A 128,828-nucleotide genomic window follows, 5' to 3' on the forward strand; every position below is an offset into this window, starting at 1 on the left:
CCCAACAAATTTATAAATCTCATTCTGAAGATAATCAAAATTGTGGTTCACGGTTAGCGGTACTGAGTATTTAGCTCGGGTACTGTAAAGGACCCCGTCATCATTGTATTGGATTTCCCCTCCAATAAAAATTTTCGCACAAATGGTTGTCATTTTTAGTTTCGATTGGTCTGGCAATTTATAAAATAACAACATATAAGTAATTAAAACTTGTCTGGACCTCTAAAAATTATTCTATATCATTTTACATTTTTCTAAATTATTCTAAACCATTTTGGATATTCCTAAATTATTCTACACCGTTTTGGAATGTTCTAAAAAATTCTAAATTATTTCGACAATATTCTGAACCGTTTAAAATGAACTAATTAATTATATTATCAATTAAAATAAATAAAAAACAAAAAATACCTGAATCGAAGAGCCGGTTGATCAGACAGTCAGAGCTCCGTAAGGATTCCTAAAACAATTCTAAATCATTTTAGAATTTTTTTGTCATATTCTAAACTATTTTGGAACCTTGGTAGCTACTACCAAGTTTTCAAAAAAAAAGAATCCGTAATTTGTTACTAAATTAAATAATGAATTAAATAATAAGTAACATTCTTTCTCCATTACTTTTGATTTATATTTTTTATAACAATAATGAACAATTTGCCAATTTATTTTATTTATCACAAGTTGGTCAAAAAAAAAATTGTGGTACATATTGAATAACAATAATATATGCAAATATTACGGTTATAATATGTTGTATTTTGGTTGGATATTTTAATTTCTTCTTCTCCAGCAGACTCAATTTCAAAAATCGATAGTTAAAAAATTAACTTATATAATTTACAAATTAATTATAAAAATAAATTACCTTCTTTTTTCTTCTTTTCTTCGGTTCGTATCTCAAACAGCGGTTTTTTTTTTTTTCCTTTTCTTCTGTTCGTCTCTCAAACAACAATTTTTTTTTTTTGGTTTCATCTCTCCGTCGGACTGATATTTATAGAGCCGAACTCATACTGTTGGTCCGCTAAACGGTTAACCGAACCAAGGGTTCGCTAAACGGTTAACCGAACCCAAAGCCTTGGTCCGCTAAACGGTTAACCGAACCAAGGGTTCGCTAAACGGTTAACCGAACCCAAAGCCTTGGTCCGCTAAACGGTTAACCGAACCAAGGGTTCGCTAAACGGTTAACCGAACCCAAAGCCTTGGTCCGCTAAACGGTTAACCGAACCAAGGGTTCGCTAAACGGTTAACCGAACCCTTGGTCCGCTAAACCGTTAACCGAACCTAGGGTCCGGTTAACCGTTTAGCGGTTTGGGTAGTTTTAAAATTTGAAATGCGGTTCGGTTCATTTTTGAAATTCAATTTAAATTTTGGATAAAAATAAAAAAATCGGTCAATACAGCATTGAAAATCCAGCGAAAATATACAGTAAAAAACTTAAAAGCACATTAACCTTCTCAATTATTTTTTTAAATAAGATTTACATTAATTTGATATCATGGCCAGTTCTTTTTAGATATCTTTTGGGAAAATTGAACATATATCTTTTCACAAAAAAGTTGGTCTATCACCATTTGTACTAACGCTAAAATAATTTTATAACTCATAATATGTTAGAATCATTGAATTAGTGAAATATAGCTAATTTTATATTATTTTCAACTTATGACTTAATGTTTAAATTAGCGAAATAACTCTGATTTATATTACTTTTTAACCTTTCATTGAATGTACAAATTAGTGGAATAACGCTAATTAAAAGTAATGATGATGTTATTTGAAAAATATAAAGTTATTTTTTACCATCCAAAATTATATTAAAGTATATCAGATAATGATAAAGTAATGTTTAAAGAGCGCTCTTAATTCTTATACAAAATATTAGATGCTGGCGTGCCTGAAAGCATGTTAATTTTTGTTTTTCTCTGATAAAAAAAATTGTGTAGAATTTGGTATACCAATTTCTATCCCAACATGCAAAACTTATGCATACAAGGACACCAAAATTAACGCTACACCAAATTCAATCTAATGTTTCTGATTAGAGTTGTCTGATTCACATCAAAATTCGTGTTCTTTTGATTTGCTCGAATTGAAAGTTATCAGTGCAGAACTTGATGTAAATTAAATGGCTGATTCAATCTAATGTTTATGGCTCCGATCAGACATCAGAGTAAATTTGATCAGATACCCATCGTACAAAATCCGATTTGATCTTATCAACATGCTTGTTTAACTAAACCATGATGTCTCTATTCAGAGTCGTCTGATTCACATCAAAATCAAAATTTGTGTACTTTTGATTTGCTCGAATTTGAAGTCATCAGTGAAGAACTTGATGTAAAATTGAATGACTCCGACTAGACATCAGACTAAATTTGATCACATATCCATTATACAAAATCTGATTTGATCTGATCAACATATATGCTTGTTTAACTAAACCAATGAAAGAACCTCTGACCGGCTTGTAATTGGAGACCAACACTGTATCTATCACTGTTGTAAATAACGATATGGTATGCGGTCGTCGGACGGATAAGGTACTACCAAGTGATTAATCGAGAATAATTGAGAATAATCGGCTATATTCAAAAATAATTGTCCGATTAGTACGAAAAATTTGTAAACGGAGACCAACACTGTATATATCACTCTTGTAAATAACAATATGGTATGCGGTCGTCGGACAGATAAGGTACCATCAAGTGATTAATCGGGAATAATTGAGAATAATCGGTTATATTTAGAAATAATTGTCCGATTAGTACGAAAAATCCATAACGGTCACCATCACTAGCTAATCGGCCGATTAATCCGCCTAAACGGACATTTTTTACAACAATAGTATATATAGCCATGACTTCACACAAGGTCCTTCATTTATCCCTACAAATATTTCACAAAACAAAAAATTACATGCAAATTACAATGTCTACCAGCTCCCTGCGTAGTTTGGTCGTCTCTCTTGTAACTTATAGGCTAATTTTTTTTAGTGCCATTGTTTGTTCGAATGCCGATCAATTGAACGACGAGTTTGATAAATGGATCAAGGAGAGCCAGAAAAGATACAAGAACGAAGCCGAAAAGTTGAAGCGATTCGAGATTTTCAAGACCAACTATCAATTTATCAATTCTTCGAACAACAATCCCGACTTAACCTTCACGCTAGGTTTGAACAAGTATGCGGACTTGACGAACCGAGAGTTCCTGGCCATGCTAGCCGGATACATCCCGGTAACTGACAAGCGACCCTCTCCGGCTTTCAGGTACGATAATGTGACGCCTCTTTCGTTTGTCGATTGGCGGACACGTGGTGCAGTGAATCCAGTGAAAGACCAAGGCAAATGTGGTGAGCAATCAACAAATGCTATTCATTAGTACAAAATTGCATGTATTTTGAAATTTACTTTAACTGTTACATGACTTTCGTTTGCATCTATGTTTATATAGGCAGTTGCTGGGCATTCGGTACAGTTTCCACAATTGAGGGGATAACAAAAATCAAGAAAGGTACACTACCAAGCCTTTCAGAGCAAGAATTAGTCGATTGCGTTACCGAGTGCAAAGGGTGCAACGGGGGCCGGCCAGACACCGCGTTCAAATGGGCGACAAAAAACGGGGGCATCACCACCGAGTTAGATTATTCTTACAAAGCGCAAAGCAGCACTTGTAACACCACAAAGGCCAAAAATTGCACGGCGGTAATCACTGGTTACGAGGATGTCCCCAGGGGCAACGAAACGGCTCTGATGAATGCCGTGTTCAACCAACCCGTCACAGTAGCCATCGATTCTTCCGGGCTTTTCTTCCAGTTTTACAAAAGTGGAATCTTCAGAGGCCCCTGTGGGGTAAATCTTGACCATGTCATGACAGTAGTCGGGTACGGTGGAGAAGGAATCAATAAGTACTGGATAGTGAAGAACTCGTGGGGAACGTCATGGGGGGAAGACGGTTAAGTGCACATGTGGAAGGATAGCGGCATTGTATCGGGACTATGCGGTCTAGCGCTCGTCGGCTCTTATCCCGTAGCTTGATCGACGGTCGATTAAGCTCGATTAAACAATCTGTTTACTGTCATATTTAGTATGGAAATGAAACAAGGTGCTTTGCTTTGGAGGTTGATCATATTTTGAATCAGTGTTGAAATAATCAAAAGGAAGAATGTTTGTTTCGGTAAGAGGTGAATGGTAAAACAAAATCATTTTCTATGATAGCCTATTCTTGCTTTCTTTTTATTGTCATTGAAGTATACTTGGTTCAGTAATACTCATGATGAAAAAATTTGAAATTATGGAACAACTAAGCATTCCTAATTTGACTATAAATTATCCCTCATTTTTCTTCGCAGATAATGACAAAACTTATGACAATTTTTTTTGATAAAAATTAAAAAAAAAATCAGAAAGATAACCTGAAAATTTACATTTTTTTTTAATTTGTTTGGTAATGATTAGCAGCTGGCATTAGGGATGTTAATTATTAACAACTATTGACAACGATCGGAAATTCAATATTTTATATTTAATTCATTATATAATGATAAAATCTAATAAAATTTTAAATAGATGTCCGTGGGTTTAAGTCGAACTTGTGATATATAATTTCCTTACATTTTACAAGAATTCACATCCTTACATAACTGGAAATATTAATTAACTATTATAATATTATCTCAAAATAAACTTTAATGTATTTATGTTTCTCTTTACATGTAAAGAACCGAAATTTTTAAATATACCATATTCCTAAAAATAATAAACCAAAACACCATTTTTTCTGAAAATTTTAAAAATGTCATGGCCGCATTTCTGTAGAAGCGGCCACCTTTTCGGTAGCCGCATCTAGGCAAAGCGGGCAGAAAAACGGGTCGCTTCTACAGGATGCAGCCATGGTCGCTTCTAGGAGATGTGACCACCCTAGCCGCTTCTAGGGGCTGCGGCCACAATCCGATTTCCATATAACCCATTTTTCTGCAAAGAGAGATTCATTTCACGTCATTTTCACCGAGCCTTCTTCTCAGCTGAACTATAAGTTTTTTTCTTTTCTCTTTCTTTCAATTTTTTTTTCAGTATTTGTAATATATATAAAATTAATCTTTCTTTCTTGTAATCTTAAAAAATATTGTGAGAGAATAATTCTTTTTTTTCTAATATAAACGTAAAAATAATCTTTCCTTTCTTTAGTAATTTTCTAACTTGTATCATGAATATGCCCTCCATAGACCATATATGCGTTATTTTATTTCTCCTTCTAAATTCTAATTTGTTAATATATATTGAAGGATAATTAAGATTTTGATCTCTTATTGTTTGTAACCAAAATTCTTTCACCGTTATCTCTTAAATTTGAACTATGTACAAAATTAAATAATTGAAATTTTGAGTATACAAATTATGAGAAATGACTTCTATAATCTGCATATATAAATTTGATAATTCAAATTTTGAGTTATTCCGTGAAGAATCTGGATATTTCGTTTCAAATTGGCATAAATCTTAAAACTGTCCCGTGAATTTTTTAATTGGTCTTAGATTGGTTCGAATTTTAATTGGACGGTCCGATTTGAAACTCAAATTTTACAAAGTCGTCTTATATGAAATAGAAAATATTTTATTGGAAAAAGGAGAATTCGTTACCATTTTAGACATCTTTAATTAATCTATTAGATAAAAATATCTGTTTACACAGTCCTCGTCTAATTAAATTTAATTTACAATGTTATTATGCTGGTTTTGACCTAGTAAACAATGTATTTATAGTACGTCTATGCCAGTTGCGATTTTATGCATATATAGCATCATCTGAGCATATTATAAGCACTGAAAAAAATAAAAATAAAAAATATTTTTTTCTTTAAATTAAGTCTAGAAACCGTGTACTACTCATTCATATTACGCAATGTAATTAAATAAGGATTAATATTTCACATAATGTATACTAGTTGAATTCTTGTTGAGATCATATTTTGCATGCATCATCATTCTCGACCTTACCGCGTTTGATGAAATTATCTTTTAGAAAATTCCGATCTAGAAATAAAATATATACCACATAACCGTCAATTGTTGCTTCCAGTATTGGTTGATTCTGGTGGAATCTTCAAAGCACTTGTATAATTTTCTAGCGGCTTAAAAAAATAAATTTTGTTCATAGGTAATCAAAAGCTGTAGCATCAAGATTGTTGTTCAGTTATTAACAAAGGTTTAAATAGTATTTATCGCGTCATAGCGGAACGATAAAAAAAACAACGCTATGTCCATATTGCACCGCTATAGTGATGATAGTGTCATAACTTTTATGGTCCGAAAACGCGTGATCGATGATGTATTGCACAGTGAAAATTTAAATCTGAATTATAAATATATATTTATATATATATATTGACGTTGTCTTGCACAGGAACAAACTAATCCGAATTATAATTATGTTTAATTAGTTTTAGAGTTCAGGAAAAAGTCAACCGTGCTTGTCAAATTATACCCACAATAAATTAAGCAGCAGGACCCAAATTCGAAGAATTATCCAAAAAAAATTATTTATTGTAACTTGCTTTAATTTACAAAAGTTTGATCTTGTCAACATACAGCACTCGTTCAAGCCAGCAGATGCATAATAATTTACCTATATACATGTTAATTAATTAATTAATTTGAGCACCCATGGTATAAATTCGTAGAGGCCCTGGTCTTTCAAATCATTCCAATTAATACATCTCTCCTCTCTAATTATAGCAATGGCAAGTTTCATGCACTCTCTAGTTTTCTTCCTAATTTGTGTGCTTATATGCAGCACGGTTGTACCTTCGACTGCCGATTTTCTGACCGACGAGTTTCAGAAGTGGATGAAGGAGCACGGTGTGAAATATAATAGCAAAGCCGAAGAGCTGAAACGCTTTGCTGTATTCAAGGCAAATTACTTATTTGTCGAAGCATCCAACCACAATCCGCAAGTCGGCTTCACGCTTGGCCTTAACAAGTATGCTGACCTGACGAACGATGAGTTTCTGGCTAAGCTTACGGGATACACCCCTCTGAGCACCAGACAAACTTCGACATCATTTAGGTATGGAGATGCAACGGTACCATCATCGATCGATTGGCGCTCGCTTGGTGCTGTGACCAATGTCAAGGATCAAGGGCAATGTGGTGAGTATAGTACTATATAGTGTCTTACAGTTGGTGCAAATATATATAGATATATATATGAGAAGGGATCCAATTACACTCTTTTTTTGTGACACCATATTACACCTTATGTTTTTAAAGTCCAAATAGTCGATTTAAACTGTTCAACATGATATATATGCTAAAATGTGCTTGCATATCAAATTTTACATTTTTCTGAATTTTTTTTACTATTTATTAAAATAGGTACAAAAATTTAATGGTTTGAATATAGCGATTTTGTTAAATACTTAATAAATAGTAAAAAAATTCCAAAAAATGTAAAATTTGATCTGCAAGCACATTTTAGTATATCCATTATGTTGAACGGTTTGGATCGACTGTTTAGAATTTTAAAACTTTAAGACACTACTAAAAAGGATGTAATTTGATCCCTCCTTTATATATATATATGCGCGCTCGTGCGCGCGCATTATAATTCAATATATATATTGCTTCAAGACGTTATACATGCATTTTCAGGTTATGTGGTCTTTTAGTTTTAGTTAATTACACCAAAATACCTATTGGACAAATAAAAAGTGAAAATATTAAAACATGATCAATACAATATTACAATCAAATTAAAAAATAAGCAACCAAAAAGGGTTTAATTTATATTGGTCAATTTATGTGTATTATTTTTTTTGAAAAAAATTTTATGTGTATTATACAGGAAGTTGCTGGGCATTTGGCGCAGTTGCAACAATCGAAGGCATAACTAAGATAAAAAAGGGCTATCTACCAAATCTGTCAGAGCAAGAGTTAGTCGATTGCGTAACCGATAGCTACGGGTGTGCGGGGGGCTTCCAAGACTCTGCTTTTAAATGGGTGATTAAAAATGGAGGCATCACTAGTGAAGAAGACTACGTATACACCGCCCAAAACGGCACTTGTGACGCAACAAAGACAAAAAATCATGCTGCTACAATAACTGGCTATGAGCAAGTCCCTAGTGGCAATGAAAAGGCGCTGATGAATGCGGTCGCTAACCAACCAGTTACGGTAGCCATTGAGGCAAGCGGGCCCTTCTTTCAGTTCTACAAAAGCGGCATTTTTCGGGGCCCTTGTGGACTAAACCTAGACCACGCTGTGACCGTGGTTGGTTATGGTGGAGAAGGATTCAGCAAGTATTGGATAGTGAAGAACTCGTGGGGATCGACATGGGGCGAGGATGGTTACATACGCATGTGGAAAGATAGTGGCCTTCCATTAGGCGTATGCGGTATAGCGTTCGAAGCTTCCTACCCGGTAGCTTGATTGAACACTTCATCGATCTACTGGTAAAATCAATGACAATGATGTGGAATGAGTTGCTGTCTTGTTATGATTATTGATTAATTTTTTTCATCATAGTTAGTTAATGTTGAATAAAATAATTGTTTGACTTTGGTGAAAGTATGCATTCTTTTATTGTTTGTATATATATAAGATTGTGCTTTTGGATGAATTCAAATTCTAACATTCTTTTAAATATTTGGGTATCCGTAATATAAACATCTATGTACACAAGAACATGAATTGTTATTATGATTTATAGCTATAGTCTTTTGAAAGAATTGGTAAACTTAGGAAAACAAAAAATTATGTAAGTCCTGTTTCTCATAGCTTCTGCGTATACGCCTCAGTTTCAGGTTTGGATGAAAGAATTGGTAAACTTAACTCTCCGATTATCCTCTTGCTCAAGAAATGGCAATTGAGTCCAGGTACACTTGGAAGTTGGAACAAACATGTATATATACTACCGAATGGGTTTGCTTTTGTGGAGGGCCAGATACCTGACGGGCCGTTAATGGGCCACAGGAGCATCAGTAAATTTCAGGTTCAATGAAATTGTACAAGCAGTGTACCGGGCTGCATTAGAGCATTTTTTTTCTCTAATAACGGAATGGTGATAAAGATATTAACAGCGATATTTTTTTAAATTCGTGCAGTGTACAAATCATTTTTTATTTATTTTGACTCTACAATCAGTGTACTGCATGAAGTCAAAACAACTCTCTCAATATCTTTACCAAATGAATGTTTCGAGATAACAAGATTGTCTTTTATTTTGTTTTGTTTTTTTAAGAAAGAGATTAAACTGGTAATAATAAAAAATTAGTAAAAACAGGGGTCAAGTTTCTCAACTCAAATATCCACTAGAAAGTTTGTAATATAATTTTCTTACTGACATTGTTGCCTTCAAAAATATATAGGCTTAACCCAAAAACCAAAGGGAGTCAGTGGTACCATTGGTACCACAACAAGATAGTCTTATGTAATTGAAAGGGAATGCAGAGTACTTTGTTGGCAGGATCAATCTTATCTTTGTTGGTTTTTAAGCATAAAGTCATCATAGTGGATGATTGTAAAAAAAATTGTTTTACTGTAGGTATAACTGAGAGATGTGATCCAAGGGTGTTTCTTGGAATTAGTTTTGGATGTGTTTTCTTTTATCAGATGGAGGCCACTGATACTGGTATTAGTTTAGATAATGGGTTTGTGTTTTAACAGGTAGAAAGGTCAATGATGTTCAAAGGATGGACTGAGACTTGAAGGCATCTCACACTCCTGTACCAGTCTTTGGTACGGTTGCAGTAGCTTTCTGACAGTTCTATCTGTGGTTTCTGTATGTGTTGTGCATTGAGACCAATTCTACCTGTGGTTTCTTTTTTTGATAGTTAAGGGGGTTGCTGGGACTTTGTAAGTTGCTGAATATTTGCAATACAATGGGCTTCTATGCATTTTCTTCAAAAAAATGAACTGCATGAACAGATACCAGGTTTGAACAAGAGATGAGTTATTTATTAAGCATAACCACTTCCTCCATGATTGCATGCTTTAAGCATCATCCCTGTCCATTAGAGACCCAATGATATTGGTTGTGAATTTAAAAAAAATAAAAATAATGAGTTACTAATCTATTAAGCATTACCATCTTTTCCATTTAAAACCAAAAGTTTGATTCAAAATTATGGCTCATGATACCATACTCAACAACCTCAAAATAGATATCCAGACATATATCATATAAGAAATCTCAAAGTAGGAAAACAAAGAAAGATTCACTTGAGTAGAATTATTATAAAACCAGAACAGATATAACTACATAACAAAAGCTAAACCTCCGACATGAGCGAAAAATGACAACGCACTCTTCTCTACTTCTTGGAATCCGGAGAGGAATCGTCTTGCCAAGTAGCTTGCCATTGCTTGTCATAGTAGGTTGTTTCTTGTATAATCTTCTTTATGTTCTCTATATCTTCATTGTTTCTAACAAACAATACACCGAGTACTGATATAAAGAGAAGGGTCTTGCAAAAGAAATTCGAGGTCTGGTCAACAATCCCAACCCCGGTCAAACTGTCGACAAAATATGCCATGAAGAAACCAATCATAGCCGCACGACCTATGTAAAGAACAATAATTTCACAACAGTAAACAAGCAATTAAATCACGTCATGCTTATACATGGTCGTACTACTAATAGTCAATTGACTATTTAAAAGATTATTGCGAAATATCTAGTGGTGAACAAAATTTGAGCTCCGGTATATAGGGTATTGGAATTGTCTCAAGTAATCAATTAAGCATCAATTAGCCCTCTTCTGATCATGCAATTAAGTCTCAATTTAACATAATTCAGTGTCAAATTTCATCTAAAGTCTTGCAAGGGAACACTAAACACCAAGAAAAATAAAAAAAATGTTAACCATTTAGTCTCTCGGCTTCGGGGAGGTGAAATCTCTTAATCCATGCCCACCAAGGTATAATCGAAGTGTCAAAAAACACCATCTGATCAGTATCTGTTGCTTCTGGATATTCCTCTAGCCATTTCCTCCTCCTTGCCTCTGATTAAAGGGATATAATATTATTTATTGCTTTAAATGTCATATTCCACAAATAACAAGTACATATAAACATGCATAATTTATATTTAAGGGGGTAGCACTTTATGTAACCAGGGATATTTTTTAGCTGCTCCTTCTCCAATTGATACAAACCTGTTTCCTCAATCTAAATTCACCAAGACAAGCACATTATTGAGATTTCAGATAGAACCTAATTAAGCGCAAATTACAAAAGAAAGGAAATTTGAAGGAACAAAATCTGGTAATATAATTGCAAGAACATGAAGTTGAGAACTTACCAGCATCTATGACAGCATCCCAATCAGTTCTCCCATTCTTCACAAATTGGTCCAAATCCCAAGTACCCTTCACCCATCTCGGGTCATTAAACCTTTTTGGTACCTCTAATTTCGCCTCATGGGTTGTAACAGTGTCAGGAGAGACCAAATCTTGCGGTGCCTTTTCTGCAGCTTTCTTCTCTGCTGCGTGTGCATTTACCTCTAATTTCTCATCCAATGAAGGTGAAACAGTGGAGGTGGAGGTGGGGGTGTTGATGCCTGATTTTATAGGGTGGAAGGAGAGAAGAATGGATCTTTTGGGGATGAGAAAGAGAGAGGATTTGGTTAAGGGTTTAGTGGAGAAGGAAAGAGAGGAGGGGATTTGAGCGAAAGTAGCCATGTGTGAGAGAGAGAGAGAGAGAGCGAGAGGTCAGATGCACTGCGAGTGTGCTCTTTTTCAGTGTTCAGTAGTCACAACTCACAACTCACAAAGTCACAAGTCGCATCAGTACAGTACAGCATTTAAAGTGGTATGGGACTATGGGAGTATGGGACAGACCAGAAAACGAAAGTACACGAGACATTGTTTTGTTAATAGTTTGAGATTGGCTGAGAGTATCTGCATTTTTTTAATTATTAGAGTCTGACGTGACAGTTTTTAATTTAATTTTAAGAATGTGAAAAAATTTCTTATTTAAAAACTATACATGAAAATTTCTTATTAAGAAACTGTTTATAAACTCTATGTTGATCAAATGATTGGCTCAAATTATTTTTTATTTTTAATTTATTGTTGATGTGGCTTAATAGAAACTCTAAAATGAGTTTCTGGAATGTGAGAGTTAGAAACTTTAAAGACCATAATTTCTAAAAAATAGTTAACAGTTATTTAGAAATCATTTTGAGTTTTAGAGCTGTAGATGCTCTAAGGTGTTAGGAAATAAATCTGCTACTTTACGATCCTAAGGGATTGTAGGGTCCTACTATTCTAAATCCAACCTTTCATTTTTTTTTTAAGTATTACGAATCTTCATAAAAGTTATTTTTATGCACGGATCTCAAAACAAATAAAAGGTTTGATTTAAAATCGTAGGACCCTACAATCCCTTTTAGGATCGTAGCAGATTTATTTTCAAGGTGCTATGCTATTATGTAGGCGTGGCAAGGAGTCGGCTCGTCACAAGTTGGGTTCAGTTTGAACTCATCACGAGTTAATTCGTCTGAGTCACGAGCGAGCTAAAATTTCAATTTGAAATTATCATAAGCTGAATCGAGCTAGTTCGCGAACTGACGAGCTGATTCGCAGGGTCTGACTGAATCTTGTTTTAAAAATAAAATAAATTTTATCAACTTTTTGGACCGAACTGAACCGAGCTGAACAATATAAAATACACACACATTCATACAAATTCACAAATTGATGCCTAACCGAGTTAACTTGCGAGCTAACGAGTAAGTTAGGTCCCAGTTTGAGCTCGTTAATTCTAAACTGAACTAGTAATGAATTGGCTTGTTAACAGCTCAGTCCAATAATGAGAGAGCTATGCGAGCCAGTCAAATATAAGTTACGATCGAGTTGCGAGCTACGAGTTTTTTTACCACCCTAATGCTATCATAATTCACAAGAGAGGTTTCGTATTATTGCTTTGAAAAAATTATTATTTGTTATATTTGATTTTATACTAAATAAATTTATAAATTTTATAAATAAGTTTATGAATGATAAAATAGATCGATTTAACAGATTAAATTTACTGTTTGAAGTCAATTTAATTGATTTTCAAGACAATAGCACATGACAGTCTTATAATATCCGCGGTACCTTAGTCAAACTTTTTTAGTTTATTTCTATCTTTCATTATATAGAAATTTAGATATATATTCATCTGTATTTATTTAGATAATTTTCATCTAAATTTAAAAATTAGTTATTTTTTTAACTTAGCTATTTATTAATGTGTTTATTTCTGAATTTTATCACTAAATAAATATAAATTAATAATTGTTCTAGATGTACAAAAATACTGTTTTTAGATGGTTCAGATTTACTGATTTTGTACCTATCTAAAAAAATAGTAAAAAAAATTCCTAAAAATATAAAATTTGGTCTCCAAATATATTTTAGTATGGAGGTTAGGTTGAGCAGTTCGGATCGACTGTTTGAACTTTAAAAATGATGGAGAGAGATGGAGGCATGATGGAGGCACAAAAACATGGAGGCATTTGAACCCTCCTCTAAATACATATAGCATAACCCAGTACTTTCTCCAAATAACATCTGCCGATTTTTTTATTTATATCCAAAATAAAATATAAATTTAAAAAACTAACCAACTAGCTAATGAAATTGCAAAACTACCCAAACCGGTTAACCATTAACCGGACTCAAATCAAATTTCCGGTTATTGGTTTCCCGGACCCATTGAAATAGTCCGGTTAACCATTAACCGAAAATTTGATTTGAGTCCGGTTAGTGGTTAACCGTATTTGTGCATTTTCCTTTCTTTTTTTTTTCTTTTTTTTGAAAACAGAAATTTTTTATTTTTTGTATTAAAATATTAGAAATGTTGAATATATTTCTTTGAAAATAAATGGAATACAATATAATTTGATTTATTAGAAAGACTGCAACTAATAACCCGGATCAATATTTTTCAGACCGGATTTTTCGCGGCTGTAAGAAAAATTAATATATTTCTTTATGTGCTATTGGAAAAAAATAAAAATGCTTAGATTCTGAGTTATTGATCCCAGTTCAAAAGTCACTTCTATGCATCTAGAAAATATTGTGATCCTTCTAGGACATTTAATTTATGAAAAGTTGTATCTATTTTTGAAAAAAAACAAAAACTTTAATTTATTTAATGATTGTTTTTAAAAAAGAATTATCAAAATAGAAACAACTTTTTATAAATTAAATGTCCTAGAAGGATCACAATATTTTCTAGATTGCATAGAAGTGACTTTTGAACCGGGATCAATAACTCAGAATCTAAGCATTTTTATTTTTTTCCAATAGCACATAAAGAAATATATTAATTTTTCTTACAGCCGCGAAAAATCCGGTCTGAAAAATATTGATCCGGGTTATTAGTTGCAGTCTTTCTAATAAATCAAATTATATTGTATTCCATTTATTTTCAAAGAAATGTATTCAACATTTCTAATATTTTAATACAAAATTTTTTTTCTGTTTTCAAAAAAAGAAAAAAAAAGAAAAGGAAAATGCACAAATCCGGTTAACCATTAACTGGACTCAAATCAAATTTCCGGTTAATGGTTAACCGGACTATTTCAATGGGTCCAGGAAACCAATAACCGGAAATTTGATTTGAGTCCGGTTAATGGTTAACCGGTTTGGGTAGTTTTGCAATTTCATTAGCTAATTGGTTAGTTTTTTAAATTTATATTTTATTTTGGATATAAATAAAAAAAATCGGTAACATCTGACTACTCTCCGCCTTGTATCTTTTTTTTTTCTTTGCTGCTTCCAATATATTTCTGTTTGCTTTTCTTCATGAGCAGAATAGCAATTGGTCTGATATAAATTTTATTTTAATTTTTGAGTAAATGTTGTAGTTAAGTCAGCCAATTGTTTAATATCTAAAAAGAGAAAAAATTGAGAATTTCAAATCTGAGATCTTTCATACATATAACATTGTATTTGCCACTAAAAATCTCTATATTGTTTTTTTTTTATGGAACTAATTAAGAATCTCTATATAACCTGATTCCAATTACATCATTTTCGGGCTACAGTTAATGTGAAAATGACCTTAGCTTTTAATATATTTCCTGTTCACGTAGGCGTTTAGAATTTGCTTTGTGCTACATATTGCATAATATTTCTTTACGGTTTCTGATACAGCTGTATCATTTTTTTTTTTCTAAAAATCTTTGCAGAAGCGATGAAATTGTGAGAAAAAAATCGAAGATTGAGTTAACAACAATCCTAAGACTTCTCTCCTAGTCAACACCTCCCTTTCTCACAGCTGTATCATTGTCAAAGAAAGGTTAATACTTACAATACCGCTCATATAAATATATCATAGGAATGAAAGATGAGTGCAATTAATCTAATATCTTAAATTATTTTTATATGATTTCTACAAATAAAAATTGTGGAAAAAGACGCTACATATTTTTTGGGAAACTATAGACAGGTAAACATTTTTTTTTCTTAAAGGAATCTGTTAATCTCGACATTAAAACAAGTAAACAGTTAACAAACATAATGTTTTCTTATTTGAGTGTGCCAATTTCCTAATTAATATTTTTTTATTAAACAAAAGACTGAAAGAGGATAAAAAAAGGGAAATTATATCAGCTTGTGATATATTGATCCGTTAAAAGAGAGAGCCCAATATCTGTTTAATTTCTCATGAACCTCGGTTCAGGTAAATGTTTTTCGGAAAACCTTCACAGAAGTTGTGAAGTCATGAAGAGGAATCGATGGTTTTAGATTTGCAAGATGTTTTTCAGGTAAATGTTTTTCCTCGGTTCAGGTAAATGTTTTAGATTGTGAAGTCATGAACCTCGGTTCAGGTAAATGTTTTTCAGGTAAATGTTCATTTGAAAGAAAAAATTATGTAGAAGATGTCGATGGTTTTAGATTTGCAAATTTTCTCACAGATTGTCAGAAATATTGATGAGATTGAACGGAGAAAAAAAAAACCAACTCTAAAAACGTGTAAAAGATGTGTGTGTGATGTCCAGTTTTTTTTTCGAACTACTTAGTATCGTAGGTATGAATACTTTATATATTATATATTAACACTTGCGCGCATATGTATCCATATTTGCACGCGTCAGTTATAAAATCTATCAAATATTAGATGGTCCCCAAGTAATTAATGAAGTGCAGTTAGTTAATGGTCCCCACAAGTAGTTATTGACTGGAGGATAAATGGGGGAAATTGACTAGGGGATAGTTAGTTGATCCCTTTTTTAAATGCACAAATCTCAAAATAAGTTGTTTTCAATGCACAAATCTCAAAACAAATGCATGGGTGGATTTGGAAAACCTGTGATTCTCAAAGAATCACAGCAGATTTGTTTCCAACAATATATGGAAGCAAAAGATTACAAGGAGAAACTACATCCACTATATGTCAAAAAAAGAGGATGAAAAATGAGTAAAGATTTCAAGATAACTGTTTTTGTTTTAGCTTCATGCAGCGCACGAACTATATGTGTTGCTTTAATTCTATAGTTTGTGCACTGCATGAAGACAAAACTGCTTTGTTAAATTCTTTACCTGTGAGAAATGGCTTAAGAAAAAAAAATTACAAGTTATCCATAAAATTGTGTTGTGTTGATAACAATAATATTTGTGTCAATATCAGCACCCTATTAATACACATGTAATATTTTCACTAAACAATCATAATTTAAGGCGGAAGCACAAGGAACGAAGGAAAAAATTAGGAAAAAAATGTTCTACAAATAGTGAACAAATATGAAAAGAAAAGTTATAAATAGGAAAAGAAAGGAGAAAGCTAAAATAAAAGCTATAGACGCCGCTATTCTTTTCCCACAACAGGAATCAGGATCCAGCCAAGTAAAAAAAGTCCTTGTAAGTATTATATATATTTTTTTTTTTGTTAAATTCAATTAGATGCTCATATTTCTACTACTTTTTTTTTTCTAAAGGCTCAAATAATACTACACCACCACCCCGGTACCAGTAAGGTAACAATAACCGTAAACTACTTAGTTTGATTAAACTATCCTCTTAGCATACAAAATAATCAATTCTAACAACACAAGTATTAATGAAATTACATAAAAATAGTACCCATAAACAGTAGATTTCCAATGCTTATTTTATTTTAATTATGAGGAATGAACCTCTGTTTTTCAGCATCATGATCGTGATTATGAAAATGATCAGAAGTGGAACTGATTAGTAATTGACCATAGAATTGGGTGAATCGGTAGGAATCAGCCGAGTCAAGTCGGAAACTCGAATTTCAATAATCCACTAATAGTTCTTCAATAATAATCTTTAATGACAAAATAAAAAAAAATAAAAAAAACTTTGTCAATTTCAATGTTCTTGTTGTGCGCAATAAAATTATGGCCTTATAAGTACGTGCCTGTATCTTTCAGCAATTTTTGGTGAAAAAAAATCATGAAATAATAGAGGTATGTGTTACAGTAATTAACTATTTTTGATCAAAAATTCATTAATTGAACCCTATTTTCTTGAAATTTCTTTTTCAGGTCATATCTCCATGAATATTTATTGGTCCATACTTCCAGAGGATTGTATAGAACAATTTTCTGAAAAACTAGATAGCCATAAGGATTTTCTAAGCTCCGGTGCTGTCTGCACCTCATGGCGCTCCGTGTTCAAGAATAACATTCATCGCCTTCCTTTCAAAATTGCCATATCGCATTGTTTACCAAAAGGAAAACCTTTGCCAGTACTACTACTATACAATAGTGTAATGGATGGCAAGCGTTACAGACTGTTCAATCTCTCCAATGAGAAGATGGCGGAGGTTTCGCATGAATTCGAATTGTCAAAAACAGTAAACAAATGGATTATGGGTTCATGGAGAGGTTGGTTGCTTGTGGCTAACTATTTTTCTGGTAAAAGAATGGCCTTGATAAATCCACTTACAGGAGAAGAAGTACGTTTACCATCGTTTTCTTCATTAGCAATGCATCTTGTTAATATGAATAATGTAGCTTGCTCCTCATCATGTCCTCCAGCTCCAAATAATAAAGACAATAATTGTATGGTGATGTTTGCTTGCAATTATAGCAGTATATGCTGTTGCAAGATCGGAGATGACAAATGGAACACCTATGAACATCCTCATGGAATTGTGAATCTGGTAAACCATAATGGAATTTTTTATGCTATTGATACAAAATCCGATCTTTATAAAATTACCATGATGGAGCATACAATTGATGTGCAACTTGTATTAGCGTGGGGGACCTTATTTGATCATAATCAAGGACACCTATCTAAAAATTGCGTTGTGGAATCATCGGGCGAGTTGTTGCTGGTAACACGTGCAATGGTGAATGAGCTCTTGGATGGCATTCCTCACACTCAGATTTTCAAGTTAACAAGCAAGTATGTTAACCTTTTTGGGGTTAAATATCTCACAAACTATAAATGGCAAAAGATTGAAGATATTGGCAACCGAATCATATTTGTTGGACATAAGGATTCTATATCTGTTGAATCATCTTTGTATCCTGGTACCAAAGGAAACTGCATTTACTTCACTCATGTCATTGATCACAATCTCCATACAGTTGTTTTTAATTTAACAAATCAGTCTGTAGAATACATCTTGCTTGATCATGTTGATTCAAATCTGGAAGCACTTTGGTTTTCGCCTAATCCTTGGTAGAAATGCAAATTATGAACATTTTCTTATATCATACTTGTATTTGGGTTTATTTTTTACTTGCTCGTTGATGATTTTATATTTTGCAATTGCAAGGATTCCTTTGTTCGTTTCTGCACATTATAGATCTTATGGGACACCAGTATCCCAATAAAGACATTTCACAAGAGAAAAGGTAACGTTTTCCGGGCTACAGTCCCCTGAAAATCTCCATGTATAAAAGTATTTCCTTTTTAGCTTAGTTCTGACGCGCTTTTAACTCCCACAACTGTCATAATTTCAAGTACAATATGTATGTTTACAGGATAATATGTGTATGTCTATAGGATAATATGTGTATGTTTACATGATAATATGTTTATGTTCACAGGATACTATGTGTATGTTCACAGAAGGTGGTCCCCAACAGCTGTCACGCGTTTTTATGTTGACAGGATTTGTTGAATTAGTTTACAGGATTTAGTATTGATGTTTACATGATTTAGTATTGATGTTTACAGAATTAGTTAAAAATATCCGGAGATTTTTGAGGATTTGGAGTTGGAGGACTGTTAGCGGCTTCCATTTCACAATTCAAAGAAAATGCCCAAATCCAAAATTGGGCGAAAAAGAAACCTACGCACAAATTTCCCTAAAAAAAAATTGAGCGAAAAGCACATAATTCCTTACTCTTAGAAATTATATAAAAAATGTAAGATATTCGATGAATTGCATTCATATTTCGATCTCATGTAAGGAACTGAACTTAGAGTAGCCGAGAAGATACGGATTCTTTGATACAGATTATTTATGAAGATTTCAATTCAATTTAAAGTCCAACTAGTACCAGATGTCCATTTTTTATAAAGAGTTGATATGTTTAGTATTTATAAAAACTTTGTATGTTAGATATAAATACTTAATATGTTATGTTTAAACACTTGCACACATAGTATCAATGGTGGATGCAAGGTTGATTAGGGGTAGGCACTTGTCTACCCCTGGATTTGAACTTTTTTTTAGATTCAGTGATATTTTATATTTATGCCTCCCCCTGGACAAAAACAATGTCTACCCTTGAATTTAATTCACGGTCAAGTAGAAGAAAATTATGCGGAAAAGAAATTAAAAGAAAGTCAATCCAGACTGATTTACGTAAAAAAAATTTTAAAAAAAGGACGTGGTCCGATTCACTACTCTACTCAGAAGAATCACTTATTCGCTAAAATTAAAAAAAAAAAAAAAAAAAAAAGACATGCTACTAAGGATCTAAATATATAGAATGTCGTAACTAGTCATGCCATAACTTGAATTACATAACGTGTCGTAACTAAATTTGGAAGGATGGTCATGGCACATGAATGGTCACAACATGTTAGTCACGCCATGACCAAGGCATGCCCTGACCACATGTGACATATTCAAATGTGATGTTTAGTCATATTTAATTATTATTTTCATAATTTAGGTTAGTTTATTCAAAATTCACCATTCGATTAAAGATCTAACGGTTCTAATTACACGTGATCAAATATTTTGCGTGACGTGTCAAATTTTCGAAAGATGACCACATCCCGTGAATGGTCACTGCACGAAACACGCAAGTCATAACACGTGATCAACACACGTGCAATGTCATGCCGCAATGGAACTGTGTTGTGTTGTGTCATGACGTATCTTGTCATGTTGTGAGTTTTTTAGATATGCACGGGATACGCAAGTCACAACACATGACCGGCACACGTGCAATGTCATGCCGCAATAGAGTTGTGTTGTGTTGTAACTGAACCATGTCGAGTCGTAATGTATAAGGTCACGTCGTAATTTTTTTAGATCCTTATATGTTTTTCTGTTCTAACTGCATAGTATAATATTTACATGCACCAGTTATAAAAGCGTTAGAGACCTTCTAAAAGATAGTCGCTGGTTAGAAAATTTTGATCAGAGATTTCCACGGTCTGATCCAAAATAATGACACTAATTTCATGTCATAATGGAAGATGGGATTTAAGATTTTAGCCAAGTTACCGTAGTGAAAAACAACATCGACTAAACTTTCAAAATTTATTTAAAAAATAATAATTTATCAATTTATCAGAAAACAGATTGATGACTTTTTTTTCTACAAAAATAATAATTCGATTCACGTAGGGGTGATTGTATCAATGGTTCGGTACTTCGGTCTACCTAAACATTGATCGAATCAATGGTTCCTTTTTTGTTATTTTTAAATTAAAAAAAATAATCAATTTACGTTCTAACAAATCTGTTTTTCAATTTCTCAATATATAAAATGAAATTCAATTTTGGTTGGAAATTATCTAAGAATTGAAATTAGCTTTACAAAAGAAATTAATAAAGACAAGGTAAACAGATCTTCCCCAAATCAACTCCGGAATTAATTCTTACTTTTTCCTTTTTTTTCCTTTTTTTTTTGTTTTGGGTTTTGTACAAGATTACTAGTTACTGATTTTAACTTCTCTTTGCACTTGAATTGTGGGCTTATCTCTGTTCTCTCCTTCATGCTTCTCTTGCAACAAGGAAATATGTTGTTTTGGAATTGAAGAAATTGATTCCATGCACATCTCTGCTTCTAGCATTGTGCAGTAGGAATTGAACTGATTTGGAGATACATTCAATTCAAATTGCATCCCAAACAGGAACTCCAGTTCCAGGCTGTTCATCTCAGATACTTCGATACCGCCTACTCTTGCGTAATATGCATTGGAGTAGTGCCTGTATCATAGCAAAAATTGAAGCATCTACATCATTAAAATTAAAAAAATTAAAAAATTAAAGACAGCTATCAAGTACTAAATAGAAATTAAGACAATTTTAATTTCTAAATTTATGCACTCTGTGTTGTGCAGTGATCTTTTAATTTTTTTTAGTGGCCACGTCAACAATTATTATTATGGAAGAGAGAACTAAAGCCAATAAAAATAGTTTTTTTTTTTTAATAAGAAAGATAGAGATCTAGCCTAGCAACTTTCACTTTAATGTCCATAAAGAACTCTCTCTTTTTGGTTTTGAACCCACGAGTCCACAAATTCGTATCCTCTGAGATCAGGGGCGGAACCAGGGGGGTGCAAGGGGGGGCCAGGCATCCCCCAACTGAGGCGGAAGTGCTTACTGGGGTGGTTATTTTTATGTGGTTTTTTACAGATGCATACCGATTGGCACCCCCCATGCAGTTGTTCTTTCGTCTTTCGGCAGCTCGGCCCCCCCCCAAGTTCAAGTCCTGGTTCCGCTCCTGTCTGAGATATCTCAAACTTTGCATGACTTTACGGAAAATTATAACCGTTTAAATAAGTTCTGCATGAATCTCAAAGTACAAATGATACAGCCCCCTGCGCTATCACCGAATAGGCACTGGACACGTCGGACACGCAAAAGTTGAGATATCTCAGAGGATACGCACTCCGAGTCCACGACCTCTCACACAGAGAATGTCGTTCTTTGTGACAAGACTAAAACTTGGTTGCCAATAGAAATAGTTAGAAAGTAATTTGTTTTAGAAATTGCGTTACATCTCAAAAATTAGGATAGGAAATGTCAAATATCCCAATATGGAAATCAATTCTTAATGAATTAAGAAGGACCAATACTTTGGAATTTATCATTAATTTTACTGTATAACTATTGATGTTATCATTAATTTATCATAAAAATCTCATATAAAAATAGACAGCTGCGGCTTAGTTCCATTTGCCTTTTGGAGGCTATCTTTTTATAGGAAGAAAACAATTAGCTAGATTAAAGGCTATTTATTTAGTTCTTTTAAGAAAAAGAAAATAAAACACCGATGTTAATGTTGGACCCGCAATTGCAAGGAATAATGCTTGCATAATTGCATCATTGCATGTGACTGGGTACTAATTTAATAATTGCTCTATATTTCTCAATTAATATTACAAATTATATAGTTTATTTGGGTGTGTGACACCATGGCACTATTCCTTGCATGAGACAATGTAAAGGAATCTGGTTTGTTATGAGGTTTCAATCACATTAGTTGAATGGATTCCAGATACTATCTTAACCACACAAAATGACATTTTGTGTAACAGGTCATAGCTAGAGAATTATCCAAACAAACTAAAAAGTTTACCAGTAAATAATAAAACTTTGACTTTCTATCTTATCTGGGAATAGGCAGTAGGAGTGGGACCGGGGGTGGTCCGATGTCTAGTCAAAGCCGTTCGATCAGCATCAAGATTAATCTTCACTTGATCTGCGCTAATCCTAAAACAATGTGTGAATCTTGATGCAGATTGAACGGCTCCAACCTACCATTGTACCGTCACCGATTCCATAGATGGTAACTTGAGGAACACCAGAAAAAAAAACTTTTTTTTATCAATATATTGTTGGCTGGCTTCTTGCCAGTTGACCTTCAAAAAAAAAACTTGAGGAACACCAGAAAAAAAAGTTGGTGGACGGAAATTGAATAAATCCTACATGGTGGAAAAAAAGAAGAATTAGAGAAAAGTCCAGCTATACTCACAAGTCATCGATAAACTTGGCAGCAACCATGACACCCGTAATGAGAAGTCGGTGCACGCTAAATGAATTGATCACAGCCTCCGGGCAATGCTGCACGAGCCGGTCGAGGTAAACATATGCAATTAAGTAGCAACAAGGGCTGCAGCCAGTGTACCGGAAAATGCGCTCTAGGTATGCACGGATTGTTATGGCAGGTTTGCTCTGCCCATGAAAAAGGGAAGTCTCACTTTCGGTTTGTTTAGTCGAGTCATTTTTCTTGGTAGTTCTTTCAAGGAGAGAGGAAAGGGTGGATGCTAATTTGGGGACAAATATGGAAACATTTGCCATTATCGCCTAGAGAGAGATAGAGAGAGAGACAGGGGATGTTAGGAGAAGTGTTGCTTCCCATCTGAAGTGAAGCAAGAGACTGTTATTATGTACTATAAGAATTTATTATCATAAAATAATTAGGTAGGTAGGCTTTACTAGAGGTATATCCACTGGTGTGCAGTGCAGCTGTTTAAGTAATTTATGTTGGCGATCTCAGAAATGAGAGCACAATTTTGGGTAAAGATTCAGACAGAACTATTTTAACTTCACATAGCGCACGACTAACAGAGGCTTAATGAAAAATTATATAACTGATAAGCTGCATAAAACTAAAATAGCTCTGTCAATATCTTACCTGAATTTCAGTTCTCCAATTATTGGTACAATTGGAGATCAGAAGCCGAGATGGAGGGTCTATATCTCCTTATCACAACCATTTAAAACTGTTATGCTGCTAATTGCAAACCAATTTGGGATTCTCGAATGCACAGCCAGAAATTGGCTGTGAAGTTGGCTCGTACAAAATAGTAAGATTTCCTCAGTTGACAAAACTAAATGGAAGAGTTCGGATATAAAGAGTATATAGATTTTGTTCAAAAGATTTTGAACAATTTTATTCAAAATATAACCTAAACCATCCTATATGCATTGAAATTCGTACGAAATTTTTTTGACGCAAATCAGGTTGTTTTGTTACAAATTTTACTATGTTCTTGCATCTCTTACATAATGAAAATTTTGGGACCGCACTTTGATTGTTACATATTTATTTCGGTATTCAGAACATCAGAATACAGACATTGATTGGGGCCAGGATTGTGTTAGCAAAATATTTAGCATATGATGAATTTTAGTAAAGAGTTGCGGACTTGATGAGCAGTCAAAATCATGTCTGATGGATATATTATTAAAATTTCCACATCATAATGCTTCATGAAAAACATTGGACACCGCATATATTTCACAAGGCCGATGTTTTACAAACTTATTACATATCACAAAGAAAAGCTCCAGGTCAGTTTATGAGAAAAGCCAAAAAAACAGTCAATAAATGTAAAAAAACTATGCTACTTCCACTCAAGACAAGATTGTTTAGTGAGATTTACAAAAAGTGACACTGCAATATATTTTCAACAATTCCCATATTTCCCCAGATGCATTTTCGCTGCATTTTCAGGCAGTGAGGACATTTAAGATCTCCTCTTCTTCTTCTTTTCCTCCTTGTCAGATGCATTTTTAACCTGAATATTGACCCCAAAAAAAGAAAAATTCACATCAGCGTATATGAGAGAAATCATACACAACAACTATTGAAACACATGCTTTTATGTGTATATAAAAGTTGCAAATAACATTTATAGATATATTCATCGCAAATAAATGCAAATGCATGCGGGGCAGATGAATTGTAAAAATCTTACCATAATGATAAGGATGCGAACAAGCACAGCAATGAAGTCGGTAAAGAGAGTGAGAGCATGCTTGATGTAATCTCCATCTCCATTGTGGGCCCTCTCGATAATATCTTGTGTGTCAAATATAATGTACCCCATGAATAGCACCAATCCATAGTACAACTGTCACCAAAAATAAACCAGAAGTGAATTAACAAAGAAACAAAATAATAATATTCATCCTAAAATACAGTAACTACTCTGATCCGTATAAATCCTGTTAATTGGCAGGACACAGTTTCTCCACTGGCTAGAAAAGGAGACGAGGGTAGAAATTGAATAATTACCTCAATTTTGAAAGAAGTGGCAGAGAAACCAAACAGGGAAGAACCGAACTGGAACAAGAGGAGGAGGGAAAATCCAGAGGAGAGAATCCCACCAAGGTAAAGAAATTCCCGACGTCTAGCTACCATTGCGGCTGCAGAGAAACAGCCAAATGCAAGTGCGGTCCCCACAAATGCAGACACCAGTATGCTACAAGTTTTTAAAAATGTATTAAATTAGCACTAAGTTGTAACTGGGTCGAAAATAGCCATAGATTTCACAATATTGTGTCAACCAAGCACCCAACAAACCAAGAAATTAAAGTAAAACCAGAAAGAAAAATATTATTTACTAACACCTTTCCAAATACCTATATTTAAGTATCATTCAATGAAAATGCCACCAATGGAAATTATTTATACCTTGGGTCAAAGTCAACTACAGTCTTGACAATAGGCCCGATAGTTGCACCTTGTAAGAGTGCACCACCCATCAATATACCGAACCTTTTCCTCTGTTCAATGGAAACAAAGTCAAAAACTTAACACACAATCAAATTAATCAAATTAAAGAAGAAATAACAAATGTAAAGATAGGCCTATGCCCACTATTTCAGCCACAAAATATGTACCTCTTCCAAAATGGGCACCGAGAAGAGCCATCCAATGGCCAAAATGCCACCAATAAACGTCAACAAACCCCCAATATTTAACATAACGTGTAGATAAGCACCCACAGCCGATGATGCCAATGCACAGCACAGTGTCAAGTACACCTGAAATAAACATTTCATTTTAATTATATCGAATTCTTCAGTTTGTTATAAATAAAGATCAAATTAATTCACTAATGCATCAAAAAAGTAAAAAATCATTTTGAAACAATAAATCTTTTTGTAGTGCTCCTGAAAAAAAATATTGTTCTCAATAATATTCAATCAGTAGATTAATCATTTCATGCTCAGCCCTAAGAACTCGGGATATCCGGAGTACTATATAGGAAGTATGAAACTTCTATTAAAAGAACCTAAATTAAACAATTTTATGGATATAGCCTCTGATAGTACAAAATGAAGATATGATAATTATGACGAAAAATGGTGGTATATTGGACAAGATCTGCAGCTGGAAGGCTCTCTGTATTTCTACGGAATTCTCCGGAAGCTTATCGGATATTTACACAATTTTGAAAAGAAAAATACCCCAGATTTTTTTTTACCAGTAATAGAAGAAAGGAATAAAATTAAACTCATACCATCAGCAATTTTTTATTATTAACCAAATAGTTATAAATTGCTGACAACATATATGAACTAAAATTATTGATGACAAATTTCAATTGAAATTATTAACGTATTATTTCAACTGAAGTTACTGATGACATATTTTAATTGAAAGTATCCGTTCATTGTCCAGGTCAGAGCATGCCGAGACCTATTCTCAGATCTTGTCCAATTTGACCCTCCACTTATTACTATTCTTTCAGAAAATAATTAGACATCCAACCATCCAGGAATGAGGAATGAGGAATGTTAACTACAATTTTTATTAATATTTGTAGGGCATCAACAATTCAACTATGATCAAACCAGCCATTATCATTTTAGTACACATGAACTAAAGTGAAAAAGAATGGAATAAACTTTAGACTGAATAAAAGTGTTAAATTCCTCAAAAAACTATGATCCTATAAGATCCCAGGCATCTAACAGAAAACCTAATAATGATTAACTCCACAAACCTGATGAAATTGAGGTCTAAAGACTAATTTGGAGAGTACACAAGTTAATTAATACAAATTCCTGAAAAATCACGAAAAGAAATCGACGAAGCATTAGAAATCGAGCAAGTAAATTACCAGTTTCAGATGGTTCTGCACCCTCGGAGATATCTGGCTCATGTTCTTGATCGTCTCATGGTTGTAGTTGGAACCGAATTGAAAGCCCTGAGAGGAGAAAAACGCCATTGTTTCGATTTTTCTCTAGGGTTAGGTTTTCGCTTTTTTTCAAAGGGGCGAATGTAAATGCTTCCAAAGAGGGGCGACCAGAGCGAGTCACAGGAAAGAGACGATTGAATTGAATATTAGTTTTGGATAAATAACAAAACATCACGAGTTTATAGAGGAAACCTTTCTGTGTATCTGCAATTTAGGATGTATGAAATTTCCTACACCACAAGTCGATTCTATTCTTGAGAATCAAGTCAGGATTATTGAAGGTTCAGATTAAACCGCCATGAGGTGTTTGTCTAGTCTGAGTAACTCCAATTGGACAAGATCCGCTGCTCGAAGGCTCTCTCTATTTCTTGGTAATAGCCTGGAAGCTTCTCGGCAATTTACACAGATTGAAAAGAAAATTATCCCGGATTTACCAATACCATCAGCAAATTGAAATCAAATCCTCTGCCCCCCGGGGGCAGGAATTTCCTGTCCCCAGAGTCTCTGCGCAGTGGGACTGGGGTGGGACCATTACTGTTTAAGGGTTTAATTTTTGTTACTGTTTTTAAATGGGATCCCACCCGCAGAGACTCTGGGGGCAGGAAATTCCTGCCCCCCGGGGAGCAGACGATTCGGTCTCCAGCAAATTATATACTATAAAAGTTGAATGGGATGTTACGTCAGCAATGAACAGTAACACCCCCATTCATTACCTTCCGATAGAACATCAATGTATTAGATAGTTTTAACCTTCCGTCACCTCTCGTCATCATTTGTAAAAAAAAAAAAACTATTTTTTTGTGTGAATATTTTGCTACGTGTTGCTCCCTCTTTTCTATCTCTTGACACCTGTTCCTCATCTCACCACCAAAAACCTTCCTAGACCATTCTATTCCCATTCCTTCACCGCCTAAACTACTGCTCTAAGATATTAATTCATATTATTGGATGATTTTGGGGGAAGCTTAAGCTGATCCATTTCTCCAACCCGAATACACAATTCCAATTGTTGGTTGTTTTAGACCTATTTGTGAAAGAATAGCTACCGGAGATGTCGATAAGCTACTGGCAGCACCCGAGAACATGGAGATAGCGTCGATCCTGTGGTACGGGCTAACAGTGTGAAGAAGAAGAGAAAGAGCGACGAATAAGCACAAGGTAAGAAAGTTGTGAACGAAGCTCCATTTCATTTTGGGGATAACAGAGTATTTAACAATGTTTAGTCTAATTTGGGCTCAAATAAATGTAAAAAATTAAGTTTAATAGATTTTGTTCCTCGTCAATTTTGGGGATTTCCTAAAGGTTTTTGCGAAAGAAGCTCCGTCTCATTTTGGGGATAACAGGGTATTTAAATGTTTAGTCTAATTTGGGCTCAAATAAATTTAAAAAAATTAAGTTTAATAGATTTTGTTCCACCTGACGAGGTCAATTTTGGAGATTTCCTAAAGGTTTTGCCAAATTGGTCTACAAAAATATAAAACATTGAGTTGACTTCATTTTGTCCCCTATAGCGTAGAAAGAATTTTATTTCCCCATTTACATGTTCTATATTTTCTGCTTACTCAATTGTAATCTTCCCTGCTATTGTCTTAAAATTAAGCTGCTGCTGCATTATCAGTTTTAATTTTACTGGTTGGGTTTACAATGAGGGAAATAGTTAACATTAATTTTGATTATAGTTTTGTTATATTGCAATCGACCTTGCTATGCACGCGCTTACACAACCACAATGATATCTTCCTTCTCCCCCTTCCACATATGCTATGCAGTTCTTCAATCTGTTTGACCCTCAGTAATGATAGCTCATATGTTTACTGTTATGCCCTCCATAAACTGAGTGTTCGAACTGTGTAATCATTCCTACATTTATTAACCTGAAACATAGAAATATGCTATGTTACCAACATAATGGTTACAATTCCATTATTACCTCTATTTGCAGTGATGGGTCATGTAGTGTTGTCATATTGGTCATTCTAAATTGACAAGTTTCTGTGGTTTCCTTGAAGAGTAAGGTTATTTATCCAAAATTCACAAAAGGAAGCATTGTCAGATCCTTTGAAGACATGAAAACAGTTGCACAGTATGGAGTCAGCTGAATTTCCTTCTCTTTTAATTTCATTATTCCTTTTGTGTTGTTTTTCGCATTTCCTTCTCTTATAAGTACTTTGAGCTGCAAAGATATCTCAAATCTCAAATTTCATTTCTATACTTCCTTTTCTCTTTCTTTCTCATTAATCCAACTTATTTTTCATGAATTGTGTCTTTTCTATTGTGCAATTGGAAAATTTGTGCGATTTTTCAATTTGTCGCAATTTTTTTGCCCCTGTAGTTTATGCAAGTGGAGGTAGAAAATAAGAAAACTCTAGAGCAACAAATACAAAAGGAGAAGTGAAACTTACTGTTGCGATTGGCGAACGAAGAAGGCCGCCTTGTCCACTGGTACTAAGGTAAATTTCTCGCCGTTGGAAAGATTGCTACATGAAAGATTCAAAAAAAATAGAAGTCACCAAAAAAAATGAAAGGGGATACTGCAAATTTGAGTTGTGATGCTTAATTATAGTTCTCCGACATGCTTAATTGCAATGGCATTGTCCTGAGAGTGAAGACCTGGGTTCTAATTTCATCAATAGTTGGATCATAGAGTTTGAGAATTTGGGAGAGGCAGGATTGGGTAGGGTAGTGTACTGTCTTCAGGCTTGTAATACAAAGAATAAAATAATAGGACAACAATCCAAAAGCTAGCACCTGAACTGACAAGTATAACAATTAACAAACCCTGCTGGGATAACATCACACACTGAAATAAAATCCACTAAATTTGAAAATTTTGCTATATATAATTGTGCATTTTTCATTTGTTTCTTAAATTAATCTTAAATGCGTAAAGCCAGTACCAATTATTGCAATACCAACGTAAATCCATGTTCTTGCCAACAACAAAGTATATTTATGTTATGTAGATTTGACGGGAACTCATAATTGGTTATCGAGCTGGTGGCAGCTAATGGCTTGAAGATTTTTCACGCAATAAAAGACAGACTTGAGGGACCACGAGGCTGGCAGGTGCTGGCAGGTAAATTTTCGAACCTATTTTTTTAATTTTATTTCAATGATACCTTTTTTTGTTAACTTAGATGTTTTGGTATATAAAAATATGCACACCCCTGAAATTTATCTAGGAGTTATGTTTGTCTCTGCAAGTAATAAGCATCTGATAGCCCCATCAAGACATGCTAATAATTATCATGTTACATTTTTCCCTTTTCATCATTTAAATGACTAAAGTACCCTTCTTTGGTTTACATTCTAATTGAGATAAGGAAAATCATACTAATATATTTTGGAATGTAGATTTTTTATTGAATTTTCCAGTATAAGCTTTATTTCATATGTTTTGTTAATGCACCGATTTTCTACTTATGGAAATTAGTATATTTATAAAATCTAATGCTTCCCCAGTTTCACTTTGCCCTTCAAAATTTTGACACATATATTACATCCCACACCTTCTCAATTTCACCTTTGTTTGCACAGCTCGTGTGGGGTGTGGTGGCGATTTGAACTCCTCTCTCTCTCTCTCTCTCTCTCTCTGTTGCTCTATTTCTATTAACCTTCATCCTTATTTGTGGATTTTTTATTTATTGTAAATTTTTCATTTGTCATGTTCCACATCTGACCATAAATTGTGCCAACCTGCTTTCTTCATTATTATTGTATAGTTTTCATTGTCATCCTATATCAGCTGATTGAAATTATTTTGTAGCTAGGTTATCTTCCTATATTTGCTACTATCAAATTTACAAATATGAAGAAGAGGTTCACCAAGTAATTTTACCTTTCTTGATGGGCACGTTAATTTCTTCATTGATATGTGTGTGTGTAAATTGTCGTGACATGTGGTGGTAATAGTTCTGACAACGCATATCGTTCCCGCCTTTTGTCATTAATCTATGAATATTTAACGACTAATAAATTACCAACTGACCTTGCGTTAATTGTTATGCTTATAATTTTCTATTTTTATGACCTTTGTTGAATATTATTGAAATTGCAGTTATGGTACAGGACCAATAATGGCAGTACCAGCACATGTAGGGGTGCAAACGATCGGATAGTGGTAAAACCATATCCGTATCCACTTTTGATTTTTGGATACGGATATGGATTGGATATTAGACGGATACAAACGGAGATGGATCGGATATTGGATATCCGTAGATATATACATAAATATTTCAATAATATATATTAAACTATATGGTATATATCTACTATTCGGATACGAATAATTAAAATCCAAAACAATATCCATATCCGTATTCGCACGGATATTCAGATATAGAATATCCGCATCTAATTTTTGGATACGGATCCTGATGGATATTGACCCGTTTGCACCTCTAGGCATGCACATGACTCGCACAACTTTGATATTGCCTCTAAATATGAATTACCAATAATCGATGACCAACAGATGGTACTTCTGATCTAAGTGGAGCTTATGCTGATGAGGGTATAATGGTACAGAACCTTCCAATTGTCCTCTACATAAAAAATATGCTTAATTTAATATCTATGCCCCTGACAGTAACAAGTATTATTTATATCGACAGATTTCATTAGTTTGTTTTCCTTGAATTTTAATTAATTTGTTTACTGTTCTTCTTGTATAGATGGCTACTAAACCACCTACAGTTGATATTACTCTTACTGAGAAAAAAAATGGTCATGACTCTTGGTACACTTTTTCTCACTAATCTTTTCTAAATACTCCAAGTACCATAAGGAGCGAGCGCTCTAAACAGCTGCACTCCGCTGCCTTCAAAGTTCAAACTACTACCATCTGACATTCTGACTGTATTTTCTACTTCCTCTATTTAGGCTTTATTTCTCTCTTTTTTTCAGAATTCTGACTGAATTGGATTTCAATGACACAGTGAGTTTGACCTTATATTTGAGCCCCGCTCACGACTTTGCAGTCTCTGTGAAGATTTCGAAAAGAGTTTAAGCTTATTTGTCCAGGAGAAGACTTCTATACTAGACGGAAGATTATATTGGAGGCATGTGTACAATGCAACTGTGGGAAGAATCAGGAGATTGCCTAGATTCACACTTTCTGATTGATTTCAATTTTTACATACTTATTTTTCACTTTCTTTTGTAATTCCAGATGAGATTATAAGCATGTCCAAGAAGAAAAAATTCTGCCAAAGGGGGAGTACCACACATAGCTCCAGTAAGCTCACATTTCGATAGTGTTATTTACAAATTATTTCTTATTTTCAACATCGTCTAATTGGTATGAAATATATTAATATTATGATTTAAACTGTCTTCCAAGGTGGGGGGCCACCTCCGAAGGGCTTCAAAGCAAAGACAATTTACTGACTCTAGGTTCTGCAGTGAGACCAGTAAAGTCTATTGTTTAGTTTTTGGTACCCAGCTGGTCATTTATCTTTTTCCTCAGATTTGCATTTATAGTCTTTAATAAGTTTCTTTTGCCTCTGGCATGAATTATAAGCAAATATTTTCAAGCTTATCTGTCTGTGCTGCTGGCAGATAACTGTGTATAGATTGGTTTGGAATTAAACTAACATTTATTACAATAAAGTTGTATCATTTATCTTTCGATCTTCTTTTCAATTGTTGTTTCAACAAACAACTAACAATCATTTTCAATTGTTGTTTTGAATTATCGCTTAATTTCACCCATGTATGCCAACATACAAAAAAAAAAAATAGTTGCGGCGGAGCCGCAACAACGCACCTAGTTTCATTTAATACTAAATAATTTAGCGGTTAATATCTGTAATTCTGTATTATGACTATGAGAATGCTGTTTTTTTTTTCCTTTAAAAATGATATTTCAGAATAATCCAACGATTCTGATATTAAACAAAAAATTGTTGGAAAAAAAGGTATGAATTAATTTTATTATTCTTTTATCCTACCGATAATAAAATCAGAAAAATATTTCTCGTCTCGGTTAAGTCATTAGGAAAAAGAAGTGATACAAGATATTTGAAAGGAATTAAATTAGTGACTTTAAATGTATGTTAATAATTTTACTGATAAAAAACTATATTTACAACTAGTCAAATGATCATAATTAAAAAATATTATTATTACTCGAGTAGCAAAATTAGTTTTTTAACTATTGTTTCTTAACAATTAACAATTGCTGTCATATAAATGTATATTAAGGAAACAATATTTATGTAACAAAATATTATAAAATAATTATTTTGTTTAGGTTATTTAGGTCATCATGCGTACGATTTTTATTAAAAAATCTTTTTCTTGTTTTGGTTGGAACGGAATTGACCTTTTAATCATATGACGTGGATTCTTAGGTCTCAACCAATAGAAAGGTGACATGTGGCAGCCAATTGGCTAACAATAGAGAGATGAAGAAATTCTCGCTAGGTAGAGCATCTTTATCATATTAAATTGTAAAATAATTATATAATTACATATATATTAAATTGTAATTTTAGGATGGGGGTGTAATTAACTAATTATTTTTTCTTTTTCGTTTTTATTAGACATTTTTTATTGTCACCGATTTTACTGTAATTGTCAGATTTTATAGCATATATATGAAGTTGTAGTAACTTTTCTTGCCTATCATTTCTCCCATTTATTAGTATTTGCTATAGAAAATTTAAAAAAATATCAAACAAAATATTTCTTTTTGAAATTTATTAATAAAATATTATTGTGAAACCCACATTTACCTTCTATTTTTTACTCTCTTTCCTCTCTCCTAATATACACCATAAATACAAAGGAGGAGGTTATATTTTTCTAAATTATTTTTTTGCGATCTTTATAATTATTCATCTCTGTGATGGAAAATTTTAATTAATCGATTTATATATATATTTTTAGAATTTGACTTTTTCAATTTACTTTCATGCAAATTAACTTTTAAAGTTAACATTAAATTCTAAAATTAAGAGTACAGCACGATATGTTCAAATTATAAAATTTGAAGTGTTTATATATAATTATAGTTCTATTTGAAATATAGAGATCCACATTTAGATTCGTGCAAATTCATGTTGAATGGCTCGGATCTAACCTGGAGTACGTGTTCAGGTGCCTTGATCTGAACCCCTACATTTCTACCTCACAACTTCATAGCTTATGTAAAAAAATTTCAAATCTTCATATAAAAACCTTTATCTACGTACCTAACCTACCTCGTATAATCTAATCTTAAAACAGCCCCCACAAATTTAGGTTCACGAAACAACGAGAGCGATGGCACTTCAGTCATCGCTGTTTCTGGAAGACCAAATCCAGATACCAGGAAATTTCCTGTATATTTCCAAGGTCTCCTTTTGCTTTCTCTTGTTTCTTACTTTGTTTTAATTTTCTACTTTCCCCTGTAGAGAAGCGAAGTTTCTCATGTATGAAATTGTTTGCTCTTATTAAGTTTAAGACTCGAGAAAAGTAGAGAGAAGAAATTGCCCTTTTGCCAAGTAATAACACGGTCAAAATAAACAAAATGGCTAATACTGTTATTAAAACACGACGAAATTACCCATAAGATTAAATTCAGAAATATAGATTTTTCTTATGGAGTACATATTCTACAAATTTGTCTAATTTACATAGTAGCAACTCCTTGCTCGTAACACAGAGAGTGTGGCTATGCTAGTATGCATACCACATCAATCTTAATTTTGGATTAACGTTAATCTTTATTTTCAAAATCCAAATAGTCAATTTGAAATTTTGAACCATTCAACTTTATCTTCATATAAAAATATATTTAGTGATTTTTTTCATTTTTTTAGATAGTAGAAATCACTACTTTTGAATTGTCTAAAATCTTTAAATCAAGTGATTTTCAACCTTTTTAAAAAATGTAAAATTTGATCTACAAGTACATTTTTATATGTTGATGTCGAACATTTCAGATCGACTATTTGAATTTCATAAACAAAGATATAGATTCAAAGTACAGACCAATGTGCACTATGCATACTACCACAGCCTCACTGTTTATTCATATATATTACTATTAAAATAAAAGCAAGATTCTAATAAAAATGTAGTAGCACAATTTCAAATAAACTAAATTCTGTGGGGCCATGAATATATTTCAGAAACAGAATTTCCAATACCTATTTCACCACAGTAAATGTCCTTCGACGGCTGCTCGAGTGCTTGTAAAAAATCCGGTTTCGAGAGCTTCTATTTCATTCACAGTGAAAACACAAGGAATCCTCAAAAGAAAAGAATTTGTTTTACTGTAGATCCGAATATGTTATACTAAAATGCTTTTCTCAAGGTTCTAATGCTGAATAAGTAACAAAGAGATGATATATCAAAGGGATGCCTACAGCCCTTGTAATATCTAAAAAAAATACTAAAATACAACAAAAGAAAGGAGAAACTAGTAGCATCAAAATGCAAGGCCATCTACTACTCTCTACAACATAATATAAATTTCTAACTGTATAACTGACGAATAACTCGTGATAATCGAAAAAAGGGGGTTACATGTTATTTATTTATAAATATTATCCTCTACAAGTTCTCCACTCTAAAAGCAGCAGATGACGTGATGGTAACTTTGGGTGCACTTGAGTTGCGAGCATGTTCACTTACATATGATTCATCCGCATCTCCAGAGGTAATTGTGAATGGAATTGTAGGTGCGGCCGACACTGGTGTAGCTTCGACTACAACAGGTCTAGGTTTCTTTGTTTTTTGTTCTATTTGTAAACCCGGCATCCAACTTCCTACTACAACCTGTTACAGACGATATTTTAGACTTATACAAGCTAAATGGTTATGTCATGGTGTTGTGCATTAGCAAAATATAATATATGCAAATGAAATGTCATAATTTTGTATACTTAAAAAGCAAACCTTTTTTTAATGCATCAATTGGCTCGAATGTTATAATAGTAAGCAACGTTATTAAAAAAATTTAAAAATATATATATATAAATATAAATCTAATTACGCAAATACTTTTTGCGATATGACACAAAATCCCCGTATATAGAAAAAGATCAGTTATACTCTGAAAGATTTTCACATAAAAGCTAATAACCCTACTATATTTTACCAACTTTGCATTGTTAAAGCAAAAGGTGAGACAAACTTAAAAAAACAAAACCATGCACCTTTCCTTGAAATTTTAACAAACTGGAAGGTTTAAAAGTAAATTAAACAATGAGACGAAAATTTCAATAAAAATAAATTTACAAGGAACTTTGGAGAACTGTGGGAGATATTATAACCATTTGCATGTATATGGAGGATATTTATTACCTGAACTGGACTTGCAGCAACTAGAAGCCCGGCAACTCCCCCACCTACTACACGGCCATCAGGACTTGCCAAAGACACACTCATACCACCTGACCTACTTCTTGTACCACAATTTTCGGTTGGCATAAATGAACCCGACAAAGAGAGAAGCTCAAACCGGCCCTGTACATCAAAATCCAGTTATTATATGGCAAAATCAAACAATCCAGAAAGCACAATTTTACGGGTACTCATGATAACAAAATGTTCCTGAAGGTGTAATTTAACATCACCGGTATTTTACAGTTGGGTGTGTGTGTGTGTGTGTGTGTGTCAGCAGCAAGCACAATATAATGCAATGACTCGTACAAGTGAAAAATTAAATAATTGTAATCAGTGAAAATTATTTATTATTTTTGACATCACATTACGAGTTGTCCAACATGAATCCTTTCTTCTATATTGTTCATGTCTTTCGAGACAAATTCAGGATTAAAAAATGTGAATCCACATGTTAAAAAAATGAGAATTTGGTACAAACCTCATAAGTCAGCGTACCCCCTAGTGAATCTGGCTGGCGGAGCGTGACATTCGAAATTACACCATTAGCAGATAAGACGCAAATGGCCTTTGGCCCTTGTTGCGAAAATGATATTATTTTCATTGTCACATCCTAAATTAAAAAACACGCAATCATATGATTAGAAAGGCAATTGAGTAAATAAATAAATAAACAAAAAGTACTTCAAGCTTGTTTAAACTTGTGTATTTGAATTTCATTCTGTTTTATTATTTATTGTGATTTCTTCTATGTTTAAATCAGTTAATCAGAGTAGACACATACCTCACCAGGAGCAACACTAATTACATGCGGTGTAAAATTTGCACCAGCAGCACATGACACCATATCACCTACACCTATCATGAGAAATGACAAGGACCAATGAAAAAGTTTAGAGTAATAGAAGGACAATTTTGCAAATAAATAAAAGAGATTCAAGCTATATTTTGCAAATCACACAACACTTGGGGTTGATTGGAGAAAAGAACCACAATGGTCAACATTTAATAGTAAAGGTGTACTTTGCAAATACCGTCAAAAGTAAGGTGAGATTTGCAAAACAACCTCAAGACAAAACACAGACTTTTAAAGCGTTTCAAAATGGTACCTGGCGAATTGTTAACGGGTGTGGCAGATCCAAACCCGAAGTGATGTTGAGAAGAGGGTTTGCTGACAAACCCGACAACGGGTCGGGCGCCCGACCCGGCTCGCCTCATCGCGGCCCCTACTGACGTCGCCGGAGTATAAGGCTCCGCCGCCTCAGCAGCCGAGATGGGGGTGGCTCGTAGTGGTGCAGGCTGACGTGGCCTCCCATCAGGTCCGTACTTCCTTGGTCTCCCCCTCTTTTTCTTCTTAATCAAGGAAGGAAGTGAAGACGAGAAAGGAGAGGCGGCAGTGGTGGCTGGTCCCACTGTTATGGAGTTCGTCGCGGTGGTGGTGGTGGTGGTGGTGGTTGTGATGGCAGTGTTAGGGTCTACTTGTGAGTCAGAGGAATGATTGCTGACCGGAGCTGGACCTGAAGAGGACACGTCAGCATGGTCGTTTGTTGATGGGTTTGGAGGTGTGGTGGTAGTGGTGGTGGTGGTAGGTTCTGCGGTGGTGCTGTTTGTATCCGCCATGAAAGACAGAGAGAGAGAGAGAGAGAGAGAGAGAGAGCTAAGCTGAGAACCTGGAGTGGAGTGTAGAGAGATATTAAAATTGACAGAGTCACAGAAATGAAGAAAATTGAATCACTTGAGAGAAGAGAAGAGAAGGGAGAGAGAAAGAGAGAACAGAGTTATTTTTTCTTTCCTAATTTTTTTGGTGGTGGAAGGAAAGAAACAGGAATGAGAAATTATTGAGGGTTCTTATTAGAATATTTTATTATAAATTATGAATAGGATGATAGGGCACTAAATATTTATTTAATAAAGTTGAGAATTAATTAATATTTATGTCAGTAATTATTTATTATTATTATTATTTTAAACAGAGATGGAATATTGATGGGTTGGGTTGCCTTTTTATCATTATTTAAAATTTTTGCATTTATTATTTATTTATTTATTTGTTTTCATTAATTGTCTTAGGTGGGTGGTAAATGACTAAGCAAATGGTAAGTAGACATAGCTTTTAATATTTTTAATGGAGGGACATTAATATAATACGGATGAAAGGATGCTAATTAATAGAAAAATTAGAACGGTGCTAATTGCGGTTGGTAGAGGACATTAATTTATAATTGCTTTTAATGATGAAAAATGAAAATAGAAAGAAATTCAATAATATAATATTAAACAGAGCCATTTTTTTTCCGACCATTGACTAGTCCACTATATTAAAAAATGAAATATTTCATTAACATTTTGTTGATTATTTAATTAATTGTGCGCGGATCTATACAATATAATAGGATATAGAGATAGATGTGGAGTTTATAAATTAATGTAGGTAACATTTAACAGAATTAAAATTTTATCTTGGCGTCCGTGAGTTAAGATATTTTTTTTTTTAAGCTAATGTAGGCTACCTTTATTTTCCATAATAATGTGTACGGAATTTTATATTATTTAGACAAAACTTACTATAAAAAAAAAGTGATTTTTAACTTATCTAAAAAATTTACTAAATTTACGGTTTCATACAAACTTTATGAAAATATATATATATATATTTGTTGGATACCAATAAAAAAAATTGGTATTCTTTTTAAATACAAAATTTAATTTGCAAGTATATATTCACATGAGAATCATATTGAAAGATTTGACTGTAAGGATTTGAAAAATAAATATTGATCTGTATTACGAACTAATTTGTAATGTACATAGTATCATAGACACGCTCTTTCAAATTTCTTGCTTACATGACAATCTATATGCAAATATTCAAGTACCCATTAAATTTTTGGTTTTTTCAACAAAGCGCCTCAAATTAAATGTATCTCAAGTCCTTAATTATATTTCAAGTCATTATGAAGTGTCCCTTTTCCTTTGTTGAATGAATTAATCAAGTGCTAAACACCGTTTTAACTTTTATTCATTATAAAAAAAAAAAAAAAAATCACGGTAGTCCCAAACAAGCTAAGCTAGGGTAGAGTAGAATTAAACCCAACCACAACCAACAAACCAAAGTAGATAGTACTAAAAAAATATATAATAATAATAATAATAATAGGAGGGATCGGATGACACTGTGCGTTTTCAAAGTCCAAACAGTCGATCCAAACCGTTCAACTTGATGAATATGTTAAAATGTGCTTGTAGATCAATTTTTATATTTTTTCTGAATTTGTTTACTATTTATTAAGATGGGTACAAAAATTCAACAGTCTGAATATAGCGATTTTGTTAAATACTTAATAAATAGTAAAAAAAATTCAAAAAATATAAAATTTGATCTGCAAGCATATTTTAACATATCCATCAAGAGAAATACCAATAAAATAATTATAATAATAATAATAATAATAATAATAATAATAATAATAATAATAATACTAACTATATTATACCTACACTATATATTATAGGAGCCGAAGTCCTAAACCCTATATTATTGACTCCAAATCAAAAGTATATTTATTATTTTTCAGATGACAAGTTGCAGTAGTAAAATGTATATTTATGATTAAAAAAAAGTGTTTCCAATCTATTATTATTTTTCAGATGACAAAGTAATGAAATGATCTAATTACAATAAATAAAATTTAAGTAACATAAAAGGAAAAAAATTAAAAATAGAAATTTATCATACGAGACAAAATTAGTGAGCTTTGTATGAATTATCCGATACTACAGCAGCATATTTATATGAGATATATATTGTAAAAAAAAAAATACATAAAAATATAAATAAGTTAGACTATCTTACGGTACTAAATTTACATTTTGAAGTTTTGCTGATTCAAACCGTTCAATGTAATTTATTTATTTTATCTAAGCATTGAAAATATTAGAATTAGAGATCTAACACTAAATTCATATCAAAGTACCACTGTTATGGGTAAAGATTTAAACGGAACAGTTCTGGCATCATACAGCACACGGACTATAGAATCAAAACAGAATTGGATATGCTTCATGCTCTGCAGTGAGCCAAAGCAGCTCTGTAAAAAATATTTACCCATTGATTCTGCTCAAATTTCAAAATCTACTATAAGATTCGTGCTGGATTTCTAAATCAGCAAAGGCCATTTATTTACGTATTAAATTAAAAAAAATAAAAATAAAGTGGTGTGTTTAATTTGTCTGAATTTTTTTTGAATTTTTAATTTTTCACCTATCCAATAAATAACAAAAATAATTTAAAATTTTAAACTCTAAGATGAGCTTCTGATTATATTAAATTGTTCAGATAAGCCGATCAAAACTCTAAAATTGAAATTCCAAGCAAGCAACGAATAATTTATGTTATACATAATATTAAATCTGGATCCCCATTACATCTACTATACATGTACCCTTCAAAAACTTGGAAATAACATATTTCTCTCTCTGAAATTCATAATATCATATTTATCCTTCTAAAATTCAAATACTCACAAAAGAAATTTATCCGTTTTAATATATTTTCTATTTATGAAGTAGTCATTTTACTCTTTATTAAAAAAAAAAACAATATATAGCATGTTTTAGAAAAATATTAGTTTTCTAATTGAACAGTTTTTCAATGGCAAATTGGTCATTTCTATACTTCTAATGATTATGCAGTAACATTTAGGTATATGCTAGTGTAAGCGTAGAAGTAGTGAAATGATCCATTTGTCTTTAGAAACCGATCAATTAGAAGATTGGTATTTTTTTCTGAAACGTACTACTAGTTTATGTATTTTAATGGAGAGTAAAATGAGTATTTCATAAATTAAAAAATAGTTTTAATAGAAAAAAAAATAAATGGGTACATTTTGATATTGTGAATTTTAGATGGGGAATAAGTAATTTCCACATTTTTGAGGGGCATACATGAAATTCTCTCTAAAATGTTTGACGACTTAAAAAGAATGAGGAGGATTCAAATGATTTTTTTTTTTTTTACTTTGCCTCAATCTTTTAATTTTCTAATAAATATTTAAAGTCATATGCAAAAAAAAAATAGTTATGATATTTTTTTTCTATGCGCACTTAAAAATTTATCACTTTTTGGACCTTTTTATATTTGAATTAACAACTTAAAAAATCAATGTTAAAAAAATATTCACGTTCATGTATTTTTACAAGCGATTGTTACCAATTAACACAAAATCAAAATACTATAATCACACACACACACACAAATGCATAGAGAAATTAATACAAATGATGTCTATCAATTGTATTTTTGAAATTTGTGTCTTAAAACATAAGTCGTTAAAATTTTAAAAATAGAATCATAATAAAGACATAATCAAATAAGATATATAAACACTATTCCGAAAAATATATCTTACAATTTAAAATAAAATATTACCTACCAATGTCCAGGCATTTATTGGAAAACACGAAACACATTAATTATTCTGTAAATTATAATAAAATTTGGTCATCGCTCTTACATTTAATCTTTTGTTAATACTTATTGCCAATATATTTTTTTTCAACTTGCTTCCACCGACATAATGGAATCTCTTGGCTCATGTAGACATCTTGACCGTTCATTTAGCGTTAAAGAAAAAAAAATAATCAATATATAATTCCATTTTGAGGACTGAAAGAAAATTCAGGAAATAAATAAAAATTAAATTTGTTCCACGAAGAAAAAAAAATAAATTCAACAATAACAAGTTATTTTGCTACAATGAAAATCATACAAAAAGATATCATTCAATAATTAAAAATAATTAACAAGATACCATATAATTGAAGATCAGTTATTAAATTAGAAAAATGTAAGACAAAAAAATGAAAAAAATATTTTAGTAGGAAGGCCAATTATGAAAGTTAAAGCTAAACAGCTAAAAGATTCCTTTTATTAAATATATTATTTAGCAATATAAAAGCAAAATGATAAAAAATAGACAGAACAATTATAAAATGCTGTCAAGATAAGCATTGAGATTTCTTTCTATTATTTTAATCAAATAAGAAACAAAAATGGAGACATGCCGTGTGATGGAAATCATATTTTAGACCGTCCATTATGATAGAAATATTATAAAATTTTATAAAGGGTAAATTAGGAAGAAGAAAGGAGACTTTTGAATTAAAAAATTGTTTCCAAAGATTAAATTTTAATTAAAAAATTAATGAATTCTTGCTATTCAAGCGACCAACGACCGGCCTTTGGCGCACTATAGAACTACTCTTTTGTCCTTTTTTGCAATTTTAAAACTTTAAAAACAAATATTTTAATTACGCTCAGTGTTTGAATTAATTACTAAAGTACCACTGGTAGAGTAATGAATGTGTCTTCTATGACATTTTTTGTGTAAATTATGTCCCGGGTTATTATGGGCAAACAGAAATTTCATATGTGATCATAGTGACAAATGAATAGTTCTGTTTCGGTCCGGCAGGATTAAAAGTTCGGGATTCAGAAATAATTAAGGTATAATAAAAAAATAATTATGTACCACAAGGAAGAAAAAAAAGACCCCCAAAAATTTTTTTTTTTAAAAAAATAAAAAATAATTGCGTTTTATTCGCAAATAATTCGTGATTTGCGAATAAAACATATTATGCATTTTTTTACGTTTTATTCGGTGTTTGGTTCGAAAACGTAAAAAAAAAAAAACCGAATAAAACACGAATTATTCTTAAATTTATCACAAATCGTGTCACTTATGTCCGTGATGACGATATACACCCGTTACACAATTTATTATACTAAAACGTTATAATTAATAACAGGTGGTTTTCTCTCAAAACTTTTTTTAGGCCTTCAAGATTCATTGGAAGTTCATACTGAATTGATTTAAACAGCAGAAAATAATTAAAAATATTTTTAAGTACAAATAATAAATTTACCTTTTTTAGCTGTCCGAATACTCATTTAATCAAAATTACCGAATATCTATTTAGAAAAAAAAGACATAATTTTGTGGAACTTTTAGAAAATGAAAAGCCATGTCCTTCATTCAAAAAAATGAATTATTTTTTAAAATAAAACTAAATAAAATAGTTTAAACGAAACTAGTAAAGAGTTCTAAAAATTACAAATGCCACAGTAGAGAAAGAATGAATGAATAAATAAATAGTAAATATTCATCAAATGAGTTCATAAATCACTCTTCACCGTAGCACTGCTAAGGTAGAGCTGTTTTTTATAATTTTAAACGCTTTGTGTTTATTTTGTTTAAATAATTTTACATAGTTCTATTTATATATATATAAAAAAAAATGGATCTTGAAGCCACAGCACATTAATTGATGAGGTGACAAAAAGTTCGGCCATTTTTATTAATATCCCTAAAAAAAATCAAAATTTTAAAAATGCCTCTGGTTCCAATTTTTTTTTAAAAATGCCCTGACTGCCTGGGCCTAGGGCGGCCCAAAATACCATGTGAGGCGCCACGGGCTGTGGCGGCCCATACCACAAGTGAGGCGCCACAGGGACTGGCGCCCCAGGGACGGGCGCCCCACTGCCCAGGTTTTTAACCCGTGAGCTCCCTTCTTCCCCCTCCTCTCTACCTTCATTCCACGCGAAAAAACCCGAAAAAAAAGAGGAAAAGAGAAGAAGGAAGCCCTGCCGGCCGACCCCTCGCTGCCTCGCACCACGCTCGTCACTGCCTCGCGCCTCGATTCGCTTCTCTCTTGATCGAACAAGTGAGTTCTCTTTTTTTGATTCGATTAGGATTTAGGGTTTGGGTTAATGTGATTCGGTTTGGTTCGATTCGATGTTTAGGATTAACCGTGAGTAATTAGTTGAATTGATTGAATTGGTCGAATTGGTTCGATTGGATGCTTGAATTGTGGCAATGACATGAATTGGTTCGGTTGGTCGAATTGGTTCGTTTGGTCGAATTGGTTCGATTGGATGCTCAAATTGGTTCTATTGGATGCTTGAATTGGTCGAATTGGTTCGATTGGATGCTTGAATTAGATGGTTGAATTGCTTGATTGCTTGAATTGGTTGAATTGGTTCAATTGCTTGAATTTAGGATTATGATTTATGGTAAAATTGCTTGAATGTCATATGGTTTATAGTTGTGAATTGTGAATTTTTTTAAAATTTAGGGTTTATAATTAAATTTAGGGTTTATGTTTGTAAATTGTGAATTACTTAAAAATTTAGGGTTTACGGTTCAATTTAGGGTTAGAATTTATGGTTCAAATGGTTGAACTGTTTAAGAATTTAGTTGTTGGGTTTATGATTTAAAAATATGCATATTTATTTTTTGAAAATTATTTTTGTGATAGTTCATAAAAAACATGTATATATGAATATAAAAGATTTGAAGTAAAACTAATTATTTTGAAGTATATCAATATTTGTTTAAAAATGATATATATATATATTTTTTATTGTAAGTAAATTGCATGTATATCTCATTTTTTTTAATTTTAAAATTTAGGTCTGCAAATATTTTAAAATTAATTTTGTTTTTTGTAAAGTTCATTTGTTTACAAAAAAAAAATGCATGTACATGCAAAATTAATTTTGTAAACAAATTGCATATACACCCAAAAAATAAACCCAGAATTGTAAATGCTTTTTTTTTTTAAAGTTTATTTATTTTCAACAAAATTAATTTTTGTAAAAAAAAAAATGCATATGCATGCAATTTACTTACATGCAAAGTGTAAATTAATTGTATATACATGCAAATGCATATGCATGCAACAAAATTAATTGTATATGCATGAACATCATATACATGCAATTTATTTACATACAATTATTTTGGGATTATATACATGCAATTCTTATTAAAAAAAATTTATATAAATTGTATGTTTTGATTAATATTTTTTTGGCAAATGTAGTATGCCTAGAGTTAGACGGTGGGGAGTACGAGCTGAGCCTGCAGAGGGTGCAGATACTGTGGATCCGAGTGGAGCTGGCACGTCCTCGGTGGATCCGACTGGAGAGGGCCTGTCGTCGTATGATGATACGACTGGCAGGGGTTTTGAGGATCCGACTGGAGCGGATCCGTTGTCTCAGGCCGATTTTCCAGATGGCGTGCATGATCCTGACACATTTAGTCCTCTTCTATGGACCCATCATGTTAAGCACCGCGTCTCATTGGCATCTCTTGAGGTACGTGATTTTTATACTTAAAAAAAATGACATTCTGTTGAGTTACTACAAAAATGGCACGATTTGAGTACGACAAATTGATAATAAATACAGGATGATGTCATGCTTACGGTGAGGCACCGCAGGTCTGAGATTCCATTCGTTCCACATAGAGAAATGCAGCGATACATCTTCAACCTTGGGTTGTACCAGCCTGCCACCATGCCGCAGAGTAAGATCGATGTGTCTCTGATGCACGGTCTAGCGGAGAGATGGCGACCTGAGACTTATACATTTCATCTCCCGGTCGGGGAGATGACAGTCACCCTTGGTGATGTGAGCGCCTTATGGGGTTTACGTATCGATGGCGACCCCATAGGTGGCATCTCAGACCATCCAGAGCTGCAGAGGATGATACCGGAGTTGTTAGGGTGTGATCCGAAGACTCTGCAGAAGAAATATAAGAAGAAGAAGGGGGAGGAGGAGGAGTTTCGTTATTCCGGGTACTGCATTTCTCTAAAGGCACTCCGGTCTCACTTCTTCCAGAATCAGATAGATGTTGATACTGATGACATTGAGGCGGTCAGGAGGTACTATTACACTCTTTAAATTAACTTAGTAGTTGCTCAACAGTCTCAATTATTTACATTGATTATTTTATATTGCAGGTATACTAGAGCATATGTGCTGGATTTGTGCGGTGCTGTCATGTTCGAGGATTCCAGCGGTGACACGGTTCCGATGATGTATCTCTCCCTGCTGAGGGACCTGGAGAAAGAATCGAGATGGAACTGGGGTGGAGCTGTCCTCGCCCACTTATACAGAGGCCTCTGTCATGCTTGTCTGGTAAGTCTGTATTAATATACGTTGTTATTGAAGGTTGGATAAGAAGCACCCAGTTTTAATTTTAAGTTAAATTTTCAGGTCAAGAATAAACAGCTTTTTGGACCACTTCTTCTGCTTCAGCATTGGTCGTGGTCACATCTGCCCATAAACCGGCCAGTCATACCATTGCCGCATCCCGATTGGGGAGGCCTTGAGCCAGCCAGATGCCCCGCATACGCTGCCATATGGGGCAGTCATCACGATCATGAAGAGAGGGGCAGGGGGATTTCTTATGTCCGGGGTCAGCTCCACATGCTCCGAGATGGGAATATCGATTGGTTTCCGTATCGTGCATGGTATCAGCGTAGATGGCTGAGCCCGCTGACATTAGAGCAGACACATCTATGGTATTATCGGGGACCGGTCGTCTGTTTCTGGATAGTGGAGTACCACTACCCCGACCGGGTATCCCGACAGTTTGGCTTGGATGCTTTTATCCCGGAGCACCCGTTGATGGGCAAGGATGCTACCGACAAGTTCCACAAGTAAGTACCATCTACTTAATTTCATTATCACTTTAATATATCCACTGTTTCTCTACTTTCTAATTAATTGCACTTGCAGAATGGCGCACACTAAGTCTAAAGTCGACTGGAGCCAGCATTTCGTCATGCAGTACAACTGGGCTCGACATCCGGAGCAGCACTTATGGAGCCCGCCATGTACTACATCGTTGGGTGCTGGTCCCGGGGATCTGAGATATGCTGTATGGTACCAGAGATGGGGCATGCCGTTAGTCTACCTGACAGGACATTATGGCGAGACCCTACGACGTAGGCTGATGGATTCATCCAGCAATTATGCCCCGGGGTCCGATCAATGCTCGCGCGGTAAGTAAAACCGAAACATACTTTAATTTTAAATTGCAAATTTTAATTACTTACTGTTGGCATAATCATGTTGTGTGCAGCTGTTGACCGCTATGAGAGGAGTTGGACACAGCTTGGCGTGCATGGCGAAGGATGCTTGGCAATATATAGGATGCCAGATGCTCGAGCACACTGCACCAATCGTGGAGACAGGCGGTTTTGAAGGCCGCCTCGTTGGCATGCTGCGCGATGCTGGGGAGAACATCAATTGGCGGGAGATAAAGTCTGCACCGCGAAATCCAGATTATCAACGAGTCCCTGTCTACGGCGATGAGATGCCGCAAGCTCCTGCAGGTAATTACAAGTTAATATTAAAAGTACGACACACACAATATTCTTATTTTCGTTGAATTGTTCGTTCTAACTCAGTTAACTTCCAATTATGCAGGTGATGACTCAGGTTGGGCGTTCCACGACTGGGTGTTGAATACCCAAGGATAGGATGCTTATAAAAATAAATACGGAGTTGCAGTAGAGCTTGGCACGGTCAGTCACCAATTATACCATTATTTGTTGCAGAGTTCTTTGTATGTAGCAAAACTAACATTATTTTAATCTAGGATGGAGCACCTCGTTGGAATGCCGATCCCATATTTAGCATAAATGAGCTGGACCTGGCAGATACAGATGCAGAGGCGTATGGCTCCCACAGACCACGATATGGAGTGGAGATGGAGCATGACTTTGAGGCTGGTGGGAGTTCATCTCAGACTGCAGATGGCTTTGTCTCTGCATTATTTGGCACACCGCCTCCTTCCACGTATCCTGCAAGCTGGGAGCAAGATCCATGGGAGCTGCGTACACAGCCCGCCAATGCAGAGTCAGCTGCTGGATTTGATCCATGGGCAGTCAGGACAGGTACGCAGCACATGTATACGGGGGACGAGGATGAGGACGAGGATATGGGAGACGATGAGGAGGATTTGGGAGAGGATGCATTACGAGATGTGAGTCCGCAGAGGCGCGTGCAGCCGCACAGGCATGGCAAGGGCGTAGCGGCTCCTAGGTTGTCTCTATCCGGAAGGAGACGAAGATGATGATTGTAGAGTTTTTGTTTATTGTGATATATTTCTGACTATAGTATTTTGACTATGGGACTGCTGTATTATGTTGACATTACGTTTTTTTATTTTATGTTCATGTTGGTATTATGTTGTTTGCACTTTACATTTCTTTATTATAACACAGTTTAACAATACAATTAAAGTTCAACAATACAATTAAAGTTCAACAATATAATTAAAAGCTTAACAGTATACTTCAAGTAATTACATTCAAACTAAGAAATTATATTCAAGTAATTACAATTTCTTCACTATTTGCGACCCACACTCCCAACAGACCGCCTGTGACAGGGGCGGTTTGCTAGGGTCCTGACCGCCTGGGCCACGGGCGGTCCACTAGGGATGCCTATTTATTCGTTTTTTCTCTCTCTCTCTTCTCACTCCAACATCAGTCTACCTCCCACCTCAAAGGCAGAGAGAAGGGAGAAAGCGCTCAAGGCGATTTCGGGCGATTTTCTGGGCGACTACAGCTACAGATAATTTAAATATTTTTTTAATTATTTTGTAAATATTTTTTGTAATTATTTTGTAAATATTTCTTTTAATTATTTTTAAAATATTTATGTCAATTATTTTTTAAATATTTTCTAATTAGTAGTTGATTACTGTACAGTTAGTATTTAATTACGCACATAATTAACCTTCCTAATCAATTGCTGTCACTTGAAACCCTAGTTATAATGGCACCCAAAGTTGAAAAAAATAGAGGAAGAACTGAAACCGAACACAAAGCAAAAAGAGCACTCATTAATAATTTTTGGACGGCTGAAGCCTACGCGATGAGGAATTTGGAAATATTGTTTTCACCCAAAAATAATGAAGAATTTCTGAGCACTCTTGATCCATCAATTAGAAAAATGCTGATGGAAGGCTGGGTGGACAGGGTCCCTCCACCTGGATGGGGACAGTGCTGCTTATGTGAGCTGAAGGGAGATATGGTGGATATGTTCTTCTGTTATAAATGTGGCAAAGCTGTTCATCCCAATTGCATGGACCCGCATGCAGACCCGCTGAATGACGCTCGTCTCACTACGTGGGAGTGTCCTGCGTGCGTCCGTCGGGCTGAGGAAAAAAAGGGAGCAAGCTCCTCATCTCGTAAGGCTTAGACCCCAATTGTATGTTGTTGTAGTATTTTAACTGGTTGTTGCTGTATGAATTTTATGTTACCTTATTCTATGGACTCGACGGTACTGTATTATTTAGTAATGTATTTGGATTTTATGAATTTTAAATTCCTGGTATTTAGGTTGAACATGGGCTGCATTATTTTCAGAGAAGTCAATTGCATGAAAATCCTTTAACCGACGGTCCAGATTAGTCAAATTACCCATTAAGATGTGCGGTCCAGATTAATCCATTTTTTTCACAAAATTCTTCAAATAAAAATACTAAGATCTATATAAAAAAAAAAAAACACCATGGGGCGCCCTGGGGGCTGGCGCCTCACTTGCCTTATGGGGCGCCCCAGGGCCTGGCGCCTCACTGGGTATTTTGGGCCGCCCTGGGCCCAGGCGGTCAGGGCATTTTTAAAAAAAAATTGTGAGCAGGGTTATTTTTAAAATTTTGATTTGTTTTAGGGATATTAATAAAAATGGCCGCAAAAAGTTGAAGTAATCACCATTATTTTATTGCACATGTTTTGATGAGATGAAAAATTGAAATATATAATTTGTTTCGCCCATCAACAAGAAGCCCATAAAATTTTATTTATTTATCAGCGGTCATTTCAAAAAAAGTGTAAGAGCATTTATATTCCCAAAATTAGAATAAAATTAAAATAGATATAATAGAAATTAATTTTAAAAAAGTACTGCACTCTTGCAATTAATTTAATTGTTTTAACGATTTTATATTCCTAAAAAATCAAGATTTTATTTTTCGATTCGATCATTAATTCAGATTAGTGAAATCCATATTAATGATGGTTTAGAAATGATTTATAGCTTGATATATTCATATGATTCTAATCCTTTATACTTCATCAAGAAAATAAGATCTTGAAATTTCACAGCAAATTCAAGCAAATTATTGTTGGGTTGTACTAGAAACTATCTTACCAAATTCAACCGAATTTCTTATTTATACCATATTCAAAACTAAAATAAACCAAAACATCCAGGCCGCAGAATGGTTTGGCGACTCCATTTTTGAGGATTCTGATTGATTTGGAGGCCCTCAAAAATCTAAATACATTTAATATCATAGTATATTTTTGGATTTTCGGAGGACTTTCAAACCAATCTGCAGCCTTTTAAGAATGGGACTGCCAAACCATTTTGCATTCTTGGTGTATTTGAAACTCTCCACAAAACATAATTTTTTTATTTTTTAAATATGTTATAAATAAAAATTTCGGCAAATTCAATCAAGATGAATTAAGCTAAGAGAGTAAAATCAGACCTACTCCTTGAACAAATAAATCTGATTCTGTTGAGAGCATTAATAACCTAGATTCAAATTAGAATTTGGACTAATGTACTTTACAAAGTTAATATCAAGTTTTATTTCACGTTTTATTTTCATTTTTTAAGTTCAGATAGTCAATCTAAACCATTCAACATAATTTTAATATTAAAATGTGTTTGAAGATCAAATTTTGCATTTTTTTTAGAATTCGTTATTATTATTTTAAATAGGTAGAAAGTTTTTAGTTTGTGTAAACTTTACTAATACTAGACGAGGGTTAAAATGCATCCTCCATTTTGTACTCCAAACATGCACCCTCCTCTTATATCTTCATTTTCAAAGTTTAAATAATTGATTCGAAGCTTTCAACGTGTTCTTCATATTAAAATGTGCTTGGAGACCAAATTTTACATTTTTTGGAAATTTTTTACTATTTTTTCAGAATTTTTGATTGAACTAAACAATAAAAAAAAAGTTCAGCAAAGTGGTGATTTTCAAAAATTCTGAAAAATTAGTAAAAAAAATTTCAAAAAAATGTAAATTTTGGTCTCTAAGCACATTTTAATATAAAGAACACGTTGGAAAGTTTGAATAGACTATTTGAACTTTGAAAATGAAAATATGAGGGGATGGTGCATTTTAACCCCCTCCTAATACTAACAGTAATTATTAAATGCTATAAGAGTGGGGGTTTCAAACTTTTAATGCACCAATACTTTCCTGCTCCATTTTGCTTCAAATTATGGATCACATATCTCATTTAAAATGAACGGTTCAGATTACTTTGAAAGTAAGATAAACATTTTAATTTCGGGTGGGTGGGTGAATTAAGATCCTCCCCGGTACCGTAATAGAGAATCTTTTAGAATTATTGGATCTGGGCCGTTCTTTTCAACTTCGCACGAATCTCAAAGCCCAATAATACTACCCTTGCGCTAGCTCGAATCTCAAAGCGACTGAGAGTTAATCCCAAACTGTAAAGTAAAGGGAATCTGTTACACATATTGGAGAGGATGCTTGTCTGAGAATGGGTGGTGTTGAAAAGGGAATATTTTACGATTAGTAGATCCGAGCCGTTCGTTTTAAATTTGGCACAAATCTCAAAGTTCAATAATATTGTTCTTGCTCTAGCCCGAATTTCAAAGCAACTGAGATTTAATCTACAGTATTAGAGAGGATACAGATCCGAGGTCAGTCAGATTAAAATACAGTAATTATGGTTTTTTTTTTTTTTCATCAATGAATAACGATGCTTTCTAAGAACCTTTTTTTTTTTTTTTCTTCTATGAAATTATTTAACACAAGCCATTTTTTTTCCAACAATCCATCATACCGATGTCTTCGATTATGAACATTTATAAATCTTATCGTGGCTTGCAAGAGAAATTGAAATAACATATATATAGTCTTGATGAAAGATGCATTGTTATAATATTATCAAAATCTTACTTAAAGCATGCATCAATATAGGCATTTTAATTTGATATCAATATTTCAACCACCACTAGATTCCTACACAGCTAAATTTGTTTGTTACCCTTTATTAGGTTAGCCATATTGTCATTTTATTTGCTGATTTGATATTTACTTACTTATAAAATTAAATTATGATAAAGAAAGACAAAAGAGATAATTTTTTTTATAAGTAATTTAAACAAGTCTGTACAATCAAAAGCTTACCTTAATTTATACCCAATTGGAGCCTAGTGTATATTTATTTAATCTCAAAACCACTATGTTCCAACTCACCACTGTTTTTTTTTTCAAAGACAAAAATGCAAACCATATCTCTTTTGTGATGTTTTTAAATATTTAGATTAATTTTTGGGTAGGTGATTAGGTTATTGTTGATGATTCGGCAAAAAAAAAGAAAAAATATTTTATAGAATTAAATTTTATTGAAATGTAATTAAATTATAGCTATATATAGCTACAGGCATACTTAATTTGAAATTGGGATTTAATATCTGAACCACTAAATTCAAACCCAACTTGTCCAATGGTATTCAACTATTTATATTTTATATGGAGATTATTTTGGATTATTGTACTTGAAAGGAATATTTCAATAAATTATAAAAATTATTGTTTCATTATTCTGCAATATACATATTTTAATTTTGAATTATTGCACTTGCATGAGGCCTTCATAAGTTGGATGCTTTTTATTTTGTTGAGAAAAGCTCCTGAGCACCAATTGCCAAGGATAAATGGAAAATGATGTTTTCTTCATGACGTGGAAAAGAATATATTTATTTGAAATTGAGATTCATCACAATATTACATATTGAAATTTAAAAAATTAAGTTTGAAAAAAAAATAGTAATCGCATATTTAAAACTCGAATAAAAATTTTATAGATATTAAAATTTGACCGTCATTATCTTATAAAAAAAAATAGTTCTAGGAAAAACAAAGAGAAATATTTTTGGGCCGGAAGTATTATATTTGGGCCTTCAAACATTGGTACATTGCCAAAGCCTTTGGGCTTTAGGCCGTCCAAATTATTGGATCCGTATCCTCCAGGGTACCTGACTCAACACAATTGAAATGACGGCCCAGATTTAATTTCATCCAGTTCTTGCTTCAGGATGAATGAGGGGCAGTATTATTTGAGCTTTGAGATTCGTGCCAAGTTAAAAAAAAATTTGGCCCATCCGATTCAATTGTACTCAGTCTGGTAACCTGAGAGGATGTGAATTCCAAATTATTGGGGCCTTAATTCGGATCCTCTGACATATCTCAAACTTTGAGTGTGTGTTTTTTTTGCAAAATCTCAACTGTTCAAATACATTATGCACGAATCTCAAAGCACAAATTATATCGTACACGTGCCATCCCCGAATAGGCACCGTACATGTCGATCACACAAAAGTTCAGATATAGATATCTCATAGGATACGCACTCAGTGACTGTTGTGTTTAAAGGATCTCTGTCTTCTTCGTAAAAAAAAAGAGAGCATTGAAATTTTAGCTTCATACAACATACGATTAATAAAAACAGAATGTAAAAGTGAAGTGTACAAACTAATATAGTCGTTATAAAAATATCTAATAAATGGAAAATAAATAAAAAATTTAGAGAGTATTTTTTTCTTGTAAAAATTCACTTTTGAGTTTTGCTTAGTTTATACAATATAGTATCTCCAATCTAGTGTTTTGTTTATTAATTTTCAACATGTATAAACAATACAAAAATTAAGATTTTTTTTTAATTGAAACAATAATATTCAACGACAACAAAGAAATGAAAATCTTATCTCCATTCTATTATTATGCACGTTGGGTGTCCGATCCGCCGACGGCTACGATTGAAAGATAAAACTTCGAATTTGATCTCAGCCCTCCAATTACATAATTTGTCTTATTTTGATTAAATGCATCTGTTTTATGTATAGAAGTCTAAATTTAGTTAAAAACATACTCACTACATGTGCTGCCACACGATACGTTACAATTAAAATTGAACAAATTTTGAAATTTAGCGATATATTTATCTGTTTCCTTATTTCTTTGTTTCCATATATCTCTTCTTCAATTGAGAAGACTCCACCTTCCATTTTCTTATTTCTTCTTCAATTAAAGAGGTTGCGACGCCCCGGAGACGTAGGCCATTGTTTTACCGAACTCCGTTATCATCCCGCGTGTCAATTTCTCTAAACTCATCTCTTTTACTTTCAATTGCAATTAATTTTCAGTTTTTGTTCAATTAGAGGTGCCCCTTAGTGTAACAAAGTGGTATCAGAGCAAGTTGCTCAAATTAAGACTCACTTAGTTTGAGTTAGATCAACTTGGGAAATGACACCTTATAGATGTGTGAGAGAACCCCCAATTTTCGGTAATACAACCAACAATTTTAGTCATTGGAAAAATCTTATGATTCAATTTTTTAAAACCAATGAGGTTTGGGACATTGTAGAAAATGGATATGAACCGAAAATTGATGACAATAATAATGTGACCGCCACATCCAAACTTGAAAAGCAAATTAATCTAATTGCAATAAATTATATAATTAATTCGGTTAGTGAATCTATCTCATTATTAATTAATGATTCGTGTAGTGCCCATGAAATATGGGAGGATCTAACCAATCGATTTGAAGTAAATGCCCAGATTAAAATGAGTAAGACAAAGATGGATGAACAAGATCTCAATCTTGCGTTGACGGCAAATGTAGATGAAGGTCCCTCAGCAATTGATGTGGACTCAATTATTGCAAGCAAGAACATCACCGACGAGACCACTATCGAATTTCTCATAGACCTTGTGAAATCAAGGAACATCAAGAAGGGCGATGATGGAATCGAAGCCTCAACTAGCTCCGCTAATGAGGTACATTTAAATTGGGGTCTTGATGGTATTGAGTCCGAAGATGAATTGACCGATGAGGAAGAAGGTGGTGAAGAATACAATGGTACCATTGATGAGACCGAAAATAACTTGTACACCAATCGGTTAGAAATCAATGAGTCAAGCATTTTCAAAAATGAGAGTATATCATGCTATGATGATGAATCAAAATTACAATCTCTCCTTGATGAGTCCAATAGAATTTTGGTTGAAAAGGAATGTATTATTAAAAAATTGATTGCTAAAAATGACATGTTAGAATGTGAAGTTAGGAATTTAAAAACATCGCACATAGGTAAAATAGGCATATTAAAGGTTAAAGTTCAAACCTTAGAGACCGAAAATAGGGCATTAAGGTCTCCTAGTGAATCTTCAAATGTCACTAGTCTAGATCCTTATTATGTGAGTAATTTGATACATGATCAATCTTATCATAAAATAGATAGAGTTGGTCTTGGATTTGAGAAGGATAAATCCTCATTTAAATCCAATCACATAAAAGGCCCAAAAGAAAAAGGGGAACATTCTCAAACTTCAAGTATTCCAAATGCCAAACTTAAGTTTAATTGTGAGCAATACTCAACTTATCAATTCTTTACCAAAAAGGGTTTAACTCCCTTGAACAAGGAGTCATCCAAATTGAAGTCTTCTCATGCCTCAAATGCTAAACAAGATAAAAAGTCACCAAATTATGCATTTAGGTATAAGTACAATAAAAGAAATTTCAAGAACAAAAATACTTTTCAAAATAGTGATAAGAACATGTTTAATCCAAAGGGGTCAAACAAAACTTATTTCAAAGGACCCGATGGATGGTTTTATGAACTTAAAAATAAAAATGCTTTACAAAACCAAACTCAAAGAAATGGTGTAGCTAGAGATGTTCCCCAACATCATAATCGATTTGATTTCAACAAAACTAAGAGTGTCACATCTAAAGTTGCAAATAGGTCTCATGATAGTCGTAGTTGTAGCATGCATGAAATTAAGCATCAATACCAATCTGCTTTCAAGCAAGGTTCTATTGCTCAAAAGCCATCAATTACATTTTGTAATTATTGTTGCAAAATTGGCCATACCTCCTTAGAGTGTAGGTTTAGGAATGGAGACAACAACTCAAATGTTGTTTGGGTTCCTAAAGTTAAACTAGCTTAGATTCATACATAATCTCCCCTAATTTATTCAATTTGCCAAAAATCAAGGGGGAGATTAAACAACGTATGTGTTAGTTACTAACTCAACAATAACTAATGTATACTATTGTAGGAGTGATTGATTGCATCTCATAAACAAAATGCTTGGATCATTGATAGTTGTTGTTACACACAAATATTATGCGCAATCTAAACTCTGCATAATTATGAAATTCGCTTCCGCTACATACCAATTATGTGTGACAACACTAGTGCCATAAAACTAAGCAAAATAAAAATATTTGTGTTAGCTATGACTCATACATATCGACACTAAAAACCAAATTGTCAATATTTTCACGAAATCCTTGAATTGTTGAGTCTCATGAATTGTGAACTTGTTAAGGGTTTGAATGCAAAAATGTTAATTGCTTGAATTGCTATATCTTAGTTAATTTGGTATTTGTTGTTGGTATGTATGAGATGTATGAATTATTTGAATTGTGTGAATTGATAACTTGTCAAGGGTTAAATTGCAAAATTGTTGAATGAGTAGAATTGTGTATCTTAGAATCTTGACAAGTTGTGTGATATATAGAAATGCATGAATTGAATTATTTTATATGAATTGATATGCATTGAATTGATTTGTCGATTGATAATCATTGCTTTAAAATTGCGACATTTAAATGGATTTGTAAAATGTTTGACATGAAGTATTAGAGTAATCCCTCAATTTTATCTCATTTGTGAATTATCGGTATCATATTACTAAATTGAGGGGGAGTGCATATTTTGAGGGGGAGCAATCTTAATTTGTGCTAATTTTTCTCCCTTTCGTCGATTTCCAAAAATGGAAGAAATTGCTAAACGTGCAAAATAACAATTGGGTAAACCAAATTGAAAAAAAAAAAAAATTTCTCATTTATGCACTTACTCGCATTGTATGTTTTTGCAAATCGTCAAAAGGGGGAGATTGTTGTTCTAGCAATAATCCTTTTAGTCTATTTGACTAATTTGCAAAAACATACAATTATTGAATTTTACGATTTCTTCTATTTTAGAATTATGCAGGTTCAAGTCAAATGGAATTGCAATATGGAATACTTGAACTGAAGAAATCATGAAGACTTATCAAGAATGTAAATTGTAAAATCTAAACTTGGTAAAGTGTTTTTGATGTTGTTTCAACAGGATAAAAACATTGGTAACGTTTGTAAAACGTTATAACGATTATACCTTAAGAAAACGCTGTGAAACAACTCGATCAAAGTAAAAAAAAAGTCAAAAAAAGTCAAAAAACGGTGCTGTAACGTTTTAAAACGTTGGTAACGTTTTCTGAACGTTTTAAAACGTTGGTAACGTTTTAATTAATTTCCAAACTTCAGAAATTCCTGATTTTGATCAAGTTTTTTACAGTGCAAAACGTTATGTAACGTTTTATAAACGTTGTAACGTTTTTGAAACGTTTGTGTAACGTTTTGGTACAGCTCTCGGACTTTTGAAGACTCATAAAACGTTACCAACGTTTCTGGAAAACGTTATAACGTTTTAGCTCAATTAGCTCATTTTTGAGCTGCCACTATAAATAGACCGAAGGGATCACTTTCAAATCTAACCTAGCCGTCCCTAAACTTCAAAAGAGGCAATTTTCTGAGAGCTTGGTTCCACCATTGTTGATTGAGCTTAAAACTTCAATATCTCTCAATCAATCTCAAACAACCTCAAATCCACTTCACTAATCTCTAATTAGATTAGGTTAGAGTGATCTATTGAGTGTTTCTCTTGTTCTTGAGTAGCTCGTGTGACTTCCCTTGGTTGTAAAGGCTCGCCGGCGCTCATCTCTCGTTGGCCGTGACTTCCCGTTTTGTAAGGGCTCACGGTTCACAATTGTAATCCTTTCATATTGGGTAATAGAAAGGCGCACCTAGAAAGAGGTTGCGACGCCCCGGAGACGTAGGCCATTGTTTTACCGAACTCCGTTATCATCCCGCGTGTCAATTTCTCTAAACTCATCTCTTTTACTTTCAATTGCAATTAATTTTCAGTTGTTGTTCAATTAGAGGTGCCCCTTAGTGTAACACTTCTTCGTTTATATACGGATCACAATGGAAATCAATTTTTTTTTTATTTCCTTATTTCTCTTTCTTTGTTTCTATACATATTGGTGTGGGCAATTTAGAATATATTTTCAATATATAATATATCAATGCGTGTGTGTGTATTCTAAATTGGAAACAAAGAAGAAAAATAATATAAATTGGAAACAAAGAAGAATATAAATTGGAACGTGTGTGTGAATATATATTTCTCTTATAATATAATATGTGTGTGTGTGTATATATCATATACATACACACGATAACACTTTTTATTTATATTTTTTGATATCATATTATATGTCGATATTGAATTGTTTGTATGATATTTGATATTAGATTCGAGTTGAGCTATTATTTGATATCATTAGTACTTAAAAATAAAGAGTCACCACATCATCAAATTGTTATCATATATCACGATTAAAGATAATTAAAAATACAGAATCATATAAATTTTTTTATTAACATGTGTCTTGATTTTTAGTAATTATTATTTTTTATTGATATATTTGTTTCTTATAATATGTCACCGTTGCAACGCACGGGTATAATACTAGTATTTCTCTAATCTTTCACATATGGATTTGTAATGAAGAGCCGATTCATAAATTCAGTGTATCGTGTTCCATCAAATTTTTCACATCAGTATATAATAACCGACTAGTTTTAATACCTAAAGCCATTAATATTTTGTCAAATTTCAAAAAACGAGCATGGTCTTTTTTAAATTATTAATTTTTCTATTAATTTTTCAAATACAACCAAATAAAACGCCCATCTTGGACTACCAAATTTAAGATTTGAGCATAATGTTTCACATGAAAAAATAACCCATCAAAATACAACTTGATTCTCTTTTCAAAAATGTAATTTACCCACTACTTAAGAAGCTATCGTTTTTTCTTTTTTGGAAGAGTTTGCCAATCAAATTTTTAGATCTTTAGTTTTCTCCAACATCTTACATTCACAATTTTTTTAAGTTTTTATTTGTGTCCTTTATATAAGAATGGAATGTCGTTCGTTTAACTAGAATGGCCTAAAAATAAAAGAAAAGAATTGAATGGCCTCAAAATAAAAAAAATTGCCAATATTTTAAGCCTTTTTTTTACCATCTTTCATAAATTATAAAAAATAGTAAAAAAATTTCCAAAATTTCCAAAATTGGTATTCTACAAGTTCAATATATAACCAATTTACTAAGCCACTTAGTTTGAAGTTTCGAATTCGGTTTTTTGAAATTTGGATCGGTAGCACATTAGCCGAAGTGCTGCCGAAAGCATATTAGTCAATCTCTCTCTCTCTATCTATATATATATATATATAGTTAGGCTGGGGTGCTATGGATATCATAGTGGCCTCTATGCTACGGCTCAATATTCGAGTTTTCAAAATCCAAACGGTTGATCCGAACCGTTCATCTTATTCTCCATATTAATATCTGCTTGGAGACCAAATTTTACATTTTTCTGAATTTTTTTTACTATTTATTAAGTATTTTACAAAATTGTTGATCCAACGGTGGCTGCACAAAACAGTAAAACCGTTGGATTAGCGATTTTCAAAGTGGCTTAATAAATAGTAAAAAAATTCAGAAAATTATAAAATTTGGTCTCCAAGCAGATATTAATATGGAGAATAAGATGAACGGTTCGGATCGACCGTTTGAATTTTGAAAACTCGAATATTGAGCCGTAGCATAGAGGCCACTATGCTATCCATAGCACCCCAGCCTAACTCTATATATATATATATATATAAAGATGTTCAAATTGTATGTTTGTTCATTGTAATTTCATGCTTCACACGTTTTTCATGTTTATAATTGACAAGTAATTTTACACCCTTTTCTTGTCTTATGTTATCAATATACTAAATGTATCATATTCATATGAGATGTTGTTTTAAATTCTAAATGAGACGAAAATACAAACTACAATATATATGACTGTGTCACACACATATTTTACATTTTTAGTTGTTGAATTACCAACTAATATATTAAGGTTTTAAGATCAGTTCTATTTGTTTTCTGCATTACCTCTAAAAATATATCTAATGATCTAATGAATGTGCATGTCAAGTTGTCAACATAAAGTAGCTAAAATTCAATTGAGATGTTTTAGAATTGGTTCATAAAATAGTAGCTTTAGAAAGAAACTGAGAAGAGCAAAATATCAGAAATATTAAATGAAGAATTGCACAAAGAAGATGACAACTGTTTAAATTAGAAGAGCAACGGAATTTAAACACATTTCTTTTTATTTTCACTTTAATATATTTTGATTGCACATGTCTGATCAAATTATCCACTCATCTCCTTTGGATTATCTTTGTGAGATGTTTTTGGATTCTCATAAGCAATAGAGGGAAATATCTGAACCGTTCGATTATGTTAATGAATGGTTCAAATTATTTGAGGTCCATAGCAAAATTTGGAACATATAATATATCGTAATCCCAAAAGTAACCACTTTGCAAGTATGCATATTATACTTCCCTAGAAATTTCAAGTACTTTTGCATTGTTGAAATGGAGTGTTTACTAAAAAAGAATTAAGATATAGACCGTTTTATAAAAAAATAAGCTTAATTTTGTTAGACTACAATTACCAAAGCCCCTCTTTTCAAACTCACCACAGATGCTATCATGCAAAATGCCTACCTATAAGATCCCCGGTTTGGTTATTTCTCAGATAAATCAAAGGACAGTAATTGCCAAAGGTACAATTTTCAGTACCAAACATGTACACAAAAATGCCAGTATGCTAATCAGTAACCTGAACTAGATAACTACAATGTGAAATATCTCACATATCTTCACAAATTCACGGAGCAAACTCTCTAGTGCGCTCTCTTAACTTTTCTTCATTTTCTCAGCCTCAAGGTACTTGATAACACCATAACCAACTGATAAACCGAGAAACAAAAATACAGTTGGTGTGAAGGAAGGGTAAAGAAACTTCACGAAAAAATTATCCCACTCCTCTGGCAAAAAACCTGCACATGTATTCATCAACCGACATTATGTGATTACATATATAAAAAAATCAAGGTGCGGCATAATGGCACCAAGCTGTTTTCGCAAGAAAGAATAAATATCAATCTGAACATAGTAACAGCAATTTAATCAGGCAATGTAATATCAGTTTACACTTTAGGAAATGCCAGTTTAACTAATAGAGAGACCCAACTTTTCATTTTGGTAAAGTTCAACTAATAAACTTGAATTTACTAAAAATAAAACAATGAATTCTAACTAGTTGCAAAGGACAATTTGGAGAATAAAATGTTGTGTACGCAAGAAGAGTAATTGTAAATTTATAGGAAAGAAACAGGTTGAGAGAATTTCCTTTTCAAGTATCTGAGCTTAGGCATTACGACATTCTAAATGAACTTGCTTAATAACTCGTGTTGTCAGTTTATATACCAACTTAAGATACTAATACAATGAACCTAGAGATAATAAATAAGACAGCACCTCATCTCATGACATAGGCATTGTGCGTACCGATTAAAAAATAAATAAACATCACTTTTTCACAAACATTAAATTCACCAAAACTACCTCTTGGTTGAACGGCTACAATTTTTTTGTGGTAGAAGCGAGTTTACACTTCCAATGGCAATACTAAAAGAATGAGGCTATGGTAATGTGCATATTACGGATCGACCCATATCTCTAATTTCAAAGCTCAAACAGTCGATCGGAACTTCAAACATGATCTCCGCATGAAGATGTACTTGAAGACCCGATTTTACATTTTTTAAAGAATTGTTTATTATTTTTGTAGATAGGTAGAAAATCACTTGATCTAACATTCTGGACCAACCGAAAGTAGTGATTTTCTATGTATCTAAAAAAATAGTAATAAAGTTTTAAAAAATAAAAAATTCAGTCTCCAAGTACATTTTCATCTGAAGACCACGTTTAACGGTTTGGATCAACTCTTTGATATTTGAAAATAGAAATCCATAGCACGGGTCAGTCTGTAATATGCATATTACCATAGCCTCACTCATACTAAAACCCAAAATCGGACAAAAATCGAATCAAAGTATTACAATGTAGATTGGTACTGACCTCTTCTATAACACGGACCCCTGCTAGCTAAGGGTGTTCAAACGGTTCGGTTTGTTCAGTTTCTAACCGAACCAGAAAATTTCGGTTTAAATGGATCGGTTCGGTTTAGACTTCTCAAAACTAATTAAACCGAACCGACCGGTTTATATTGGTTTGACTCTAATATTATTGGTGTTATAATGATTTGATTAAAACAAACCGGACCGAACCAAACCGAACTTCAATTGTTGTGTATGACAATGTATTCTTTTCGTTAATAATGGTACCAATAAGTTTACTTCGGTTTGTTCGGTTCGGTTCTTAATCGGTTGATAGGTTTAATCGGTTCGGTTCTATTTTTGGAAACCGAAAAAAGTTTGGTTTAGTCATTTTACTTCTGTTTGAACCGAACCGACCGTTTGAAAACCCCTACTGCCAGCTGATACATACAAAATTAAACAATCTTCAACAAAAGTATATGGAGAAAGGTGAAGCTTATTGCTTGAGATAGAACAACAACCGACGCAATTGAGACTAATTAAACAATGTTGGCACAGAATGAAAAACCTACTAGAAGTCAGATACAGTTCTCACCTGAGGCAGCCAAAGCGATACCTTCCACCAAAATCACAACCCCTAACCCCAGCCACGCCAACAAAAACGCGCCTTCGCTCGCGCTCTTCTCTTCCTCCTTCTCCTCCGTTTCCTCTCGAGCTGTCGTGCCACCAATCTGTATCGGGTCTCTGCGAATCACAGTTTTGCCTTTATTATTTTTTTTCTTATTTTTCTTGCTAAAGTAAGTCAATTCATCAAGGGATGAAGGACTGTTGCTATTCGTTTTGCTCTCCGACGAGGAAGCTGGAGAAGAGTCGCCGGAGGCGGAAGACGAGTCAGGAGGCACCGCCCTTGAAGGTGAGAGGTGGGGCCTGAGAGAGAACCTAATGGTGTGGGAGAGAAAATGAGGGTCGAAATGGGAGAACCGAAGCAACGACGAAGAGATAGATGCCATTTGTGTTATCTTCTCTTCAAATTTCGAATGACTGTATTCTTTTATCAATTTAATTTTCGACCAGCCTTTTCGCGAATCCGTATACCCTCAGGTTACCTGACTGATTAGAATTGAATCGGACGGTCCAAAAATAGATTGGCACGCATCTCAAAGCACAAATAATCCTGCCCCCCAGTCATCCCCAATCCTGACCGGCTGAAAGTAAATCTGATCCGTTCGTTTCAATTGTGTTGAGTCAGGTACCTGGGAGAATACTGATCTCCTTTTCGCGAGTAAATATACTCTTGAGGTAATAGAATATTTCTGTTTATATATAAACCATCCGATCAGAATCCGAATCAATTCGGATGGGTTGCTCCCACCTCTTTAATATTCATGTGAATTCTGAATGGACGGTTAGAATCTAAAAGTAAGTTGTTATTTCAGACTGTGCTTCAATTGAAGGTACGTGGAGAGAGAGAAAGTGAAATTCACTGTGCGGAGGAGAGCTTTATTTTAGACTGCTTGGTCAGAGCAAATTCACTTGCTCTAAAAGGGAGAAAATGATAAAAAAATTCAAATATATCATTTGTTGAAAAAAATAAACTAAAAAATCATATTTTAAATTTTTAAATGTACAAATTGTTGAAAAAAATGGTCAGACCAAATTTTTTAAACTTTTAAATGTACCATTTGTTGAAAAAAAAAATCATCTTTTTTGAAAAATTTGATTTCTGCCAAAGCCGCATCTAACGGATACGGATCATTTACTGGGTTCACATCTAACGGATGAGGCCCCAGGATAGAGTCCGCACCTAGTGGATGGGGTCCCATTTTTTTTTTTTTTTTTTTTCCAGATGAGATTTATTTATTTATTTGGGTGCGGACTGTATACAGTGCATGAAATATGGGATAAATCCTGGGACATGGTCTGAATGAGAGGTACAGTGCCTAAAAAAGAATGGGTAGTTAGATTTGCTTGTGTGACTTGATTTGTGTGGAAGCAAAGAAATAATGTTGTTTTCAATAACCAGCTACTAGATACATTACTGGTAGCGACACGATGTATATAAGAGATGAAATTATGGCTTAGATATTGCTGAATGTGTGAAAGGGGGCTGGCCTTCAGAAGGAGACTGTACTGGTAAATAAAGTACAGTATAGAGGGCAGAGGAGACTAGAGTACTGGCACTGCTGCAGGCTGCAGCCGGGTGGGGGCTGAGGTAAACAGTTTCACATTTCTTATCAAAAACTATTTAATTTCTGTACTCCTTGGTAGGTACAGTAGGTACTACTAAGTAGGGCTGTAAACGAGCTGGCTTGGGCCGAGCTGGGCCTCAGCTTAGCTCGTTTATTTCGGCTCAAGCCTGGACCGAGCGAGCTGGACCTAGGTCACCCGAGCCAAAATCTCTGACTCAGCTTGTGACAAGTCAGCCCGAGCTAGCTCGCGAGCTGGCTCGTTGGGCTTTATTGGGTTGTTATTATACAAATTCAAAAATAAAAAAATAAGAAATCCCATTCAAAAAATTTAAGAAATTGTCCAGCAGGCACATCTTCAAGCAACTAAAGCCATATTCTTTCTTCCCAAACCGAAAATACATCAATTTTGCATAATTGCGTCTTTAAAAATGGGACTGGACTTAAAATTATACGGGACTAAACCCTAAATTCACTGTAGTTTAACAAGCCGAGCTGACCCCTGGCTCAGCTCGTTTATTTTGGCCCGAGCCTGAGCCGAGCTCGATCCACTACCGAGAGAGCTGTTGGCGAGCGAGCTAGAGGCGAGCCACGAGCCGCGAGCTTTTTTGACAGCCCTACTACCAAATTCTCAAAAAGACAAAAAAGCAAAACAAAAAGAAACTGTCTCTCATCACTCATGTAGTATCACAATCTGGGCCTTTTGGGCCATTTTTTTTTACTTCTCTCACCACCTATGTGGCACGACTAGCTGAGGCATCTTCCCTGAGACCCTGAAGCATTTTATTTTTGGCATTTCTGTTATTCCCTGAAGCATATTCACAAATTCGCTCTGAAGATCTTTGCACATTGCTATCGTCACACAATAAATTGCTTGATTAGAATAACTTATCTTATATTTATTCACATGTTTCTGTCCTGTGTCCACCAGTGCAGCAATATAATGTCTGAAAAAAAAAATTGCAATTCATAAAAATAAAGAATAAAACTGTGGGAACAACTATGAGTGAGTCTATGGTACTATGCATATTACGATTTGGCACCGTGCTACGGCTCTATATTCGAGTTTTCAAATCCTAACGGTCGATCCGAACCGTTCATCTTGTTCTCCATATTAATATGTGTTTGGAGACCAAATTTTACATTTTTTGAAATTTTTTTTACTATTTTTGTAGATTTATTGAAAATCACTGTTTTTGGATGGTCCAGAATTTTCAGATCAAGTGATTTTCTAAATATCTAAAAAAATAGTAAAATTTTTTCAAAAAATGTAAAATTTTGTCTCCAAACACATATTAATATGGAGAACAAGATGAACGGTTCGGATCGACCGTCAGGATTTGAAAACTCGAATATAGAGCCGTAGCACGGTAACAACCCGTGATATGCATAGTACCATAGACTCACTCAACAACTATTGTTGTAACAGAACATTTTCCCTCTCTTTTCTTTCTCCTTCCCTTATTAATTCTGTTTATATAATTTGATATTAAGTTCTAGAACATCTACGTTCTGATTGAAATATGACTATAAATAACTAAAATTTATTTGAAGTTAATTTCAAAAATACTTTACTCATGTAATTAATTTTGATTGCTTTTAGCAGTCAAAATTTAATAAAATTCGCATACATCCCATAAATTAATTTCTGAATGATAAGCGCATAAAATTTAATATTTCTATCAACAGACCTTTTTGAAAATAATTTCATCAAAGCAAATCTTTCTATTTATAAAATTACTATACACTCATACAAATGAAATAATGATTACGTATAATTTAAAATTACAACAAAATTATCAACGCAGAAGTTCAGTCTGAATCAAAAATTTAAATAGCGTTTATTGCGTCATAGCAAAATAGTAAAAAAAAAAAATATTACCATATTGTGCTGCTATATCGCTGATGGCATCATAATTTTTATAGTCCGAAAACGTTATAACAACACTCTAACACGCTATTTAGAACCTGACTGTGAAGAAAATGAGACCGAATCGTCTGCCCCCCGGGGGGCAGGAAATTCCTGCCCCCAGAGTCACTGCTGTTGGGCCCTTATTTAAAAACAGTAACAATACTTAAACCCTTTAACAGTAACCGGTTCCACCCTGCAGTGACTCTGGGGGTAGGAATTTCCTACCCCCGGAGGGGACAGGTGATCTGGTTCCGAAGAAAATGTCCTAAAACAACACAAAATAAAAGTCGTACAGCCACTTATGTTTCGTAAAAAGACAGATCAATTTAAAAGCAACTTTTGAATTGTGCACGCTATTTAATGAAACAAAAAAAATTGCATTTCTTCGACCTTAGATTTGCTTTTGTTTTTAGCTGGTCATGGTCCATGTTTCTCTCCTCCAAGCGTTTTCCCCAATGGGAATTTCTCTACATTTGGCGTGTTCGGATTTTACTGTTTACATGGGAAAAAAAAAATTCACTCAGACTGAATTTTTTTTCCCCCCACATAAACAGTAAAATTTAGTTAAAATTTTTTACAATCTCATTCCTATTCCTATTCCCGCCCGTCTGCCGAACACGCCCTTATAAATGGAACACTATTTTCTTGAATTTGCTTTCTACCGTCAAGTACCAATCAATGCAATGCAATTCAGTTGATACGAGTATTTTAGAAAAGATAAATAATTTTTTTTGGTGGAGGCCAACAATTCAAATTTGCATTTTATATATCATAATTCTTAATTTGTTGAATCTATATATCATTTTCAGGAAGATGGTGGTGGTGAGAAAATTATTTTACAAGTTTGAGGTCAATTTTGAATTTTTTTTTTATGCTTTGTATTAAAGTATTAAAAATGTACTATATAAATTCAGTTCACTTTTGAAAAATTATTCAGAGAATTCCTTTAATAAAAATAAATAAATGAGTCGAAGCAACACCAATTTAACCCTAGTTTATATTGATAACGGATCATATTAATTTAGAAAAAATATGAAAAAAAGAAAATAACTGCAGTGATACACATTTATTTTTTGGTGATCTCAAAATTTGTTGTTAAGGAATTAATTGGCTCGTCATCGGATCATACTGATTTCCTAACAATATCTCTTGTAAATTGTTCACTTGTAAAAGAATGTTGAATCATTTTTTTTTTTTGCCACGGAGGCAATGTTTAATAATAGTAGCATAAATAAAAAATTTAATAGCTGAATTAAGATTTTATTTAAAAAAAATATATGTATGTATGTAATGTGTTCGTGACGGTTGTACACGAACACGAGTCAGTTCGAGCTGTGTTAGGCAAAGTTTGAATTCGGTTTGAGTTCAATGAGTCGAGCCGTTTCAAGCTTTATTTTACCGTGTATAATTGTATTTCTAGTACTAGTGGGTGAATTTTTTTTATAAATTATAATTAGAAAAAAAAATTATGGAACCAACATGATTTTTTTTTTTAACAAAAATCATAAGAACCGAAATGCCATTTCGGTCCCTTTTTTTGGGGGGGACCGAAATGGCATCTTGGTCCCAGCCGTTTTCATAGATTTCGAAAAAAAGAAATACGTTGAAAAATTGTAAAAATACCTGGGATCAAAATGTCATTTAGGTCTCAAAAAAAAAAAAAAAAATAGAACCGAAATGATATTTTGGCTCTTATAATTTTTGTAAAAAAAAAAATAAGCATGCTGGTTTGATAAAATTTTTTTTTCTAATTGATTTATAAAAAAAATTCCAACTGGGTCTACGTCTCTGTCCTAAAAATTCCTACTGGTAAATTTTCAAACAAAACTTCTTATATCACGGCACGGGTATTAATCAACAAAGATATTGTACGCAAGACTGGAGAGAATCAGAGAAATTCTAAACAAAGTCATACAAATTTGCAGTGACCTGTTGGTCCCACAAGAGAGAGTACTACACAGCAAAAAAACAAAAAAGAAGAAGAAAAATTGAATAAAATTATTATACTTTTCGTCATGTTGCCGACTGCTGACTGCCGAGCAAGATATAAAATTATTATAATTTTCGTCAAACATGCAGATCACACATTTTAATTATATATATAATTCTTAAATATCTGTTAATCCTCAACATTTTTTTTATTCTATATAGAGAGTGATTTTTTACACATCTTAAAAAATAGCAATTTTTTTTAAAAAAAAATCTAAAATTTCTCTAAGTACATTTTTAAATGGAGACTATGTTAACAATTTGAATTAATTGTTTACATTTTAAAAATAAGAAGGGTTCAAATGTCTCTATTTTTTTTAAAATAAAAGCTTTAATAACTCAAAATCTAAAACTTAAGAGTCAAAATAAAACCGTTGGATATGATCTTCATCATTTTATCTATACACGTGAAAAAATTATAAAATTTGAACTTTATTTTGGTTGTCATCAAGAGCTTGTAAAAATGTACTAATGTGGATAATTTAGAGAAGTTAATTTTTCAACTTATTGATTTACATAAAAATGAGATTGAAATATGATAACTTTTTATGAGCAAATAGACAAAATAACATAGATCATATCCAACGGTTTTATTTTAATTTTTAAATTTTAGATTTTTAAACTATTAAAGTTTTTAAAAATGAAGACATGATAAAGACACAACAAATAGAGATATTTGAAACGTTCTCTTTTCTTTAAAAATAGAAAAAATAGAGATATAAATTGATAGAATGAATTCATAATATACAATCACAACCTCGCTCGAATTAAAAAAATATTTCATCATTATAAAGCCATATAAACTGTTCGGATTGAATAGGACGTCAATTGATTTGCAAATAGTCAATACAATACAAGGCGGTTATGTCATTACCTTGCGTGGGATTCAAATCTGCTTCTTTTTTTAAGAAAAAGAGCATCCTTCTATTCTTTCATCTGAACCGTTCAAAATTGGTCGTACGGTTTTAATTACATTTGATTTGTTTTAATATATTATATTGATATAAAAAAAAAATAATTAAAACCATCAGATCAATTTTGAACGACTCGAATGGAGAAACAGAAGGGTGCTCCTTTTCTCAAAAGCAGATTTGAATCCACCTTGCGTGGCCATTTTTAGAAAGCAAAAAATATTTGGGAGAAAGGACTTTTCTTAATTTACTTATATATTATGTACTGTGTAGTGTGTGTACCATTTAACAAGAGTCGTCATCGTGTACGTAATTAGCGCAACCAAGCAAACAAACAAACAATCCTTGTCCGGTCTTCTAGAGTCTACACTTGCCAGGCTGCCACGTACCATATAAAAGATTTTCTGTGACAAATAACGTGTTATGTGGCTTCGTGTTGTAGCCATAATTGTGCTTCTAAGTTCTAATCATAGACTCATAGTTACTAGATACGTGATTAATTCCTTTTTTCAACGTTTTTGAACCGAATGCTAAATAAAATGCAAAAAAACATATCATTCCTTTTTTATTCACGCATAAAACACATATAAAACACGAATCACGAATTATTCGTATTTTTTTACCTAAAATAATTTTTTGGGGTTTTTTTTTGCTTCCTTGTGGTATCGAATTATTCCCGAATTATACTCAAATTATTTTCGAATCACGAACTTTTGATCCCGCTGAACTAAACTTGAACCATTCATTTGTTACTATGCTTCTAATGAAGTATTTTTCAAAGCAAGAGAAATATAAAAAAAGTTAATGAGAAAATGAATGAAAAGAAATTAAATTTAGAGTTACATCGTATATATTTTGAATTTTTTATTATGAATAAAACGATAACATACTACACCTCATTCCATTATGAATATACATTGTATATATTAATGACAGATCTACTTTAAAGAAATGGAGTCAATTAATTTAGATTTTTTTTCAAATATTTTTTACTTGTGTCTAACTTTTTATAAATTGTAGAGTAAAATTGATCTCCATTCGTAGTAAGAATTTTTTATATTTTATATGATTGACTACATTCACTTATTCGCATTTAACCCTTCATAATTTAAAAGTCTAGTTCCGCCTTTAGTATATATAATTTTAATTTTTATTATTATTTTATGAGTACAATTAGAGTGTTCTTAAACTCACCAAACTCTTTCATGAACTAAAAAACATCCTAAATCTACTCTCATAATATTCTGTCTGTATCTTTACTTGTTAAGCTAACGAAGTAAAACTTTACTTGTTAAGCTAACGAAGTAAAACTTTACTTATACTCATCTTCAATATACCAATAAAAAAAATCTTATCCATATTTATTTTAGAACATCTACATCCCAGCAACTCAAATAAGTTTTTAAATAACTGTTAAGATCTCTAAAGTTTCTAACCAATTATTTGACCAATATAGAGTTTATAAACAATTTCTTAATAAGAAATTCTCCCACATCTTTGAAACTGAATTAAAAACTACCATATCAAATTAAAAAAGTTTGTCATTAACACCCCTAGCCATAACAATCTTTAGTTTTGCTGCTTTTTTTTTTTTTTTCTGAATCAAATTGACTCGTTTCAAGTAAACACAACAGAGTTTTTCCACCTCAAAATTGAGCGTTTTGTTCTATAAATGATATCAGACCCTCAATTCTCCCAGTTGCCACTGGATTTCGCTCCCAATTTCCAAAGGTGGGAAAAGGAAATAAGCAGAGAAGAATAGAGCGGTTTGATTGTTTCTATGGAGAAGAGGTTCCATTTCTCTCTCCTCTGCGCTCTATCTCTTTACTCTGTTTCAGTGGCGGCGCTCAGTCGAGACGACTTCCCGCCAGGTTTTATCTTTGGCGCCGGAGCTTCTGCTTACCAGGTGTCTCTTTCTTTTCTCTTTTCTGAATTTGAATTACCAAACTCAGTCTAGAGTAGATGAATAATGCTGTGGCATTCGCAGAAAGAAATTAGTTCGAATTAGTGATGTTTGTTTGTTGGGAATTGAAGGTAGAAGGAGCGGCAGCAGAAGATGGCAGGAAGCCTAGCATTTGGGAGCCCTTCTGTCATGCTGGTATTTATTTATTTATTTATTTATTTATTATTATTATTATTATTATTATTATTATTATGATGGTGGTGATGATGATGATGATGATGATTATTATTATTATTATGATTATGATTATGATTATGATCATGATTCATGATCATCATAATCATGATCATGATCATCGTAATCATGATCATAATCATATAATAATGATGATCTTCATATGATGATGATGATCATCATCATCATCTTCATTATTATAACCTCACCTCTTTTATGCATCTCTTACATTCACTCTGGATGTGTTTATACTTTATATATATATTTTTTAAAATGTCATAGTTAATGATTAACATGTTTATATATATATATATATAGATGGGCTATGGTGCATTGGACCATAAATTACCGATTCAAAGTCCAAATTACTGATCCAAGCCGTTCATCTTGTTCTTCATATTAATATGTGCTTGGAAACCAAATTTTACATTTTTTGGAATTTTTTTACAATTTTTTTAGATTTATTGAAAATCTGGATAAACAGTAAAAAACAGTAAAAATTTCTGGACCACCGGATCAGCGATTTTCAAAGTGGCTTGATAAATAGTAAAAAAATTCCAAAAAATGTAAAATTTGGTCTCCAAGCACATATTAATATAGAGAACAAGATGAACGGTTTGGATCGGTCATTTGGACTTTGAATCGGTGATTTATGGTTCAATGCACAAGGGTGCCTATGCATTGCAATGCACCATAGCCCATCTCTCTCTCTCTATATATATATATATAGGGCACGGCTAAATTGCTGCCAGCAGCATTTCAGCCGGAGGTGCTACCGGGGCTTTTTTTATTTTCCGATGTCCAAACAACAAATCCAGAGTTACAATTATTAGATATTAGTATTCATTGGCAACGGTTTCTCAAAATATACGAAATTTTTTTAAGAAACAAAAAAAATATAAACATGTTGTTTTTCCTTATAAATTGGTTGTGTATCAATTTTCATGCAATTTTACTATCATATGATATTTCATCAAATATCATTAAATATGGATAGTTGCAAATTTCATTTTTTGAACGGTGAAACTTTCATTACATTTCATTATTTTTCATGATATGATTATAAAGTATAGATTATATTTTGCTCGCAAGATTTTAAAATTGTAAGTTATTTTTTTTTACCATAATATAACAATTATTATTAATTAATTTTAAAATTGTCAATGGATTCCGCCCTGTAATAACAATAATTATAAAATTAATCAATAATAATTGTTATATTATTAACATTGTTATTATTAATATATTATAATAATTAAATATCATCATCATCCTCGTTTATGCCATCTCTCTCTTGTGGGCCCATCAAATATTATATTGTATTATTTTTAATTATACCACTGCGACAATCATTGATATGATAAGCGAGAATATCTATTTTGGGAAGTATTATTGAAATGCCACATTGCAGGAACCATCTTGTTTTTGCTACTGTTGTTCTTCCAAATTGAAATTGAGAACTCATTTTACTGACAGGGTTTGAAATTGATCACAGCGATGGAGATGTGGCAGCTGACCAGTACCATAAATATAAGGCAAGCTTAAAATGTTTTGGGTTTTGAAGCACACAAGTTATAAACTTATAATAAATAATAACTTATTTTTGTTTGTAGGAAGATATAAAGCTAATGCATGAAACAGGCCTTGATGCATATAGATTTTCTATTGCTTGGCCTAGACTCATTCCAGGTAAATTTTCTATTATCATGCCCATGAATTATTTTATTTTTATTTTTGTTTTGAAGAATTTATTTTGTAGTACACATACCTTACCAGATGATAAATGGTGCTGTTGGAGCTAATGCAATTGGACTTCTTTAACTATAAATTTAATTAATCAAGATTATTGCTGACTTGTTTATAAAATGTAATGCAATGCAGATGGGAGAGGAGAGGTTAATGCTAAGGGATTGGAGTACTATAACAATTTTATAGATGAGCTCATAAGTTATGGTATGATATTTGGAACTCAATTATATAACCACATAGAAGGGTTCCTTATCTATTTTTTCCTTTAATTTCTTCAAAATGATGAGCGATATAAGCTATTCCATGAAGTTAAGGACAAAGAATAGAAATCACAATCTAAGAAAAGCAATATATAATGTGAAAAAGGAGAAGTATACTCAACCATGGTACATGAACAATCCCAAAAACGCAATCAGATGTCAAAGATGACAAGTGCCTGTTATTGACTATTGGCCGAAATTCATGTTCACTTTCTGAATTTTTTTTATTTTCTGAAATAAAATGTTTCAAACTCTTTAACTTGTCATATAGGGATACAGCCGCATGTTACACTATACCACTTTGATCTCCCTCTGGCTCTTCAAGAAGAATATAATGGGCTTTTAAGCCCCAAATTTATGTAAGAATTTTTCTTGCATCCTTATTTTCAGACTTTAGTATTTCATTCTAGCAAAACAAACAATAATATAAAAAAAAAAACTATCTATTAACACATGAAACAGGCAAAATCTGAATCAACTATCTAATTAAAACCTCAAAAAAAATTCGATCGCAATCACATCTTAGGATCATCTGGTGACCCAAAATAATATCTGAGTTAGGCTATGGTAATATGCATATTACGGATCAACCCGTTATATGCATTTATATCTCTATTTTCAGAGTTTAAATAGTCGATCCGAACTGTTAAACATGATCTCCATGTGAAAATATACCTGAAGACTAAATTTTACATTTTTTTAGAATTTTTTTTTACTATAATTTTAGATAGGTAGATCATCACTTGATTTGAAAGTTCTGGACCATCCAAATCAAGTGATTTTCTACCTATCTAAAAAAATAGTAAAAAAATTCTAGAAAATGTAAAATTTCGTTTACAAGTATCCATATGGAGATCGTGTTTAACAGTTTACGACTATTTAAACTCTGAAAATAGAGATATAAATGCATATTACGGGTCAATCAGTAATACACATATTACCATAGCCTCACTCATAATATCTAATAGGAGTGAGCCAACCTCATAACCAGAGTGGTATCAAATGAACTTACAATCTGATAATTTTACAAATACTAGAGACGACTTCACCGCATATGCTGATGTGTGTTTCGAGGCATTCGGTGACAGAGTGAAGCATTGGGTTACAGTCAATGAGCCTAATATAGAACCAATAGGGGGGTATGATGGGGGGTTCCTCCCGCCTCAACGCTGCTCCTATCCCTTTGGTGTTAACTGTACCGGCGGCAACTCCACAGTTGAGCCGTATATTGTTGCTCACCATTTGTTGCTTGCGCATGCGTCGGCTGCCAATCTCTATAAAGAGAAGTACCAGGTTTGCAATTGTTTTTGTGTTAGGCTTTGGTGCATAGGGCAAATTGGTCCGTATTATGGATCGATATCTCTATTTTGGAGGTCCAAACAATTGATCCGAACTGTTCGACATGATCTTCATATGAAAATAATGTACTTGTAGATCAAATTTTATATTTTTTTACTATTTTTTTTAGATAGGTAGAAAATCACACGATCTAAAAATTCTAGACCATTCAAAGGTAGTAATTTTCTACCTATGTTAAAAAATAATTAAAAATCTAAAAAATATAAATTTAGTCTGCAAGTACATTTTCACATGGCGATCAAGTTGAACAGTTCAGATTGACTATTTGGATGGAAACAAAAATATTGATCCGTAGTACTGACCAATCTGCACTAAGCTAGTACCATACTCACTCTTAGATGTTTTCAATTTGTGTTGTTACTCGTTCTAGTTTTGTTGTCTCAAACATGCAAATTTGCAATATGGTCAATGTGACACGGAGTGTTTTTGAATTTTTATTTCAATGTAGGAGACGCAAGGGGGTAAAATAGGAATTACACTACTAGGTTGGTGGTACGAGCCTGCCACAGAAAATCCAAAAGACATAGCTGCTGCCAGAAGGATGGTTGATTTTCACATAGGATGGTTTGTCAAAAGAACTTTCTATATCTAATTTCATTTTTTGTTGCTATTTCTTTGTATTTTCTGCGAAACTTAATTTATTTGTCAATTGTAACATGACAATTTTTTTTAACTAGGTTGCTTCATCCACTGGTATATGGGACCTATCCACCTGTAATGCTAAAAAATGTTGGTTCTAGGTTGCCATCACTTTCTGAAGAGGATTCCAGGAGGGTAAAAGGGTCTTTTGATTTTGTTGGATTCAATCATTATGTTGTTTTTTATGTGGAAGCCGATACGAGCCAGCTTGAGAAACAAGTTCGCGACTACAGGCTTGATGCAGCCGTAAAATATGCAAGTAAGTCGGTACATTAAGCATTGTTTGGTACTGCAACAAGGTCAAAATATTACATTGAACAAATTTCTTTACAATATTTATTTCATTAATGTAATGCCTCAACTCTAGCATTTCTAAGGAAGAAATAAAACAATATAATACACATACTACTCAGTGATTGCAGTACTAAACAACAAGTATTTTCCATCTTTTTAAAGATGCGGACTTTCGTTATTATACAAAAACAACAAAAATTGTTGGTTGACATTTATTGGTACAGAAGCCTGTTAACAGAGTTCAATGATGTGATCTTTTGCCAACTGACGTCTTTTGCGTGAAATTATTTTTACTATGTGCAATTGGTTCGGATAATGACTTAATACTAATATTTTCCTTTTTATAGGTGGTCCTTTTGCAAGACTACAGAAGGTATGTCTCAATCTAAACATTCTATAAGTAATAATTTTTTTCTCTTATTAGTGTTTGAGTTCAAGAGTTGGTATTTGGCCATTTTAAGTGTATGTTAATTGATATTGGTATCTGATACAGGTTCTTGTTACATAAACAAATAGCAACACTGGTAAATTTCTAAAGTTTTTGTCTATTACAAATGAACAGGGTCCTTTGCGTAAAGTTACTGAAGGAATACCGGCAGAACCGTGGGCTCTTCAGAAATTGTTGGAGCACGTCAAAGTATACTATGGGAATCCCCCAGTTATGATTCATGAAAATGGTACTCTCCTACATTTTCTCAGCTTTTGGTTTGTCACCTCTCAATCCAAAAATGGGCTTACTGTCACTACTTTTTTTTTTATATTAAAAAGTTTTATAATAAGCTTTTGGTTCAAAATAATTATAGTTTATGTGCCGCACTGAACTTTTTGTCCCACCATATGGTATTTTTTTAGTTTCATCCCCTGACCAGTGACCTCTAGGTTGGATTAATTTGCAAATTAAATTGAAAAAAAAAAAAAAACAGTTGCATGCTTTAACATTAAATTAAGCTTATACAGAGGATAAAATTATGTGATCTCGGTACCTGCAGCAACTGCCTTGTACTCTAAACTAGCCTGGTGGAAATGAAAATTTATTCTTTTCCCATAACTTCCATTGTTTGATTTTATCTTAGGTATATACAGTGAGCCCCCAACATGGAATGTTCAAAGGGCAAAAGTATTTTAGATTTTACTTTCATTAAACATGAAATAAGAATCAAAGTTTTCAAATCATCTCGAGTGATAGGCACTATATGCCTTAGACAACCGTTCTAGCTTAGTTGTTATTTTTTATATATTATTTTGCCACATTTAAAATAAACAAACATTCACAAAAAAATAAAAGTATAATTTTGTTCTCATTTGATGATCCAGGAAATGCTGAGGCAGTCGACTCTGCAAACCCAAAAATGATCTATGAAGATGATTTTAGGATAGATTTCATAAAGCAATATTTAGAAGCACTAAGTCTCTCAATAAGGTAACCCCTGAGCTCATACTAGCTCCTTCATAGCAGTAAATTATTATCATTTGGAATAAATCCTTGAAAAAATAATTGGAAATATTTGCTGGTAGGTACCAACTACAGAGATGATGTTAACAATAACTTGTCATCATCATCATCATCATCATTAACTACCCCCACTACTTTCTATCGTTAATCTTTTGGACCTTGGCATACAACTAAAAATAGAAGGGGGAATTCATGTATACCCCTCCAGAAACCTCAAAATTCTGTATAGCCCCCTCTAAAATTGATATCATATTTACCCTTCTAAATTTCAAAACTCACAAATTTATTCGATTATTGATTTTTCTATTAAAATCATTTTAAATTTATATGGTACCCATTTTATCCTTTATTAAAAAAAATAAAAATATGTAATTTGTTTAAGAGAAATATTTTAGTCTTTAATGAGTTGGTTTTGAGAGCAAATGGTTTATTTTCTTGCTTGTGACGCACATACAAGCATGTCTAAATGCAATTGCGTATGCATCACAAGTAGAGAAATGAATCATTTGTCCTCAGAGACTGATCAATTAGTAGATGAAACATTTTTCGACGACATATTTTTATTTTTAATAAAGGATAAAATGGGTACTTCATAAATTTAAAATGAGTTTTTATTGAGAAGTCAATAAATTGGGTAAATTTGTGATTTTTAGACATTTTGAAGGGTAAATATGATATTATGAATTTTAGAGGGAGAAGTACGTAATTTGAGGTTTTTGAGGGGTAAATAGAAAGATATATACATTTGGCAATACTGAAATATACCCTGCATAAATGGTTAGTCCACAAATCATCAAGATAAACAATTTGCTAATCGTTGACTAAAAATCTTGTCTCATTCTTTATTTGTACAGGAATGGATCAAACACACAAGGCTATTTTGTATGGTCTTTTATTGATACCTTTGAATTTCAGTTCGGCTACACAGCCCGGTTCGGGCTCTATGGGGTTGATTTCACGTCTGAGGCGAAGACAAGGTACCGGAGAAAATCAGCCCAATGGTACGCCCAGCTTTTGGGTGGTAACAGACTTAGGAAAAATACATCAGAGCGAGATGTATATGATGAATAAAAATTTTCTTTTCCCATAAAGCATCCTTGTATATGTATAAGAATACTGTATTCCACGGATACGGCGACATGTCATTTTTGAAAAATTCTATCCAATATGTCAATTTTAATGCTGGTCGGACGGTTTTGGAGCTAGTAGGAGCCAAAAGTAGGTCTGATGGGCATCGGACCTACTCCGACCTCCTTGCTCGAACCCTCACCAGGTCCTCTGTATTATCTCACCGTTTGAATTTGAATTCAAACAATCTGATCAGGATCTAGGCCAATATAGTCCTTGACCTGTAATGCACGGGCTCTTTTTAAAGTTATGCTAAATATATAACGAACGAACTGAATTTAAACTCAAACGATGATATACTTTATGTAATATGAATTCCTATTTCTGAGCGTGGCGTAGGCACATATATATATATACCTTTGGTTGCTCTGACAGTTGCCACATTGTTTTCCTTCTCACTAGCAACTGACCTTAATATATAACTAATATGCACAAATATTTTTTTATTGATAAATTAAAAATACAATACAATATAAACAAATAATTTAGCACCATCTTCAAATCTACATCCGTCTCATTGGATTTTACGGACCGGTTCTGTACCGGCCGGGTTTTTCAATACACCAGCTGCCGGGTACAAGTAGCAAGAAAGAGAGATGTATATTAATAAAAAGATTGATATAAATTATAGCGATTCTAAAAATTAAAAATTAAAAGAGTTTAGATCGGTGTCTAACCGATCTAAACCGATTTTTTTTAAAAATAACCACATAATAAATAAATTTATTAAAAATAACCACATTTGAACTAAATTTAAAAAAAATACCCAGGTCGCTAATAATATCCGCGCTCCAGGCTGTAAATTACAGATCCGCCACACGAATCTTGAAGCAAACCCGCGGCTCCGAATTTTTGGTTCGAAGCACGGAAAATATGCGCGGGCCGACCCTTTAATTTCAGATCCGAAACACAGATCTTGAAGCAACCTTTCTTCTCCAAACCCTCACCCGTGCTCTCTGTCCGCCACTGGCCCCTTGCTCCGCCGAATCCCACCCGCCACCTCTCTTTTGCTCCGCCAAACCCTACCCGTCGCTCTCTTCTTGCTCCGCCCTACTCCATTGTTGCTCCGGCCCGCTCGATTCTTCCCTTCCTCTCTACATTGCAAGGTGGCAGTGGTGGCCGGTGAACCAGCAGAGGCGGCTGATCAGATCGAAGTCTCGATTTTCTATTATTAATTTGTTAGTTTCCTCTTTCAATTAGTTTAGTTTGATTTTCCTCTTAATTTGTTAGTTTAGTTTGAATTTTTATTGCAATAAAAAAATTGGTGGTTTGAGATTGAAAATATTGTAGAATTAGATATAGGAGGTGTGTATTCAGATTCGTGCTAGATTACAACTGACGACTCAGATCTCATTCTACTCAGTTAGGTATTGCACTAAGTATGCATGTGGGTTACCATGGTTGATTTTTCTGACATGGTTGATTTACACATTATATATTGGAATATATGGATTTTTTTCTGACATGTTTGATTTATTTGTGAAGAATTATAGTAGAGCATTTGTGCTTTTCTGTGTGATTAATTGCCTCTGTAAAATTTAGTAAAATTGACTTGTAATTATGCATTTTTTCTGAGATGGTTGATTAATTGCCTTGTAAAGTTTAGTAAAATGCTATACTGTAAAGTTTAGGGATGTGCATATTTATTAAAAGAGTGAGGCTATGATAATATGCATATTACAGATCGACCTGTGCTATGGATTCATATCTCTATTTCAAGTCCAAATAGTCGATCCAAATTATTTAAAATGATCTCTCTATGAAAATGTATTTGCATACCCAATTTAACATTTCTTTCAGAATTTGTTCAACAGTATTTAGGAACAGTATTTCTACAGTTAATGAACAGTGATTGAACAGTATTTAGGAACAGTAATTCTACAGTGTTTGAACAGTACATATGAACAATATTTAAACGGTGATTGAACAGTATTCAGGAACAGTGATTGAACAGTATTTAGGAACAGTAATTCTACAGTGTTTGAATAGTACATATGAACAGTATTTAAACGGTGATTGAACAGTACATATGAACAGTGATTAAACAGTACGTATGAACAGTGAACAACACAGTAGGTGTGAATAATGCATGAACAGTAAATACGTATACGTACATGTATATGACCAGTGCATGAAAAGAAAATACATATACATAAATAGTAATACGTGAACAGTGCAAACCTGATTTACCAGCTTATTCCTTCTCTTCTTCTCCTCTCTTTCTCCTTCTCTTTCTCCTTCTCCTTCTCTTTCTCCTTCTCCTTCTCTCTCTCTGAAGTCTCTCTGATCCATTTTATAACCAAAAATTGTGCCAAAAAAAAAAAAAAAAAAATAAGAGACTCGGAGCGCGGATATTATTCGTGGGGGGGCTTTTTTAATCCGGGGCGCGGATATTATCCGCGGGGGGGCGTTTTTAATCCGGGGCGCGGATATTATCCGCGGGGGGAATTAATATTACGGAGCGCGGATAATATCCGCGGGTGGGTATTTTTAAAATTTTAGAGATAACGTGGTTATTTTTAATAATTTTATTTAATATTTAGGTATTTTAAAAAAAATCGGCGATCTAAAGTTCTAAACATTCAAACATTTTAATATAAAATAATTGCTTCTATCGGTAAGAATCTCTTTTGTAGCCAGTTTTATATTAAAATATTATTATATACATTCAAACATTGACCGGTAAGAATCTCTTTTTATATTAAAATATTGTTTGTATCGGTAAACAAATTAACGATCAAAACCTTCAACCAATCATTTTATTTTGAGAACTTCAAGATGTACGCATGCATTGACATTGATAAATAAAGCCTTTCACCATGGACCAATTATTGATCGGTACAATTTTTTTTGATGTTTAGATCGGTGGAATTTTTATTGATCTAAATTCTTTTAATTTTTAGAATCAATAAAAGTTGTACTTATCTTTCTACTAATATTATACCTCATGTACTCTTTCGTTTTCTCTCTCAACTTTTTTATTAATTTCTATCAAATTTTTTTTTCCCATTAGGACGTGTGACAGGCACAGCCTAGGGGGCGTAGGTGGTGGAGAACAGAGGTAGGGTGTAGGCGTAGCGTGCTCTCACGTCGAATTCGTATCGCTAACTCAAAAGATTCCCTTTTGAGTTAATGAATCTGATCATCCGATATATTTCAAAATTAGTGCAAATTAGATCAGCACTAATATTAAAGAATTGGCTCCGTTTAAATCAGACGGTTGAGATTCATTTCTTTTCGAGTTAATGCAGAGGATACGCATTTCCATCTGACGTCGCCGTAGTCGACAGGAGAGGGGAAGTGAGGCGACCCCTCATCAATGCGGGAGCCAGAAGGAAATCGTCGGCACGAAAGGGAGAAGAATAGAGGAAAAGAAGGCAGCGCGTGATCTTTAGTGTGGTTGGTTGCTGACATGGGGGGCCCAAATCTACCTTAATAGATTAAATTTTAAATTCTGAAAAACTCCTGACTCCTGTATTTAAATTTGCCCGTAATTTATGTTCACTTAATTAAGCGTTAATCAATGATATTTCTTTTTGCTTAATGGCTGATGGTTATTTCGTTCAATTATAAGTTCTAATTATTTTAAGTGTATGCTTTCTTTATTAACTTGCATTAATTTAACTTTAACCATATTATTAATTTATATATTTATTGAAGTGATGAATCTTGTGTTTAATTATTATTACGAATTGAATATCATTATTTTGTTTAACATTGTCAATTCCAATTTATTTAAATTAAAGTTTTACCTGACTTTAATTTAAGTAATAATTTGAATCAAATTTATCTTAATTTATTATTCATTATTGATTATTTTGTTTAGATTAGCATTTAATTATTTAAGTTTATTTGGTTTTACTTTGTTGGTTTCATTTTGTTAAATTTAAACTAAAAGTTTTTAATCAGTTGATTTTTTAAATCTATTAAATATGTTTTTCATTAAACCTTAATTATGATTATAACTAATTCATCATTATTAAAAATATGGATTATCCCAATAAAAATTGTTGTTTGGATTATATGTCGTGTTGTGATAGGCACATAAAATTAAAAAAAAAAATACGAAATTCAATAAAAATATGAATACACCAGCTCATACAAAATATAATTTATCTATTTCTGAAAGACTGAAACCAATGTAATATTAGAAATGAAATCCAAAAAGAAAATGAAACAAAAAAAATTATCATGAACGGAATAGACTATTTCATTCAGAATATTAAAAAAAATTAAATCGCTAATTATAGCTAAAATTAACTAAACGAGATAAATCACCTCGTTCTTCCTATGAATTAAGATTTTATAAGGCCAGACTCTTTAGCAATAATTTTTCTATTTTCCTATAAATAAAAAAAATCGCTATAAAAATCTCTCTGCAAATGACAAATTAACCCTCCAAAAGGTGATATTCTTTTGATAGGATGTCGTCTTGTCGTTGTCGAAACCCGAGAGTTCCGCATTTATTTCTTCTGCCGTGAAAACAATGGTAGATACTTTAACATTGGGCAACAAAAAGAAAAAGAAAATGATAGATACGTGACATATCTCTGAAAATAATAAATAAATAACACATGAACAGAATTTGTTGTCATAGAAGTCGAGGTGCCGACTGCCCCCCGTCCCCACGTGTCTCAATCTGGTAATGGAATGGTTGTACGTGTAGGAGAAAAATCGAATCAATTAACCTCCTTCTTGTGTGTAATTTTAATTGGCGCAGATTTTATAACAAAAAAAATGAACAGAGAAACAAACTAGTTGGCGTCATTGTATACGCGCGGAAGCATTTTATATAGAGTCAAAAGTAGAGAAAATGAGGGAACAACGCAATGATGAATTCGTATCCTCTGCATTGACTCAAAAAGGAATCTTCTGAACTAATACATATGGACCGTCCAATAAGCTTTAAGATTCGTGTGAATTAAATCCGTACTAATATTAAAGACTCCTATGTTTTAGGTGGGGGCCGGATGGGCTCTGTTTACAATCAGACGGTCCATATGCATTAACTGAAGAGATTCTCTTTTGAGTTAATGCAGACGATGCGGACTCCACAATGATACACGTCGTAGTCAAGCTTCTAGAAGGACAAAAAAGGCTTTAAAAAAATATTTCTGTTTCTAGACAAACGTAGATTTTGAACGTTGCAATTTGACTAGAGAGAAAAAAACAGAGCATCTCAGCTGCTCTTATTTTGGACTCACACTCATACTCAGCTTATAAGAAAAGAGTAAAGTAAGATAGGAGAGTAGGTTTAGTAGCTTTTTGCCATGGCGAAATTATTTCTAAAGTCGTACTGGTTTTCTTTGTGTTTCCTTTTTCTTCTCCTTTGTGAGCAGAAACCTATTGCAGCGCTCAGTCGAGATGACTTCCCGTCGGATTTTATTTTCGGTGCTGGTACCTCTGCTCTTCAGGTCTCTCTCTCAATCTCTCTCTCTAATTGAATTTCATTGGCACAGAGCCACAAAATAAGCCTTTATCAGTTTTTGTTCTGAAAAGGCTTTGATTGAGGGAATCAGGGGCCGTCCGATTGCTGGTCAGAGCCATTTGATGAGCGTTAAGATTCGTGCAAATCAAGTACATGCAAATCTTAATACGGATTGAAGGGGGTTTAGACCTTAATTGAGGGATTAGGTGTGATAAAATTGAGCGGTGAGCTCTGTGTTATATTATTTATTATAAGATATATGAATTCAAAGGTGGAAGGAGCAGCAGCAGAGGATGGAAGGAAACCAAGCATTTGGGACCCCTTTTGCCATGCTGGTTAGTTTTTTTTTAATCTTATTTTATTCAGGCTTGGTTTCCGTCAAAATTTTTATTAATATCGATAATGGAACGAATCTGAGTTTTTTTCGAGATATAGGAAAACGTGATAACGTCAAGATATCATGGTCTGAAACAGTGCCAGTTTCTGTCAAAACGGTGGTAGCATTTTCAGCCAAAATAGTGCTATTTCATGTCAAAAAAGGGTATGTTTCTGACAGAAACAGAGGTCAAAACAGACTCTTTTTGGTTGTGATGGTCTATAACGTTTTTCTTGTATCTTGAAAAAATTCAAATTCGTTCTTCATTATTGATATTTATTTAAATAATTTTCTATTAATAAAAATTTCGGTGGTTTCTGGGCCATTACCTTTGGTTTGACCATTATCCGCACTTATGGACCGAGTGCAATTAAAAACTGTTAAAATTGAAAACTAGTAAATTAGGTAAAGGATACATTTACTTTTTTATTTTTCTAAAACTCGGTAGTGACTACCAAGAGATACATTAATAAACTTGTTTACAACAACCAATCTTAATAAAAATTACTACAGCTCTCATGTTATAGCATCATTTGCCCTTAAGATCCTTGTACCACTCCCTGGGGTACATTTATTTTGATTCAAGTTGTTTTGCTTATTTATCCATAAAATATTTTTAAATTTAAATCGTTGATTGTTCAACTTGTCTTATTGATAGTTAAACAATATTTATAATTTGAGTCAATTTGATACACGTATCATCGGAGAATTTCAATCCCGCATATTTTAAGTATCACAAAAATGTCACAATCATACTTTTTCATTGATTTTAAAATTAAAAATATAAACATCAAATTGAAATCGTTGGTTTTTGACAGTTTTGTTTATTTTTATAAGAGATGCATCCACGTAAAACATTAATGCTATGTCAACATTTAAAAATATAAAGCCATAAAATTTAACCTATTATAATTAACTAGATTGCTTCACAACTTGATTTATTAAAAAATTATATCTAAAAATAATAAATACAACCTTGGACATATCTCTAGGGGTTAAAAGGGTATGGATAATATCTAATCTGTATTCAATCCGTATTTGAAAACTTAGATGTGGATATCTGATATCCGATTATTCGTGTGGATAAGGATACTAATATGGTTTTTACGTTTCAAATATCCATATCCGAATAGTAGATATGTACCATATATTTTAACATATATATATATATATATATATTATAAAAAATTTATGTTATTCATCATTGTAATTAGACAAATATTACGAACTTTAATATTTTTTTATATTATTTTCATAAATATCCGATCTGGTCCGGACCCGTATCCATATCCGTCTAATTTTTGCTCTGTATCTGCTCCGTTTTCACCCCTGATATCTCTCATGAAAAGGAATAAGGTCAACGATTTAAATTTTACAATTTAAATATGAACATTTAAATGTGATTGTGGCATTTTTGGCACCAAAAACTTGTGCCATTGGATCCCTTCCCATCTATAATGATAGTGAAAATGTGGAAAGTTTTAATTTGTAATTTTTGACAATTTTTTCAAGGGATTAAGAAATTCTTGTTAAATATCTATTATCAAGAATAAATGTATGCTAGAATTACTCTTATACAACCTTTGACAATTACTGTTATTAAATATTTTTTTATGCAAAACAATTTTAAAATAGATGGGTAAGAGTATTAAAAAAAAACTATCTCAATTAAAATTAACATAAACTTTTTTATTGCCAGGAAAAATGGCCGACCACAGCAATCCTGATGTAGCAGCTGATCAATACCACAAATACAAGGCAAGTTTAAGATTGTGCCTCTTGAAGTATTTTCAAATGTATGCATCAACTAACCTGAAAAAAATGACACAAACAGATCTGATTTATTGTTCTTTTCTTTTTGTTATTGTTTCATAATTATATAGGAAGATGTAAAGTTGATGGCTGAGATGGGCCTCGATGCTTATCGGTTTTCAATTGCATGGCCTCGACTTATTCCAGGTACAAATGATATAAATGAAATAATACAAATCTGTAAAAAGGATCATATGAGCTGAAATAATCACAAAATTTGGCAATCTCACTGTGTTGTAATGTAATTTTAAGTGCTAATTTCAAGATTTTTTGTTTGGTGCAGATGGGAGAGGTGAGATTAATCCCAAGGGACTGCAGTACTACAATAATTTAATTAACGAGCTCTTGAGTTACGGTGCGTATATCACAATATCTAATTATGCTTGGATAAAATTTTAAGATGATTTTCCTTAACAAATAACCGATTTTGAGGAGTGTTGACAAATTTTGGTTGCATCTTACAGGGATACAGCCTCATGTCACGTTGTACCATTTTGATCTACCACTAGCTCTTGATGAAGAGTATAATGGGCTATTAAGCACCAAGTTCATGTAAACTTCCCGCTTATCCTCTAATATACTTTGTTTATTTTTTAGTAAAAGAACATATACATAGCATAGGGTATATAGATTTATTGTCTAGGGATGAAAAAATTACAACCAGAACCCATCCGAACACAACTTCATGTATTTTTCTATCCGCAATACATCCATTCAATAGAAATCAGATGCTGGTCAATAGAAGCCTGACAGTTTAAAATTGTAACAACAGCAATGATGAAGCAGAAATTATAGTGGTGTCAATTAAGGAGAAATGTAAGAATTTTAAATGAATTTGTAAATTTATAAAATATTAAGGGCCTTCTTTATAAAATTCCAGTGGCAGTCGGGCTTAATAACTGTCCCTTATCTTCACCACTGCATGGTATGACCCACTTTGATTGCGGGATTGCCCGATGGTTTCATCCGGTATTACCTTCTTCTGCAATATATAAGGCATACGCCATGTGTCAGGGACCGACTCAGGAATTGGGCCAGGGTAGGCAAGAAAATGTGTTGGGCGGGAAACAATACGAGTTGGCAAAAAAATGAGTTGGGTCGGAAAGAAAATAAATTTGACTAAAAAGTAGACAAACTTGTTCTAGCAATATCCCAAAAATACATGGGCCAAAATTATTTTTCAAAATTCAGGGATAGGCAACTGCCTACCCCTAGACCTTACCGGGTCCACCCCTGCATATCGGCACACCTAACACATACCCAAATCAGCCAAAAGATTACTGACACTGATATATGCTCTACCTTAAATTTAACCCAACTTAAACCTGAGTGGTACTTTATTTACTTCTGAACCAGCATGACAGGTCAGGATAATAATTTAGTTCTTTGATTTGACAAATTTCAGAGATGACTTCACTGCATACGCAGATGTATGCTTCAGAGAATTCGGCGACAGAGTGAAAAACTGGATTACTCTCAACGAGCCTAATGTTGAACCAATTGGTGGGTATGATTCAGGGACTTTCCCACCTGAGCGATGCTCCTATCCTTTTGGTACTACTAACTGTACAGCTGGCAACTCCACAATCGAGCCGTACATCGTGACTCACAATTTGTTGCTTGGCCATGCATCAGTTGTCTCCCTTTATAGAGAGAAGTACCAGGTTCTTTCTCTTACAACCAGTATTTCAAAATAAAAATGAAAGGGAAAGGAAGAACAAAAAAGAAAAATTAGCTGAACAGAATACTCAATTTATTTTTTGCTTTCGCATTTTTAAGTGACATGCATATTGAATTGTAGGCAGAGCAAGGGGGCAAAATAGGTATTACGTTACTGGCAATGTGGTTCAAGTCAGCCACAGAAAATCCAGAAGATATAGCTGCAGCAAGGAGGATTGTTGATTTTCATCTTGGATGGTTAGTTTAAAAGTTTTCTTATTTCGTCTCCAATTTTCACTATCTTTACAACTAGTTTTGTAAATCTGACTGTTGTCTACATGCCTTCATTTAGGCTAATGGATCCATTGGTGTTTGGGAAATACCCTACCGTTATGAGAAAGATCGTAGGATCCCGCTTGCCGGTTTTCACAGATGAAGATTCTAGAAGAGTCAAGGGGTCATATGATTTCATTGGTCTCAACCATTATGCTACCATTTCTGTTCAAGCTGACACAAGCATGTTGGAGAACCAGCTTCGCGACTACATGCAGGATGTTGCTATAAAAATACCAGGTAAGTCAACTAAGTCAAGACTGGTATTTGGCTATCTGAAGAATTTAGGAAAGAGAGAGAATGAAATTGTATTTTATTGATTCCATCTTTAGTACAGATACATAATGTATTTATAGTCACATTTTACCAGTATACCAATCTTATAACAAACTAATTAGTCTAATCAACTATTTTTAAAAATTCTGACAAATCTTGCTTGCTTCAGTTTGACTTAGTCAAATCTTGTTTGCTCCTGTTAATTTGGTCAACACTGTGATTCAACTTATGATCAGAACATGGTCAGTTCAGGAAAAAGAACTGTAAATACTAATTGTCTGATGAAGTATTGACCCAACTACAAGATTGCATAAAACATATAATTATGTTTTTCATATTTGGTCTTGGTCAAGGACTAGTGCAAAAATCTGCAAAGTCGTATTAACTAGTTATAAATAATTTAAAATTAAGTTATTAATTTGTGACACTATTTTTTTCCCTTTTGTTGCAGGACTATTTTCTGGAAGCTTAGATAAGGTATGTCTATACCTATTAAATGCATGCACATTCTTTCCCATTCTTAGTTTTGAAGTTCATAATTGCAGAGTTTTGGATTATAGATTGTTATGAATCTGACAAGCAACAGAAAATATCATTATAATACTTTGTCATACACACTGTGTGCATACATTGAGATATTTAAATAAGAAGGGTACTTGTTGGGGAAAAAACCCAACACAGGTCACATCTGGTACCGAATGCATTTTACTATGGTACTTATGCGGCATTCCTACACAAACCCATAGAAGAACTGAATATATAAAAAGACCCAAAAACATAAACAAAAGAAGAAACAAAAGCTGTACCTGTTGTATCAGTTGAATAAACAAAAACTCTTCCTTTACATGTAGTACTTGTCCGTCTTATTTACCTGTTTTCAAACGCTTTCACTTGATTTATTTATTTATTGGGAGCTAAAATTTATCTGTCATGAAACTTTTTGAATAAAACAGGTTCTCTTGCGAAAAAATACAGATGATTTTTTCCCACCAGCTCCATGGGGTCTTTCAGAATTATTGGACCATGTCAAAGAATACTATGGAAATCCCGTGACTCTGATACATGAAAATGGTAACCTCAGAATTTTCTTTACTTTCTGAATAATTTTAGGTTCAATTATTTGGGTTTGGTGTTCTGACCCCGAACAACCTCTTGATCTTGTAACTAGTGATTTTTCAAGAAGCAATATATAGAGGTAGGGTCCAAATATGTATGATCCAATATTCCAAATGCAAAATGCAACATATTTTGTACAACATAAAAGTGAAAGATACTTGGTCATGCATGTTTTGCTTGTATTTCTTTGGTTTTGTTAGCTGAGTTATCATGGTTTTTAGATCTTTTCCATGTTCGATGTTCCATTCTATAGAAAGTACATTGTATAAGATGATTATTTAAGCCTCACTTCACAACCGCAGGAGATCCTGATGTTGTTGACCCAACAACCACAGCAATGGTATCCGATGATGATTTCAGAGTAAATTACCTAGAGCAATATCTAGAAGCATTGCAGCTTTCTATAAGGTAATTATATATCTATGATAAGTTGATCATCATTTTTAGCTGAATCAATCATTTATAATTTTGATGTATCAATCTGAAATCAGTTGCCGAATGACTAGCAATTGATTTATTAAATTTTTTATTGCTACAGTTGTTGACTAATGACTACACCACCACCAATTTCAGTTATTAGATAATTGATGTGCAGTTTGAGAGCATTAATTTATTTTTGCCTGATTTAACAAATCTTAGGAATTAGACAAATAATTTGCTAACCGAAGAAAAAAAAGAATCTTATATTTTGGTACATTCCTTTCCAATTACTTTGACCCTAATTTATTTGTTCTTTCAGGAATGGCTCAAACACGCAGGGTTATTTTGTATGGTCTTTAATGGATGCCTGGGAATTTATGGCTGGCTATACCACCCGGTTCGGCCTTTATGGTGTTGATTTCAGTAATGAGGAAAGGCCCAGGTACCAGAGAAGTTCAGCTCGTTGGTACGCCAAATTTTTGGGAAGTAAAATTAATGCGAACCGTGACGATGCTTTTGCTGAAATCATGAAATCTTCTATGTAAATTAAGTAGGTGTAAATGGTAAATTCTGTGAGCTTTTTATAGTTTTACGCTTTATTTTCTAGTGATCAATTGATCATATAATACAAATAATCTGCCTTCCATAATAGTTTGATTGTTTTGTAATATATATGGAGAGAAAGATTCAGGAGAGTGTTTAGAGAAGAATTCAAATTATTGAATGCAATTCACATGGGAATATTATAAAAAATTCAGGGTTTGGTTTAATCGAGTGCTAGTTCACCAACAATATAACATGGATCAAGCTTACCAGTAAATATTCTTATATTAACTACACCTGGTATAACATGGTAATCTTTTCTTCATTTTAAAACTTATATACTCTTTTGTAAAACTTATTCTCTCTTTTGTTTTGTATCCATCATCAATGGAATTTGAAGACATAACCACCATCTTTATTTCAAACAAAAAATAAATAATATGCCTTCTGAAATTATAGCACTCTCAAGTCTTACAACGCTACCGGGTAAAAGCATGTCCGGCTTTCACAGGATTATGCAGGATGAGATTTCACGAATGCGGGAACTCATAAATTAATATACAGGATTTCATACACATGAGTATGCACTGATATGTGATGCAATGAATGTTTGGTTGTACTATGAAAATAGTTATGGAAAATCATGATTTTAAAAAGAAATTCATGAGAAAGAGAGTCGAAGGAGAAAATTAGATAGCAAGTACCAAGAAAATTACATGAATATATATTGTTTATTTACAAGAAATTCTGTTCTGTTTTAGACCGTATTCGAGCTTGAATCCTGAATTAAATTTTTTCTTTTCTTTTTACCTCCAAGAACAGTTGAATCTCTTTTTGTTTTAGTGACTTGAAAAGATAATAAACTCTTTTGTTCGAAATTCGGAATAAATATCATACTTTATTATTTTTTATTTTTATATTGTACTTTATTACAGATTTACAGTACTTATTTTTATAAACTCCTCATTTTTTGTTTCAGTACTTTATTTTTCGAAATTCTGACTTCAACCAATTATATTTTTATCTATATCATTAGTATCTTTTTACATCCGAAGCATCGTTATTAGCAGCACTCGATCTTAGCATTTTACCACCCAAGAAATTGGCATACCAGTGAGCTGATTTTCTTGCGTACCGGGTTTTCTCCTTGTCATTGAAATCGACACCATAAAGGCCGTACCGGTTGGTATAACCAGACAAAAATTCAAAGCAATCCATTAAAGACCATGCAAAATAACCCTGCGTGTTTGAACCACTCCTGACAAGAAAAATACAAAAACATTAGGTTAATACAAAAGGGTCAAAATAAGAACCATCTAGGATGATGTAGTGGTAAAAGATAATGTTCTCTGTGTAGCGGAAGGTCGTGAGTTCGAAATCAGAATATCTTTATGGATATTATTAAAATTTGAATGACTAAATAGAGTTAAAAAAAAAAATTGGTTCCGCCATTGAAATGATTAAATAGCAATATAATGTTTACTATAGAAGTTACCTTATGGAAAGATGCAATGCTTCAAGGTATTGCTTGAGGTAACTTATTCTAAAATCATCACCGTAAGTTCTTTTAGAACTTGCTGAATTGACCATCTCAGCAGCTCCTGTAATCATCAAGTAATTAGGTATAAATAACCAACATCAGAGGAAAATGTTATTTGAACTTGCGAAGTTGAATAGGTAGGAAGCTGAGCAGAGTACCATTTTCATGGATCACAATTGGGGGATTTCCATAGATTTCTTTGAGGTACTCCAATAATTTTGAAAGTGTCCTTGGGTCTGGCTGATTATCTTCATTTACTTTCTGAAAAAAAACCTGTTTTGTTAAATATTAGCATGAAGTGCTATAATTTAGTAGTACTAAATTAACCTGATGACTTGTTTTGAAACTAACAGTACACCAGTAAGTAAACTAAATTCAATAAAGGCCTTTACAAAACTTTGTCAGCTCACACCGCTAACAGTTATTATTTACTTATTTATTTTTAAAAAACAAATTTCTTCATTTGGTTTGCCAGAAAGAAAATGCTTTGTTTGCAATTTGCTGATTTTTTGTTCTGTTCTTGCCTAAAGGCTGTGAAGCATGGATAACATGCCGTAAATCATTTACTAAAAATCCAACATTGTAGGGAAAAAAAAGAAGATAAGGTTTATGTTTACGTTTGAACAGAAAGATACCTTGGGTATTCTTCCAAATGCTGCAAAGGAAAAAGAACCATCAATAATTTGACTAATAATTATCAGTTTTATCTTGTTAGCATAAATTAGTATTTTTATTTTTGTATTAATTGGTTCCCAAATGTACTGGCAGTATTGTTCAATACTCAACTGAGACAAGTCTAATCTTCATAGCAATCAATCTTCATGATCTTTATTTTACAAAAATAATATATTGAATCAAAGAGAAATTGGCTTTTATTTCTAACCAGGGATTTTCACAGCTGTATCACTCATGTAGTCGCGAACTTGATTTTCTAACTGCCTCATGTCATCTTGTACAGGTATTGAACCATAATGGTTGATACCAATGAAATCAAAGGACCCCTTGACCCTTCTAGAATCCTCATCGAGTAAGACCGGAAGCCGAGATCCTACATTCTTCTTAATAACAGCTGGGTAGGTCCCGTAAACCAAGGGATGAATGAACCTAATATTGAAGTCAAGTATATACTGGTACTTTAGTACTGCAAAGCAGTACAACTTATTGCATAAATTCATAAAATAAGATAAATGAAATAAATAAAAACAAACCATCCAATATTAAAATCTATCATCCTTCTTGCCGCAGCTACATCGTCCTGATTTTGTGCTGCAGGTTCAAACCAATTAGCCAGTATTGTGATGCCTATTTTACCTTGTTGCTCCACCTATAATAACGGTGTATGTCAATTTATGCTATTGCTACATAACAAAACAAAATTTAATCGACACCTTGAGTTGTTTGGAGATTCTTTGTTAGAAACAGAAATGAAACTAACTCTTTTTCTCCACTTTGTATCTATCTGTTTAATTTTATGTTTTTTTTTTTTTTTTTTGTGTATGTGTGTGTGGGTGGGTGGTGTGGTGGGGGGGACGGTTGTGTGTCGTAATCCAGATAGTAAAAGAAAAACCTGGTACTTTTCTCTATAGAGTGAGACAGCTGATGCATGAGCAAGCAATAAATTGTGTGCAACAATATATGGCTCGGTCGTGGAGTTTCCTTCAGTACAGTTTGCACCAAAGGGATAGGAGCACCGCTGAGGTGGAAGGATCCCCGTGTCATAACCCCCCAGCGGTTCCACATTGGGCTCATTTAATGTAATCCAGTGCTTCACTCTGTCCCCGAATTCCCTGAAGCATACGTCTGCGTACACCGTGAAGTCATTTCTGACATATGCCAAATTGAACAATCAGTTGTAAATTTTCTGGCATGTTCAGATGCTGGTACCTCAGCATTATTTGTGCTCAAAATGGGTCTGGTTAATCCTGGTTAAAATTGTTCAGAGGCTAATTGGATTTGGGTATGAAAGGCTAATTGGATTTGGCTCAGAAAATCTGTCAAGTCATGGAGGTATGATGTTGTTCTCTTTGTGACTAGTTGAGACTAAGCATGGACACTTCAATTATATGTTTTAAACCAAATGGGCTACTATAATAATAATATATAAGCAAAATATTAAGTGTACATAAAATTGGTGCTCAGCAGCCCATTATATTCATCTTGGAGTGCTTGCGGTAGATCAAAATGGTACAATGTGACATGAGGCTGAATTCCTATTTATTGAAAGAACACAACAATTAGTCAGAAAGAACTTCTTGACCGATATATATATATATACCTATTTTGAGGCATAAAGTCATACCATAACTCAAAAGCTCATTTATCAAATTGTTATAGTACTGCAATCCCTTGGGGTTAACCTCTCCTCTTCCATCTGCACCAAGTAAAAAATATTGTTGCTAGGGAATTTGTGTTTGTTAATATGGATTAAAAAGAAAAAGTTTAAAATGATAAAGGAGCGACTAAAAAGCTTAATTTATGTGTAAAAAGTGTTTTAAGAATCTGAGTAACGCTAAAGAAATGAAAAAAAAAAAGAATGCATAATTAGGATGTAATCTCAATCCACACTAATAGAGACTGATTTTCATAAGAAACAGAGGAAGATATAAGGAAATACAAGGAGGGGTAGCTGCTCATGTGCTCTTCTGACAATTTATGTTATGTATCAAACTCGATTCAATTGAATACCAAATAGAAATACATGGAGTTGTCTAAACAAGAATTAAAATTAATGTTAAGTCTTATCGACATATAAGAAAATTAACGGTTTAGTTTTATTGGCATCTGATAAAGAGCCAAACAATTCTTAAATTGCACTAAATCTGATTTACAATTTGATTTAATGGTTTAATTAGGATGGCTCTGTAGTTTATATATACCTGGAATAAGTCGAGGCCATGCTATAGAAATTCTATAAGCGTCTAGGCCCATTTCGTACATCAGCTTTACATCTTCCTAAAAAAATAAAACAATAATAAAAAAATTAATTCTGATTTTATAAAAACTTACTTTATACAGAAAATGCGCATCAAGAGCCACAATTTTTTATTTTTTTTTATTGTTAAAATGCCCGTAGGCCAGAGCCACAAATTTTTACTTGCCTTGTATTTATGGTACTGGTCTGCTGCTACATCTCCGCTGCTGTGATCAACCATATTTCCTGTTAATAATTTAAGTAGTGTAAAATCATTTTGGAAACAAAGGTTTGGTTATTTTCTTAAATCATGAGCTGGATAATTGGGTACACATAATCTTATTTGAAATATATTAGAGAGAAATTATTGAAAATACTCAACTTGACCAACAAACCAAAATTCAGAAATTCATTTGGAGCAATACTGTGGAGGACATAGCTTAATACTGAAACTCGTGTGAAATTTCGCTCAATTGAGATGACAAAAGGAGATATAAATTTAATTTGACATAAAGAACAGACCTAAAAAAACATAATAACAAAACAAAACAAAAAGTTAACCAGCATGACAGAAGGGGTCCCAAATGCTGGGCTTTCTTCCATCCTCTGCTGCTGCTCCTTCAACCTTTACAATATTTACCAGAAATATAAATAAGAATGTTCACAATCTGATTTTTTTTTTCATTGCTTTCTTTTAGCTGATCGTTCTAGAAGGAATTATTGTATAACCAAAATGAAAAAAATGAAAAGGAATATTATACAGCCATCAGCAAAAACTAACATCCTTTAATTCGCCTCAATGTAACCTTTTTATTTTTTATTTTTTTATTATAGTTTTCTCTTATAACACAGCAATCCTAATTTGTTCATTTGTGTTCCAAATGTAATTATTATTCTTTCTTTCAATCAATGAATATCAATCACTGTGAGATAGAGGGAAAGAGAACCTGATAAGCAGAGGTCCCGGCACCGAAGATAAAGCCTGACGGGAAGTCACCACGACTAAGTGCCACCGTAGCGTTATCCTCACAAAGGATAAGAAAAACAGAGGAAACAAGTAACAAAAATGATGGGAAGAAAACTAGCTTCGCCATGCCAACCTACCTAGCCTTGTCGTTGTATGTACTTGTCTTTATATTTCTAGTCTTAGTCTTCGCCTTGTCGTTGTATGTACTTGTCTTTATATTTCTAGTCTTAGTCTTCGCCTTGTCGTTGTATGTACTTGTCTTTATATTTCTAGTCTTAGTCTTCGTTTGCTTTTTTAAACAGTAGCACATATTTTTCTTGCTTTATATTTCTAGTCTTAGTCTTCGTTTTTGATATTTGGGCACCTGCTACCGCACTCTTTGATGTGTACATGTCTGTATTGTCCGAGATTTTTATTTTTATCCAAAAAAAATAAATTATTTTATTATAAATAATCAAAATCACGACAAAATTTTATTTCTATCCAAACCGTAAATAATATTTACGGTTTGAATTCTTAATTCGAACCGTAAATAATATTTACGGTTCGAAGTCACAATTCTAACCTTAAATAATATTTACGGTTCGAATTAAGAATTCAAACCGTAAATATTATTTACGGTTCTAATATAACATTTTAAGTCTGATTGCATTTTTTTTGTCCTATTCTCTTTCTCTCTGCAAATTTGTGGGCCCATTATGAGTTTCTTTCCTCTCCTCCAATCACGTGGAACTCTCTTAATAGGTGATATATGAAGGCACGGATCGAGGTCTAGATGTGTTTCTTGTGCTTAATCTTATCCGTTGATCTAGCTTGGATGAATGGCTGGATGGTCTTAGTGAAAAGTAAATTTTCAGAATCTTTACTAGCCTACACGCTGTACTGCTTAATAAATGTCATGATTTTTGTTCTCTGATCTCGGTGTATTTAAAATATTATATTAGAACCGTAAATAATATTTACGGTTTGAATTGTGACTTCAATTTGTTAGGAATATGAAAATTTTTGTCAAACAATTGTGATTACAACGCAATGGCGTACCTTGCCTAAACCATCTAGGCAACAACAGGCACTCAGGGTATCTCATCTTTTTAATCAACAGAACCTTACATGGAATTGGGATGAACTAATACTCTTGGGAGGGGCACAAATGGCCTTGGATATTGCAAATGAACATTATAACCTCTCTCTTAAACAAGGGATACAAGATAAACTGATGTTTACATGGGCTACCAATGGGGAATTCACTGTTAAACGCGCTTACCAAATGTTGTTTGAGTTCAGACCTCGAACGGATATCTCACAATCAGAGGCTGAAAAGAAGCTATGGACTCAGATTTGGAAGATTCAAGGCACAATTCCCAAAATCAAACTTTTTATTTGGAAAGCAATCCAGGGGGCACTACCATCGGCTTCGAATCTGGCAAGACGGATCTCAAAGATTGAGCCTACATGCGGAATATGTGGCACTGATCAAGAAGATGCTGAACATATAATCTTCCATTGCCCACATGCCAGAGTCACTTGGTTCCAATCATCTCTCGGGTTGCGAACTGATGCATTTGAAGGATTGCCGATCAAGGAGATACTTACTAACCTTTGGTCGGTCCTTGATCAGTCACAAATTGCCCTCTTCCTATCTATAGCCTGGCAAGTTTGGAAATCAAGATGTTCACATCTATTTGATTCTAAACGGGTCAAACCCGATAACACTCTAATGGCGGCTACGTCTCTTGATCAAGCAATCAAACTGACTAAACTTCCTTGCAATATGATACCGATTACTGTTCCATCGACCCTACAAGGAGCGATAGCGGATTCACAACAACACTGTCATGTCTGCTACTTGGATGGTTCTTTCAATCAACCTGACAAAGGAGGGGCAGCGTATCTTATACACCTAGATGAGGAGCTTATCAGGTATGAAGCTATCTACAAAGATGATGCTGTTTCTCCTTTTCAGATGGAGGCCTTTGCTCTCGTAAGTGCAATCAAGGCGGCAGTGCAGTTGGGAATTACATGCTGTATTTTTAAGATGGATTCATTGCTGCTAGCAAACACATTCAGGTCAGGGAATCGGATACAAAAGGTCCAACCTGCAGACTGGAGAGCATATACAACTCTCATGGAAACTGCGTTGATACTGGCATCTAATCCCAAATTCAGCTGTGTTCATATACCCAGAGAGGAGAATCACAGAGCCAACCTATTGGCGAAACAAGCTAGAATCTACCAAGTTTCATACACTGGATACACGTATCCTCTCTGCATTGAAGACCCAACCTTATTCTCCAATTACCAGTAGAGGTTTTGTTATTTCAAAATGAATCATGTTTTAATCCATGTACTGGTAAGTGGTTGTGCCTACGGGCTTAGGACAAAAAAAAAAAAAAAAAATTGTGATTACAACATCCGGCCCTAATGTATTACATGATTATTTATGCTAAGTCCAGTTAAGTGCACCACCGACAACACATACAACTGCACTGTTACAAATGCGTACGGGGCATTTCCCGATCGCTCCACATGTCATGCTCTCAGTGTTGTGTACCCTTCCTCTGAACAAGAACTCCTAGAATTCATTGCGAGTGCTACCTCCTCCGAGACCAAAATGAAGGTCGCAACACGATTTTCTCACAGCATCCCTAAGTTGGCCTGTCCAGGCGGATCTAACGGGTTGATAATAAGCACGCTTAATCTTAGCCGTGTGGTAAATATAGACATTGATAATATGAAAATAACAGTTGAAAGCGGGATAACGCTGAAGGCATTAATTGAGGCGGCGGCCAAGGCTAACCTGGCACTTCCCTATGCACCGTATTGGTATGGTCTGACAATCGGTGGATTGCTATCGACTGGAACGCATGGGAGCTCACTTCAGGAGAAGGGAAGTGCAGTCCATGAGTACATAACCGAGATGAGGATAGTCACACCCGCACCGGCCGATCAGAGTTATGCCAGAATCAGGGTGTTGACGGCCGGTGACCCGGATCTTGACGCAGCTAAGGTGTCACTTGGTGTTATCTCTCAGGTACGTGTGAATATAGTGTAAATAATGTGTGGTCTATACATGGATCACGAGTTTTGATTGTACCATTGGTTTTACTATTTAGTATTGCTAGCTCACAGGACCTAGAAATTTTCCTGAATTATTTTGTAAGATATGTATGGTATTATATTATATTAATTAATTGGGCTTTCTTTGGTTCTTTTTTTTTTTAAAAACAAATATAGAAACTAATTAGTATTAACTATTGTAAATTTATATTGTTTTTTTATGAAATTGATGGTTCGGAATTTACAAATGAAAATTCAATGATTAGCTAGATTAAAAAGAACACCATATTTTTTTTTGTACAAAAAGCAAAACTCTAATTAAATTATTAAAAAAATATGTCAGATGGAAGTGCCAATTAACCTTAATCGAGCGGTGAAAAATAATTGTGCATGTAACATTTAGTTGTTGATCGAACAAGTAATTAAAGACTCAAGTTATTATATTTAACAGTAAGATAATTATTTTAACATGTAATCATAAAACATAATTATGCGACATGTATTTTTAACATTAATCTAGTTATTAATTTGTAAGAAGATATTTTTATTAAAGTAATTAAATTTATGATTAATTACTTAATTTCCTGGATGCCAGAATAATGATATATGCTTTCCATTTTGCTACAATTATGATTATCCTCATATTATATATTCTTCTCTGTTAAAAAAGGTCCCCATTTTGCTATGAAATATCATTTAAGCTATCCGTTAAGTGACACGACTACACGAGACACTAATTTTGATTGTGCTTCATGGTTTATACATATAATTAATTGCGTATTTCCTCTGTATATGTACCAATTAATGGAGATAGGAGTGTCAATGACACCCTTTTATCTGTTTATTCTATCCGTACTGTATTCGATAAGACGGACACATATAAGATTCTATTTTTGTAAATTTATCGGGTACGGTAAAGATTTTTTTCGTTATCTAAAAGAGTAAGGATGCGGATAAAGTCTATTTCGTACCTGCTATCCGATTGAAGAATTATAAAAAAAATATTATATATATTAACGAGCATTGAAAAAAGTACTTAATATTTGAACAAATTATCATACATGTATGAAATGAATGTGTGAAATTAATTAATACGATTAGCACGATCATAATTTTTTTTTCAACAAAATACTATACATGTGTGGAATAAATGTATGTGTTTTAATGTTTTATTTAATAAATTATAAAATTAATTATTATATGAACATTATCTATTATTTATCCCCTACCGTTTTGTTATATTATCCGACAACTATAACAGATTTAAATAGAATATAAATAAAAATAAGATAATTTTTAATGAATAAAGGTAAAATAAAATAAGATCAATTTATAATAAAAATGGATACGAAAATACTTTTATCCGACTCACCGTATCCGTGACACTCCTAAATGATTTAGAGATAAGTGGTGCTCATTCATTTGTCTCACCAGTGACCCCGTCTCATTGGCTGTATATATATATTGAACCTAGAGCCATGAGCACTAATTACAACAAAAATAAGATAGTATTCGTCAGGGTTAAAAGTGACTTTTCGCAACAGAGTACCGTCATAAATGTGTTTTTTCTATTCGCGACGGTAGTTTTCGCGAGGGAGTACCGTCATAAATGCGCTTTTTTCCTCACGAATAACGTCTACTTTGTTGTTGTATATAATCATATACTCATACGAATTTGTAGTATTATTCCTCTTTTACAAAAGCATGTGATGGATTTTGTCACGGATCAGGTCACAGAAAAGTTGAATAAAAATAAAAATTATATTATGATGCAATTTTACTTGATGTGCCTAGTTTTTTAGCAGACAAAATCAAAAGGTGTCATGTGATTTATATACTTTTTGCTAGAACAAATCTTTGTCAAAATGAATTATAAATTCCTTTAAAAAAAATGAATTATAAATTATTCTTTGATAGAGATCATCATAAGTCTCACCATGTTACATCCACCGAAACTTAAAACTAGCTCTTAATTAATATCTCAAAAAATCATTGTATATATAATAGAATTATTAGTTCGGCTCATTTGGATTGCACATTATCATGTATAACAATTTTTTTTAATTGCACCCATAATCAGGTCCAAAACACCAAGTTAATGTTGTTATATATAGAGAAATTTAGATATATCCCCATCCAAACTTCTTTAATTAGATATATCCCCATCCAAACTTAAAAATTAGTTATTTACCCATCGGAACTCATTGATATTATTAATATGCCCATTTCTAAATTCTTCTACTAAACAATATAGATTAATAATGGTTAGAAGTTAAAATGACAATTTTATCCCTTTTATAATTTTGTATGAGCTCTGTCTCGCTCATCTTTTGCTTTAACCAAGAACTCATCTCCGCTTTGCCATGCCCCTTCTCGCCTCATGCTCGTTTCTTTGTCTCAATCATATAATTATGCAAAACTGCAAATACAAATGAATATGTCAAAACTAATTCCTATTTTAATTCTTATTTAACGAATAATCATTATTCAATACTCGTTTTTTGCTTTTTACATCATCTTTTCATAGGTAGAAAACATATTAACTTTCGAGAAGAAACAAAAATTATCACCAACAATTGCATTGACACCTAAATCCTCTAAGAATCCAACTTTTCTCCATTCCAATCTGATTCTCTGGGCTCCCTGAAACCATCGATCGACTTTGCCTATTTACTCTTCCTTTGACATTTGGGGACGACAACAAACACAACTCTTCTTCGGACTATGCCTCATATTTATCTGATACACCCCAAACAGATCTACTATCTCATCCACACAGGAATTCAAAACTCTAAAACAGGCCCACTCTAATCAAGAGTTAGCCCGGAGGAGGAAGCGGCAACACATTGTGTTGGTTGGCCTCTCTGTCTCGCGAATCCAAATCCAAACCTAGTGGGTCCCGATAATAGAGGCCAGGCACTTGACTTTCTCTCTAACACTGAGACCCCACAAGAAGAAGAACGAGCATTGTAAGAAAACAATGGAGATAAAATCAATTTGATTATGGAACGAGCACCGAACTCAGTTGAGACTGCAACTTTTTAGAAGAGAAGCAAAGAGAGACACGGAGGGCTCAAACAAAATTGTCATTGAAAGGGGGTAAAATTGTCAATTTAGTTTTTAATTGTTATTAATTAATATTGTTTAGTAGAAACATTCAGAAATGGGCATATTAATAATATCAATGAGTTAAGATGGGGAAATCACTAATTTTTAAGTTTGGATGGGGATATATCTAATAAAAGAAGTTTGGATGGGGATATATCTAAATTTCTCTTATATATATATGCCACTTTAACAACAAAAATTTAAATTGTCCCATAAATCTAAACTGTTTGTATAAATTTTAGAGCAGATTAAGTAGCTTAGACTCGGCTTAATTAGAATGAGAATGTTGCAAAACCCTTTAAACCCCACCCATAATTATATATTGGTTAATAGTATTATATTTTGGAGATATATAATTTTTTTTATTAAAGGTCCCAGTATATTCTAATATCTTTTTAGTTATTGTTTTTGAGATTTGAACTTACATTTACTTAAAAGAGAGATCGATGATGACTCGTTTCACGGCACTAAGTATGAAATTCTCTTGAAGATATATAATTATTACCAAAAACGTGAAAGACAAGAATGGAATATTAACAACAATATATATAACACATTAATTCCTAGTTGCTGCATATACATTGCGCGCGCGTGCACGAAGTAAATTTTCTAAATTATTTGACAACCGCATTCTTAATTCTTACGTACATTCAGCTGCTGCGCTGGTACAACAATCATGAAATATATAATTCATTATTCTTTATTCCTCTTTCAAATAAAGAACAAGCCGCTTGGTACAAAATTTATTTACAACAATCATGATATACTTTTGAAGTATATAATTTATTTACAAAATTAATTTATATATTTCATGATTGTTGTACCAGCGGTTTACAACAATGAAAGTTTTGAGTTTATTTACAACAATAATGAGTTTATTTGCTAAATAAAGAACCAGCCTTAAATAAATTTCATTATTCTCTATTCCTCTTTCAGGTCACTCTACAACTGCAACCAATGTTTAAGCGTTCGCTCACCTTTATGACGCACAGTGATGAAGATTTGGCAGAACAGGCTGTCAACTTTGGGCACCAACATGAGTTTGCTGACTTGGCATGGTATCCTGGCCACAGGAAGGTTCTGTACCGAAATGATGATCGTGTCCCAGTAAATACATCTGGTAATGGTGTCTACGACTTCATTGGTTTTCGGTCGACTGCAACCTTGGCTATACAGATCAACCGCTTTGCTGGTACAAGCTCATATTTATTTGATCTTAAATGCAAATTAACAATAACTAGTTCAATCCTCAGCAAATAAAGCCATTTCAAAACTGTCAGTTTGATAAACAGAATTTTAATGCAAGTTATTACATGTAGAGTTTATTTTTCGTTTGGTTTGTTGGCAACTTTATATTTGAGGATAGCCTTCTATTCACAGCCTCTGTCAAAATAAACTATAATTAGTTTATACAGGCAAAAGGATTGTATCAACAATGCAAGTATCACTAGTAAAACGAAACACCAAAATAAACAAGGGCTTTTTTGTGCCAAGGAGTTATACTGTGATAGCGTAATTAAGTAGTCCTTGTATTTCTTTGAAATCACTAAAATAAATGAGTTCTATTTAAAAAAAAAAAAAAAAAAAAAAAATCTCTTTTGGCTATACACTTGAGCCTCCTCGTCCCCAAATGCCCCAAACTTAAAACTATTCTCATTCAAATGTGGATGAATATATACAAATGTAGAGGACACCCTGGAAGCAACCAAAAGTGCCGATGGGAAATGTGCGGATTCACTATTCATCACATCCACGCTTGCACTTGCAGCCTACGGTCTGAAGAACAACGGCCTTCTTTTCACAGGCTACCCAGTGATAGGTTATCAGGACAAAATTCAGGCCTCTGGTGGATGTGCCTTTGGATCAGAAGATTGCCTGCTGACAGCATGCCCATGGGACCCCAGGATTAACGGATCCTTCTTCCACCAGACATCGGTCAGCATTGCATTGGATAAAGTAAAGGAGTTTATATTGGATGTGCAGAAGTTGAGGGATCTTAAACAGAGTGCTTTTTGTGGCTTGGAGCTCTATAGTGGGATCCTGATGCGGTATATCAAGGCCTCATCGGCATACTTGGGGAAACAGTCAGATACGCTTGACTTCGAAATCACTTATTACAGGTATGATTTTTTTATTCACGTAAAAAGCTTGTGGTTGCATATATAATTAACTTAAGAAATTTCTGCTAACAATTACATATTGTCAAAAACGTAGATTTAACAATTGATTCTATGTGGGTAAGTTAGAGATTAGAAGATACTGGATGGATACTTGGATAGGGTATATATGTTTGACGTAAGACTCATAAGTTTCTTGTCTAGTGTATGGTCAACAAACCAAATTATAATTTATTATTTTTGTTGCTGAAATTACAAGTTACTCTTCTTTTTTCCAGGAGCCGAGACCCAATGACTCCAAGATTATACGAGGATTTCTTTGAGGAGATCGAGCAGATGGCATTGTTTAAATACGACGGACTTCCCCATTGGGGTAAGAACCGCAACTTGGCATTCGAAGAAGTGATTAAAAAATACAATAACAGTAAGGCTTTTCTGGAGGTGAAAGGCAGGTACGACCCAGATGAGTTGTTCTCAAGCGAGTGGTCGGACCAAATTCTAGGGCTAGATGGCAGTGTGATTGTTAAAAAGGCAGGTTGTGCTCTTGAAGGCCTTTGCATATGCTCAGAGGATGTGCATTGTGCTCCTGATAAGGGATACTATTGTAGGGCTGGTAAGGTTTACAAAGATGCCAGAGTTTGCACTGATGTGAATTCGATCTAAGTCCAAATTTCAGATTTATTTAAGAAAGAGATAGGATTAGTTGGAATCTCTGCAAACTATGCCAGTAAATATAATTGTAGCCCAACTTGGCCTATTCAACTCTGAATTGGCTAATTTTCAGACTCATGATTTACAAATGGGATATGATTAGTTGGAACCTCTCCAAAACTACAACAGGTTGGTTTGTTTAGCATGTACTTGGATTGCAGTATATGATTTTAATGTATGTATCATTGTGTATATAAACCATTTTACTTCAATAAATTTATCATTGTATTTATTAATTTAAAGATTAGCCTGAGTGAAGTCATTCTTATGATTTCAAATTTTTAATTATGTATATTAAAATTTAATTATTTTTTTTATACATAATTCAATCTCTCTCATAAAATATTTATTTATAGTTTAGTAGTTAGAGCTCTACTTTGTGAGTGTGAAAATAGAGCTCTAACTACTAAACCCTAAAACCTTGTATCGTAATATATATTTTTACATTTTTTGTTGTTCCATCATAAAACTATAGCATTTGTAAGACATACAGGCTGTAACAAATGATAGGTAGAGTGAAAGAAAAAGATGATTGAAAACTCTTTTGAAAATCTAAGTTTTCAACAGCCAGCCGCCTTCCCTTCCCACTTTTACTTTCTCTTTCTCTTTCTCCATTCATTCGACTCCACCATTTTTGCTTCTTGTAGTCTTCATTTCGAGGCAATACTTCTCCTCTCTCAGTTCTACCTTCTCGAGTGGAGTGGAGAATGAGAGAGAGGGGAGGAACCGAAGTCGAATGGAGCCAATTGGAGCCGAAAGTGCAGTATCGTCGGAGTTTAGAATGTAGAGTTTTCATCTCGATTAGAGCACGACGGTGAGTAGATTTGGTCGCCGTTGGAGCGTGGGGGCGGTTGAAGAAACAGATCCGATCATAGAGCGAGATGGTGATTAAAGTACTAGGGTGATCAACATCTCGATTGGAGTGCGACGGTGAGTGGATCCAGTCGTGGAGTGAGATGATGATTAAGGTATTAGAGTTATTACGAGGATTAGAGTATTATATTAATTTAGAGGATTTTTATGAGAATAATAGACTCAATTTAGAAATTACGGTCATTTGATCTATTGTAAATATGGTTTTTTTTTATCAATGAAATTGTTAATAGGCATTTAAAGCCACTATCCTTCAAATTTTTTTTTTTACTGGTGTTTATTAAGTTCAATGGAGAATATGGTATTGTTGAGGATTCGAACATTACCAAATATAAAAATTATAATTTGTTATCACATTTATGTTTTTTATCCCATTATTTTAAATAAAATAATATTAAATGTTTTATAAAACAGTTTAGCCATAAATTACTAATTAAAAAACTATATAAAATGTTGAATAAATCAATTTTATCATAAATTATTAAATAAAAAAATCATATAAATATAAATTAATCTAATGATAAAAAAATATGTATCCAAAAAATATTATTATATATAATTTCATATTTATTAATTATTCTATAGGTATTGGGTACAAAATAGATTTTATCCATGCCATATTCTTACCTGATAAGCTAACGATTAAATTTTCTTACTCATATCTATACCCGATAAACTAATAAAATAGTATCATTGACCTCATAATGTAACTCAAATTTTGAGTTTAGATCCGGACCATTTAATCAAAATTCTGAGGTAGAAGTATGTTTTGACTTGATTGTAGTGCCCATAGGGATCGAAGGATGCATGTAGAACAGGCTACAAAATACAATCACTTTATGAAATGAAACTCTTGTAAAGATTGTGGTTATGATTGGATTTCATTTTGAAGCTACCCCAATTTATTTGGGAAAAAAAAACTTGGTTGTTATTATTGTTGTTGTTGTATTATTTATATATTGGTAGAAAATCACTATAATTGGCCTAATTTTATTTTAAATCAAATTATTTTTTTATCTAATCTAAAAAGATAATAACAAAATTATAAAATTTAGTCTGAAAATACATTATGTTAAATAGTTTAGGCCAACCGAAAATATAGGTCGATAGGGAAGGCCTCTTCGTAATTTGCATATTAATATATTACCATAATTAACCTCGCTTAATCCTAATAATTTTAACAATGTTATAATATGTTGGGTTTCCCAATCTTTACTCGGCCCAAGAAGGCCCAGTCCAAAATGGACTTATGTGATTGAATAAAAACTGAATTAAAAGAGAGACTTTCCTGTGTTCTTTTGCGGGATATAAAGAGATAGTAGCACTAGTAGAAGAACATTTTTCATCAGCATACTAGTGGATAATGCTCTGAAGTAGCATTTTTTTAAATCAGTTTTGAGTCAATTTCCTTCCTTGGCATTTTCATATTTACTACTTTCTTTTAAATTTATTTAATTTTAATTTTGTTTATTTTCCAGCTGAATTGTTTTTAGCAGCATTTTCAATTTCTGTTTTGGTGGTTACTATCCTTGTGTAACTAAACTTATTTAATCCAATACAAATGTGGACAAAACCGTCATTTTTCTCAAACAAAAAATTTAATTTTATGTTCAATTCAAATTCTTACATGAATCCAACCGTATAATGGGAATGTTATATTTATGCAAATTAAATAAATATTTTTGGACAATTTAATTGATAATTTAAAACTAGTGAATAGTAGCAATGTGCGAATCAAACATGATAATGAGTTATATTTATGCAAATTAATTTATAATTTATAATTTATCTTTAAACAATATCACATAAAAAATTTGGTAACGTAACATTATTTAGTTAATAATTAAAAAATAATGAAGTTACGTCTATAGCCATTGTAATCACTATGCGCGAACCAAACATGAGAATGACTCATTCTAGGGAATGTTGAAGCAATAGCCATGTGCAAACCAAACATGGTAATGACACATGCCCTGGAATGACATTCTCTGGCATTACATTCCCTGGAATTCTTCTATTCCCTGAAATGACCTATAGCGCGAACCAAACGCCCCCTTACTCCTTAGCAGGGATGTGATAGTGAATCTTTTACACGTGTAGTGTAGAGATGACAAAATTAGCTCTTGAGGTTTCTCCCATGTTGGGTTCTCCTCGTCAGACAAAAATGGCTTTGTTTACCCCTGCCTTAGCCTTTTATGTGTGTCACCATGTTTTATATGATGCACACAAGATATATGATGAAATGTTCAATATATTTTTCTTGTTTTTTGGGTTGCTGACACTATGTTAAATAAAATATATTACAAAAGCTAGGTAATAATTAGTAATTATTTGATAAGTAATTTACCTTAAGATACAGGCCTTGAAAATTACCAATTTGCAGCCTAAATCAGATGGTCCATAACAAATAAATGCAATGCGATTAGGAATTTCTCACCAAATTAATTAACAAGCCCTTCATACAAGTATTGAACTAGATAAAGAACATGCCTTAAATAAATTTCATTATTCTTTATTTCTTTTTCAGGTCTCTCTACAATTGCAACCAATGTTTAAGCGTTCGCTCACCTTTGTGATCCGCAGTGACGAAAACTTGGCAGAACATGCTATCAAATTTGGGCACCAGCACGAGTTTGCTGACTTGGCATGGTATCCTGGCCACAGGAAGGTTCTGTACCGAAATGATGATCGTGTCCCAGTAAATACATCTGGTAATGGTGTCTACGACTTCATTGGTTTTCGGTCGACTGCAACCTTGGCTATACATATCAACCGCTTTGCTGGTACACGCTCATATTTATTGATCTTAGACACAAATTAACAATAACTAGTTCAATCCTCAGCAAATAAAGACATTTCAAAATTGTCTGTCTGATAAATGGAATTTAAATGCAAGTTATTATATGTAGAGATTATTTTTCCTTTGGTTTGAGGATAGCCTTCTATTCACGGCCTCTGTCAAAATAAACTTTAAATAATATTTAAGAGCTTGCAAAAATATATTGATGTGAATAATATATAAACATTGATTTTTTTTACTTATTGATTCACATAAGAAAACTAAAACTAAAACTAAAACTAAAAATAATATTTGTTATGTGTATAGAGATAATAATCGATATCACATTTATCGGTTCTATTTTACAATTAGAAAATTATAAAATAGAGGTATAATAGAAACATGACAAAATAAAGACATTTGAATTCTCACAAAAACATAATATATTTATATTTTTAATTTGTTGATTTCAAAAGGCATTTTATAATTGAGCAAGTTATTAAGGAAAATTTTATCGATATAATCTATTTCATCAAATATTATTGGCAAATCCTCTGATATGTGAAAATCATGTATAATATTTATTTCAAGTTTCTGCAGTATAGTCTATTTGTGACTTTGTGGGTGCTTTTAAACATGGCAAGTTAATTTATGTAATTTTGAAATCTTACATTTGGAATGTAATATGAGGAGGGATCAAGTTACAACAATTTTTGAGTTACAACAATTTTTGAGTTACAACAAGCATTTTCTAGATTTTCAAAGTTCAAATCGTCGATCCAAACCGTTAGATGTGATATCTACAATAAAATGTGCTTGGAGACCAAATTTTACAGTTTTTGGAATTTTTTTACTATTTATTAAGATGGGTACAAAAACTAGTTAAATTCAAACCATTAAATTTTGTACCCATCTTAATAAATAATAAAAAAATTTCAAAAAATGTAAAATTTGATCTCCAAGCACATTTTATTGTAGAGATCACATCTAACGGTTTGGATCGACGATTTGGACTTTGAAAATGTAGAAAATACTTGTTGTAACTTGTTGTAACTCAAAAATTGTTGTAACTTGATCTCTCCTCATGTAATATATGCCATATTTATATCATGTACATAAGACTTTTATGGAATTTGAAAATGATTCATGTGCATAAGACATTTCAAATTTCACTAAATTTTTGAAAATGATAGAATTTGATGTAAGTTTTACCATTCATCAAGCAACTTCATATTTATATTAATATGTATCTAACGGTCTTTGATGAAATATTAGTTGGTACTTAAATTGCATTAAACATGATAACCATCCAATCCATAATCCATAAGGCTAATAATATGTCTATGAATCTTTTATATATTTAAAAAAATTGATCTGAAAAATAATTGTCAAGATAATTATTGTCAAGAATCCCAGCTCTTCTTAAAAAATACCAAAAATACTAGATACTTAATCACGATAAATTGCTAGTGGCCTCATTATAATATTGAGAAGTTTCTCGGTACTTGCGTTCATCTCTATCCCAAAAATAGATAAAGATTATTAGTCAAACTTTTCAGATTGTTGTTTGAAATTATGAGTTGGAGATCAAACCATTCAATATACTTTGAAATACTTATATATATTATAGAAGAATTTTTTTAATGTATGAATTTCAAATCCATAATCTTTTATATGAGAGTCATATACCTTTATCACTAGACTAAAAATAAGTTCTTACACTTTTCAGCTTTAAATATCTTATTATAAGAAATTCTCAGCTGTTATTTACGAATCATTACAAAAAGAAAAATTAGATAACAGCTCATAGAGAGATGATCCAATGCAAACATGAAGACAAATAAATTATTGAACAGTTCATCTGAAGTTCTTGTTGCGTGTTTCTTTCCCCCACAAAGACGCGCGTATGCCAGTAATTCTTTGCATTTCTTGACATTTTTCAGAGTTTAGAAATTTGTTTAACGTGTGGATGTACCAATGTCAGGACTACTAAAATTGTATTTTCTGTAAACTAAATATTAGAACTCTAAATTATTTTCTTATATCAATTGTAAACAAAAGCAAATAAGGTTATTTTATTTGCAGAAAATTAATGTTATATATTTGTACGTGTATATGTTGCTTTATGAAGTAAAGCAAGTGTTTTATTTTACATTTATATTTTCAATTTTGAAGTTCAAAAAGTCGATCCAAACCATTTCACATGATTTTCATATTAAAATATATTTGTATATATATGAATTGGGTAACGGTGCTTCGTGAAGTAAAGCGAGTGTTTTACTTCACGTCTATATCTTCAATTTTGAAGTTCAAAAAGTCGATCCAAACCATTTCACATGATCTTCATATTAAAAAGTGATTGGAGACTAAATTTTACAATTTTTTTTATAATTTTTTACTTTTTAAAAATAAAATTTAAATCAGTGTTTTTCATAAAACTGTGGACCATTAAAAATCAATGATTTAAAAAATGGTAAATTTTTTTTCAAAAAATATAAAATTTAGTCTCCAAATACAATTTTAATATAGATATTACGTTGAACGGTTCATATTGATAATTTGAACTTTAAAATCGTTTAATATGAACGCGAAGTAAATCACGTCTTATACTTTATGAGATACAATAGCCCCCCCCCCCCCCCCCCCTCCCATCCATCCATATATAAATTATACTACAAGTTTTTATAAACAATGGAAAAATATATATTATAGTTTTGCAACCAAATAATCGTGAAAGTCATAATATATAGTCTTATCCGCATGAACGGAGGATGCACTTGCTTACTTTTGGTTCAATTTTTTTTTCAAAAATATATTTCTTCTATTAAGTCTTTTCATTTTCACTAATTTTATAAGACAAAACTTTATAAATGTTCAAAAAGCATAATCATGTACAAAATATTAAAATTCGGACAATGTTATAGTCCAATTTTAAAAAATTTGAAACAATACAATTGCACCAAAATCGCAGAAAACCCCTTCAGAAGGTCAAAGTCCCCAAATAAAAAGCACAAAAATATGACAAAATAATACATAAACAACAAAGGCAAGGCGGATAAGCAAGACACGTATTTATCAATTATATAGACTCCTTCGTTGCATTACGCCACGATATCTCTCTCAAGTCTTAACAATCCGACCCGCCGCCCGCTTCAATTTCGCTGCTTTAATTTCCCAAATTTCTCTTTCGATCATCAATCAATCGCACCAATCGGCATAATTTCTACGGTCAGTCTCTTCCGATTCAAGAGTTCTTTTGCCTTTGTAAATACTCTTTTTCTATTATTGAAATTGTCATTGTGCCCAATATCCACTAACTTAAAAAAAAATGTTATTTTGCCCAAAACTAATACTCGGCCAATTGGTTTGGAAAATCAGGATTGTGGGTTACCGATAGATCGATTTTACAAACCATGGTAGCAACGCAACAATGAACAATTGCTTGCTTGGTGCCAGGGTACTATTAGAATAGAAGGTCCTAATTTTAAGTAAGGTACTTCACAAAAAAAAAAAAATTGAATTAGGGTGTGGGTGGGGTGGGTGGTGGGGGGTGGGGGTGGGGGGTTTGCTTTTGTGTATAGCAAAGCAATTTAAGCCATATTGTTTTTTGCTTTTGTGTATAACAAAGCAATTTAAGCCAAATTGTTTAATAGATGTTGAACTGTATTTATTGTTTGTAAAATTGAGTGATTAATTTTTTTTTTCGTAAGCTAATATCTTTTATCTATCTTATAGTTATAATCTTGGATGTGTGTTACTATTCACCTACAGTGAATTTCGGATTTTCATCCCTTAGATTTAGATCCAACGACGTACTGCTGTGGTCTCATTGTCCTGACGCGTGTCCAAAAATTATGGTCTCATTTTCCCTGACGCGTCCAAAAATAAGATAGATTCCTCCCCGTTTCTCTCCTCTGTGCAATACGAACCCTTATTGCTTTCTTTCTCCTATCATCTATCGCTACCAGAAATCCAAAAAAAAATAAAAAATTCTATCGCTACTTTCTGAACCTCTCCGCCGCCGCCGCCGCCTCTCTGTTCTCAGCTTGCGCCCACCCCCTTTCGTAATTTCTCTGTCAATTCCTTCTCTCCTCTCGCTGTTTTCGCTTCATCTCGCTGTTTCCGCTGGATTTCTTCCGAACTGGAGAATCTGTGAGCTCTCTATTTTATAGTTCTAATTCTGATTTAACCAATTCAGGATTGAAATTTGTCATTTGTAGATTTGTAATGGTAATTGTTCTACCGGAATTTTGTGCTGATAGGTTTCTTTTCGGTCTTTGAAGAGCATTCTTCCGGGATCAGGACTCTACAGCAGTGACGGAAATTCCTTCCATTAGAAGATAATTGCTCCTCTGTTGGTATCTTTTCTAAAACCTATTTTTGCCGTTCGTCCTTTAAAATCAGCCACTGATAGTCGGGTCTGTGGGTTTTTAGTATGGAATAGAAGCAATAGATAATAAGGACTAAATATTTCTATTTGGTTTGCAAATCGCAATTATTCAAACTAATGCGATTTACTGATTCTTTCTTATAACTTTCAATTTGTTAGGTCAACTAAAGATTTTTCTGTGTATTTTTTATTTGTGTCAACCTGTGAAAATGGGAACATTGGTTAGTGCTGCTCTGTAATGCTTCCTAATTAATTGAACTTTTCAGAAATAGATTACAAAATAATGTCAGCCAAGAATTTTCCCATTCACTTTCTCTTTGCATTAAACTCTGAAATGGGGACACTTCTTACTGTCAATCTGTGAAATATTATTAGTATTTTTTTACACGCATCATTTTGCTTATTGAATTGACCAGGTTGCTCTTTTTTGCAATAATTTAGGGGAATTCCTCTTTCTTTCCACTTCTCCTTCAATCCTTTTGAGAAACAAGTCAAATAGTTGATCTATCCTAAGCGTTCTACAATTAAAACCCCTTCAATTCTTTGACAAACAAGTCAGATATTTGATCTATCCTAAGCGTTCTACAATTAAAATTGAAGGCAGTCTAGACTGATATTTTAAATACTGGGTGAATCTTCTCATTGGGAATATATTTCTGCTGGCTTCGATTATATGCTATCATCTATTAGTTGCTTGATTTAACTCAAAGTGATTGCCCCCCTTTTATAACCCTTTCATATTTGAGATTGTTCTAAAGTGATTATTTCATTGCCACTAAAAAGTCTTAACAAATATTGCTTGCTCTCCTATTGTCAGGCAAATAGATAACATAAATTAAAAGTTTCCTAAGCTCATTTTACATCTTACAGAGTCACAGATAATTTAAACAAGCTGATGTCACTGTATCCACAATTTTTGTTATTTGTGATTACTAAATTTATAAAGTTTTAGCATGCATGCATTGTTAACAGTAATTTTTGCAGAGAAACAGTGCTCCTCTCTTGGTATGGTTTCCAAAACTCATGAAGACTATGGTACATAAACTAATATACTGTTTAGGACACTAAAATTTGGAACAGACAATTGATATATTAACAAATACACTTGCAATTCTTTTTGAAACTAAAATATTTCAAGATAGGAGTGCCAGTATACATATATTGATAAATATCACTGCATTTTGTGTTTCTCTGTATCTATAGGAGGTACAGTTGAAATTGATCCAACTATATATATTCCAGTTAGTAAAATAATTATAAGCCAATCAACTGAACGGCATGATGAACATCACAATGATTAGGGTGACTGAGCTTGCTTTTTTAGCATATGGACTATGGAGTACCTTCAAATTTTCTAACTTTGACTTCTCACAGATTCAGAACTCACGAAATTGCTTATCAGCGAATTAGTTTGAGGTACAGCTCGACTAGAACTAGAAGGTGTGAGCTATCTATTTTTATTTTATAGTTCTGATTCTGTTATTTTTTTTTTAAACCGGTACCAGTCTGACCTCCGGTACCAGTCTGACCTCTCTTGGTTTCATTTACTGGTATGGCCTTGATTACTTGTATAATCTAATCTTGGATGGATTGGTCACTGTAGCTCTACAGTACCCCCATATCTCCTCTCCGTATGATTGATAGTTAATGGTTGGATCTGCATTATTTTCATCGGATGGTTAGATCTCTTCACTTCTCTCTCTCTTTAGATCAGATCTGTCCTTCGCTAACATTCTCTCCATCTTCGTTTCTCTAGAAACCTTTCCTTTAGCCTCTCCTCTCTTCCGCCGCAGATGCGATTGATTCTCTTTATCCTTACCCAAATCGGACCAGCCCTATCTCTCCTCCGTCCGCTTTAGATCATCTGTCGAATCCGCCTCTTCTTCTCTGTAATTTCTTCAGAGCTCTTTCTTTGCTTCTTTGTTCTATCGCAAAGGCTTGTCTGCAACCTTCTCAATGCCAAATCCTCCTGCCGTGGATGTAAGGTAGGGCTTTTACCTCTTAATCCGTGTTGAAGTAGGTGTTTAGGAACATGTGTATTCACTATAAATTTGTAAGTTCTCTTAAGCATGGATCTTTTAAGCATGGTAATCACATCACACGTTGTGACTTCTGTTATAGTGACTTTTACTAGAAATTAGGCTTTTCATTTTGCTATTACTCCTTAATTCAAGACATGTCTTTTTAATTATGTCCCAATTCATGCTTCTTACCCAACTTTGTCATTTGTTGAAAATGGCCTCATTTTACTTTCACAGTTCAACTTTTGCTGAGAAAGACTATCCATTCCACGACGAGTTTCGTTAGATATCAGCTACTGCTTTGTTCTCTAAGTTCTTTTAATTGTTATTGGTGTGAATTGTAACTTCCCACTCAGGTTAGAATCACAATCAGAGTGTATTCTCAGTAAAACTCATATCAAATTGGAATCCTTCCGCACTTATACTCTTCTATTGTATATGACAACATATAACAAGCAAATAAATACTCATTTCTCCCCTCTTTGGTCGATATGCATTTCTGGTAGAGAAATTAGGTCAACTATCTGCATTATTGCTAAATATAACAAAAATATAACATGGTTAATTACTTCATTTATTAGTCTATACCTTACAAAGAACTTTAACTTTTAAGATTTTTTTTTTATCTATGTCATATCATCAAAACAATTATTCATTTGATTATATTCTGTCAACTGTAATTATTATGATCGTGCTGCTCATGTTTATCAGTATCTTTTTTCCTGGAAATGACCACATTAGACTCATTGGATTATGAATTCTCATTTTTTGATACATTAAAACTCAAAATCAGGTACCAAGTTCAGCTGTATTGTGATCGTACAAAGTAGGAAGAAATAAAAACCTATTTGGAAAGGCAACAAGAAAGACGACGCATACAGCAGTAAGAAAAACTACACATCTCCAGTTTGGTACGTAAATTACTGTTTTTAATTTTTTATCTTATAGATTCTGGTGCATGTCTTCTGTAAATCGCATGACATCCAAAAAGATAATGCCTTGTAGTAGGACTAATTTCATTATAATAGTGAAGATTCAATACCAAGTGGGCTACGATAGATAAATTCTCATTTTACAAACCACGGTAGCAACACAACAATGAACTCTTGCTTGCTAGGTGCTACGGTAGAATAGAAGGTCCTAATTTAACAAAAAAAAAATTGAATTAGGGGGTGGGGGAGGGGGGACTGGCCCCTTTGTGTATAGCAAAGCAATTTAAGATATTGTTTGACAAATGTTGAACCGTATTCATTGTTTGCGAAATTGAATGATTATATATTTGAGATAAACCAATATTATGCCTTATTTCTTTATACTAGTGAAGAAATCAATACCTAGTGGGCTGTTTATTCTGTGAAATCATCTTAATGTTAAATTTACTATCTGTGCTTGTAGGGGTGAAAGGTGTTGAGATCTTTCAATATAATTAGAAGAAAAGAAAAATCTGGTAGTCTCGTTTGAACTGAGCTTTTGATGAGTTCTGGTTGCTGCCACAAAATTTACAATCTCTACCCTTGATGGCTCTGGGAGCCTCTCTTTCTTTGTTCAATCAGGCGAGCATCGAAAAATTTAGCATGAATGCGCAATTTAAGGTAACCTTATTGTCCTTCTGCTTCATTGGTGATGCTTCCATGTCAACGTGAATTACATGATTTTATTCCTTTGTGCCAGAACTCGGAGATGAGGAGTTGGCGCCATTTGTCTACTGTTCCAACATCCTCCTTTCCTTTGGTAAGTTCTTTTGTTGAAACTTTCATGTATGCCCTTTTAATAACATGTATGCATCCAGATTGAGACATTTGTAATATGATTGTCTAAAATATGAATATCACACATGCCCTTTTTCTCAGTTTGCTTCAAAAGTTGCTCAATTTTATATACGATAATGTAGACATAAGCTTCGGTTATTTTTGAATAGATGGGAAAGAAAAGGTTGCATAGAAGCTGGTTGCGCTTCTTTGGTAAATGTGTGATATTTCCTACTTTTTGTAGGGTTACTCCTGATTTTCTCTTTAGCAGTACACAATGATATGTTTGCATTTGTAGGCTTAACCTGAAATTGCTTCCTTAAGCAATTTTCTAATTGAAAAGGACAAAATATTAATCCTCTTGATTATCATACAGAGGCAACAAGTTAGGAGAATGTATATAGCAGATAAGGGCACTAGGCCAGTGTACAAATTCAACCCATTGATGATACGTGCATCTGCTCTACCACCTTTGCAAAGCATACCTCTTGTGAAGAACACATCCATAGCGTTGACCAAGTAATGTACCATTTCATAATTTCTTTGTTTTACTGTAATTATTTTGAGATTTCTCAATCTAACTTTAACTTTTGACTTTTCTAGGTCATATAATGTTATAGCCGCAAACCCTGTTACTTCAAATGTGATCCCAGCATTGGGACTTGTTGCTTTTGCTGCATGGGGTCTCCTACCTCTTCTGGGTACCATCCGAAGCTTTTTTCACGTCAGTACATAACTTCTAATCTATACCTTCTTTTTTTTTTTTTCCCTTCTTTGGGTGTTTGGAAAGTTGAATAAGACAAAAAAATCATTTATGGATATCACAGAGTGAGAGTGGCTGGAAGAAGAGTAGAACATATCATTTTTCTATTTCCTACCTCCAACCTTTGCTTCTTTGGACCGGGGCAACACTGGTCTGCCGGTAAGTTGATAGAAAGCATATACTATATTTTTTTTTTCTTTTTGCAAAAAACACTTTAAAGTTGTGATTTGTGAATATTTTATATCCTTCATACCTTTTCATTTCTTAGAGCTCTTGACCCAATCGTTCTTCCAACTGCATCAAGCCAAGCTGTCAAATTACGGGTCCTCAATTTTGTGAGATCATTATCTACTGTTCTGGCTTTTGCGTATTGTTTATCAAGGTATAGTTTTCTATTATATCAGCTGTTACTTAAAATATTACTCATATTCAGCTAGGATATCTTTTTAGCAGCCTCTAGTTCATTATTTTAGTCAATCAAATTTTGCTCTTCCATGATTTCCTACTTGTATTTATGTTTTTAAGCATAATAATCTGTAGCTCACTGAAATCTGATTCGTATTGAATACATTTCTTAATTTTTGCAGTTTAATTCAGCAAATGCAGAACCTTCTCATGGAATCAACCCACTTGGAACCTAGAACCGTAAGATCTGTTTCTTAACAATTTATGTATTTGATAAAATCATTATGTGCGGTACTTATTTATTGTGTGCAAGTTTTTGCATTTAAAGACTTGTTGTAGCAGTCCTGCAACAGTTGTAATGCCTGTCAGAGGCTTTCATTTCTTTTTAAACCCCCTATACTTGAGAATAACGAAGTTAGCCTGAATCAATAAAAGGACAAACAAATTTCAACTTTCATCACCTTTGATGATCCATATTAAATTACAAGGTTTTATTCAGTTTTCAATGCTCTTTCTCTTCCATGGGTTTTTTATAGGATGTTTTAATTGTGAATTGTATTTTTTTCTAGGGGCAATTTCATGTATATCTCTCAAAAGTTTCAATATTACATATTTGTCCCTCCAAAATCAATAATTACATATTTATCCTTGAAAATCATACAAACTCACATATTTGTCCAATCTAACTCTATAACATATCAAATATCTCCAAAAATAATTAAATAATATTTTTTAAAACTTAAAAAAATTATTGTGCAGTATTAATTAATAATATGATGACTATTATGCTTTTCGTTTTTGTCCGTTTAATTTCTCTCGTCTCTAAGGCACCAAACCTCCCACCTCCCTATTCGAAAACGGGGACAAATCTGTGATTTGGCGCGAGAACTCAGGCGGACGAAAGAGACCGAAGGGCATAATGGTCAATATATTATTAATTAATATTGTAAAATAAATTTTAAAGTTTAAAAAAATATTATTTAATTATTTTTTGAGATATTTGATATGTTATAGAGTTAGATTGGACAAATTTGCGAGTTTGTACAATTTTCAAGGATAAATATGTAATTATTGATTTTCAAGGGATAAATACGTAATATTGAAAATTTTGAGGGATATATATGAAATTCCCCCTTTTTTCTATATTAGATTTATATGTACAATTTTCTTCTGGACAGATGGGGCTTGATTTTGCTGGAAAGGCTGTGTATTGGTCTGTTTGGATTGCTGCGTTTGCTTTATTTATGGAATTGTTGGGCTTCTCTACCCAGAGATGGGTCACTGCTGGAGGTCTTGGTACTGTTCTTCTTACCCTTGCTGGCCGTGAGGTACTCCCATGATTTATCTTTTCAGTTTTTAATTTTTTTGTACAATGTATCTGATGGACTGTAAGAAAATTTAACTTTGGTTCTGATCTGGCAGATCTTTACAAACTTCCTCTCTGGTGTTATGATCCATGCAACACGCCCATTTATTCAAAATGAATGGATACAGACAAAGATCGAGGGGTATGAAGTTTCTGGAACTGTTGAGGTTTGTTCTTGGTCTAATACTGCATGCATTAATATTCCTTTATTAGTTTATGTATGTTTTTTTCTTGCATGATAGTTTTACTTATCTTTGTTTACTTTCGAGTACAGCATGTTGGTTTGTGGTCCCCAACCATAATTCGGGGAGATGATCGGGAAGCAGTACACATACCAAACCACAAATTCACGGTTAGTGTTGTAAGAAATCTGACCCAGAAGAGTCATTGGCGTATCAAAACCCATCTTGCCATTAGCCACCTTGATGTCAGCAAAATTAATGTAAGTAATAATTTTAAGTTGTAAACTTTAAATAAGTTTTAGGCTGTAAAATTTTTCTATTTGAATTAAGGTTGTTTATGTGTTGTTTCAGAACATAGTAGCAGACATGAGGAAAGTCCTGGCAAAACATCCTCAAATAGAGCAACAGAGATTACATAGAAGGGTATTTCTGGAAAACATAAATCCAGATAATCAAGCTCTCTTGGTGAGTATTCTCATCAACACATTGTGTTTCTTTCCTATTTTTCGTAATGTACTTATTTATAAATATTATATGTTTTATGTTGATTGAATGCTTATACATATTTTTTGTCTTGTAGATTCTCATATCTTGCTTTGTGAAGACTTCACATTTTGAAGAGTATCTGTGTGTTAAGGTACAGTATAATCGATTATCTCACTATTGCTATAAGTTAAATTGTGGACATAATTTTTTTTTCCTGAATATTAAGCAAATGTAAAAATTGAATGTGACAGGAAGCAATCTTACTGGATCTTTTGAGAGTAGTCAGCCACCACCGGGCAAGACTTGCCACTCCTATCCGAACTGTTCAAAAGATATATGGCGATCCTGACATTGAAAATATACCATATGGTGAGACCATATACAATCGTGCTGGTAACCCATCCAGCCGTCCATTCCTGCTGATTGAACCCCAAACTAGAGTCCACTCTGAAGAAAAACACAAAGCTCAGACCCATCAAGCGTTGGATCAAAAACCAACAACCCAATCTGATGTATCGACTGCAAATAACTCCGATAACAACAAACAGCAAAAAGTTGCCGCAACTTCGGGTCCCACAGTTAATGCAAGTGAGAATTCACAGGTGGAAGGCAATAAAGGCGAGGCAGAGAAGGTGCAAACTAACCATACAGAACATGTTAAGAGGCCGTCTTTTGAAGATAATATAGTACTTGGTGTAGCGCTGGAGGGTTCAAAAAGGACACTACCAATCGAAGAAGGAATGAGCACTGGAACTCACTCGTCAGAGACTAACGAGATGGATAAGGTGGGGCCTGCATCTTCTGTGAAGGATAAGAAGGGTCAGAAGCCGGCAGGTCGAGGGAAGGTTGACTCAGAGGGATCCCGATAGGCAATAATGTGAGACTTCTTTTTAAAAAAATTATTTTTAAGTCTGATTAAAAAATTAAAATAGACTTGTGTGTGCATGTGAAGTCATTGCCATTGTCTTAGTGCGGCGTTTTATTTTTGAAGCTGCTTTAGGATGGCTGCTCTATTACTAATAGTAATACTAATTAAATAAGGTCGTGTAAATTACTCTTTTGATTCTTCGGAGCTGCATGCCACCATAGATCAATCTTTGCCATGTCTGTCTCCTGTCTTAATTTGTAAAGTTTTCTTGAAAGTATTTTTTATCAAAACAATTGGAAAGAATGCAACTTTCTTTGATACAATTCAATGAAAAAGACAATCATTTTGTCACTAATGTTCATAATTCAAGAAAACATACTAGAAAACAAAATTGTGCTTTGCAATTTGAATTTGGAAATTTTATGGGTTCTAGTTTTTTCTCTTGCTGGAAGCATCACGAGAAACCCCCAAAGAGGAGCATTTCTTTTTCTTTTCTTTTTTTTTCTGTCTGGCGTGGGAATTGGCTGATGTTACCATGGATTCTCTTGGCTGTGTTTCCTTCTGTTATATATTCTTTTAAGGTCAGGGAATAATGGAAGCTTTCCTTTTGGTTCAAGGAAACTCCGGAACAACGACATCATCATTTGCTTGTCTTGCTATGCAATTTAACCTTTTGTGACGAGATAAAAATTAATTAAGTTGAGAAACATTTTAGATCGTCCTAGTTCATGTCCTTTGTACGGAATATTTGAAACTGTTCTTCTTGTTAAATAATGAACTCAAAATACTCAAACTGTACTGTAACATATATGCAAAGGTAATCTCTATTTTTGAGAGAGAGGGTTGCAAAAGTGAATGTACTTATTAAGACTTCTTTCTTGCTTGACAGCCTTTACAGAGGGTTAGTACCTCGTGCCTGCTATGATAGAAGCCTTTTACCAAGATATAATAATCACACTGGTTAAAGGTCGCATTTTCTGACAAACTTGGGCAAAATTAGCTTTTAGAAGCCATGGCAGATGATATTTTTTATTCTTTTTCAGCAAACTTTACTGCTTTCAAGACATTGTTTGAAAGTGTCTTTTATTATCTTCTTTAAACAATGATATCCACTTTACTACCAATAGAAAACTATTCAAAAATAGAAAAACAGGAAAATAAAAGATCAATGTACAGTTAGAAAAGGGGATTATGTTGGGCTTGGTTATGGTAAATAGTGCATGCTTAATTAGCAAGGAACTTTTTCGGTATTAGGCCTAAATTTGGCCCAAAATTAGCCCAAGCATGAAGGTCAAACGCTGAATCCATCCATACACACCTGACTCTGAACTTCGATTCAGACCGTTTAATTTAAGTTTATACGAATCTTAAAGTGGGTTCTACTATATTCTAGATAGATGCCAAAAAGACTTTGGCTCGGCTTGGAGTATTTTATTCGAGCAAAACTATGGTGTGATGTGTTTATCAAGAGGGGTTGATGAGTACACCTCCAAAAGACTATTTAATTGATTTCGAACTCAAACCATTGAAATCCAAAAACTTTGTGAGTGATGCATGTACATGCAAAATTTTAAAGTTTCGAATTCATTTAGTACATGATCAAGTGGTCAAAACAATAAACATTTTATAAGTTTTTTTTTAATTGTTTTAAGTGTTAATTTTCATCATTTTTTGACCGCTTGATCATGTACTAAATAAATTTGAAACTTTAAAAATTTTGCATGTACATGCATCACTCACGAAGTACTTAAATTTCAACGGTTTGAATTTGTAGTTCGAAATCAATTCAATAGTCTTTTGGAGGTGTGTTCACTAACCTCTCTTGAAGACTTTGACCTTCTAGAGGGGTTTTCCCCAAATAAAAAGCACAAAAAATTTCTCACCAAAAATGACAAAATAAATAAATAACAAATGCAAGGCAGATAAGCAAGACACATATTTATCGATCCTATAGACTCCTTTGTCGCAGTACGCCGCGATATCTCTCAAGTCTCAACAATCCGACCCGTCGCCTGCTTCAATTTCGCCGCTTTCTCCAAATTTCTCTTCGGATCATCAATCAATCGCACCAATCGACATAATTTTGATGATTAGTCTCTTCCGAGTCAAGAGTTCTTTCGCCTTTGTAAATATTCTTTTTTTATTATTGAAATTGTCATTGGACATCTAGACCCACTAACCTTAAAAAAAATGTTATTTTGTCCAAAATCAATACGCGGCCAATCGATTTGAAAAATTGTAAATCGAGATTGTGGACTACCGACGGATAGATTTTACAAACCATGGACTCCCATACTAACATGATCTGACCGTATATATTCTCACTTTCACTCCATCAATCCCCTTTTTTTAAAAATTTTCTTTTCACATTGCAAATTTAATGGATTTTCATTTTCTTAACGGGCTCCAGCCCGAAATCCAGGGCAAGTGCCTACTCCTGTGTGGCTGTGATTCCGCCTCTGTGTAGTGTGGGAAAAATGGCACGGTGGAGCCGGCTCCGTCACAGAACGACACGGTAAATAGTACGAAACGGCACGGCATGTGTTACCGTTCCGTGTCATGACTCGCGTGTCGCGTACCGTGACCATCCCTTGACATTTTGGTCACGGCACGCGAAAGATTTGGACACGGCACGTAATCACGCGAGTCACGCGAGTCACGGCACGGCACGGCACGCAAGTCACGTGTAATTAGGACCGTTAGGTCTTAATCAAATGGTGAATCTTGAAGAAACTAACTTAAATTATGAAAAAATAGTTAAACGTGAGAAACGTGATTAGTTACGTTTAGACACGGTACGTGAATCACGGCGTGACTCGCGTGCCGTGACCACCCCTTGACATTTTGGTCATGATACGGGTCACTGTTCACTTGATCACGGCACGGCACGAGATCAAAATCACAACGTGTTAGTCACAGCACAGCATGTTTTTTCCACTCTACCTCTGTGTACATGTGTATATTGACGCAATCGCCAAGGTCCTCTGTTTGTTTTGAGACATAAAATGAAACTAGAGCTCTTTGATGGATACTGATAAGTGAATTTTTTTTATTCATAGTAATTATAAAATTTAGATGTACAAAAACAGATATAGAGTACCTCGTTTTCAATCAATATAGTAAGTATGGATCTTAATCAATGCCTCCGATCCATAAATAGTTGGATGAATATGGTACCACTATTACAAATTTCAACCGTTTTAAAAAATAAAATAAAAAATATGGATCTTGATCAACGCCTCCGATTCATAAATAGTTGGATCGTTTTCACTGCCTACAATCTTATTATATTTGTTAAAAACAAGATACTCTATTTGTTTCCGTACATTTAAATTTTATAATTACTATAAATAAAAAATTTCCTGGTAAGTGATACATCTCGTATATAAAATTCATGTTGAATTAATAATTAATATGTTTATGATTATATCTTTGACCCAGTCTCAGAGAGTGAATGGATTTCGAATATATCTTTGACCCAGAAATTGGATTCAAATTTATTAACCAATTGGATCCAAACCTATTAATTAATTAAGTCCTTGTATAAAAATCGAGAGAGTGAATGGATTTCGAATTTTTTTAGAGTAAGTCCAATTTCATCTATTAAGTCCCTAAAACTTTTGTACAGATATTTCAGAAAAAAAAAAGTTCATCTCTTCCTATAAAAAATCATTTCGTTCTGTAAATAAAGAAAAGAAATATTTCATTTCTATTTTATGAATTGTTTTATTGCTGTTTAAATTTCTTCTTCTAAAATATACTCCGACCAATATACATATATTATTCAAGTCGCTTCAAGTCAGAGAGAGAGAGAGAGGGGCGATATATCGATGTCATGCTGTGGGAATCGGTGCACATCTGACCGTTAGTATGTGCACCGATTTTTTTTTTTATAGTTCTGTTCTAAATTGTTTGAAATTTTTGGTCTAATTAAATTTTTTTCTGTTATATTATATTTCATTATGTGGTATTTAGAATTATATGTACAAATAAAATTTGACGGTGACATTGTAGAAAATAAAACTCACTTATTTAACAAATAAATTTTTGGACTAAATTTGAACTAAAAATTACTACAACAAATTATACACACAATCTGAGCAGCGTTTTGTACTAAGTTGGTGCACAAATTGCTACAAATTATACGCACAATTCAATCAACGTTTTATACTACAAATTATACGTAGAACAAAAAAAAAATTTGGTCCAAAAATTTCAAACAATTCAGAACATAACAGAACTAAAAAAAAAATCGCTGCGCATACTGAGGGTGTGCGCCAAAAAAAATTAAAAAAAATCAAATTTTGTACGCATACTCAGTCCTGTACAAAAAATTTAGTGCACAAACTGAATATGTGTGAGTAGTAAAAACTCAAATTTGAGAGGTTGAGTGGTAGTTGTTTAATTCTTATTTATTAGAGTACTAACTAACAAAATTTCGGAATTGTTTGGTTAGATAACTTCGATGTATCAAGACTAGACCAGTCAATGTCATCATTAATTAAATAGTTGTTTTTGGAAACATTAGATCCCATATTTAAAAGCAATATTTGATAAACAATCATATATATATTCTTAATCCAGGTAGTATTTGGCATTAAATAAAAGACAGTAGTGTAGTGTAGTGTTGTTGAAGGTTGAACTTTCTCTATTCTCCATAAATAAACAAATAGAGGTATACAATACATAGTAGCAATGTACTTTAATTTATCGTATCACGCAGCAACTTGAACTCTGTAGTCTGTACTTGCTTCAAGTGCAAAACAAATAAGATTTTAAAAAAATTTAGTAAAGTAAACAGTAACAGTTAGCGGTATGACAGTATGAGCTGACAAAGTTTGGTAAAGGCCTTAACTGAATTAAGTTTACTTACTGGTGTACTATTTGTTTCAAAACGAGTAATCAGGTTAATTTAATACTAAATTATACTACATGCCAATACGGATATAAATCTACTGTTATTTCTAACCCAACCGTTCAAAGTTTTTCGTGCCCGAATCTCGACAATGGTCAACGGCTAAAATAAGAATAACAGAGTCCTGTGATCCCTTTGGAATAACAGCAGATTTATTTCCTGCCAATACTCAACAAAAACAGGTTTTTGTTCAAAATTATTGGAGAACCTCAAAGAAATCTATTGAAATCCCCAGTTGTGATATATGGAGTAGAACTAGGGTGTTCTTAAGTTCACCAAGTCTTTTGGTGAGCTCAAGTCTAAAACCCATCGAATCTGTTTCAAATGACAAATCCAAACCGTTGAAATTCATCTACCTTACAAGTGATGCGTCTACATGTGAAGATTTTAAACATTCGAATTAATTTAGTATATAATCAAGTAGTCAAAATTAGAAGGTTAATAAATTAATTTTAATATATTTATTTTTTGAATTTTTTTTTATCACTTAAGTCTATGTGATACATGCACCAAAACAGATGTATGCTCCATTCATTGTCTTAAATGGTTCGGCCCAACAACCCAAATTGACTTAAAAATGTTTGGGCCAACCTATTGGGCTGTGACTGAAACATATACCACATTCTAAAACAACATCTGATAACACAGAACTGATGATCTGGTTAAACATTTTCCCATATTACAGGAGCTCCTGAGGTAGTCAAATCGGTAAGTTCTAACAGAAGGATAAGTTACCTCAAGGCTCAAGCAATACCTTGAAGCATTGCATCTTTCCATAAGGTAACTTCTTTATTAGTAACATTATTGCTATTCAATGGCAGAGCCCAATTTTCTTTAGAGAAAAATATTTATTTTCGTCCAAAACCTTTGGTCAAATTTTATTCAAGGCTGGACCTATAACATCTGATATGCGTGGTGATTTGTGCAAAAGATTTAAAACTTAATAAATTTAAATTGTCATGTGAATCTAAACTGTTTGGGCTTTGGAGTTTGGACCATTCAAATGTGTACTATATGAATATCAAAGCAACACTTCATTCCACCTTGTGAATTTCGATTACGAACTTTCATTTCTTGATGGGTTTGATATATCACATTTTTGTCAAAAAGAAAAGAAAAGAACGAATAATAAAAATTAAATGGGTTTCAATTAATGTTGTTTTGATGAATGAAGAACAAAAATAAGAAATATTAATTTTCTTAATTATTGGAAAATTAAATATATTCAGATTTTCAGAGAAAATGTACATCCTAACTCCCAATTTAACGATGCGAGATAATTAATGGAAATCTAAGTGTGATTAAATCCCAAAAATGGAACACTAAATTTTCCAATAGCCATGCCATTCCAGTAAGCAAAACAAAATTATCACTGAAACATTTGTGACAAGCGCATGAGGGGGTTGTACAATTAATTGACATCCGACCAAACTCGTTCCGACGCCAAGTGATCAGAACCGTTCGATCTGCATCAAAATTCAAAATTCACGTACAACTTGAAGTAGTTTGCATGAATATATATTGAAGCACACAGTTGATCAAACCGAATTTGATGTGATGTCTTCCGTACAACCTCCTGGTTCCGAATTGACATCCTCTCCATTACCTGATAAGAGAATCTTTTAAAATTAGTAGATCCGGACCGTTCTTTTTAACTAAACACGATTTTCAAAGTTCAATAATACTGTTCCTGCACTAGTCCGAATCCCAAACCGGCTGAGATTTAATCTCAAACCGTAAAGTGAGAACAATCCTCTACGAATCCTTTGACAAGAGCTGGAATAGTTGTCCACACAAGATTGTCCATTGTCAGGTCACACAATATACATGATGACAATAGAAAACAGGAATCCATCAAATCATAAAAAAAAAAAAAGGTTAGAACACGGCCAACCATGACCTCGTCATTTACATGTGCTACCACAATAATGTTACGTACATACTCTAACAATTATTCCACTGCTCACATAACCTACACTATAAGAAGACATGATGAGAAGAATTAATTTCATAACCATTATATATATATATATATCTATATATATCTCCAAAATAAATTCCAAGTTTTTATATCATAATCACCAAATAAGATGAAAAGCCCAACATTAACAAAAACTATAATTCATCTTCTACTGGTATCAATTAATTCATGTACTCTTCTTCCTCCCCTACCTCACCACTGCGAGCCACCCGCCTAGTCCAGTTAAGTGCACCACCGACCACACATACAACTGCACTGTCACAAATGCATACGGGGCATTTCCCGATCGCTCCACGTGTCATGCTCTCGGTGTTGTGTACCCTTATTCCTCTGAACAACAATAACTGGAAATTGTTGCGAATGCTACCGCCTCCAAGACCAAAATGAAGGTCGCAACACAATTTTCTCACAGCATCCCTAAGTTGGCATGTCCAGGCGGATCTAACGGGTTAATAATAAGCACGCTTAATCTTAGCCGTGTCGTAAATATAGACATTGATAATATGAAAATAACAGTTGAAAGTGGGATAATGCTGAAGGCATTAATCGAGGCGGCAGCCAAGTAAATATGTATACTTATACACGCAAGTATTAATATCTAATATAGTAAGAATTCATATGTAAGATATCAAGTATTTCTTTAAACAATCTTTCTTATTACATACTTATTTTTTACACATTTTTAAAGATGATTTTTTTTCTTACTTCAATGTCGCCCATATTTCTGACAATCTGTGAATTTTTTTGCAAATCTAAAGTCACAGACATTTTCTATGTAATTTTCTCTTTCAAATGAGATCCATAATGAAGTACTTTTGAGTTGTCCGCCGTGCAAATATTCATACCTCGTATTGTAAGTATTCATAACTTGTCGTGCAAGTATTCATACTCATCGCGATCTCGATCCAGACTGCATCACCTCCAACTTCCTATCCATCGGCTCCTACCGATCCGCCAGCAACAAGGCAGGTTGTCACAGGCGATTTATGAATACTTTCCCAACGAGTTATGAATACTTACTCGACGAAGATCAATACTTGCACAAAGATGTATGAATACTTGCTCGACGTGGTATAATACTTGCCCGACGAGGTATGAAACTACATGACAAGATAGGAATACTTACGCGACGGATAACTCGAAAGTATGTCATCATGGATCTCATTTGAAAGAAAAAATTACGTAAAAGACGTTCGTGGTATTAGATTCACAAATTTCATCATA

General features: G+C 33.2%; 14 protein-coding genes and 1 long non-coding RNA gene across 20 annotated transcripts; 9 read left to right on the forward strand and 6 right to left on the reverse strand.

Moving 5' to 3' along the window:
* Positions 1-2,928: 2,928 nt before the first annotated feature.
* LOC144572215 (senescence-specific cysteine protease SAG39-like) lies at positions 2,929-3,956 on the forward strand. The gene is made up of 2 exons (XM_078321684.1): positions 2,929-3,349; positions 3,451-3,956. Exons 1-2 carry the CDS (start codon positions 2,929-2,931, stop codon positions 3,954-3,956), a joined length of 927 nt encoding a protein of 308 aa, XP_078177810.1.
* Positions 3,957-6,740: 2,784 nt separating this feature from the next.
* Positions 6,741-8,474, forward strand: LOC144572670 (senescence-specific cysteine protease SAG39-like). The gene is made up of 2 exons (XM_078322333.1): positions 6,741-7,145; positions 7,840-8,474. Exons 1-2 carry the CDS (start codon positions 6,746-6,748, stop codon positions 8,421-8,423), a joined length of 984 nt encoding a protein of 327 aa, XP_078178459.1. The 5' UTR covers positions 6,741-6,745; the 3' UTR covers positions 8,424-8,474.
* Positions 8,475-10,125: 1,651 nt separating this feature from the next.
* Positions 10,126-11,729, reverse strand: LOC144572690 (light-harvesting complex-like protein 3 isotype 1, chloroplastic). The gene is made up of 3 exons (XM_078322353.1): positions 11,296-11,729; positions 10,859-10,996; positions 10,126-10,554 (listed from the first exon to the last, which is right to left on the reverse strand). Exons 1-3 carry the CDS (start codon positions 11,672-11,674, stop codon positions 10,307-10,309), a joined length of 765 nt encoding a protein of 254 aa, XP_078178479.1. The 5' UTR covers positions 11,675-11,729; the 3' UTR covers positions 10,126-10,306.
* A 5,781-nt stretch (positions 11,730-17,510) lies between these two features.
* LOC144572216 (F-box protein At2g17036-like) lies at positions 17,511-18,650 on the forward strand. Its single transcript, XM_078321685.1, has one exon. The coding sequence runs from the start codon at positions 17,511-17,513 to the stop codon at positions 18,648-18,650; it is 1,140 nt and encodes a 379-aa protein (XP_078177811.1).
* A 2,398-nt stretch (positions 18,651-21,048) lies between these two features.
* On the reverse strand, positions 21,049-23,530 carry LOC144572701 (cyclin-U4-1-like). The gene is made up of 2 exons (XM_078322361.1): positions 23,134-23,530; positions 21,049-21,362 (listed from the first exon to the last, which is right to left on the reverse strand). The coding sequence occupies exons 1-2, from the start codon at positions 23,457-23,459 to the stop codon at positions 21,086-21,088; spliced, it is 603 nt and encodes a 200-aa protein (XP_078178487.1). The 5' UTR covers positions 23,460-23,530; the 3' UTR covers positions 21,049-21,085.
* An 838-nt stretch (positions 23,531-24,368) lies between these two features.
* LOC144572425 (bax inhibitor 1-like) lies at positions 24,369-27,249 on the reverse strand. Its single transcript, XM_078322010.1, has 6 exons — positions 27,017-27,249; positions 25,791-25,934; positions 25,582-25,673; positions 25,183-25,369; positions 24,863-25,018; positions 24,369-24,682 (listed from the first exon to the last, which is right to left on the reverse strand). Exons 1-6 carry the CDS (start codon positions 27,122-27,124, stop codon positions 24,632-24,634), a joined length of 738 nt encoding a protein of 245 aa, XP_078178136.1. The 5' UTR covers positions 27,125-27,249; the 3' UTR covers positions 24,369-24,631.
* Positions 27,250-35,355: 8,106 nt separating this feature from the next.
* LOC144572749 (AT-hook motif nuclear-localized protein 7-like) lies at positions 35,356-38,202 on the reverse strand. Its single transcript, XM_078322422.1, has 5 exons — positions 37,540-38,202; positions 37,215-37,288; positions 36,912-37,043; positions 36,392-36,553; positions 35,356-35,863 (listed from the first exon to the last, which is right to left on the reverse strand). The coding sequence occupies exons 1-5, from the start codon at positions 38,048-38,050 to the stop codon at positions 35,639-35,641; spliced, it is 1,104 nt and encodes a 367-aa protein (XP_078178548.1). The 5' UTR covers positions 38,051-38,202; the 3' UTR covers positions 35,356-35,638.
* Positions 38,203-47,388: 9,186 nt separating this feature from the next.
* On the forward strand, positions 47,389-47,807 carry LOC144572381 (uncharacterized). Its single transcript, XR_013517718.1, has 2 exons — positions 47,389-47,614; positions 47,709-47,807. It is a non-coding gene; the product is annotated as an uncharacterized LOC144572381 (long non-coding RNA).
* Positions 47,808-61,073: 13,266 nt separating this feature from the next.
* On the reverse strand, positions 61,074-63,506 carry LPA2 (low psii accumulation2). The gene is made up of 2 exons (XM_078322382.1): positions 63,032-63,506; positions 61,074-61,374 (listed from the first exon to the last, which is right to left on the reverse strand). Exons 1-2 carry the CDS (start codon positions 63,444-63,446, stop codon positions 61,232-61,234), a joined length of 558 nt encoding a protein of 185 aa, XP_078178508.1. The 5' UTR covers positions 63,447-63,506; the 3' UTR covers positions 61,074-61,231.
* Positions 63,507-71,048: 7,542 nt separating this feature from the next.
* Positions 71,049-78,501, forward strand: LOC144572688 (beta-glucosidase 31-like). Of its 2 annotated transcripts, XM_078322351.1 has the most exons (13): positions 71,049-71,340; positions 71,469-71,532; positions 73,048-73,106; positions 73,185-73,260; positions 73,453-73,524; positions 73,852-73,939; positions 74,618-74,873; positions 75,388-75,503; positions 75,617-75,837; positions 76,220-76,245; positions 76,435-76,549; positions 77,187-77,292; positions 78,180-78,501. In XM_078322351.1, the coding sequence occupies exons 1-13, from the start codon at positions 71,215-71,217 to the stop codon at positions 78,394-78,396; spliced, it is 1,542 nt and encodes a 513-aa protein (XP_078178477.1). In that variant the 5' UTR covers positions 71,049-71,214; the 3' UTR covers positions 78,397-78,501. The 2 variants fall into 2 exon arrangements, with proteins under 2 accessions (XP_078178477.1, XP_078178478.1); XM_078322352.1 differs by lacking the exon at positions 77,187-77,292.
* Positions 78,502-83,588: 5,087 nt separating this feature from the next.
* LOC144572686 (beta-glucosidase 31-like) lies at positions 83,589-90,643 on the forward strand. The gene is made up of 13 exons (XM_078322347.1): positions 83,589-83,867; positions 84,153-84,216; positions 85,957-86,019; positions 86,145-86,216; positions 86,353-86,424; positions 86,534-86,621; positions 87,475-87,733; positions 87,871-87,986; positions 88,081-88,301; positions 88,789-88,814; positions 89,291-89,408; positions 89,756-89,861; positions 90,193-90,643. The coding sequence occupies exons 1-13, from the start codon at positions 83,724-83,726 to the stop codon at positions 90,416-90,418; spliced, it is 1,575 nt and encodes a 524-aa protein (XP_078178473.1). The 5' UTR covers positions 83,589-83,723; the 3' UTR covers positions 90,419-90,643.
* Positions 90,484-96,004, reverse strand: LOC144572687 (beta-glucosidase 31-like). Of its 3 annotated transcripts, none has more exons than XM_078322349.1 (13): positions 95,815-96,004; positions 95,429-95,492; positions 95,051-95,113; positions 94,833-94,904; positions 94,256-94,327; positions 94,079-94,166; positions 93,524-93,779; positions 93,165-93,280; positions 92,840-93,060; positions 92,592-92,611; positions 92,115-92,229; positions 91,912-92,017; positions 90,484-91,674 (listed from the first exon to the last, which is right to left on the reverse strand). In XM_078322349.1, exons 1-13 carry the CDS (start codon positions 95,959-95,961, stop codon positions 91,449-91,451), a joined length of 1,566 nt encoding a protein of 521 aa, XP_078178475.1. In that variant the 5' UTR covers positions 95,962-96,004; the 3' UTR covers positions 90,484-91,448. The 3 variants fall into 3 exon arrangements, with proteins under 3 accessions (XP_078178475.1, XP_078178476.1, XP_078178474.1); XM_078322350.1 differs by having other exon boundaries at positions 92,115-92,217; positions 94,833-94,908; positions 95,055-95,113; positions 95,815-96,003; XM_078322348.1 differs by having other exon boundaries at positions 94,833-94,908; positions 95,055-95,113; positions 95,815-96,003.
* A 980-nt stretch (positions 96,005-96,984) lies between these two features.
* On the forward strand, positions 96,985-98,139 carry LOC144572217 (uncharacterized). The gene has a single exon (XM_078321686.1). It carries the CDS (start codon positions 96,985-96,987, stop codon positions 98,137-98,139), a length of 1,155 nt encoding a protein of 384 aa, XP_078177812.1.
* Positions 98,140-98,253: 114 nt separating this feature from the next.
* On the forward strand, positions 98,254-104,779 carry LOC144572529 (L-gulonolactone oxidase 2-like). Its single transcript, XM_078322132.1, has 4 exons — positions 98,254-98,865; positions 102,936-103,191; positions 103,687-104,119; positions 104,395-104,779. The coding sequence occupies exons 1-4, from the start codon at positions 98,275-98,277 to the stop codon at positions 104,777-104,779; spliced, it is 1,665 nt and encodes a 554-aa protein (XP_078178258.1). The 5' UTR covers positions 98,254-98,274.
* Positions 104,780-111,542: 6,763 nt separating this feature from the next.
* Positions 111,543-120,943, forward strand: LOC144572583 (mechanosensitive ion channel protein 2, chloroplastic-like). 3 transcript variants are annotated; one of them, XM_078322211.1, is made up of 17 exons: positions 112,436-112,631; positions 112,742-112,837; positions 114,244-114,309; positions 115,684-115,801; positions 116,286-116,482; positions 116,562-116,621; positions 117,015-117,157; positions 117,242-117,362; positions 117,466-117,560; positions 117,670-117,783; positions 117,989-118,046; positions 118,985-119,134; positions 119,229-119,339; positions 119,447-119,614; positions 119,706-119,819; positions 119,935-119,991; positions 120,092-120,943. In XM_078322211.1, the coding sequence occupies exons 5-17, from the start codon at positions 116,408-116,410 to the stop codon at positions 120,707-120,709; spliced, it is 1,884 nt and encodes a 627-aa protein (XP_078178337.1). In that variant the 5' UTR covers positions 112,436-112,631; positions 112,742-112,837; positions 114,244-114,309; positions 115,684-115,801; positions 116,286-116,407; the 3' UTR covers positions 120,710-120,943. The 3 variants fall into 3 exon arrangements, with proteins under 3 accessions (XP_078178338.1, XP_078178337.1, XP_078178336.1); XM_078322210.1 differs by lacking the exon at positions 114,244-114,309; XM_078322212.1 differs by lacking the exons at positions 112,436-112,631; positions 112,742-112,837; positions 114,244-114,309; positions 115,684-115,801 and adding an exon at positions 111,543-111,707.
* Positions 120,944-128,828: the final 7,885 nt, after the last annotated feature.

This window comes from Carex rostrata, chromosome 20 (assembly GCF_964058835.1).
Source record: "Carex rostrata chromosome 20, lpCarRost1.2, whole genome shotgun sequence".
Lineage (NCBI taxonomy): Eukaryota > Viridiplantae > Streptophyta > Magnoliopsida > Poales > Cyperaceae > Carex > Carex rostrata.

Excerpts from the sequence above, each read along its gene's own strand:
- LOC144572701 (XM_078322361.1), bottom strand. The coding sequence starts at position 23,459 with ATGGCAAATGTTTCCATATTTGTCCCCAAATTAGCATCCACCCTTTCC. Across the intron at positions 21,363-23,133 it reads GCCAAGTTTATCGATGACTT|GCACTACTCCAATGCATATT; the intron begins GTGAGTATAGCT and ends GCTATGATACAG.
- LOC144572688 (XM_078322351.1), top strand. The coding sequence starts at position 71,215 with ATGGAGAAGAGGTTCCATTTCTCTCTCCTCTGCGCTCTATCTCTTTAC. Across the intron at positions 74,874-75,387 it reads TCTATAAAGAGAAGTACCAG|GAGACGCAAGGGGGTAAAAT; the intron begins GTTTGCAATTGT and ends ATTTCAATGTAG. Across the intron at positions 75,838-76,219 it reads TGCAGCCGTAAAATATGCAA|GTGGTCCTTTTGCAAGACTA; the intron begins GTAAGTCGGTAC and ends TCCTTTTTATAG.
- LOC144572216 (XM_078321685.1), top strand. The coding sequence starts at position 17,511 with ATGAATATTTATTGGTCCATACTTCCAGAGGATTGTATAGAACAATTT.
- LOC144572529 (XM_078322132.1), top strand. The coding sequence starts at position 98,275 with ATGCTAAGTCCAGTTAAGTGCACCACCGACAACACATACAACTGCACT. Across the intron at positions 98,866-102,935 it reads CACTTGGTGTTATCTCTCAG|GTCACTCTACAACTGCAACC; the intron begins GTACGTGTGAAT and ends TTCCTCTTTCAG. Across the intron at positions 104,120-104,394 it reads TTCGAAATCACTTATTACAG|GAGCCGAGACCCAATGACTC; the intron begins GTATGATTTTTT and ends TCTTTTTTCCAG.
- LOC144572670 (XM_078322333.1), top strand. The coding sequence starts at position 6,746 with ATGCACTCTCTAGTTTTCTTCCTAATTTGTGTGCTTATATGCAGCACG. Across the intron at positions 7,146-7,839 it reads CAAGGATCAAGGGCAATGTG|GAAGTTGCTGGGCATTTGGC; the intron begins GTGAGTATAGTA and ends TGTATTATACAG.
- LOC144572690 (XM_078322353.1), bottom strand. The coding sequence starts at position 11,674 with ATGGCTACTTTCGCTCAAATCCCCTCCTCTCTTTCCTTCTCCACTAAA. Across the intron at positions 10,997-11,295 it reads GGATGCTGTCATAGATGCTG|AGGCAAGGAGGAGGAAATGG; the intron begins GTAAGTTCTCAA and ends CCCTTTAATCAG. Across the intron at positions 10,555-10,858 it reads CGAAGCCGAGAGACTAAATG|GTCGTGCGGCTATGATTGGT; the intron begins GTTAACATTTTT and ends TTCTTTACATAG.
- LOC144572425 (XM_078322010.1), bottom strand. The coding sequence starts at position 27,124 with ATGGCGTTTTTCTCCTCTCAGGGCTTTCAATTCGGTTCCAACTACAAC. Across the intron at positions 25,370-25,581 it reads GTAGTTGACTTTGACCCAAG|CATACTGGTGTCTGCATTTG; the intron begins GTATAAATAATT and ends AAAAACTTGTAG. Across the intron at positions 24,683-24,862 it reads TTCGCATCCTTATCATTATG|GTTAAAAATGCATCTGACAA; the intron begins GTAAGATTTTTA and ends GTCAATATTCAG.
- LOC144572217 (XM_078321686.1), top strand. The coding sequence starts at position 96,985 with ATGGCCTTGGATATTGCAAATGAACATTATAACCTCTCTCTTAAACAA.
- LOC144572215 (XM_078321684.1), top strand. The coding sequence starts at position 2,929 with ATGTCTACCAGCTCCCTGCGTAGTTTGGTCGTCTCTCTTGTAACTTAT. Across the intron at positions 3,350-3,450 it reads GAAAGACCAAGGCAAATGTG|GCAGTTGCTGGGCATTCGGT; the intron begins GTGAGCAATCAA and ends ATGTTTATATAG.
- LPA2 (XM_078322382.1), bottom strand. The coding sequence starts at position 63,446 with ATGGCATCTATCTCTTCGTCGTTGCTTCGGTTCTCCCATTTCGACCCT. Across the intron at positions 61,375-63,031 it reads TATCGCTTTGGCTGCCTCAG|GTTTTTTGCCAGAGGAGTGG; the intron begins GTGAGAACTGTA and ends ATACATGTGCAG.
- LOC144572687 (XM_078322349.1), bottom strand. The coding sequence starts at position 95,961 with ATGGCGAAGCTAGTTTTCTTCCCATCATTTTTGTTACTTGTTTCCTCT. Across the intron at positions 93,061-93,164 it reads ATAGATTTTAATATTGGATG|GTTCATTCATCCCTTGGTTT; the intron begins GTTTGTTTTTAT and ends CTTCAATATTAG. Across the intron at positions 92,612-92,839 it reads TACAGCTGTGAAAATCCCTG|CATTTGGAAGAATACCCAAG; the intron begins GTTAGAAATAAA and ends TTTCCTTTGCAG.
- LOC144572583 (XM_078322212.1), top strand. The coding sequence starts at position 116,408 with ATGGCTCTGGGAGCCTCTCTTTCTTTGTTCAATCAGGCGAGCATCGAA. Across the intron at positions 116,483-116,561 it reads GCATGAATGCGCAATTTAAG|AACTCGGAGATGAGGAGTTG; the intron begins GTAACCTTATTG and ends CCTTTGTGCCAG. Across the intron at positions 117,561-117,669 it reads GGGGCAACACTGGTCTGCCG|AGCTCTTGACCCAATCGTTC; the intron begins GTAAGTTGATAG and ends TTCATTTCTTAG.
- LOC144572686 (XM_078322347.1), top strand. The coding sequence starts at position 83,724 with ATGGCGAAATTATTTCTAAAGTCGTACTGGTTTTCTTTGTGTTTCCTT. Across the intron at positions 89,409-89,755 it reads GACTCTGATACATGAAAATG|GAGATCCTGATGTTGTTGAC; the intron begins GTAACCTCAGAA and ends TCACAACCGCAG. Across the intron at positions 89,862-90,192 it reads GCATTGCAGCTTTCTATAAG|GAATGGCTCAAACACGCAGG; the intron begins GTAATTATATAT and ends TTGTTCTTTCAG.
- LOC144572749 (XM_078322422.1), bottom strand. The coding sequence starts at position 38,050 with ATGGCGGATACAAACAGCACCACCGCAGAACCTACCACCACCACCACT. Across the intron at positions 37,044-37,214 it reads TTAGTGTTGCTCCTGGTGAG|GATGTGACAATGAAAATAAT; the intron begins GTATGTGTCTAC and ends TTTTTAATTTAG. Across the intron at positions 35,864-36,391 it reads TTGCTGCAAGTCCAGTTCAG|GTTGTAGTAGGAAGTTGGAT; the intron begins GTAATAAATATC and ends CGTCTGTAACAG.